Source organism: Paramisgurnus dabryanus, chromosome 21, assembly GCF_030506205.2.
Source record: "Paramisgurnus dabryanus chromosome 21, PD_genome_1.1, whole genome shotgun sequence".
Taxonomy (NCBI): domain Eukaryota; kingdom Metazoa; phylum Chordata; class Actinopteri; order Cypriniformes; family Cobitidae; genus Paramisgurnus; species Paramisgurnus dabryanus.
In genome coordinates, this window is record NC_133357.1 from 12,261,411 (window position 1) to 12,405,589 (window position 144,179).

The 144,179-nt window shown below is 36.8% G+C and overlaps 6 protein-coding genes and 1 long non-coding RNA gene across 11 annotated transcripts in view; 4 read left to right on the forward strand and 3 right to left on the reverse strand.

Annotated features, from left to right (window-relative positions):
• Positions 1 to 235: 235 nt before the first annotated feature.
• LOC141281351 (uncharacterized) lies at positions 236 to 1,971 on the forward strand. Its single transcript, XR_012335631.1, has 3 exons — positions 236 to 421; positions 1,129 to 1,235; positions 1,314 to 1,971. It is a non-coding gene; the product is annotated as an uncharacterized lncRNA (long non-coding RNA).
• Positions 1,972 to 11,421: 9,450 nt separating this feature from the next.
• Positions 11,422 to 13,482, forward strand: tac3a (tachykinin precursor 3a). Its single transcript, XM_065286671.1, has 7 exons — positions 11,422 to 11,570; positions 12,167 to 12,274; positions 12,353 to 12,452; positions 12,570 to 12,602; positions 12,691 to 12,744; positions 12,898 to 12,970; positions 13,151 to 13,482. The coding sequence occupies exons 2-7, from the start codon at positions 12,173 to 12,175 to the stop codon at positions 13,167 to 13,169; spliced, it is 381 nt and encodes a 126-aa protein (XP_065142743.1). The 5' UTR covers positions 11,422 to 11,570; positions 12,167 to 12,172; the 3' UTR covers positions 13,170 to 13,482.
• Positions 13,483 to 14,616: 1,134 nt separating this feature from the next.
• c1galt1la (core 1 synthase, glycoprotein-N-acetylgalactosamine 3-beta-galactosyltransferase 1, like a) lies at positions 14,617 to 19,290 on the reverse strand. Of its 3 annotated transcripts, none has more exons than XM_065285611.1 (5): positions 18,915 to 19,290; positions 18,262 to 18,318; positions 17,107 to 17,368; positions 16,183 to 16,847; positions 14,617 to 15,335 (listed from the first exon to the last, which is right to left on the reverse strand). In XM_065285611.1, exons 3-5 carry the CDS (start codon positions 17,324 to 17,326, stop codon positions 15,003 to 15,005), a joined length of 1,218 nt encoding a protein of 405 aa, XP_065141683.1. In that variant the 5' UTR covers positions 17,327 to 17,368; positions 18,262 to 18,318; positions 18,915 to 19,290; the 3' UTR covers positions 14,617 to 15,002. The 3 variants fall into 3 exon arrangements, with proteins under 3 accessions (XP_065141683.1, XP_065141682.1, XP_065141684.1); XM_065285610.1 differs by having other exon boundaries at positions 18,232 to 18,318; XM_065285612.1 differs by lacking the exon at positions 18,262 to 18,318.
• A 1,871-nt stretch (positions 19,291 to 21,161) lies between these two features.
• On the forward strand, positions 21,162 to 52,408 carry b4galnt1a (beta-1,4-N-acetyl-galactosaminyl transferase 1a). 2 transcript variants are annotated; one of them, XM_065285615.1, is made up of 12 exons: positions 21,162 to 21,327; positions 21,466 to 21,548; positions 23,248 to 23,477; positions 27,803 to 27,979; positions 32,584 to 32,690; positions 38,586 to 38,626; positions 39,167 to 39,347; positions 45,510 to 45,602; positions 45,746 to 45,933; positions 46,195 to 46,335; positions 51,152 to 51,389; positions 51,928 to 52,408. In XM_065285615.1, the coding sequence occupies exons 3-12, from the start codon at positions 23,269 to 23,271 to the stop codon at positions 52,143 to 52,145; spliced, it is 1,593 nt and encodes a 530-aa protein (XP_065141687.1). In that variant the 5' UTR covers positions 21,162 to 21,327; positions 21,466 to 21,548; positions 23,248 to 23,268; the 3' UTR covers positions 52,146 to 52,408. The 2 variants fall into 2 exon arrangements, with proteins under 2 accessions (XP_065141687.1, XP_065141686.1); XM_065285614.1 differs by having other exon boundaries at positions 21,162 to 21,321.
• Positions 52,409 to 52,558: 150 nt separating this feature from the next.
• Positions 52,559 to 63,460, reverse strand: slc26a10 (solute carrier family 26 member 10). The gene is made up of 18 exons (XM_065285613.2): positions 62,859 to 63,460; positions 61,926 to 62,036; positions 61,446 to 61,603; positions 60,093 to 60,257; positions 59,832 to 59,984; positions 58,744 to 58,826; positions 58,490 to 58,637; positions 58,302 to 58,415; positions 58,128 to 58,205; positions 57,001 to 57,096; positions 56,806 to 56,912; positions 56,285 to 56,354; positions 55,964 to 56,149; positions 55,381 to 55,435; positions 55,179 to 55,267; positions 55,040 to 55,094; positions 54,841 to 54,947; positions 52,559 to 54,742 (listed from the first exon to the last, which is right to left on the reverse strand). The coding sequence occupies exons 1-18, from the start codon at positions 63,121 to 63,123 to the stop codon at positions 54,704 to 54,706; spliced, it is 2,079 nt and encodes a 692-aa protein (XP_065141685.1). The 5' UTR covers positions 63,124 to 63,460; the 3' UTR covers positions 52,559 to 54,703.
• A 23,046-nt stretch (positions 63,461 to 86,506) lies between these two features.
• sp5l (Sp5 transcription factor-like) lies at positions 86,507 to 88,883 on the forward strand. Its single transcript, XM_065285619.2, has 2 exons — positions 86,507 to 86,923; positions 87,228 to 88,883. Exons 1-2 carry the CDS (start codon positions 86,870 to 86,872, stop codon positions 88,248 to 88,250), a joined length of 1,077 nt encoding a protein of 358 aa, XP_065141691.1. The 5' UTR covers positions 86,507 to 86,869; the 3' UTR covers positions 88,251 to 88,883.
• Positions 88,884 to 92,643: 3,760 nt separating this feature from the next.
• arhgef25a (Rho guanine nucleotide exchange factor (GEF) 25a) overlaps positions 92,644 to 144,179 on the reverse strand; it is a 95,300-nt gene continuing 43,764 nt past the window's right edge. The window contains exons 3-17 of one of the 2 annotated variants that reach the window (XM_065285616.2): positions 123,617 to 123,927; positions 120,737 to 120,847; positions 111,903 to 112,027; positions 111,491 to 111,557; positions 111,028 to 111,131; positions 110,277 to 110,346; positions 102,737 to 102,826; positions 101,906 to 101,998; positions 99,898 to 99,948; positions 99,580 to 99,657; positions 99,228 to 99,419; positions 98,548 to 98,728; positions 97,801 to 98,018; positions 97,483 to 97,650; positions 92,644 to 94,590 (exon numbers count right to left, since the gene is read on the reverse strand). In XM_065285616.2, the coding sequence (XP_065141688.1) occupies positions 94,477 to 94,590; positions 97,483 to 97,650; positions 97,801 to 98,018; positions 98,548 to 98,728; positions 99,228 to 99,419; positions 99,580 to 99,657; positions 99,898 to 99,948; positions 101,906 to 101,998; positions 102,737 to 102,826; positions 110,277 to 110,346; positions 111,028 to 111,131; positions 111,491 to 111,557; positions 111,903 to 112,027; positions 120,737 to 120,847; positions 123,617 to 123,927 (1,973 nt within the window). In that variant the 3' untranslated portion in view covers positions 92,644 to 94,476. The remainder of the gene's footprint in view (positions 94,591 to 97,482; positions 97,651 to 97,800; positions 98,019 to 98,547; positions 98,729 to 99,227; positions 99,420 to 99,579; positions 99,658 to 99,897; positions 99,949 to 101,905; positions 101,999 to 102,736; positions 102,827 to 110,276; positions 110,347 to 111,027; positions 111,132 to 111,490; positions 111,558 to 111,902; positions 112,028 to 120,736; positions 120,848 to 123,616; positions 123,928 to 144,179) is intronic. The other variant, XM_065285617.2, reaches the window with a different exon arrangement.

A 144,179-nucleotide genomic window follows, 5' to 3' on the forward strand; every position in this document is an offset into this window, starting at 1 on the left:
CGTACAAACCGATTGTTTTCATATTTTACACTTAAACGTTTAAAATACACAAATCCTGTGATTATTCCAGACAGTGCAACATTTGTTATGCCGTACACACCAAACACCAGGCATCGTGTTACTCGCTTTAGATTAGCCTACTCGCGGGATTAAACTTTGTGTCTTGCAAATTTTTTGCTGAAGTTGAATATTTTACAATTGCATTGACTTTGTATGTAATCCACTCTAAAAACCGTTGGGTTATTTGTTTTACCCAATAGGTGGGTTAAACATATTGGGTTGTTCTGTTGGGTTATTCCTAGCTTGTATTGGGTTATTTCCATAACAACCCAGAGAGTTGGGTTAAAATCGGGCTCACGTCACGCATTTTGAATTTCAACGGTTGACAGGTGCCACTGCTGAGTGCGGACAGACACGAGAGGTACGTTTTAAAATATATATCTCTGTGTAATGTTTTATTTTGCTACAAAGTGTCTTTAAGCTCTAACACACAATAAACTATCAGTCACGTTTAAATAAGTGTACAAAAACGCTGTTGTCTAGTTTTTGTCCGTTACACCTGTTCCATTCATTAACTGTTACCGATGCCAAACGCGTTTTTAAGCCATCATAAACGTAGAGAGACATCGCAATTTATGTTAATACTAAACAGCACCAACAGCATGGTCCCTTACGAAAATGAATAATTTCTTCTTTTAGTAGTATAACGTTAGTTTCATGACGTATTGATTGCCATATTGCTTTAACCATGGTTTCTGTAACAGACAATGTTTTTTGGTTTAAAGTGTAGTAAAAACCGTTTTTTAACTTTTGTAAGGGATGCAACCGGCTGTTTTTTGCTCCAAATATTTTATTTTGGCGGTCTGTGTTATAGACACAGAGCTGTAATATAAATGTCATTCTGAATGTAAATGTCTTAAGAAATGACTCGATGGCATTTTATTGTCCTCTTACTTCAGTATAATCCCTGATAAAGCGCAGTTTAATCCTGCACGTCTGTTTACTGTAACCCTGGTAACGGTTGAATTTGCAATTCAGCGCCATCTACTGTCAAAGTAGAGTATTTATTCAGCGTGCCGGATGTGTTTGCTTTGAGATTTAATTAATTATTATTTTCTTTAAATGTAGACATTCTTGGAGATGTTGCATTAAAAACCTTACAAAATGGCCAGCAAGATGATTCAGCCTTCCTACAGTACCAAGAGGCAAAGCAAACATTTATTAATTTGCAACCTGTAAGTATCATTTATGACACTTAGTTTTTTTATCCGGTTTATGTGTGCATATTTACATTGTGAAAATTCTGTCTTCAGGTCAGAAAACAAACATAATTCAGTATTTGGAGGAGGAGGTATGACGAAGACCCCATGTCCTGCTATGAGATGAATCAGACTAACCACAAGCCTTTGTTATCGTGGGGAGGCATGGCCCAGGAGCAAGACCAGCAGTTGACATGTGCTTTAATAGTTTTTTTACATTTTACACAGAGTATCCCAAGCCTTTCACTACTGTTAAGTAGTTTCTGTAACACACAATACATTTTGTACCATGTGATGTTTCCTGAACACACTGTCACCTGCTTAAAGGGACAGTTCCCCCAAAAATGAAAATTGTCATAATTTTCTTCCTCTCCTGTCGTTACAAACCTGTAGACATTTTTTTGTTCTGATGACCACAAAAGAAGATATTTTGAGTAATGTTTGAAACCATGAGCCCCATTGACTGTCATAGTAGGAAAAAAGAATACTATGAAAATGAATGGGGCTCATGATCGGTTTGATTTCAAACATTCTTTGAAATATACCTTTGTGGTTATCAAAGTAAAGACTTATATACAGGTTTATAACAACATGAGAGGGAGAAAATGATGACAAAATGTGTGAACTATGCTTTTAAGCAGTTTTTAGTTGGATAAGATTGAGTAGATTTGTTTTCTTATGTTTTTGTTTATTTATGTATGTATGTATATATTTATGTATGTGTGTATGTATTTATGCTTCTATACATGTATGTATTTATACATTTAAATGCAAGTGCAAATGACTAAATGAAAATAAAGCATTACAAATGTATTTGTAAGTTTTGTATTATTTATTTATAAAGCAAATAATAGTAATAAATAATAATAATAATAATAATAATAATAATAATAATAATAATGGGGTTAAAACAGCATTGCAAAAATAACCCAACAAATTGGTTATTTCATAACCCAACTAATTGGGTAAAACTTTCTACCCAATTCATTGGGTTAAAATAACCCAACAATGGGTCGGTGCTATAGTAACCCACCATTGGGTTATTTGTTGGGTTATTTTTAACCCAACTGTTTTTAGTGAGTACTTGCGCAAATCGTTGAACTCGCGTCTGGTGTGAAGTTACACATTTTTATTTGTCAAAGTAGCCATCCCAGGTAAAAAAGTAGTATACTTTAGTGTATTAGAAATATGATTGAAGTACATGAAGTATAAAACAAGTATGCTTCTACTTGTTGTACTTAATTTAAAGAGTATTTAATATGTACTTTTTAAAAGTATACTTCCAAAAAGATATAATTAAGTTCAACTTAACAGTCCAAAAAATAAGTATACTAATTTACCAGTAATTCAATTATCTTTTAAATGTACTTTTTGAAAGTATACTTCAAAAAATATGTAATTAAGTTCAACTTAAGAGTCCAAAAAATAAGTATACTAATTTACCAGTAATTCAATTATCTTTTAAATGTACTTTTTGAAAGTATACTTCAAAAAATATGTAATTAAGTTCAACTTAAGAGTCCAAAAAATAAGTATAATGAATTTACCAGTAATTCAATTATCTTTTAAATGTACTTTTTGAAAGTATACTTAAAAAAAGATGTAATTAAGTTCAACTTAAGAGTCCAAAAAATAAGTATACTAATTTACCAGTAATTAAAATATTTTTTAAATGTACTTTTTGAAAGTGTACTTTGTTGTCAATGTATTTTAAATTGTATAGAAGTTTATTTTTTTTAAGTGTATTAAATTTGACATACTTAGAGTGACAATTCAATATACTTATGGGAAGTATATTTTTTTGGAAATTAATTGTTAATTTACTTTTTTAGCATACTAGGATCTCACTTCATTAGAAGTGTGACTTCTGTACACTTTATACAGTACACTATAAAATAAGTGTATTTTTAGTTGCATATCAGAGTACTTTCATAAAATACGTTAGAATAATAAAATGTAGGCTATACACTGCATGAAAAGAGCTGTATCCAGACAAATACGGATGGGAAATCCCTGCTAAACTTTAGGTTTGCCAGATAAATGAGGCAGAGTGCTTGGAAACGTAATACTCAGAAGTAAACTCGTGAAACATCCAGAAACCTTGTGTATATGGATGTATACTGGTGGAAGTTTCTAGGAATCCTCACAGCTGGTTGTAAGGAGTGCTGGTTGTGAGGTGTGAAGGGTTAATGACAGAGTTGCTGTCTCTGTTTTCAAAGCTGGGTGGGGGGTTCAAGGCAGCACATAACATAAAAACATTATATATCTACAAGTGTGTTTACTAAATACATGTATTATTATGCTAATGTAATTTAATTGATAAAGGTTTTTTTTATTTAAGAAAATCTGAGCATCACTCAAAATAACTGTCAACATGTTTGTCAACTAAACATGTTTTGTAAACGTTATACATTTTATAAAAATATTTAATATTTTTATTATTGATAAAGTATAAAGAACAAATCAGTGTGAAAACGCAGATTATAAAAAGTACATAAAGTGCCAGCAGAGGATCCAAAATAATGAAAAAAAAAAAAAAACATCCAATGCAACTTGGAAATTGTAGTCAAAATACATCTACAGCAGCATGCTAAAGCAGTACCAACGCCAGGGCAAAAGACTCAAATTCCCAGAATGCACCTGCACCCACCCATTCATTCCCACCAATCAGGATCAACGGCATTTTTCAAACCGGTACTGACTCGTTTTCATGCTAAACAGTACGGCTGAGGTAAGTTTGACTTTCATTCCTTTACATCGCGCAGATCTGTTCCATATTTGTTCCTATTTTGTTCTTCACTGTGATTATTTTTGTCTTTATGCGAGAAGTGTTTTAATTTAAAGCACACACAGGAAACATTAAGAGTAAGTTATACACTGTACACAGTAACGTTAGGAACTTGAACATGCGGTTTTTCAGTGAGCAAAGTAACATGCAAAATGCCTGATAAACGAATCAATTCGATGTTTAAAACTTTAAAAATAAAACGGCAAGATTACTTGTGTTGGAGATGTTCAGCTAACTGTAGCAAATGGCTCTTTCTGCTATTTTAAACGATAACCTTAGACGATTTCTGTTGTTTAAAAGCTCATTGCTGTAGGTAAGTTCTGATAGATGCTGCTTATTTTGCAAGTCTGTTTTAATAGCTTTATTCTGTTTAGTAACCAAGCCAGCTTCACTTTAAGTTTAAGATAAACTAACGTTAGATGTTGTTGTAAAGAAGCTTGGAGTCAAAATATATTTTAAAGTTGTATGATTGTCTTCTTTTTTAATATGATGTCTATCCATGTTTGTGTTTACAGAGGTCATGTACCATGTGGTCGACCTTGCTGACGCTGAAGAGGTTTCTGTGTAAAAATGATGTAAGTTAAGTTTAATCTTTTAATTTAATATTGTTTTAATTCATGCCCATGTCATGCTGGCTACCAGTCAAATATCGCATACAATTAAAAATACTATTAATCACCAATAAAACCTTAAAAGGCCCAGCACCTTCGTATCTTAGAGAATTAATATCAGAATACAATCCAACACGTACACTGCGGTCGCAAAATTCTGGTCTCTTAATTTTCCCTAGAATATCAAAAGTGTCTAAGCTCTGAAATGATTTGCCAACTGGTATCTGTGAATCAGACACAGTCAATCACTTTAAATCTAAAGGGACACTTCACCCATTTGTATTAAGCTTTGTATCTTTAGAACCCCAGTCATGTTTTTGAATGGTCATGCATCATTTCCTGAGACAGGAGAAATACAGATTTCAGTGTTGCACTTCCTTCTTTCAATGATGTAAAAAATTATAATTTTGCATCATTGAAAGAAGGAAGTCCAATATCTTTGTTGAGGTGGTGAGACTACAAACACCCCTTTTTTAGTCAAATAGGCACCAAATTCGAAATGTATGTTACATTTCCACTACAAATATGAGACACTTTCAATAAAGATTAATGTTTCTACAGGTGAAATGCTCCATTAAAGGATAATTCTGGTATTTAACACTTTGAGTCTTATTTCTGGTTTGTTTTGGATGAATTACAGTGATGGACACTGTAATTTTGACAATGGGTCGTGTCTTTTTTTGACTCGTTTAGAAGCGTCTCTTCACTGCTTCAGAGTGGAAGTCAAGGGTCATGCACAAACATGTCATTAAAACAACACTTAACCTTCATTTTCAAAACTGTCCCTTACGAATATTAACCATGGTTTTATTGTGGTAAAAGTGTAGTAACCATGTTTTTTTTGGTCAATTGATTACTATGAGCAAAACCATGGTTTTACTACACTAACCATGGTTTAACTATGGTTTTTGAAAACCATGGTTGTCAAAACCATTGTTATTTTGTGGTAGCTATGGTTTTACTACAGTAACCATGGTTTTTTTGGTCTTAACTGTAGTAAAACCATGGTTAATTTTCGTAAGGGGTGCTACTCACCGAGTGGTTCTTGGTGTTCGTTGATGATTAAAAACAAGTAGTGTAGCGAAATACAGTTTCTGTGGTGTTTTATTTGGCATTTTGTAAAATTCCATTGACTTCTCTTGGAAGACTCATTGCTCGCTGATATATCACTCTGCCGCCGGAAATGGAAAAGGGTCTGTTTACATCTGGTTGTAGTTTTTTCGCTCGGTTTCTCTCAAAAGGCTAGCATGAGCAGAGCAACTGTGCCCTCGGAGTAGGGCACAAATTTTTCCCATATTTGATGGCTCAGTGACCAGCCTTAGGTTTGAATTTGAGCTCGATTGTGACTGTCTATACGCTAGACACCAAGTTCCGTTCAGCATCCTTGTTAGGCAAAGTGGTTGTCGCCATCAAGTGGTCAAGAGTGTGCTAACGCTTCAGACTCAAATATAGAGCGGAAGTATATACGTGGTTGTGAGGTGTCTGAAAAAATAGATCCACTATAGCAAATAACACGGATTGAAATCATACATTGCTCTGATATATTTGTTTTTAATCATCAACGAACACCACAAACCACTCTGTGAGTAGCACAGTTTTGAAAATGAACGTTAAGTGTTGTTTTAATGACATGTTTGTGCATGGCCCTTGACTTCCATTCTGAAGCAGTCAAGAGACGCTTCTAAACAAGTTAAAAAGTCAAGACACGACCCATTGTCAAAATTTCAGTGACCATCACTGTAGTTCATCCAAAACAAACCAGAAATGAGACTCAAAGTGTTTAATACCGGAATTATTCTTTAAGACTTTTTTCTTTAACAAAGCATTCACATAATTTGTCTAGTAAATTATACTTATCTCGCAAAAGTTAGCTTGTACGGAACAAAGCATTCACATAACTCGTCTGGGTAATTTACTAATGCCGCAATAGCTAGCCTGTCTGGAACCGAGCAGATATTAAAACACAACACTGTGTGACACTGCATTACATGTGAATGGCCCCTACGCTAATAGGATTTTGTTTCTCTCTCCCTGTCTCATCCTCAAACCCGAGGACATTGAGACAAACAGACCAGTTCTGGCTGCCGTGGAGGTCAACACACCACTGATCTACTGGCTGCCCTTCAACGTGATGCCCAGCCGATGCCTGACCACCGACGGAACTAGGGCTGCACGATAAGTCGCATGTGTTTGTCAGGCGCATCTCCTCAGTAATGCCGGTTCCTTGATTAGTATTAAATCGCCATCAGCTGTTTTCAGATGTAGCAGCTTTAACTACACAGAGCCGTAGTTCACTGAAAATCGGGGCAATTTCGCATTAATTATCGCGGACGTATCGGCTGCGATATGTATGCGATATGGCCCAGCTTGTCAGGGAACTACGGCTCTGTAGTTAAAGCTGCTCCATCTGAAAACAGCTGATGGCGATTTAATACTAATCAAGGAACCGGCATTACTGAGGAGATGCGCCTGACAAACACATGCGATTTATCGTGCAGCCCTAGACGGAACCCGTTAAATCTCCTTATCCGTTTACATCCCATATATATATATGTGTATATCTTTTCCTCCTAGGACTTTTTGTTCCTCCCTGAGGTTTTTCTCCTAGGGTTTTTTTTAACCCCGGGGAGTCAAGCAACATTGGCTTAACTTAGCACCCTCTTGTATACGAGACATTATTAATTTGCTCACTTGTAAAGTTTATTCATAGCCGCTGTATTTTGCTACTTATATTGTCTGTCGATTTTTCTGTTTCCCCTGCTTCTTTTAATGTAAAGCTGCTTTGAAACAACTACAAATTGTGAAAAGCGCTATATAAATAAAATTGAAATTGAAATGTCTCTTTCCTGTTTTACAGATGCAGTGAGGGAGTGATTCCCCAACATCGAGGTGGCAGAGATCCGGGACCTTCTACGGAGGAAGTGCAACAATGCCAGTTACAAGGCCTCCAGTAGTTCAAATCAGAGCTAGATGTCCATATAGTACAAGTTGTTCGCAATTGTTCTCTTCCCGGCATTTCAAAGAAAGTCGACTGTTTAAGGTTCCCCATTTTGCCAATATCTGTTTTGTGTGTTACTTTTGTGTCATTAATAAAGATCCTTTTTTGAAATGCAGTTTGTAATCTGTTTGTGTGCATTTGAACTGAATTGTTATATTATACACTTGTAGTGTAACAGCAATATTCATGCTTAAGTATAACAAAATGGGGATAAAAGTACAAATTAAATGTACTTAAAATATAAAAAATACACTATAATAATATTGCACTGAAAGTACGTGTCTATGATGTTTAGGTTATAATTGAAATTCACTTTAAAAACATTATTATTGTCATAGTGGGACACTTTAAAAGCACTAAAAATAGTTAGGAAGTGCATTTGTAGAGCACTTGAAATATTACAGAGGCATACTAAATTAACATAGTTTATACTAATTATAAGTATGATAGCAGTATGCACAAAATGTACTTAAACACAACTATAATTTGTGCTGCAATGGCTTTTTAAGTGTATTTCCATTAAAATTGCAATACAATGCAATTGTACTGTAAGTGTGCTTAATTACTCATAAATCTTGATTTTCAGGAGTGTATTTTAGTGCACTTGAAGTTTAAAAAAAGTTGTTCCATTTTAGCATACTATTTACACTTGAAGTGTAATCAAATAGGTGTTAAGTTGAAGTTAATACATAATTGAGTACACTTAACTATACTTGGATTTGACGAAAATAGTACAAAATCTAGAAAATATACTTAGTACACTTTTTTAAAGTATATTTTTAATAGAATTTTTTTTCACCTGGGATGTGCCCTGCTAGAACTTTTCAAAATCTTCATATTTCATACTTCAAACTAAAGTTTATTAGAGCAGTGATCAGCAAAATTCCCAGTTATTGATCTTCACATCACGTTATTTCTGACATGAATAAAATATTAACTAGAATACTTCTAACTGGGTTTGTCGCAGTCCAACACCCTGCTTTTCTCGAGCATAGCTTCAACCAGCAACTTGATTTGCCAGCCAACGTTACATCATGTGTCAAATCATATTACCGTTTTTGCACTGAAGAGCAAAACAACAAGGCACAGATTTACAAGTCATGCAAAACCTTGTCAATGACCACGTCTACATACTGAATAAAAAAGTTTAATGTACATGCTTCACGGCTAAGGGAATATGTATCTAAAGTACAAATCAAGGAATAAAAGCTTAAAGGGACATATGCAAATTTTCCAGCTCCAGCATTTCAGCTGATCTCTTGGTCTGGCGCTAGTTTAGCATAGCTTAGCACAATCCATTGAATCTGATTAGACCATTAGCATCATGCAAAAAATAACCAGAGAGTTTCAATATTTTTCCCATTTAAAACTTGACTCTTCTGTAGTTACATCATGTACTAAGACCGACGGAAAATTAAATAAAAAATGCGATTTTCTATTCTCATTTTTGGCATTTATTTTTTTGTTTATTTTCAGTAATTTTGAAGTAATGTCAGGAAAAAATCTGTCTTCTTGATGCAGAAATGTGTTTTAATAGCTTAACTTTTCATAACAGTATCACGTAGCACCTAGTTTTCAAATAAAACCTAGTATATGTTGGTAAAATCTGCTACTAGAAACCAAATTATTACCTTAAGTTGAAATCCATAAACGAACGATGTTCAATCATTCTCTTCACCTACTCACAATGGTAAGCTTATAATAATGATTTATAATTTGAGCTGTTTGTCAGCTATAATTGTGCAGGAAATGACAGTCTGACATCATTTGACTTCAACCCACGTAAATACATTAAGTAACCTGCAATTTCAATTTTCAAACAGAGATGGCGATATACATGAAGAGGAAAACGTTACAGAATACAGCTTTTTATGGACATCTGTCACACTATGCATATATTAATCAGAATATTAATTTGCATAGACAGTAAATTAAATCTGGTCAAACATTGTTTGTGAACTGTTTCTTGGTGCAGTGTAAAACATCTGTGGTCTTTGTAGACATCAGATGTTATTTAAAATCCAGAATAATGTAAACCTCAGTCACAAGAGTTTATCGAGTTTGAACAAACAAACCACACAAAAAGTGTCAGGGGAGGTAGAGATGACAACAAAATTTGTGAACACCAGCTGCCACAAATAAAGTGACTGCTCCATTTCACATCAAATCAAACAGAAATATGTCCTGCTTATGGTCTTGAGAGTGCCACACCGATTCGTGATGTCTCATGAGCATCCTTTAGTAAACATACACTTTAGATGACGATCCGCGATAATTGCCGTACATTGTTCTCTGGCAGCCTTGCTGTATATGGCTCTCTCACACATTTTGAGATATCTAACGCTGATAGCAATGTTTCAGTAAGTTTGGCACTCATGGCAACCACTTCCTGTCAGCGGCAGGGACCCTCCACCTTTGCATGCTCTAAATAAACAGCCCTACGGTGTTCTCCTTTGGGTTCTCATTGATACTCCCAGGATGTGGCTGTGAGATTAAGGGAAAGAAAAACTCATTAATTATGAAAGAATGCAATTAATTATTTTTCCTACGCCTACTGCTGTTAGATCTGTCTCCCATCCTTTCCCATATCCCTAATCTTACCCATTGCGTGCAGAGCAGGAAGCGACATATATGGGTTTGGGCTCATAACTAAAACATCTGAATGGTAATTCGTTAACCTTTGGGAAAACCAGCCACTGGAACTCCGACCTGGCCTTTGTTGAAGGGAACATGATGTTCCCACAAGTCAAAGCTTAGTCCGACTCCTGTGGCTCAACACTGCCAGCAGTGGAGTCCAAACATCTGCATCAAAGCATTATGAAACACTGGGGCTTTAAAAAAGGACACCTTTTCAGAATTCATACTGTATTAGTGCCTCATATTGGTACAAAAGAGTGTATACACGTTCAAAATCGCTGGGTTATTCAAGGTTGCCATGTTGGGGTCAAATATAAACATCTTCTGGGTTAATTTGACCTTTTCTGACCCAATGCTGGCTTAAAAATATCTATTAATCTAGGTAATTTGTACATGAAGGATGAAAATACTGAAAACAACATTGATGGGAATCAATCTTATAATCATGATGAGTTGTCATAGATTTTATTGCGTTCATGTGGAAGTAGCTTGACGTCGTTTCTTTGACGAACAGGTCAGATCTGTTCTCCAAAAGAAACTTTAAAGCACAGCTACCCTTTGCATGCTGCATACTGAGTGTGGGCAGCAACTAATGGATGTTCCCACTAATCAACCCTGCGTGTCGCCAGGCCAGCAAGATGCCCTCTCAAAATGTCCATAGAGTCTGAGAGACACCGTGCTCATCATTCACCGTTCCATCTGTGTAATTGCTTCCTTGAGAGATTACATTCCCGCCAGTGACACCAACAATTAGTCAGTCAGGAGGAAAATACAACAATAAGGCCCTACTTAGCCGAGAAAATAAGCATTCAGATAGATATCGGCATAATCTAAATGAGTCAACAAACATGCCATTTGGACGTGCTCTCACGCAAATGTGTTATGCTCCTAGATCCAGTCTCTTTCAAAGGCTTATACCTTGAATAAAAGATTGGCAAAGTTAGAGATATAAGTTTATAAGTTTCAAGAATATAAAACCGAAATAAAGCAATGATAAAGAGGCTATGGTTTATTCCTTTTATGGAATGTTTTATGTCTCTGATGTCAGAATCCCAACTGCATGGTCATCACTGATGCAGACTACAAAACTAAACCACACCTACGCTGCTAAATCTGATTGGACTTACGCACATGTTGCTATCATTTAACAATCAGACAGAGATTCCCTGTCTCTGTGTCTCTTGTCTTATAGTCCATTACAAAAGGATTTTACTCCTCATCCATAAACTGCAATTCAGCTTCTTACCCGTTTCCATAGTGCATTAGCCTCAAATCAGGTAAGTTTGATACATTTCAAATTTCAGTTTGGCATTATTGTTTTTATGTTATAAAAAATCAATACAATCCAAAGTCTTCCCCCTCTTATTAAGCTGCACTGTATCCTACTGTGTGAAAAAATATATATTCACAAATGTATTCTTCAAAGAAGATTAAGATTTAAGGAGGGTTCATTTTGTGCTTCTTTATATAATATGCAAGTTTTATATTATATATCCAATATATTGTTTTGCATGCAAATGCATAGCCTATACTGCAAACGCTTGAAAACGTAAAATGCTTTTACCATTTATACTGTTATTTACTAGAGTATACTGAAGTAAATTGTTATACATTGTAGTAAATTACAGTAATTACTACACTATTCTATAGTATACTAACTATAGTCAATTAATAGACTGGATTAAATACTGTAGTATACAATAATAATTACTATGGTAAGGTTCAAGAACACTATTGTGTCTACTATAATAAACAGGCTACTACTAAAGTATACTGCAGTAGTGTTTTAAATATATATTGTACCGGGTAAACCAGTTTAGTCAATTCAGTTAAATGGAAGAAGTGCTGACATATTTTTTCCTCATACTGACAGGTGAAGATGTACCGTGGATTCGTGTTACTGTTCTTGGTTTTGGCGCTCGAAACCCGAAGGAGTGAATCCAGCTGTCAGCAGTCAGAGTCGCAAAGATCAGTTTCAGACGTAAGCCGATAACTTTATTATCTGACTATAACATCTAAACAACCCGCTTTCTTTAAAAGCGCATCATTTCATGCACAGGAGAGTCCAAGTTTTCGGCTGCCAGCTCATAGAATGCTGAGGAGATATAATGACATTGACTACGACAGTTTCGTCGGATTAATGGGGCGCAGAAGCGCTGGTAAGTGCAACACTGAACAGACAGTTTTTTATTTTGTTTTACATTAAAACTTATTTATTTATTTATTTATTAAATGTGTTTCAAAATGTATTGTATAATAATGTATTTTTTTTACAGATGTAGATGACAGTATACCACCCCAGCGTAAACGTAAGACATTTTATATGTGCTTTGAAATAACCCCTGTGTAAAAAATAAAGAAAACTGAATGTGTTATGTTTCTTCGTTGTCATTTTAGGGGAAATGCATGATATCTTTGTTGGACTCATGGGTCGACGAAACACAGACTCTGGTAAGTTACGTTAAAGTTAACTACTTTTCTCACCATTGGCCGTTGCAAATAAATCAGCTACTCTTAACGCTTGAATTTACGCTTGTGCATACAGTTGATGTTTCAGTTGTGAATTAAATTAAACTTGTAAACTTACTGTATGTATATTGGCAGATACTAGGCGTCCGTGGAGGAAAGAGTATCCAGATTCGAATGGAGGAATCTTCTTCAACAAGTGCAAACTGAGGTGAGCGCTTTAGAGAGCCTGTACTGCCACCTTCAGGCAGTTTGAAGATATTACACTGTCTGTGACAATTCACAGCACTTCATTTTAAAAGGCCTAGCCTAGAGCATGTCTATCTGTTCTCAAATAATTTACCGTATTTATCTATACATTCATGTTGTATATGTTTGAAATTTCTTTCAGGTTTCGTCGTGGGTTATAGGCAAAAAATCACTTCACATCCAGTGAATCATCATCTGTATCCTGTCACAACAGCTCTTTTTCAAAGCATTTCTTTGGGGAACAACAAAAGTAATAATCTATTTTCCATGAGAGAGCAAAAGAAAATATTTCTATAAATTAATTAAATTAACATGATTTCCTACTGTGTGATTTGTTTCATTGTACTGCAAATGATTCATTTACTTTACAGATGGCATAGATCTGCATTTCAGTATATTTATTTACAAGTTATTTTGCTTGCTTCGTGTATAACACATGATTTTTGTTAATAAAAATATGATTTGATCTAACAACGTTTTCTTAACTAAAACTTAAAAACAGCAGAACAAAGAAAATATGGATGGCTTATATTTATCATTTCATGATTATGTAATTGCATCCTTTCATAAAATCTTTATACAACACCATCAACAATATTTTATAACTTTTGTAAAATTCAATTCTAAATGTCTGTTTCTTTCTGCTTACATATATGTATTACATATATGTATTCTATACTTAAATTGATATAAATTTCTTACATACTGTTCCATTAAAGGGGACATTTCAAAAGACTTTTTTAAGATGTCAAACAAATCTTTGGTGTCCCAGAAAACATATGTGAAGTTTTAGCTCAAAATATCATATAGATAATTTATTAGGCTATAGCAAGTTAAAATTGTCACTTTTTAGGTGTGTGCAAAATGTGCCGTTTTGGGTGTGTCCTTTAAAATTCAAATGAGTTGATCTCTGTCCTAAAGGGCAGTGGCGTGGTTGGATAGAGCAGATTAAGGGGCTGTATTATCCCCTTCTGACATCACCAAGGGATCCAAATTTCAATGACCTATTTTTTCACGTGCTTGGGGAGAATGGTCTACCAAAACTAAGTTACTGGGTTGATCTTATTCACATTTTCTAGTTTGATAAAAGCACAGGGGACACAATTATAGCACTTAAACATGGCACTTAAAAATCCGATTTTCATGGTATGTCCCTTTTAAATTATGGGTTGTGTAGACTTTCCTATAAAGAACTATACTTTAAATTTTGTAATATGTGCTCACTTACACTCTGGACCCAGCAATATAACATAACACAAAAAAGTGATTTTTGTGCACTCAAAAAAGGTCAGCCAGTGTGGCAGCTGAGAAAACCCAAATGTTGCCTCAAGAAATTATAAGATTTTTTATGAGATGGAATTTTTTCCAAGGGAACACTCCTTTTCAATTAAAACAATGGAAGCCATAAGAAAATTTGGAAAACCTTTATACCTTTGTTTTTAAGGGTGAAGGACCCAAATTTCCATTGGCACCATTTTGATTTCAAACAAAATGTTAAGTTTGTTCTTGATGTTAGGACAATTTTAGTCCTGTCCCTTCTCAGGCTATAGTATGACTAAGGCACGTGAAATGTTTACTTTATTACTGCTCCGTGCTCCCACACCAAAACAAGGCAATAAAAATGATTTATTCAAATCGACCATAAAATAAAACTGCACCAGGAACATAATCAACAAATCTGTAGAGCATACAATAAGTAGTCAAACACTTTATCTGAGAGTGAACAGTTACAGTACAGTCATTAAAAACACTTTGAGCAGCCTGGAGTTAACAAACTTTTAAGTGAACTTACAATCTTTAAGTTAATAACCCAGATGTGTTACCACTACATAACGCACCATTACACCCCATTTGTACCATGCACAGTATAAAGATCTGAAACTGCTACACAAGTCAGTGCCATATTTAATGTCGTTTCATACATCATTTGTATACAACCAGATTAACACTTTGCTTCATAAAGAACATTATTATATTCAAGCTTTGATGTTTTTTTAATGTGTTGATGCTAAACTACTGTCCATTGTCTTTCTTTCCTGTGTTGCATTTGTTTGTTTCTCCATTTCAAAAATCTTTCCTGCTACAGTTCTGGGCTTCACTGTGTTTGCTGAGGTTAACATTTTGTTAAAACGCTCTTCGGTGCTCTGTGTCTCTTTGGTGGGCTTCACAGTTTGGGAAGGCAGGGCTTGAACAGCTGGCACCGGTGGCTGATAGCGATGATGGTAACCATAGGGTCTCAAATGGTATGTGTAGTACTCAAGAGTGTACATAAGCAAAGGGTCTACGTAATGAAAGGACACTGCAAGATCAGAGCAACACTGTGGACCCTGTGGGAAAACATAAACCAGACATAAGAGAAGAAAAATAATGCGTTTAAATCTGAAACTTTTCAACATGAAATATGCTCTAGCTGCACTTAAATTTTTAAGTTTAAACAATTTGAAAAAAACATTAACTTTTTTTGACTATTTAGAAATTGCTATAATTTCAAAAAAAAAAAAAAAAAAAAAAAGAAAGTTGCAGCAACAAAACAAAAAGTTACAATCTGTGTTGTGGTTGCTCCATATTTACACGACAGAGACCACAAATTGCTTTATAGAAATAGTTTACCCAAAACTTAAAATTATGTCATGTCATTTATCTATGCTCATTCGGTTTCAAACTCAATATGATGCTATATAAGGAATCAAAATAGCTTTAATTTGAATAACATTCGTCTCCTTTTTATAACTCTAAGACTAAATTACTTGTTTATGTCTAGCATGGCAAGTTATTTTCAAGAGAGTGAAAATAAAATAATCACGTTCAAGAAAGAAAATGTATTCTCCATTAAATGTATCAATTGTTGAAACACACAAAAAGAGATGCATTTTCATTCCCAAAATACATTTCTCGAACAAGGTTGCTGATTTTTATCAATACCCAAAATATTACATTTTGAATAGAAAATCATGTCAGACAGTTTAATTATTTTTCCTTCTTAGGCACAGATGGTAGTCAAATCCTTTGAAATAAAAACAAAATCACTTGCTCTTTGTAAGTGAGAAAGCCTGTAAAGTGAACAGAACTGTCACAAAGGAGACAAAAGCATGCAATTTCTCAAGAATAAAAATGACAATGAGCCCACATTCACAGTAGCTTTTTATAAAGTTGCAAGTGCGTGACTTGACTTACCTCTACAATAGGATAGAAGCAGTAGTTCCAGTACCAGAAAGTCTTTGCAAACTTGCTGGTTAGATGATGTTCAGGAATGAAGGGATGAAAGGTCTCACGGTGCAGCGTGTCCCTGGAGTCACCTGCCACAACACCCATTTTCTCCAAACACTGACCCATTGCAAGATCCTCAACTGAAGTGGTATGAGTGCACGCTTTAGTGTTAAACCCCTCCACGAATCTTCTCAGGGCCTCTTTACTGAGCACATAACCTGCTCCGCCACTCATGTAGCCCTGCTTGGCATACGGTTTGAACCTCTTACCGAAGTAAATGGGCTGATCTGCCGTGTAGTTTGACAAGATCCAGCGCAAGTTGTCTACAACAACGAAAGTGTCATCGTCTGCTTTGAGGAACCAGTCTGCCTCATCACCGTGGTTCTTCAGAGCGTAGTGGAACGCTCGAATAGTTTTCCAGTAAAGCTGGTCACGGCCTTCTCCTGTGCCGAGGCCCACTGTTGGAAAGTTTTGGTTTTCTTCAGAGCTCATGAACAGCACTATGTTACAATGACGGCTCCATGTGGCTTTCACGTGCTGAGCCTTGGACTGTAGATTACTGGGCCCAGTCATGACCCAGCACAAGACACGCACTTTCTTAAATAACTCATCTGCGACATTACCATCCTCTCCTGTGAATTCACAACAAATTATATATTAATGCCACATCATACAAACTCATATTTCTGTAAAATAGTCACTTTCCATAAAAAAACTGTTTATAGGTGTACAGTACACCAACTTTCACTGAAAAACACTTCTTTACACAGCTGCTGCTGTGAAAGTGAACGCTTTACCTCCATTGTTTTATGTTACCATGTCATGTATCATTTTACACCCAGTACCGCATTTGATATAAATTATGCACTAGAGGGCACTGCAGCTCTGCACCTGACTGGTGAGGCAGCTTGAGGTTAATAATGGCAGATCCCTCCACTCTTTGGGTAAGACTCTGGTTGTTTGGCTCTGGCCCCAGCGGAGTAAGGTTCTTGACATCACGCCGTCCATGGATGCTCTCCTCAAACCACACCTGCCTCAAGAAGACGTACAAGGAACAGGTGCCCACCAGGAACCCCAGGGAGAAAGCACACCTTGAATTTCCCCCTTTCATGGTGTCCAATCTGGGATCTCGGACACATCCGTCACTGAATGGCTGTGAAAAAAAGTTTTTTGATGCTTTTATTCATTTCTAGTAATGGTCTTATAGACTGGTAATAGATCCAAGCTCTCTCCTTACATAGTGCTTCTTTTGGCAGTATATAAGACAAATGGTTTAATAAAATATAAATGCGCTCTCATTTCTAAATTGCTTTGAAAAAAAGTGTCCAAGTGAACCATGCTAAATGACAAATAAACCTGAGATTAGATTATAACGTATAATAGATTTCAGTGACTATGAATATCAAATGATTTTAAAGGGACAGTTCACCCAAAAATGAAAATGTTGTCATCATTTGTTCATCCTCATGTTGTTCTTAACCTGTATGAATGTTTTTTTTTTGATGAACATAAAAGAAGATATTTTAATAAATAGTGGTAAGCACACCATTGACTTGCACAGTACTGTAGTAAAACAAATAGGATGGAATTCAATGGGTACCATTGTACCATTTAACTGTGTGCTTACCATCATTTATCAAGACATCTTTCGTGTTCATCAGGAAAAATAAATTCATACCAGGTTTAGAACAACAGGAAGATGAGACAATGACATCATTTTCATTTTTTGGGTAAACCATACCTTTAGCTGGTATCTATCAAAGTTACTAAACCTTTTTAATTGTTAGTTGACATATGGACCTTTAATATAATATGAGCTGCTGCTGTATAGAAAAGAGTTAATTGAAATTCAGATAGTAAAATGATTTCCATTTCTTTAAATTAAAAAAAAAACTTTACAAGATGATGTTTTAAATAAATACTTCACATTGAGTACTCAAAATGTGTTTATCTTTATTTATAGCTGCTACAATGGCAAATCTACACTAGGGTCAAGAAAAGGGTAAAGCTTGTTACCTTGGGTGACTGATAAATCTGTGTTCTTACCCTCAGTTCTGAGAATTAGACACCTGCTGCTGTCTATCCCCAAGTCACTGTTTAATACTGTAAAAATCCAAAAAGGTCAATGTGAAAATGTACTGTTAGAAGTTTAACTGCACAGTCACTCGCTTGATGTATGAAATGCTTTCTGAATCTAAGCATACAATAGATCATAGCTATTCAATTCTGGTCGTGGAGGGCAGGTGTCCTACATATATTAGCTCTGACCCTAAACCAGCACACCTGAAAAAGATAATGGAAGTCTAAAGTATTATTAGAAAATGACAGGCAGGTGTTTATGATCACCATTGGAACTAAACTTTGTAAAACACCAGCCCTCCAGGCCTGCAATTGAATAGCCCTGCACTAGGGTCTCCAGCATTGTAGCTGGAGGGCACCTGTCCTGCATTTAGTTCAAACCAATTGACAATTTGTATTCCATGGCTGTATGTGTTTAGCTTTTAAAAAATGTATATACAATTCTCAGTCTTTACTTGATTTTTACTTGATAAAGGCACATGAACAGTCTATAGTGCAGGCAGTTACTGTATAAAATGGCATTTCGCAATATTGTGTTATTACTGTATTCAAGCAAGTCTATTAAAAAACAAACAATTAGGCTACTACATGCTGTTGACACGAGACACTAAGGCCCATACCTTTAAATCTGTTCACCACCCTCCATGTCTCCCACCGACCGTCATGCTTGTCTGAATAATGTTGTCATCGCTAAGTTTCGTGTCTTCATTCTTCACTCCCTACAAATATTAACCCGTTAACTTAAGAGTCGCGCGTCAGGTTGCGTTTGAATGCGCGTTATTGCGTCTATGCATAAGCAGACGTTGAGAATTTTATAAAGACCGTTTTAGAAAGGATGAATGCCATTCATCCAAATAACGTTGCCTCATTAAACAGACATTTCAACAGTTTGTTTTGGCATACGGTTTGCGTTTATTTGGCGTTAACAGGCCTCTTTGTTACCGGACACAGACCCTCTGTCACGAGAAGAAGCGACTGCTGCTGTTATCAGCATCATCCCCAGGCAGCCGTGTCGAGGTCTTTGATTGGTGGAATGCTAGGTCTGTTGTCATGGAGGCTCCGCCTAAGTTACTTGGAGTTGGACGCGCTCGCTGCAATACTAGGCAGTTAAATAAAGCACATACACGACAAGAACAATTATCATCATCATAATCATATTAATAACAAAACAAGATTATAAAGATTTATAAAATCGAAATAAGATCGCACGTTAACTTATCATAGTTTTACAGTGGCAACAACTGCTCTGCTCAGAGTGCACTGTATTGCTCGTGCGTTCACCTGTAGCCACTAGATGTCCTCATTCCCATACTTGTACACACGTAGTGGGTCAACGATTTATTATTTTATAACGAGGTGAATACAAATTTAGTAAGGATGTTAACAATGGCATGTAAATTGTTATATACTATGTTTCCTATTATAAAAAGCATCTACAAAGAGAGAGAGGACTGCTGGGAAGTAGCTAACATTGTGAGTGAAAAGAGGCATCCTCTGGCTTTAAAATTGTTGCCTGACTGACTAACTGACTGACTAATAATATTCAAATACAATAGTGAATAAATTCATAATATGCATAATAATACATAAATGCATAATTTGTGATCCAGTACATTTACAGTAAACTTACTGTCATTACTTCGTGAAAAAATGTTTAGACTTGGTTTTTGTGGTCAAACTATCTACACAGCAACCAAACAGACCACATGGTGCCAAACAGTAAGCATCTGTTTGTATCGTGTGTTTATTCTAATGTAGTCATGTGAATGCAACCACTTTTTTAACTGTAATGTATAAAGTGTAGTGTAAAAGTTGATTGAGGTTCCTGGAGGGATTTGCAGTTATTTCATTATTAAATTATCCATCCATTCTCCAAATCTTGCTTGCAGAAGAGCTGGAGCCCAACATCATAGGCCACAGACAGGGTATATCCTGGATAAAAATAAAATATTTAATCATTTAAAAGGTTCATTTAAATATTGAATTAGACTCTTTTTGGGGAATAATCCAAAGTAATATAATTCAGTATAAATGAGAACGTAATAAACAAACTATGATGATATCTACTTCCTCTCTAACATCACACATTTTCTGAAAGCCACATTATGTTCTTTTATTTACTTCAAATTAGGTATATTTTCAATAAAATTGTATTATTTTAACTTAAAGGAGAAATTAAATCAGACCCCAGTCACCCCAGTCCACATACCACAAAACATATATAGAAGTCATTTTAAATGCAATATGTTTCCTAATCTGAATTGATCTCTCTCCCGCCCTCTCTCACATAGATGAGATCTGCACATTTAATGAGTGCCGCATTCAAACCCACTTCAAGCTAATTCCAAAATGTGTATGTAAACGTACGCCTGATACCATACGGTGAGTTTTATTGTAGCTTATTGATTGAGCATCACATGTGTTTATTTACATCATAACTGTTGGCTAACAGATGCTTGGTGTACATTACAGCAAAAGTTGACCAGCTAAATTAAAAATAATCACTTTAATTGTTTCGCTCACAACAGGATATTGCTTCGGAGAATCCCAGATGTAATAATGCTAAACACACCCACTACACGCCTCTGAGGGTTGCCATGTCTTCATTTAAAACTTCACATAATAAATCAATGACGATCATTTGCTTTTGGCTGAATAATAGCATTGAGTGATACATTTCACACGGAACACAGTTTACTACAAATATTTTCTTTTAAGGTATATGCCTAATACATATATATAGGCTAAACTTCTTTCTTTTCCAGCTATAGATCAAAACTCTGTTAAATAACGTTTCACGATTCTTTAAAACAAGAAAACTGTTACCAATGGTTCCAAATATTTGGCAACCACTGCATAGGTAAGCCTAATCACAACTATTTTCGGGGTGCAGGAAGCTCAGCAACACGAGTGAAAAATACATGTGAAACTTAACAGGGTTACAAAGCTGTAGATGCTCAGTTCGCTTTTCCTGAACTCAACTGCGGTTTTTATTTTTCCTTTATATGTTTACTACGTCTGTTGCAGGTATAGGTAACTGCTGTTATTGTACTTTAATTAAATGAATAATTTGTTAGTAGATTAACTACATCTATAAAACACATATTATTGTATGATTATGTCTTTTTCTATGTATGACAACAGTTCTCTTGTTGATTGATTTTGCTACAGTATAGCATGCGGAAAGCAGTTTCGTTGTTGCAAACACGCGTTTTCCGTCGAGTCAAATGAAATTTGCATTGGACTTCCTTAAGGTAAGTCAAGTCAAGTGTTTTTAATATTATGCTTAAATTAAGTTGTCTTGATATTCTTACGATATTTTATATTCATATTATATTAATATGTAAACTATATAAAATGTAAATTTGTGGTTTACATAATTAAGATGAATATTTTTGTATTTAGAAATAAGTATATGAAGACGAAACACTCGGTATAATCGATTTTTTATGAGTTTGTTGGGAAGTCTAACATGTATCATACAATATTTGACACATGCTTTTTTACACGAGTTGACAAGATGTCATTGTTGTTAAACCTTTTCCTGCTCTGCTTTTTAAGCACCGTTTGGGCTCTGTAGTAAAGCCTTCCAATTCTTGCCATTCGTAGCTTGAAATATTAGCCTTCAAACTGGACCTATACCGAAACATGTGCTATGATTTTATCACAAACTAGATCATTCAAATGTATAAAATTTTCGTTGTCCCCCTCTTTGATGTTGAATTTTATCTGCCTTTTATTTTTTGCACATGCTTCTATTTCGTTTTTAACTTTATACCAAGTATCTAAATTTCAACCATCATTTATACATTTTACACAATAAAAGATCAAGAATTTTTAGAGCCCAAAGGTAATTTATTTTAATAAAAAGTTCTACAACATTTTGGGGTGGGACTATATTTAAATGTAAGAAAATATTTGCTTTGCATGTTACCTTACACAGCTTTTGGATGGACAGGTTCATATGCTAAGATAAAGGTTTCTGTATTAACAGTGTTGGGCAAGCTACTTGGAAAATGAAGTAAGCTAACCAGTTACTTCACATTAAATGAAGCTTCACTACACTGAAGCTACTCCCCTGGGAAATGTAGCAAGCTAAGCTACATCAATAGCAGCTTGCTACATCCAAGCTACTTTTTTATTTGCTTTATTATGTAATTATTTATTCAGTTTCAATTTAGCATTTTGGTAATTATAGGCAATACAAGCATAATGTAGGCCTAGGTACTTCACATTATGGGGCGGTTTGCTGGACAGGTCTTATCCTACTCCCAGAATAAAATGCATGTTTGAGCTGCCTTAATTTAAAAACATTTTGCCCTGACATATCTTAACAGAGGGGTCTCCAAACGTGGTGCCTGCGGGCAGCAGGTAGCCTGAACAGAGTCTGTGAGGTGCCCGCCAAAGCACATTCTATTAATAGTTTCAATGGTTATATTTATTACATGTTTTTATATTAGCTTGATGACATAAATGCGAGTGGTAATGTTTTGTATGAATGAAGGCTGCACAACTCGAAAATACGGGACAAACAACGTCCTGTGTCGATTCAAAATGACGAGCTTATTCTCAAATTCAGGACGACTTCAGAAATGTTTGGAAAATTGTAGCTTGTGTGGAAGCTACCCCACTACTTGGTCAAAAAAAGAGCTTAGCTACTGAAAAGCTATTTGATTTAGAAAGCAGCTAAGCTACCGCCAAGCTACTGAAAAATGTAGTTAAACTACTAGCTTCGCTACTTGTAGTGAAGCTACTGCCCAACACTGTGTATTAACCAGAAAGGTCAATGCATAGCAGGAACAACTGGTTTATTGCCTAAATGTTATTACTATCGAAGTGTACTGAAACTTGTTTATGTTGTCCACATAATAATTACAATTGGACCATCGCTCTGAATGCTCTCTGAATTTACTAAATGAAAGTCTGCTTAGCTAATGTGATCTTTCTTTTCAGCCTTTTTTCCCATAGGTGATTATGCTTGCTGTGAATAAGAAAGCACTGGCTATTTTGCTGGTGGTCTTGCCACTCTTATTCATTTTTATTCACCACTGGGGCTCAGGGTCCGTTACCTCAATTGACATTCAAGGAAAAGATTCTTTAAAAGAGCTTCTGGAGAAGAGGACACAGCAGGCGAAATATGTAAATGACAATATTCCTTACAGCATCAAAGACAGCATCTCAAAGTGAGTACAAATTTGGTGACATACTGTACTCTGTTGGTCAGCATAAAATGAGTGGTGAGGACATCTTGAAATTAGCAACTACAAAGAGTTATCACATTTTACTACTGTGCAGTGGCGGCCGGTGACTTCACTTTCGAGAGGCGCAAATTCAAAATATGTGTTGTGTGTTTCTTCGTCATGTCAAAATTATGTGTTTGTTGCGTCATGTGAACCTATGTGCATATTGCGTCATGTCAAAATCCGTACCTGCTGCACATGTGTTGAAAAGGTTTATGATAAAACACTAACTTAACACTAAACTGTCATTACCCATGAGTTTAAGCGAGTATCTGGCAAACGAGAGCGTCTCTTTTATTATAAATCCCGTTTGAAGCGTCTGCAGCAGGCACATATTTTGACATGACTTGTGATGCACATAAGTTTACATGAAAGACAAATAATTTTTAAAGGGGCGTCACCAACGGACCTCGCTCAAATTTCTCTGGGCGCAATTGGATAGACCTAAAACCAATCAGAACAATGAAGGGGATGACGTATGCACCGCTACCAGAGGGCTCGCCACTCTTGCTAAGCCACCAAAGTTGCAAGCTGGTATATCAGACTTCAGTCGGTAAGACGGCGATAACATCTTTTTTAGATATGAAGGCTTCGAGTATTGTTTTTTGTTGTTCTTTTTAATGAAAAGGAAAAGTTTTAATCGCTTAAAGTGCCCATATTATGAAAAACTCACTTTTTCTGGGTTTTGGTGTGTTATTTTGTGTCTCTGGTGCTTCCACACGCATATAAACTTGGAAAAAATTCCATCCATGCTGTTTTGAGTGAGATACAGGTTTCTGAATGTCCTCTGCCTTGAGTCTCAGATTCCACGAGTTCAAACTCAGCTCCGAAGTGACGTAACTAGCCGTTTCGTCACATTCTGTTTGAATTTTCCCGCCCACCATCCCACTCGCAGGTCTCCACCCACCAGGTAACTAGAGAGCACAGAGCAGTCACTTCGCTGATATCCTCTATGCTGTTATCATGGCTCACGGAAATAACAGCGCTATTTGGATATTATGGATTATACCCCCGCCTACTTTTAAAAACAGTTTTAACGCGTGTTTATTTGAACCTAAAATGTGATCTCATATACAGTGTTTTACGACGCAAATAGTCTTAAGATTGTAGGCGATAAGACGTTCATGTGAAATCTGATTTAAACAACAGACTATATTTCACGGATTATACGCATTTGTGGACAAAAATGGTCATTGGATGTATTTTATTGGACTTTCATGGATCATTCACACATCTGAAACAGACTGGATTCGATTTGCGATCTTTATATCAACACAAAAGGTAAGCAGTCACGTTATATTTTGCCTTTTAACTCTTTCCCCGCCATTGACGAGATATCTAGTCAATTAAGAGAAAACGCTTCCCTGCCAATGACGAGTTTTTCCGTCTAGGTGGCGCACTTCCAACTTTTTAAACCCGGAAGTATTGCCCTATGGCAAGCTGCTGCATGTCCGTGTCTGCTTTAAAGATCGCTCTGAATGGGAACTCTATAAAAAGTCCATCACAAAAATGGAATTATCTCTGCTTTTTGCTCAAAATGTGGTGTTTTTGCAGAAACCTACCCTTTAGAGGGCTGCATTGGGATTGGACTCCCGCGGGACCCAACGCAAATCTCGCGGGGGCGGGTTCACCTTTGCTGCGGGCGGGAGTGGGCGGTCAGAATTTTTTTGCGGGAGACCTACGGGTCCCGGTGGGATTTTGCATGTAATAGATATGGGGTCAACACATGAAGTTGAAAAGAAAATTAAGCTAAACATTATGTGGGACATACCGTGGCAACTTCGGGGAGCACATGCCCAATGCTGTTATACACTATGTGCCTCGCGTCTGGAAGAACTGGTGAGCACTAGTGACAAATCAGGTTGTTAACAGTTAAACTGTTTGTTTGTTTGTTTGTTTGTTTAATTAATCATTTTGTGCATGTGTATAATGCAGTATACATTTAAAAACTGAGGTTTTGTTTTAACGGTTAATGTTACAAAACACTGCTTAAAAAATTATGTCATTTTAACTGCGTAAAACCCCACGCGGAGCGAAGGCTGAGTCAAATCCTTGGTTTCAATGCAGTCGTTAGTACGAATTCAGTACTGTTTGATCTTACAGAAATTATAGTATAGCAAATATTATACTCTAACCCCAAACGCAAGCAAAGTTTAAAGTTTGAGGACATGACAAAGTACGCTATCAACCAGACTCGAAACACCAAGTAAGAGCCCGGAGCAAACGAAAAAACATAGGCTACATAACAGACTGCACGGTGGCGCATTAAAAACAAACGAACAAACATTCCAATAGCATATTTTCCATTAGAATTATTATTGCAGATCAAATATTCGACCATTCGTGAACATCCCTAATTTTAAACACAATAGTGTAGAAATCTGTTATTCTGGATGTTAATCTGAACCAATGTTTTGTATGAGCATTTGTGTACTGTTTTCACAAGCTCTGAGAAAATCCGCGGGAGCGATCGGGACTGGTCATAAATTCAGCGGGCGCGGGTTTAAAAAAAAAAAGTCCCACGCAGGGCTCTGCTACCCATATTCAAAAGCTGATTACAAAGAACTACTGAAGGTAGGATGAAACGTTTTTTTTTGTTTAAAAGCAGAGGGTCTCTTCTTTCATTTGGTATATTGTATGTTTATATATTTGAAGAAGAACATTTTCTGGAAGACATTAAACTTTTGTGAAAATCATGAAAAACGCTGGCGCTGGCTGGCAACTTTTTTTGAAACGCTGTGATGTTAATATTATTGTTTGTAGACAGTAACGTTAGGCTATATAGATATTTTTTGCAGGCTAGATAGTTTGCAGCGTGGTTTCGGAAGTAAAAAAAATATTTAACGGCTTTATTTGACAATTCTACATGAACTAAGTAATAGTGCTTTGCCAAACTAAGACTGTTTTGCCAAACTAACCGAGACCGGGCCTTATCGACCCGGCTTTTCTGACGAGGCTAACGTACCCTCGAGTCTCTTATAACTTTAAGGTCCGGACCTCCCGCTAGCTTTTAGCAATTAGCATGTGGTCCACAAGCAGTATACATCCCCCGCCGGGTCTTAATTTTCTGTAATTTGCGAAAATAATGCGTTTGAAAATGTTTTATAACGGGAATATGTTAGCATTGTCCAGGGAAAACGAGTGTATTGTTGAAACCGCTATATCACAATTTACTCTGGAATCATTGTGTGTCATGAGTTTCTTCTCCTGGAGTGTACTTATTAGTGATACTTTTCTGCTTGATTTGTCTGTTGGCAACATAAACCGTTAATAATAATATTAAAATAATAACACAGTATGGTCTGTACTGCTCACGATATCACTGAGCACGCGCTCATGACGTTAGTAGTGGGGCGTGGCCAAAGGAGCAGCAGCTCATAAATATATAATGACCACCTCAAAACGGCACAATCTGAAATGCACTGAAACAGAGGCTACTAGAGATGGGTAACAATCTCTTCCTACAAGCTATTTCGAGCAAACAACTTTTGAAACATGCTTTATGGAACTCATACACCTATTTAACTTGTGGAAAAGCAGTCATAAGATGGGCACTTTAAAACAGACGTGATAGCTGATTCAAACGAGTGATGTTTCACAGCGGCATCCATCTGTGTAATGTACAAAATCTGCTTTACCGTTGCTGATGCACTGTCTTCATCGTATAAAGCCGCCCCAACGTTTCTGATTGGTGCCGCGATTTCTCTGCATTAAAAATTGGCTTGACTTGCCTCTTTGCCAGACGACTTGTAGAGCAAATCTAAATTTGCCAGAAGTTATCTGGGTTTTCCCCGTATACCTGGAAATATACGAAGTCAACGGCCACCACTGCTACTGTGCAAAGTTCAGATATTAAATTTTTGAACAGGAAATTGTTGTTAGTGTGTGGCCATGGACATGACAAACAGCTAGCCCATATCATTTTACTATCAAATAATATAACCTCTGAGTGTAAACCATTTCCTCTTTACTTGACATAGCGGCACCATTTACTAACCTCTTTTATACGTTGTTTTGTAAATGACATGATTTGCAGTTTGATTTCTGCCCATTCTTTTAAGATCCTTCTACTTATTTTGAAAGTTTCATATGGTGTTGCTCCTTCATATCTTAAAAGTATTATTAGTTATGTACATACACTCATGACAAAAACAGTGTAAATTTGCTTATTTTAATTGTACTTTTTATTTTATTCAGTGTATGTGAAAGTGTTTTCCTTAAAATGTTTCTATATAAGTCAAAATATTTATTTTATTCCTTTTAACCAGAACTCTTGCCATTAATGGATGTGTCTGTGAAAGCAACAAACCACCCATCAATTTACCCTTTGCTCAGCTACTGTTCCCTCAGGTATCAGCTACCCAGCTACATACCATGTTACAAGAATCGGACCTGCCAAGAGCAAAACAATATAGAGATAAGGAGTACCAGAGCTTCCGTAAGAGGTATGTCTTTTTTTAGCGCAAGCGTTACTTCAGTTGCTTCAAAGGTGCCATTGCATCAGCCTCCACAGGAGAGTGGGGCACAGTCTAACGCATTTTGGTTTTGGATCAATCATTCAAAAAATATTCAAATTAGATTACCAAGCAGCACACATTCTCTGCTACATTTGAACACTTCAAGTTTGTTTCTAGAACGTACTGTTTGGTGGATCGGCTCCTGACAATTAGATAAAGATCAAAAGCACAGACTGCACAGCCCTGTGAAACTATCAGTATGCAAAAGATCTACAACAAATAACACTGCGTTTGTGCTGTGCTCTCCGCGTAGCTTTTTTTTAAGTACACAGAGATATTAGAGAACTATAAAGATATTAATGATTAGATTATGCAATCATTTTATGAATAATAGTATAATGGTCAATATGGCCTCAGGTCCTCTCTACTGAAAGAAGTCAAGCTTTTAAAAGAACCCATTGTCAGTAATTGTTTTGGAGCCATTTGAGCAGGGGCGGACTGGCCATCTGGCACACCGGGCAGTTTCCCGGTGGGCCGACATACTTTTTGGGCCGAAACATCTGATACTATCTTTGTCTGAGCAGCCCAGTTAGCGTCTTTTTTTTCTAGACAGACCGGCCCACTGACATTTAAGCAGCAGCCCATTGGTTATTTTTTTTTAATGACATTAAGCTGGCCCAATGACTGCCCAGCCCAGTCATCGTCCTTCTTTTCCTAGATAGACCGGCCCACTCAGCAGCAGCCCATTGGTTATTTTTGATTGACATTAAGCTGGCCCAATCACCGCTTTGGTCTCTGTGCAAGCGAGCGTGCATCTTCGGTCAGTTCACGTGTCAAAATAGAGAGCGAGAGAGATGGAGAAAAATGCAAGGGAGGCGCAGAAAAACTGCGCAACAAAAAGAAGCAGGCTATTCAGGCAGACGCTGCAAAATGTGTTAAAATAACATAAATGTTTTCTGGGGCAGCAGGACCTTCAACTCGCATCGCTGGTGATAATAATGATGATGATGATGGTGGCGGTGGTGGCACTGGAAGCACCAGCACGCAAAGTGTCAGTGAGGAGAGGGAGAGAGACGAGGGAGAAGTGAGTGTAGTGACTGCGGTAGATAGATACCCCTTGATAAAACTGAGTCAAAAACACAAAATTATGGTGATAAAGCTGCAATAAAATAATTGCACTCTTTGCTCTGTGACTACGAGAGTATATCTGATTCGTAGATTTTTCGTTGATTGTCTGTTTCAAAACGTATCATTTCTCTTCAAGCAAAATCAAACAATTCAGGAGATCTGCTTACAGAAAAATATATGTTTATTGTATATAACAACACACTTGACAGATAATGTTAAAAATCTCTATTACTTAAATCACACAAGTTTAGTTCAGTGAATATAGTGAATACTTCCTGTAAGTAAGTAATAATCAGTTTTCAATATTACTGTAAGCAGCACTTGTATTTTGTAAAAAGACAGCAATTCAATGGCAAATTTTGAATTTTGAAAGTGGGCTTGTTTTTAGGATTCATAAGTGAGGATTACTAAACTAAACTAAACTAATAAATAACACGTTCTAGAAGTGTTTGTTGTGTCAACTCTCACTCTTTTCTTGCATTTAGTGTTTAAAAAAAAAATTCAAGATTGTTTTGGTTACCCCATTGGCAGATTTTTTTTTTTGCTTGTTTTATGCACAAAATCACTTAAATCTGATATTTTTTGTCTAAAAACTAGACTTATTTTCTTGGGTAATTTTGTTCATCAAGAAAAAGCATCTTAATTTAAGAATTTTTAGATATTTTCACTGAAAACTTTTTTTCCAGCCTATGTAGTGTGGGCCGGTTTGGGCCAAAATGCCAGGGCCGAATTTATGTCCCAGTCCAGCCCTGCATTTGAGCTTATAATAATGATTCATTGTACAGTTGATGTCCGTTTTAACTTGCTCAGATATATGTTGTTCTACTGCAGGGCTATTTAAATCTTACCCTGGAGGGCCGGAGCACTGCATAGTTTAGCTCCAACCTTGATCAAACGCACCTGAGCAAGCTAATCAAGGTCTTCATGATCACTAGACAATTACAGGTGGGTAAGTTTGATAAGGGTTGGAGCTAAACTATGCAGTGCTCCGGCCCTCCAGGGTAAGATTTGAATAGCCCTGTTCTACTGTGACCATAGCAAGTGATGTTAGAGATCGCTTTGTTGGGTAAACAATCCATTTAAATAAGGAACAATGAACAGTCTGCCAGCATTTACTCACCCTCAGACAGCTCTAATGCAATACTGGGCGTATTGCTTTAGAAAAGACAAAAGGCATCATAAAAGTGCCAAAAGTATACATAGACTTTGAAACCTTCTTAACCCTTACCACTTGACAGCCTAGTCACTTATATTGTATAGAAAAGGGGTTAGCATTCCTGGTCTTGGAGGGTCACTGTCTTGCGAAGTTTACCTTCAACCCTTATTAAACACACCTCAATCAGTCACTTTATTTGTCACTTGGCCACCAGCGAAATTATCCATCAACCTGTCCATACATACAATATATAAAATCTGACAAGGGAACAGGTCGACAGGGTATTGAGGAAGAAGTACCACATTACATGAGGAAGTAGAGGAGAAAAAAATCCTAAGACGATGCTCCAAATGGAGTACAGTGTGAGAACAGGGAAAAAAACAACTCTGCAACATAAGCACATAGTCAGTCCACTTCACAACATGAACAACACGCCTTGCAACAGGGTAGGGGGTAATGGGGGGTTGAGAGACACACCCGCCTGTCAGGCTGGGGGTACATAGTGGCGAAGGCGAGGGATGATGGTATAGGGTGGGTGATTGCATATATGTGTATGTGTGTAAGAGTTTGTGTGTGTGTAGGCCTGGAGAGAGTCGCTTCACCTGGTATCCAAAATCTCGGTGCCTCAGTCCGCAGGATGTCAAAGCATTAACACAGCAAGTTTCCATGGAGACAACCTTGATTAGGTCCAAACAGAGTCAGCAATCATCAGGTGTCTGCGGGAGATAGGGTAGGGAACGCAAGAGCGTCTCGCTGCAGTGCTCTTCCGGAGGAGTTGTTGTTCCAACAGCGGCCTTGGAAAGTGTTGATTAAGGGCGGCTGAAAGCAGATAATTATTTGATCTTTGGGTGAGGAGCCGCATTCCTTTACACGCCTACTCCCTTAGTCCATTCTGGTCCATAAGCTTTTTCAAATCCGTGAACGTCTCCATGATGTAATCCATAATGCGGTTCATTTCCATGTTGTTATTCATAATGTTGTTGATAGTCTCAGCCTGAGTGCTGACCGCTCTGCCCCCTGCTTCATTCATCCTGGGAAGCCTTTTTGGGCTTTGGACAGCTGTCATCATCATCTTAATTTCTTGATAAACCAGAGCAGTGCCTTATCCAGTCAGAAAAAGGCCTGTTATTGTGGTTCCGAATAGATACATATCTTCAATGTCCTCCACAAAAAGAGCCGCCAGACACGTCAAGAAGATTGTGTTAATTGCGTTGATAGACCAGTTGATCAAATCCATGATTTTTAGTTTCGAGAGCAGTGCGGAGAAAGCTTGTGCACCATTGTAGAATTTCAGAATTGGCCTCCATTCATTCATGAACTGGAATTTGAATTGAATTGATTCCGGAAGTTGAATTGGAATTGGAATGACAGGAAGTGGAATTCATGGAAATTCAAAGAAATTCAACAGTCACACAACAAAAAAATCTCACATACATTTAGTGTTAGGAAATTTACTTTGGAAAATTGTTTGGCAACAATTTTAAATACTTGGTTAAAGTAAAGCATTCTGGGAAATGAAGTCTTCCATCTTGTTCCATAAAATTACAATTACAAAAAATCTAACTTAATTATTTGTTATGTGTTTTTAACATGAATTGCTTGGGGAAAACATTTCCTGTTACTTTATTCTGTACAAGTAGTTCAATATAATTTAATTTATAGAATATGTAATGCAATCATAAATTAATTTTTAACACTTCACTTATTGTATAATAAGTATATTAATTTCATTGAATTTCTATTGAATTGCAATTCTGCTTCCTTTTATTTAAATTCGGATCGTAATTCTAGATACTGTTTTTGACATCAATTCAAATTCAAGAATGGCTCTTGAATTCCAATTCAATTCTCAGTTCAATTCTGAATTGTGCACAAACCTGGTGCGGAGAGAGTCTGTCAAAGTTAAGACATAAGACTAGACAAGACGAAAGCCTTTCCAAGTAATCCTGCAGCGTCTGATAAGATTTCTCAAGTGTGTTTGATGAAGGTTGGAGCTAAACTTTGCTGGACAACGGCCCTCCAAGACCAGGAATGCACACCCTTGGTATAGAAAATAACAGCATGGCCATTCTGATATAAGCAATTTTTGTGTTTTCCACAAAAAAAAAAAGAGTCATACAGGTTAAGAACCACTTTCAGTAAAAACATTTTTGGAGTGAACTTGTATGTGTGAAGGTTGGCAGTTTGAACAGGTTGTCAGGTGATATGTTATGTCATACATTTCTGGCATCTTTGTCAGCTTACTAAATGCCAATGGCCTAACAAGTTTACACTGTTAAATTATCATTGTTATTTTTGTTCACTTAAGGACTTATACAGCTGCAGATTCGCTGATCTTAGCTGAAGCCAACAGCCCTCTTCAGTACCCTACTCAAGGTGTGGAGGTTAGACCGACAAGGACTATTCTAATCCCAGGTAAAAAAAAAATAAGAAATGATATGATGATGTCCATAAGCAACTTTTAAGGATATGTGGTCTAATAAGGTGTAAAGAAAATAGGATATTATTATGGCATACTGTTTGCAGATGTGTGATGCACCATTGTAAATATTTAACATTACAAACATTTTGAAATTTTTTTAAGACAAACCGTATTGAGACAGATGCCAGACATTTTAGATGATCAGGTGCATTAATCATTCTAACCAACAGTTTCCATATTTGTGATGCGATCTGGGAATACCCATTACATAATGAATTATACAATTTGTAGGTTTTGATGCAATATGAAAGCTGGGTTCAAGCCTTTTTAAAGTCTGTTTTTGTTCCTTTCATAGCTTGTCCAAAGCTAAAGTTTGAGTTTTCTGAAGTCGGCTGATTGCTGTAATTTTCAGGAACGGAATTTTGAGGAAAACGAGTTTAAAGAGAAGCAATAAAAGTAGAAGCACAAACGTCAAGAATTACAAGTAACTGGGCATTCGTCTCATGGGATGGGCTTCCGCCACCCCGCTCGCTTTTTGTAAACATGTCACTACTAGAGCTCCTGATTGGCCATTCCAGGGTTTCCGCGGGGTTGTAAAAAGTAGTAAAAGGTAGTAAATTAAATTATGCCAAATTAAGGCCAGTAAAAAGTAGTAAAAAGTAGTAAGCGTCATCTGACGAGGTAGTAAATTTTCGATTGCCTTTTGTAATGTTATGATGCCTGGAAATTAGTTCAAATCACCTGCATATCTGGGAAAATAATCAAAGATCTTTCGTCTCTGGGATGTGATCAAAGCCTGAAGTGGAGCCAAATCACGTTCCTCTCTCCGCTGTAAGCGTTCTGTAATCACTACGGACCGGATCCACTCCGGGTTTTCTGACTGTATCACGTTAAGCTGAGGTAAAACTTTTTCAGCTAGCATGGTCAAACTTATAATGCAGGAAGGCTCCGATGTTTTGAAGATCGATAAAAGTGTAAAAGACGATTGACTTGGCTTAGCGAAATAATGAAGATTGGCAAGCCTTTCAGTTCGTGGGATAAGAAAACCAAACAGGTAATTGCGTGTCTTTGCACAGTATGACTAACGTAAGGGGTCCGGTATTTTAGGGGTAAATGATTTCTCACGTTACTGATCATCCGCGGCACGCTTTTACATGCTATGCTGATATAGCCAGTGGCTGGTACAACGGGTTTGTTTAACTCGTGGGTAAACTTCATGTGGCGCCACAACAACCAAGAGGCAGATGACATCCAAATCCTGTGAGAGCGATTGACGAGGAATCATAAGAGGAGACTGCTTCCGAAATGCTCTCGCGGGACTTTGATGTCATCCACCTGTCGGTTCTTGCAGTTGCATTTGTGTGTGGTCACAAAAACGTAACATTTGTACATATATTTAAGCACAGCAGTTTAAAAACAGGTGATTTTAAGCCATTCAAACACAAACAACAGTGCGTCCGCAGTTTCTGTGTCAGAAGAGCATGCAAGCCGCGCATTCGATTCTCATTGAGCATGTGTTGTACGTATTTTTGCCGCTTTATTGGCCTTAAATAACACATATGCCTCAAAAATCCCGTCTTTGCAAATATCCTCATATAAACACGACCATTTAGGTCTTAGGAGAAAGTAAACAGCAGAAACATTGCGCATAAACTAGCAGATCAGCGCTGCCTCTATTGTAACATAATAATTTGTTGATAAATGTACAGTCATTCAATTAACAACATTCACTATGGTTACAGACATCCTGTGCGAATTCTACACGAGTTTGACTTGAGTTACTCGTTCATACATAACGTTTCTGTATTAGAGCTGTGACTGTAAGCTGTTGTGTGAACAGAACAGACCCTGGATTATTTGTTTATGTTTACTGAATAATATGATATTAAAAAGTTGTATTTGTTCACATTAGTAAATGCATTATATAACAAACAAACAATGAAAAATATATTGCAAGTATATAATCATTAATTAATTCTTGTTTATGTCATTACAGTAATTGACGGTGGTTCATGGTGCATTCACTAATGTTAACAGTTTCAACTTTGATTAAAAAATTATTAGTAAATGCTAAAATAAATACATTTACAATTAATAAATAATTAATAAAACAATCATTAAAGGTGGTGATATTCATGTTTTCTTTTTATATAGTGAGTTATTTAGCTGTTTCGCCTTAATCTGAAATGCCCTGCAAACTACAGCTATATATATGCCACATGAGACTTCAATGTGGAATTTATGGCAAAAAAAATCTCCCCTTAAAATGCTATTGGTCTCGCCTACATAAAGTGTTAGGTAAAGGAATATGACTTGGCCTGAAAAATATTTCAGTCAGAAGAATTTTTTCACTTTAATTCTTTTTTTGTATGTTATATATGTCAAAATCTGTGTAAATAATAGAAAAGTCGCTGATTAACACTTGCAATTCAGTGTCGTGATGGTTTTAAAAAATATTCTGAAGGTAGTAAAAAAGGTAGTAAAAAGTAGTAAATTTAACTTAAGGATTTCTGTATAAACCCTGCATTCGCGCTCAACGCGCCACAGAATGCCTATTCATGTCTTTGCATTGACTTAACATGTAAATCACTTGCTCTTGACGCCTCTTCCACGTCTGGTGTGAACCCACAGTTAAAGTCACTTTACTGTGGTAAAAGACTTTAGTATACATGTTGTTAAAGCTACAAAATCACTTTGACCCCAAGGAACATACAACACGTACTGTACAAACATTTGTGACCCGTCACCGAAACCAGTGACACAAGTCGCCAGCACAACTTTCGAGATAATGAGAAAGAAAGTTTTTTTCAAAGTTTTTTGTGCAGAATCTGTTAGTTAAGATCACGAAGAAGCCTCTCCATGTTTGAAATAGCCTTTTTGTATGTTTAAAAGCATACATTTTGCAGTTGAAATTGGCTAATTAATGTAATTGATGACTTACCCTTATGTCGTTCTAAACTCGGAAGACCTCCGTTCATCTTCGGAACACAGTTTAAGATGTTTTAACTTTAGATTTAGTCCGAGAGCTTTCTGTCCCTCCATTGAAAATCTATGTACAGTTACCATGTCCAGAAAGGTAATAAAACATCATCAGAGTAGTCCATGTGACATCAGTGGGTCCGTTAGAATGTGTTGAAGCATCGAAAATAAATTTTGGTCCAAAAATAGCAAGAATTACGACTTTATTCAGCATGGTCTTCTCTTTTGGTTCTGTTGTGAACCGTGTGAAGTCACGTGACTGTAGTGACGCGGCTGACCTGTCCCTCAGACATGTTTGCTACATTTTTTTTTCAAACTTACAGCGTGCGTCTCCCCAGACTGTAAACGAAGCTCAGGCACACAAAACAAAAGAAAAAAAAAAGCTGGGGCGGAACAGACAACAGTCAACTGTGTCGTATCAGCCGCGTCACTGGCTTGCTCGACTTTATGCGGCGCCGAAGTCGGATGACGTCAAAGTACCGCGAGAGCTCTTCAAGAAATCTTACAGAGTAGTTTAATTTCGACTCACTCTCGCGGTACTTTGACGTCATCTCTCTGTCAGTTCTTAGCCTGGTCCAACCAGACTCTCGTAAATTCATTTCATTTGTACAGAGAGTCTGGCCACGCTCCATTGCAAAGCGTTACTTCCGTTAAGGAGGGTCCTCTGTTGAAGTTTAAAACTATTGGATCTGCGCAGAGTCTCTCAGGATCTGCCATACGCAGTCACTAACGTGTGGTCGTGACGTATATCATGCGCCGAAACCGGCCGGAAACAACAAGTACAAATAATCAGACCAACAAAACTTAGCAAACCTGGTTCTTGCTCCGGCTTTAGCTTCGGCAGCTTTGCAACAACGGACCGAATAGCTTTTCCCACATCTTTCTCCGCTGCCATTTCTGAACTACAACTCAAACTGATGCACAACCTCAACGTCATAGTTTTTAGCCACCCCCCCCCCCCTCTGTTCGCTGATTGGACCTGCAGATTTTTTGCAGGAGAAAACGAAACTCTACAGAGCAGTCCCAGACGTACTGCTGAAGCGAAATGAAAATTAAGCGGAAGCACGTAGGAGGGTGGAGCCAGGTTAGTCAGTTCTTGCAGCGCAACATGAAGTCAAACAAACACAAAAAAGTCACACAGAGATCGTTGAATTCGTTATATAATTGGCTACATGTTTTGTCTATCAATATTTTCCATGAAGTCATTGGCTGATGGAGGAACGAGTAACCGATTGGTTACATCCCTAAAGGACGTCACGTTTTGGACGGCGCTGTTTGGTAAATTACTGTCATTTAGCGTGGTAGACGCGATTCCACCTCATTCGTGCGTATAGTTCGTGTGAATGGCGCGAATTGAGTGTTGCCGCGGGAAATGCGCAATTAAAAAAAAATTTACTTTGACGGAAAAACATGCCGCTTTAACCAATCAGGAGCTTGCTCTAGTAGTGACGTGATTACAGGAAGCAAGCAAAGTCGCAGAAGCCCCTACCATGATGCAAATGTCCGTGTGAATGTCTCGATGACTAGAATTTCACACGCTTATGAAGTAAACTCAAAATGGCAAAGTAGAAGCTATGTAATTGGGTCTTAAATCAATTTTAATATGCAATATAAAAGGAATAGTATGATTCTATGCTTTAGAATGTAGTGAACATTTTTTTGTAAAGTAAATTGTAAAAAAAAAACACTGATAAAACACAGATGCTTGGAAAATGTACTTAAAATACTCAAGTAGTGTCCCCCTCTGCTCGTCATTCGCACCGCCTCATTTATGCGAATCGCACCGCAGGATGTCTATCGCATCTTTGCATTGACTTAACTTGTAAATCACTCATGCTTAATGCTTGAATCACATCTGGTGTGAATGCACCATGAGAATAATGAATATGTTTTACTTGTCATTCATTCTCAGAGATGTTACAATGTTAAAGGTATTAGATCAGACTTGAACTTGTAAACAGCTAAATTAGCTATTTTAACCCAAAGCTATAATTGCAACGTGTGTGAAAATGTACACCTTAAAATATATTAAATACTTTGAATATTAAATAAAATATTAATACTGAGCAATGATTACGGCCTTAAAGGGACAGTTCAACCAAAATATAAAATTTTGTTTTATGATTTTCTGTATTCTGTTGAACAACAAAGAAGATGTAAGGAATAATTGACGATGGGTTGTTGAATTATTCTGCTTATACCAAGGTAACCATAAACATTGCTCTGGTTTGACAGGTTAGGTGTGTGGTTTACAAAAAAATAAACAGGCCTGTGGTATAAGTTTTGATAAATGATAATGACCACACATTTGACGTTACCCACCGAGTTCCTTAGTAAAAATAAATATGGAGGTCAGTGGGTACCATTCAGCTGTGTGCTTACCATCATTTATTAAAATGTCTTTTATTGTTTAAAAAAATAAATAAATAAAAACATATACAGGTTTAGAACAAAATGTCAATTTTTGGGTGAACCATACCTTTAATCCTCATGAATCTCCCTGTTCTAGACAGTTGTCATACAAATTTAAGTAGGGATGCACCGATACCACTTTTTTGGAATACGAGTACGAGTACAAGTACTTGCATTTCAGTACTTGCCGATACGGAGTACTTAATAAAAAACTTGATTTAAATTTACAGGTAACAGCTTTAGTCATATAATTTAACAAAAAACAAGGGACTAGTTTTCCAGTTTGTTGTAAACTCTGCCTCTTTGGACAACACAAGAGGCATTAACCCCTTACACGACACTCAAACATAGACATTTCTCAGACTGTGGTATCGATCCCTGGTATCGGGGGACTTTTAACGAGTACGAGTACTTCAGAAAATGTGGTATCGAGGCCGATACCAGTATCGGTATCGGTGCATCCCTAAATTTAAGTCCATGTTTTTGTGTTCTTAAAGGTTTGAGTCTAAAGGAAATATCCAGAGAGGGTCCCTATGTGGTAAGTGTACAGTTTTTAATCTCAAATAACCATCTAAAACTAAACTGTTAGTCATCTTGACAGGTGCAGTCTAATACTTAACCATAAAACATTTGGGAGGTTTTATTTACAAATAATTAACGGAATGCATGTCGACTTTGACTTTTTGGTTCTTAGCATTATTAATATAATGTTGTTATTATTAACTGTTCTCATAATTAAATATGTTTGCAAGCATTTAAAGAGCCCTTGTTGTCTTAATTTTGACATTAATTTTCATTTTTTACACCAGACATGTATTTATTAGTCGACCCCTATTCTACACATAAACTAAAATCTGATCAAATCAATATTTCCATTAATTCAATCAACAGGGTTGCATTGTAACAAATGGTCTAATATTTGCATCAACATGGAAATTTATTTATTTAGTAACAATGACTTATCTTATATATTCAGTGAAGGCTATAGTTAATAGTGGTAAAAAGTGTAATTCAGTTCAGTTTGCGTCTTCCATTCATTTGTCCAAAGAACCTGTTTCTCATAAAGTGCCAATTGCAGGTGGATCTAATTGCAACAATGGGAACATTTGATACTTCAGCGCTGGTGAATGGAGTGCAAATCAGTGGAGAAGGAGAGTTGCACATTACTTTTGTGAGCGAATCGCTGGCTTTGCTAAACAGACAGCTGCAGTTTGTCACCTACACAAACACACTGTTTCACCCCAACACAGCAGATGTAGGTAAGAGCCTAAGAACACATTGTAGACAAAGCAAATCCTTATAGCCAAGCACTCTATATATATATATATATATATATATATATATATATATATATATATATATATTAGACATAGAGGTGCTGGTCATATAATTAAAATATCAGCAAAAAGTTGACTTATTTCACTAGTTCCATTCAAAAAGTGAAACTTGTATATTATATTCATTCATTACACACAGACTGATATATTTCCAATGTTTATTTCTTTTAATTCTGATGATTACAACTGACAACTAAGGAAAATCCCAAATTTAGTATCTGAGAAAATTCGAATATTACTTAAGAACAATACAAAGAAAGGATTTTTAGAAATCTTGGCCAACTAAAAAGTATGAACATGTAAATCACTCAATACTTAGTTGGGGTTCATTTTGCCTGAATTAATGCTGCAATGCAGATTGGCATGGAGTCGATCAGTCTGTGGCTTTGCTCAGGTGTTATGAGAGCCCAGGTTGCTCTGATAGTGGCCTTCAGCTCTTCTTCATTGTTGGGTCTGGCATATCGCATCTTCCTCTTCACGATACCCCATGGATTTTCTGTGGGGATAAGGTCAGGCAAGTTTGCTGGCCAATTAAGAACAGGGATACCATGGTCCTTAAACCAGGTTCTGGTAGCTTTGGCACTGTGTGCAGGTGCCAAGTCCTGTTAGAAAATGAAATCTGCCTCCATAAAGTTGGTCAGCGGCAGGAAGCATGAAGTGCTTTAAAACTTCTTGGTATATGGCTGCATTGACTTTGGACTTCAGAAAACACAGTGGACTAACACCAGCAGATGACATGGCACCCCAAACCATCACTGACTGTGGAAACTTTACACTGGACCTCAAGCAATGTGGATTTGTGCCCCTCTCTCCTCTCTTCTTCCAGACTCTGGGACCCTGAATTTACTTTCATCAGAGCATACATATGGACCACTCAGCAGCAGTCCAGAAGCGAGAAGATTCTGATGCTGTCTGTTGTTCAAGAGTGGCTTGACACAAGGAATTCGACAGCTGAAACCTTTAAGGGTGGATTCACTACAGTGGTTCAATCTGTAGGAGCGCCGATATGACTGAGAAATGTTAACAGCAAGAGTAAAACTGTGTATTTCTGGTCAATTATCACCCTTCTGCAACCAAAGGTGGAAATAAGTGCAGTTATAATAGCAAAATATGTGGGAGAGCATTGCTAGAATATAAATATATTGAATTGCAATAGTCTTTGATCACTATCAGTATGCAGATGGTACAGGATGGAAATGGGAGTTGTGACAAGTTGGGACAAAGTAATAATTTTACAAATTCCTATATCTTAAATCCTACAAACCCAGTGCAGTCATCTCTTTGTCAATCTCCCCCACATTTTTTAATGGCTTTTGTTTCACAATCCTCTCCTGTTGCTTTTACGCTTTTTTTCTACCACATCTTCCTCTTTCTACCTCGCTTTTCCTTCCCTTCGCCTCTATCTTCGCCTCTAACAGCCCAGCCTATTTTGCTTTGCGATGACCTTTTGTGTCTTGCCCTCCTTGTGCAAGGTGTCAACGGTCATCTTTTGAACCACTGTCAAGTCAGCAGTCTTCCCCATGACCGTGTAGCCTACAGAACTAGACTGAGAGACCATTTAAAGACCTTTGCAGGTGTTTTGAGTTATTTAGCTGATTAGGATGTGGCACCAGGTGTCTTCAATATTGAACCTTTTCACAATATTCTAATTTTCCGAGATATGAATTTGGGATTTTCCGTAGTTGTCCGTTATAATCATCAAAATTAAAAGAAATAAACATTTGAAATATATCAGTGTGTAATGAATTAATAAAATATACAAGTTTTACTTTTTAAATGGAATTTGTGAATCAACTTTTTGATGATATTCTAATTATGACCAGCACCTGTATGTAGTGTGTGCGTGCGTGCGTGTGTACATGTTAGACTGTGTGTGACAGAGAATCGGTAAATAATCCAGTCATAACAAATGAAAGGATAATTACTGAAATTTTGTAGTAAGCGCCTGTGAATCCGCTGCGGGTCTCTCTATCCTCGCTCGCTCTCACTTAAAAGAGTACTTCCCACACAAAAATGTGATTTATAAATTTTTAATGTAACAAAATCATATTATTATTTAAAACGTATTATATTTTAAAAAATGTGATGAGAATTTAGTTAAAAACCTATTAGTGAGTGGCAAATTTCTGCAAATTTGTATATTCCAAAAACAATATAAACAAAGCTGAAAAACACATACATGTAAACCGTGAAATATATCATTACCATGAAATGAAAGTCTCATTCCGTGAAATTAATTTATATAACACACACACACACACACACACACACACACACACACACACACACACAATGGAGTAATGGCTTGCACAAAAAAGCCCTGTTTACTAAACCCTTCACCCCAGCACTAAACAAACAGGTGTTGAATTGCATGCATGACTCTGTAATGACTGCAGCACTCCACATGCAAAAGAAAATATATAATTTTTCAGAGCATGTTTTCTTACAGTGTTGTTAAACAGGTTTGTGTTAGTAAGGAATAAGGAAGCAAACCTTGACAAAAAAGCCGTAAGCTAAGTAAGGGTAAGGTTGATGTGAAAACTACAGTATATTACACAATCTCAAACACAATCCCTCTAGTGATTCTTATAAACAAGATTATCTAGATCAGGTTTTAAATATATAGTAAAATACGTTTAGAATTGTACACCTAAACATCAAGACTTTCGAAGATTACATTAATAGGAAAGTTTAAAACAAAAAATCACACAGAATATACAACATAATGTATTATACACTCTTAAAAATAAAGGTTCTTCAAATGATCTTTGTCAGGCTGTATGGTTCTTTAAATAATCTTTAACTTCCGCAGAATCTTTCTGTTCTGTAAAAGATTCTTTGTAGTGGCAAAGGTTTCACAAGAAGAAATGATTCCTTTTAGAAACTTTGGACTTTTGGTTAAAATATTAGTACTTTTGTGACATCACTACAAAGCACTAGATTTTTTGAGTGTGCAGATTAAATTTTTGCTTAAAGTCCCCTTGTAGTGACAATCAAGTTTTTATTGTTGTTTACATGTCTATGTGGTGTTTTTAATATGTGACCCTCAATCACAAAACCAGGCATCATCTAAAAAATAAGCTTTCCATTGATGTAAGTTTTGTTAGGATAGGACAAAATTTAGCTGGGGTGCAACTCTAAAAAAATCTGAATTCTGGAGGTGCAAAAAAATCTAAATATTGAGAAAATCACCTTTTAAAGGTGTGCATATGAAGTCATTAATTATTAGCAATAAACAATACAGTTTTGATATATGTTTGGTAGGAATTTTACAAAATATCTTCATGGAACATGATCTTTACATAATATCCTAATGATTTTTGTAATAAAGGAAAATCCATATTTTGACCCATACAAGTATTTTTGGCTTTTGCTACAAATATACCCATGCTAGTTAAAACAGCTCTAAAGGGGACATTTCACAATACTTTTTTAAGATGTCAACAATGTGCTGTTCTTGGGTGTGCCCTCTTAAATGCAAATGACATGATCTCTGCACTAAATGGCAGTGCTGAGGTCGGATAGTGTAGATTAAGGGGCGGTATTGTCCCCTTCTGACATCACAAAGGGAGCCAAATTTCAGTGACCTATTTTTTCACATGCTTGCGGGGAATGGTTTACCAAACTAAGTTACTGGGTTTAGCATTTTCACATTTGCAAGGTTGATAGAAGCACTGTGGATCCAATTATAGCACTTAAACATGGAAAAAGTCAGATTTGCATGATATGTCCCCTTTAAGACTCTGTACTGAAATTATCACAGCAGATGCTTCTGTGATGCTCACACATGCAGTATAAATGCACTTCATACTAAACATCAGGGCTAAAAAGTAGTGCTGCAAACACGCAGTTCATGTATGCATTTTGTGAAACCGGATTCAGCAGCTATGTTTCTGAAACTGCCAAATGTAGCATCTATTTACATCTACAGTGCGATAGAATGGAGGAAGGGACTTGTTCCTGTATTTATATCTATGGTCTGAGCTGTGAGATTGAGTAAATGCAGGGACTGTTTTGGATAAATATACAGGGTTCCCACGGGTCCTTGAAATCCTCAAGTTTGTGAATCTGTGGAAAAAATCAAGGCCCTGGGAAGTTTTTGAAAATATACATACATAGATACAGGTCATTGAAAGTGCTTGAATCTATTTTATGCAAGACTATTAGACTTTTTAAGCACATGTGCTAAACTGTTCGCTTTAAATGCCTATATCTTCTGTATGTGAATGTTGATTTTATACACTGTAAAAAAAACTTTGTTAAATCAACTCAGATTTACAAGTCATGTCAACAGAAATTAGTTGTCACAACTTATAAAATATAGTTGAGAGAAGTCAACTTAAATTTATAAGTTATAACAAATCACCTGTAGTTATAACAACTCATCTCTAGTCAAGATAAATAATAGTAAGTTGAAATGACTTGTAAATCCAAGTTGATTCAACAAAAAATGTTAAGGCAGCAAAGTATTTTTTACAGTGTACCAAAATGCTTTATTGCATAATTGTGTTTGACACATGAAAACGTGTCTGGTTACGTATGTAACTGTTGTTCCCTGAGAAGGGAATAGGGATGGGACGATTACCGGTTTCATGATTAACCATGATAAAATGTCCTCACGGTTAGTATTATCGTTTAAAATTTAATTATAATTACATCTGTGTTTGATTACCTTGATTTCGAAAACTCCTGTCCAGCCAGAATCAGTTTGATGTAGGCGTTCACATGCAAAATAGTTTGTTGCACGAGAAGGCATTTAAGGGATAATGTATTGTATTAATTGACGGTAACCTTATTAGAGAGATTTATTAATTTTTTACCCCAGAAATAATTTAAAAAATATATAAAATTGTGATTTTCAAAAATAAAACTTTTTTTAAAGAGTAACTAAACCCTAATCCAACTTTTTTTAGTTACTGATCTGTAAGAATGATGGTTTATTAGTGCTGTTCATTGATTTTAGTAAGTTTTTTAACATTTGGATATAAAGTGTTTCAAAACTACAATATATGGTGTAAAAACGAGTGAGTGCTGCCCTCTTCAGGTTGAACGGTGGCTACTGCAGTTGAATTTTCCTATTGGATGTTGGGTCCAAAAAATGACTCGTGACGTAAGCAGGTTCAAGATCACCACGCCCTTGTTACGATCTCACCACACACTTGGTACAGCTTAGTTCTTCCCCTCTATCTCTGTTGGGATCTGCCCACTTTTCTTGCATTTTTCAAATATTGCCAGTGGGTGGAGTCAGGCTCTGACCAGGGGTTTAGTTACGCTTTAATGTTTTCAGTGTGTGTATCAGTTCTTTTTGAACATTTCCATCTCATTTTAACAAAACCATGATAATATTGATAACCTTGATAACTATAATCATTATATGAAATTTTCACACCGTCCCATCCCTAGAAGGGAACGAGATGCTGCGTCTCCCTTGCCATGCTTCCTGCGTCCCTGTAATGCCATCTTCGGCAATATTTCAGATAGCGATATACTTCCTGGCTCCAGTGTCACCCTGTCTTTGTCTTTAAGTCTCACCATTGGTTGAATTTGATATACACATTCAGACACACTTACCCCTGGTGGCGTCCCCAAAATGTCCCCAAAATGTCACCAACAATTTATCTTAAAAGGTAACACAATGTAACCTTGCTCTCACTTTTCCCACATTTAGTCCTTGAATTTGAGGGTATTGGACCTGGAGGACTGAAATTGAGAACCACGCACTTATAAATTAATTGGCAAACTCAGTTATATACTACTTAAACAGTTCTACTTTTTTGACTGTATGTTAAGCTTAATGTTTAATCTTTAGTTCCTGTGAGAAACTGTCCTCTGGTTTCAAAGTTTAAGGCTAGTCATTAATTAAAACACATGTCTTAACTGAAAATAACTTGCACGTACAGATCTTAAAGTATGCCAACCGCATTGTTTTGTCTCAAGATGCTCACCAGTAACATATTTTTCTAAGGCGTGTTTATAAAAAATGCTTTAACGAATTTAACAAGTCCAGGTTTTAGCTAAGGCTTGTCTGTGAAACTGGGCCTTTATGTTTTTAAATAAAATACATCTACTCTTTTGTCCAAACAGTGCAATTTGAAACGCCTGGTTTCAAAGCAACATTTACTATTAGGATCAGACATCCACCAATGCCTAGATTCTTCATCCCCGGACCCAAAAAAGGTATAACAAATATAGCCTAATAAATAAGTAATATTATTATTATTATTATTATTATTATTATTATTATTATTATTATTATTATAAATAATTAAAAATTTTATTTTTATGGAAGTTCACAATGGTTGACTCTGATTATCTTACAGACTACACTGTCAGCAATCTGGTCACCATTGCTACCAAAACATTTCTACGCTATGATAAACTTCAAGATTTGATCGACAGCATTCGACAGTTCTACCCCACTATAACTATAGTTATAGCTGATGACACCAAAGATCCAAAACCTGTAAAAGGCCCTTACATTGAACATTATCTCATGCCATTTGGGAAGGTATGAATCTTATGGGGTTTGTTAGATATAAGAGAATATAATTGTGATAAGTATGTTACCTGCATATATGTAATCTGTAAATAAATGGTCTCAAATGGTGTTGTATGGTAATGAAGTTAATGTGGCAGAATCCTTACATGTTTCATAGTTCATCATTTCACCTTTTGCTGGTTGCTAAAGTCATATAAACCATGAGATTTTGTATATTCCCATGTATGATGTCAGTGGATCATCTAAAATGCCATTTGCACCTCATTGCAGGGCTGGTTTGCTGGTCGAAACCTGGCCGTCTCTCAGGTGACAACCAAGTATGTGCTTTGGGTGGATGATGATTTCATTTTCACCTCAAACACTAAACTTGAAAAAATGGTGGATATTTTGGAGACAACCACTTTGGACCTGGTGAGTAAGCATGGTTTGCTTGTTACATATATGCATATTTCTTGTTGAACCGTTGTATGTCCAAGGAGCTTTTAAACAAAGATTGATGTTTTGGAGATTGTGTGGTTCAGTAGTTGGTTTAAATGGTCCTACTGTATAGGGTAACATCTTAATTTTGAACTTACAAATATTTTTCGTATTCTCTTTTAATACACAGAACAAAAATATAAACTCAATATTTTGGTTTTGCCCCCATTTTTCATGAGCTGAGATCAAAGATATAAGACTTTTTCTATGTATACAAAAGGCCTATTTCTCTCAAATATTGTTCACAAATCTGTCTAAATCTGTGTTGGTGACCAGTTTTCCTTTGCTGAGATAGTCCATCTACCTCACAGGTGTGACGCATCCGGATTCTGATTAGACAGCATGATTATTGCACAGGTGTGCCTTTATTGTGCCACAATAAAAGGCCACTCTAAAATGTGCAGTTTTAGGACACAGCACAATGCCACAGATGTCGCAGGTTTTGAGGGAGCGTGTTATTGGCATGCTGACTGCAAGAATGTCCACCAAAGCTGCAGAAACCGCAGACCATGTGTAACCACACCAGCCCAGGACCTCCACATTAATGCTGCGTTCCAGGCAACCTGTAACCCGTAAATCACGACTTACGACTCTGAACTGGGAGTACATCGATCTAGTACGAGTTCACGGGTGGGAAGTGACGGGTTTGACTGCCGTTCCAGTGCACTTTCACATGTAGAATGTTGGAAAAACACATAGAGATGTGAGTCGTGGTTTTGAAGTCGTAATTCACAGGCTCAAAAACCTGCCTGGAACACAGCATAAGCATCTTCACATCTTCAAAGATTGTTTAAAACCACCCACCCAGACCAACATGATCTCACAAAGTTCCGTGGTATAATCACAGAATATTTTGCTCATTTATCCATGTCATTGTCACGGATACCCGGATTTTTCCGTGTCTGTACCACAGACTTTCTTTTCTGTGTCACTTTCACATATTGGTTACTGTTAGAATCTAATTCTAAGCAGGTCTAGGAGTATGAGATTTTCTTTTAAGTTTGGTACTTAGGTTGTTAGGTGAGGATCTGAGGTGAGCAGCAGAGAAATCTGATATCAGAGGATCATGAAAGATACTGACACCAAATGCCGTTCAATCATAGACCAAATTTTATTAGACATCCTTCACATTATATAGGATGCAAAAAGGAAACGTTAGTCACCTGAATACAGTCTGGCACACTTCTCGTGATCAAAACATTGACGAATCCGTCTAGCCAATAATCGTATGACTAATTAATTGACCATTTTTGGTAGACCTACATAAGGGGAAGTGATACTAAAAACAGGGAAGTAGGGTCTGACACATATTCCCAAAATATCATCCTTGCCCCGACCACAATTAACCAAAGGATATTTTCCAAACATAGCAAATGTAAGATCATTAATCACTGGGGAAAACTTTAACTGAACAGGCCAGAAAACAAACAGTGTGTTATACAATGGAAAAACCAGACACATAGCATTTCTATAATATGCATTGTATATATTTAACCTTAAAGACAGGATGAGCTTGTCATCAAAATATATGATTAGAGAAAATGCCACCCTGAAAAGGATTATCAAAACCATGTGAACATATAATGTGAATTAAACAGGATATATAGATATATATTTGGTTTGCTTACAAGTTAACTAGTGGGTGTGGGAAAGGTACATCTTTAAGGGCGCACTCACATTATCCAAACCAAACCGCGCTCGGGCGCGTTTGACCCCCAAAGCCTGGTTTGTTTGACTAGTGTGATCGCTTCGTTCCGCGCCCGGGCGCGGATTGTTTAATCGCGCCGCGGCCGGGTTGCAGAGGTGGGCCGGAGCGCGGTTCACTTGGGCTCAGGCGCGGAAGGCTGTGGTGTGAGCGCAATCGCGCCTGAGCGCGATTCAAAAGGTGAAGACGTCAGTTGCGCGACCACTCACGTTCATCTGCCTCCGTAAAAACCTTTTGATGCGCGCAGCGGGGTTACGTGAATGTCCGAGCTGCGCACGTGACGGATCAACTAAGCAATATGATGACATATGAGAGGGCTGTCTGTAATCGCGCACCGAACGACTCCGAATAAAAAACACAGACTTATCATTACGGTGGGTTCCAGTGTTAAGAGAGCGCTTTACTTCCTGCTTTTTCAAAACAATCGCATCTTAATGACGAAAGCGCGCCCGGACTCGGATCGATAAGAAGTACAGTGTGAGTGCGTGCACCTGGGGGAGTAGGGAGGGGTGGCAATCGCGCCCAGGCATGGTTTGGTTTGGTTGGGATAATGTGAGTGCGCCCTAATTCTTACAGTTACTCAATTGTTTTTCCTATTTTTAAACCATTTTCGTGTGGGTTTGGGTTTTGATGTCACTTAAACTATTGGTTTATACTATAGGGTTAGAGTTCTAACCCCAAACCCACACGAAAATGGTAAGAAAATAGGAAAAACAATTGAGCAACCAATACTTGAAACTGACACGGAAAAGAAAGTCTGTGGTACGGACACGGAAAATTTGCGAGATCCGTGCCAATGACACAGATAAATGAGCAAAATATTCTGTGACTATAACATGGAAATTCGTGAGATCAGGTTCCCCAGACAGCTGGTGCAACCAGGGGCATCATGCACCAATTTTTTTTCACAGAAATTTGTGAGTGCACAGACATCAAACGAAATATTATAGAGCTTTCAGTCTTTTCCATGCCACTTACATTTCTAAAAATCTGTACACCCCTCCTTTCATGCAAAAACCTCCAAAATAAAAGTGTTGACTAACTTACATATCAAATACTATTCTATCGGAATAATGACACATTGGTATCATATTTACATCTGAAACGGCATGTTTCATTTATTTAAGTTTTAATAAATGGCTTGTTTAATTGTGTCATTAAAGCAGTTTGCACAACAACTGCATTATCCTATAAAATTAGTGTAATTTTAAATCCATAAAGTATATAAACAATGAAAATTACATAAGCTATAGCCACGTGATTAATTTTAATGTTTAATAATGATTTAAAAAATTGTAGATAAAATTATTAGAGGAACGCATTATTGCATCAAATTTGACCTCATATGTGAACATGTGCAATAAAGCGCCCCCGTGAACTCTGACGAACTTTGGCGTTGTACCGAGATGAATCTAGAAATCTCTACTAATATAACGTTGAGACGGTCACATTTTAAACCATACATTTTCTACACAGAGGAGGTTAACTGCACATTACCGTACTGGGGTTTGGAAATGTTGTGAGCGTTTCTTACACGTTTTAATTCCTCAGATCGCAAAATGCAACAGCAAAGAGCCCATGAGCGCGCTCAGACTCTAATGACGTCTGCGCTGTTTGCACCGCCTGCTGCCAGAATAAAGTAATGTAACACGATCAAAACACTATCAAAACGGCGAAAATCTCCGCAAAGTAAAAATGATGCAGCACAAAATTTATAATATTGTGCTTATTAAACAGATTAAAAAGTCAAATAACGGATTAATGGACACTTCTTTGATTTTGAGGTTGTATGCAAAATCATTAGGCTCAAAAAAACTAAGGGGGCACGTGCTCCCTCAGTTTGAATGGGCATGACGCCTCTGGGTGCAACCATCTTTTTGCCAGTTTGTCAGAAACCATCTCAGGGAAGGTCATTTGCATCCTCGCCATCCTCATCAGGGTCTCGACCCAAATGCAGTTCGTCGTCGAAACTGACTTGAGTGCGAAAATGCATTACATTTGATGGTGTCTGGCACATTTTATTGATGGCATTTTGAATGCACAGAAATACCTCGATGAGGTCCTAAGGTCCCTTGTTGTGCCATTCATCTATGTAAAAATCTGTACACAATTCCTGGAAGCTGAAAACATCCTAGTTTTTGTATGGCATGCATACTCACCGGACATCTCCATTAAGCATGTTTGGGATGCTTCGGATCAGCGTATGCAACAGCGTGTTCCAGTTCCTGCCTATATCCAGCAACTTCCCACAGGAAGTGGAATAACATTTTACAGGCCACAACTGACAACCTGAGGAAAATGGTGGTCACACCAGATACACATGGAAACTGGTTGGTTTCTTGACTGATTTTTAAATGTTAAATAGGATTAGTAGTCGACAGGAAGAATGAATAAATTCATCTCGGCTATAAACTCTGGTGTGATTAGATGCGTCAGATTATTGATTTGTAATGGTCTTGTAACAGCACATTCTGGGTTGTTTCACTGTTTTTATTTTTATTTTTTTATTTGCATTTCACTGGCTTTAGGATGTCACTTGGATCCCGCCAGCTGCTACAAATGTCCATTTGGAAATTTGAGCACATTATATTTGCACGCATTTTGCATGTATTGAAGTGATATATGTTTTTAAATCAAGTGGTGCGACAGATCTTACAGTAATTCTGTATACAGTACAATATTACTCTGCCAAGCTGCCCAAGTGCCACAAAGTATTTTTTGAACTACTTAAAATTTTAACCTATATAGGAAAATACTGTAATACAAGAATTTCTCATGATGACACAAGGCTTGTGTGGTAGTTGGTTGGGAGCTCCAAGTGAATAAGGGTTTGTGTGACTTGTGAAAAATGCAAAGTAGTAAGCATGTGCGGATTGCACCTGTTTTTTTTTATGAGCTTCAAAACAATATGCCACTAAACAAATGTTAAGCCTGACCGATGTAGATGTTGAGGTTGGGTTAAGTAAATATCATTATCTGAGTATTTGTAATATCTTGGATTACACAAGCTTAAATGTACATGTTTGTTTGTGTTTGCACTTTGAGGTGGGAGGTGCAGTCAGGGAAGTGACTGGATACACTACCACCTATCGGCACATCGTCACCACAGATCCAGGTGATAAGGAGGGAGACTGCTTACACATGAGGAATGGATTTCATCATGTTATCGAGGGATTTCCCAATTGTGTGGTTGCAGATGCTGTCATTAATTTTTTCATGGCTCGCACAGAGAAAATACGACAAGTGGGTTTTGACCCACGTCTGGCTCGGGTTGGTCATTTAGGTAAGAGGACAAATAAATCAAAGACTAACACCACCGTTTAAAAGTGTATGGTCATTTATTATTTTTTTTACATTTTAGAATAATAGTAAATTCATTACAACTATGATATAACACACAAGGAACTGGGAAGTATGATGTGACTAAATTTAAATAAATCGTGTTTGATTTTAGCTTCTTCAAAGTATTTTCAAAGTATGCTTTTTATTAAGCAGATTCTTGAGGTCTCACACTGAGATGCTTTGTAAAACGTACTGATGTAGTTAACATCTTATGGGCTCTATTGGCTGCTTTTTTATTATTAAGTCATGCTATACAATATTTTTACATACAATTTTAGTCGGTAATGAATGAAATAATAATAATAAAAATTATTATTAATAATAATATTTGAAACATTGACATACATCTTATTAAATGAATAAGGTCTGATAAGAAACTTTTTAGTCAAGTGACCCTGAACTTTTGAAAAGTAGTGTATCTTTGTTAATATTGTGATAGTGATACAATGAAATTGTCATGTTTGTGTTTCTACCTTTAGCATTTTATATCGATGGGCTTGGCTCCCTCCATGTGGGCTCTTGTGATGATGTCATCGTTAGTCACGCATCAAAGATCAAGGCGATGTTGCCATGGGGACAGTCTGATACTGACAAAGCCTATGCGGCTTTTCGCTATCCATCCTCAGGAGAGCAAAATGTAAATGAGTATGATCTTTACTATCTGAAGAACCATTTTAAATGTGTCACTAGTGATTAGATATCTGCATGGCAGCCACTCACTAATGGAAACATGAAAATGACAGACAAAAGGGGGCACATAAAAGTAGATCTAAAGCATCAATCAAATTCACTTTTATGGAGACAACATACTTTCTTGGGCAGGTGTGAAATTTTCATTTTTGGGTAAACCATCCCTTTAAAGCCATAAGCATGCAGTATTTTGCGGAAAATGTTAGGGTGAATTGCCCTAAAGTGAGACACTGCCTCGTGGGACAACTAAGGTCTAGGGTTTGTAGGCCCCCCAAAAAACATAATGGTACTAAAACTGTGACGTCACAAAAAATCATATGACCTCACAAATATTCAGTCATGTATGAGGGTGGAGCCATCTTCAAATAGGAAGCACATTTGAAGTCAAAAAGTGTCCCATATTAGAGAAATTCATCCCTACCGAAATAATTTTTAAAAATCTGTATAATTATTAAACAACCTAACATAAATACACAATATTAAATCTCTGCAAAAAAGCACAAGTTGGTGTCCGTGTTCTAGTCAGCTAATGTTGTAATTTACTTTTCACGCCACAAGAGGGCGGCAACTCATCAGTGGATCTATGCAAATGAAATTATAAGAACACGTTATTTTTATTGATTGTTATTTACTTGTTCTACTTAGTTTTTTTATTGTACATTGAGCAACACTATTTTGAGTATTATGTCGAGTGGGGGAGTTTGGGTTGAAAAATCAGGTAAAAATATTGTAATAGTAAAGAAATTATTAGTATCAGTATTCGCTGACAGATAAAACGTATTATTTTTCTGTAAGATTTGGAAGGCTATGATAAATTATGCTTCAATTAAGCTGTAACACTGTGTAATTAAACCTATGCCAATCATAAACGTCAAGTGAGGGAGGAAACGCTACATTTAGCATACATTTTTTAAATTATTTGTACATCTTTTTTTTATTTGTACATAGTGTGATTTTATTATTTGTTCCACCAGAGATAGTAAACCAACTTTTTCATATACTGTACAACTGTTCAATAAAGTATGCTGACCAAATTTCTTGTTTGTAAAACATTTATTTAATTTTCAATTCCTTCAATTTTATTGTAATTATTGTTAAGCAAGTTTAAGTTTTTGAATTTTGAGTAAAACCTAACACCTCAGACAGCAGACAAACATGCAATTATGATCAGTGAAGACTGTAGTTATGATTTTGCATCTAGTATAAAAATATTAAATGTGGCTGAACAAAGATGCCATCAGTTTTATTGGGCACTATATTAAAAATACTATAAAATACCACATATTATCTGCATCATTATTGCATGCCATTCTAATTCACACCTTTATGAATTGGAATAATTTGGTGTCAGTTTTGTAGCTAATATTTGATCCGGTTTATAAAATCCAGGCTAAATCATTGATTTCACAATCATTTTAATCTTTGACATGACCTTACTCTGAAAATATCATTTTGATATCTTTAAAATTGACTATGTTCTTTACATTAGGATGAGTTTACAATATGACACAAAAAAATGACTTTTAGACGAGTTGATATTAAATGAAAATACATTTTCTTGATCTAAGATTTATTCAGGTGATCTGGGAAATGAACTGTCCTGTGGAAAAGAAAACTTTCTTTTAAAATAAACAGAAACAAATATATTCTACACATGATACTGCAATGGTTAACAATAGTTTAATAACAATGTGACTATTGCATAAATAATATAAATAGCTCACGAATTTACAGTTTAATAACGTACAGCATGAGTTTTCTAAAATTGTGTAAAAATAGGCAACATTGTAAGCATATAACATCCATTTCCATTACAATACCACTTTATGTCACTCAGTGCACATAGGAAAACAGAAAAAAGTAAAACTAAAATAAGTATTTTTGATACATTGAAAATATTTTCCACCATTCCTAGTTATCTAAAGTTTTGATCAGTTGCAAAATAATTTTTGCAAACATTGAGATTCCAGTGCCTGCACCATTGTTAACACTGCATTTGGGGGTGGTTTCCCGGATAGGGATGAGCTTAAGCCAGGACTAGACATTAGTTTAATTATGAAATATAACTAGTTTTAACAAACATGCCTTACTAAAAAAATTACTTGTGTGCATTTTGAGGCAAAACAAAGGGCACTGATGTATTTTAAGATATGTCAGTGCAAGTTGTTTTCAGTTTGGACAGCTCTTACATTTATTTTTGTCTAGGACTAGTCTAATCCCTGTCCGGGAAACCGCAACATAAAGTTTGTGGGTGTGTGATTTGCTGGGTGTCCTGTTAACAGAATGGCCACAGCAGTGCAAACCATTATGAAAAGAGTACAAGTAAAAAAACAGGCACTGTGTGATTGGAAACTGTACAATGAATCTCATGGCATGTACTGTAACATCAGGCTTAATATTGCAAATGTAAAGTCAATTTTTTTAGGCCCTGACATGCATCCTGAAAGTACATACAAGATGTTGAGTCTGAATAAGTAAATCATGTTTGTGATTTGAATGACTTTAAGCTCCACCGGTCCTGCTTTTTCCAGACTAGGAACTTGAATGTCTGGTTGTGTAAGATACTCAAACCCAAACTGTTGCATTGTTGTCTAGAGGTTTCTCCTGTCAAACAAAAAGATGAAATGTCAACGAAAATATATTTCAGCAAATAGTTTTTGCACAAACTAATAGAGTGTTATGAAGAAGCCCTTGCGTCATACCCGCTGCTGCTGTATGTAGACCACTGCATCATGGATCGTAACGAAAATATGCTGAGGATTAATGTAGTTCATAAGCCCACTGGATGTCAAAATCTTCAGTACACTCTCTACGGAAAATAAAATATGACAGTGAGACCATTATTCATTCAGTATATTCACAACGTTTGTTATATTCTTAACCAAGAATGTAGAACTTTACCATTGCAGTTCGAAAGGTATATCCGTACCCCAATCTTCTGACACTCCATGCACATCTGTGACAAAATGTGTGTGTTGATTGTACAAATACTCTATGACTTGCATAATAACACAGATAAAAAGAAGACTTTGGGGATCACCTGTATGAACAATCGAGCACCAGCAACATCCACGAAAATGACACTACTGCAGTCGATTAACACGGCCTGGACTTCTCCATCAGCCATCTCTATAGTAAAGTCAACAATTAAGATAAATAATAAATAATTAATAAATTAAGGGAATATTAATGCTATTTCTCTCCTCATTTGATATAGCACACAAAAACAACACAATACTCACCTGATCTGAATAAATCATTCTTTGAAGAAAATGAACTGTCTGCAACTCCTTGTTCCTTGTAAAACAATGAAGTTATTCAGTCAGATATTTGCTTTTCAAAATCTGTCATTTTGTTGCTGTTTGGCTTAAATCAGCAAATCTGCATCTTGATATTTTAACCTAGGTAAATTTTTATTTATTTATAAATGTATTATATAAAATATATCAAAAGCTATATATATATATATATATATATATTAGATTTGGTGTTTGCATTAGGATGTCACTTTAAGTATTGGATTATACTGTTTTTTCAGATTTATTTTTGTATATTTTCTGATTTTTAAACCATTGTCGCCTGGCGTTAGGGTTAGAGTTGGGTATGGGTAAGGATGTCATTTTATGTAAATCTAACCCTAAACTGAAGCGACAATGGTAAGAAAATAGGACAAAACAGTTGAGTAACCAATACATGACAATGACACATAAACAGAAATTCGTGATACAATCACAAAAAAACACGGAAATTCGTGACAGTATCACGAAAAAGATTTACAAAATTATGTTTATTATGTAATATTGATGAATTGAAAAATCCTCTTACTACAGTACTGATGGCCTCTCCCTCTCTCTCTCTCTTCTCTATCGCTTTCATGGCTTTCTCTCGTCTCCGTATCCTCTCAGGGGTGAGGCCCAGAATCTCAGTAATATCTGACTTGAAAAAGCTACGATTCCCGTAGTAGATTGGCCCGTTGTAGGTCAAGATCTTCAAACCAGGGACTTCATAGCACTGCAGTACAGAAACATGCAGCAAATGTAAAACAATATCATGACACGCAACTGAAATCGAACAATATCGAGACAATCTTATCACAATAAAATTGTACAGGCATAATCCAATAAAAGGGAATGATGGCTGACTCACTTTATTGTGGTTGTGAATAGATCTGTAGATCTCTGTGTTGGCAGCTCTGCCCAGTACAGAGCAGTTGGCCCTGAAAAGATAAAGTTTATTATGAGTACAATACTCAACTTTATCTCGCCTTAACTTAAATGTGAATTACATGTTGTCCAGGAGGGGAAGATTGTTTTGGAACATGAGGGTCTGTAAGGGATACTGTTTTAATACATAAAGTGCATAATTAAAGGATGTAGTAAACAGATAAATACACACATCTAATTAGATAGTTTAGATTTTAATAATAATATGAACTCAATATCATGTTTCACTGGGGCTGCTCTAGTTGGATTGTTAATATCTCCATTTCCGTAGTCAAAATAATTAAATAGATTGAATTGAGTACACTGATTTAGATAAAAAAAATGTTTTGAATTTTTTTTGTAAAAGTTGCGTGTCCACAGCCCACAGGTCAAAATGTAAAAAAAACTTTTTATAAGCTATAGTGAATAGAATTGTTTTGTAATAAGATCCTATCATAACAATACCTCTGTGTACGACAGATAACGGACATCATTGAGAATATGACTCCAATGGCCAAGCCCATGTCTACATTTAGCACAACTACCGACGTCCAGGTCACAAGCCACACCATCTGATTGAAGTTAAAAATACAGTAAACACAGTAACACAAAAATTGCGAAATGAAGGATAATTGGAAATCAGGAATGGAAAAAACATACAAAATCAATTCTGCTAATTCTCCAAAGGTCTGGTAGGTCTTGAAAAAGCAGGAACATCTGTCTCAGACTGGTCACGTTTATACAAGCAAGCACTGCCTGTGTAAAGAGAAGAAAGTAACGCCCCTGATCATATTCAAAGACTTTCCTTAAAAACACAATCTTTAAAGGGACATTACATTTTCCAGCTCCCCTAGAGTTAAACATTAGATTTTTACCTTTTTTGGAAACCATTCAGCTCATCTTCGGGTAGGGTGGCCATCCGTGCCAGTACCGCTGGACACGTCCGGAACATGTTTTCGGGTTCGTTCCCCAGATGTCGCGTTAGTCGACCGCATACGTCAGCAAGGTTAAATATTTAGGGGTTAATTCCAGAAAAGCAACCGTTACATCTCAAGATAAGAATGAAACTACAATGATTGTATGTCTTAAAATAAATAAATATAAATTTTCTAATGTATTTTTAACTGAAATGTGAGAACCTCGATGACGTATGCAGTCGAGCAACACGAGTTCCGGAGAACGAACCCGAAAACATGTTGGGGACGTGTCCGGCGGAACTGGCACGAATGGCCACCCTATCTCCGGGTCTGACGCTTGCACTTTTAGCATAGCTTGGCACAATCCATTGAATCTGATTGGACCATTAGCATCGCGCTAAAAAATAACGAAAGAGTTTGGATATTTTTCCTATTTAAAACTTGACTCTTTTGTAGTTACATCGTGTACTAAGACTGAAAGCAAATTAAAAGCTGTGATTTTCTAGGCAGATATGGCTGGGAACTATACTCTCATTCTGGCGTAATAATCAGTGACTTTGTTGATGTAACATGGCTGCAGCGGGTGTAGTGATATTTCGCACTGCCCAAAAATAGTCCCCTTGTCTACTTTCAATAGCAGGGGACTATTTTCGGGCAGTGCCTAAGTCTTTGGTTATTTTTTAGTGCAATGCTAATGGTTTAATCAGAATTAATGGATTGTGCTAAGCTATGCTAAAAGTGCTAGCGCCAGACCCAGAGATCAGCTGAATGGATTCCAAAATGGTAAGAATCAAATGTTTAACTGTAGGGGAGCTGGAAAATGAGCATATTTTCAAAAAAAGTGGAATGTCTCTTTAAAGTAACTCTTACCTTGGGTAAAAAGTAGAAGAGAGGGCCTATCAGAAGAAGTACAATAAGAACGATCAGACTTGTGAACAGTCCAGCAAGCTATACAAAAAACATACAAAATATATGATTAAAAATAAAACCAGACACCTTAGCATGGCCTATGCACACAATTTCAGGTTTTTCTTTGCAAAGCACCTGTGTGAAACCTCCAGCGCTCTCCAGGATGTTGGTGGTAGCCAGTGTAGCTGAACTGGGGAAGCAGGTGAAGAGAGATGAGACGGTGTTGGAGATTCCATGAGCTAGAAGCTCCTAAAACAAAACAAATGTTCGATTGGGAAATATTTTTGAGTAAATATCAAACTATATATAACCACAATATATACCTGATTTGGATCAATGGAGTATCCGTGTTTATCGGCATAAATCATGGCTAGAGATACAGACACGGCATAACCAACAAGGGTGATAGCGACCGTGTCACCTGCTATTTCTGGAATCGTCTCCAGTGAAGGCACTTTTGGTGAAGGGAACCTGAAACAAAGTAGTCAGCTTTCAGTTATAATGAATTAAAATTACCATTATTGTGCTTTTTGGCAAGAACCTTATTCATTTGCCTATATGTTTTTAGGTGCATTACCCTGCTGGAATATGTCCAACAATCTGTATGTTGTATCTGGAATCCAGAGAGGAGGCGTATGTAACTCCTGTTGCAATTATTACCTGCAGGAGCCACGAGAGGAACAGTAAAACATTTTCATATGCCAAGCTAAGAAAATATTTAGTGCAAACAGCAATACACAATAGGGCCATGAAACATTATGATAAAAAAGTAAATGTAAGAGTATCAAAATAGGAAGCATACAGCCAAAAACATCTCTTCAGGTACTATTTTACACATGATTTCAAACGACATCATACAAACCAATTTTGTTGTTTTTCCACATTTAAGGGGAACATTTTCATTACCGCAACGTGTCCATGACTGGATTTGGGTTCTTTGACATGGAAATATTTATAATTGAAAAAATCTAAAAAAATTAAAAGCTTCAGTGCATGTTATACTATAAACATTTACAGTAAAGAAACATGTAGTATTTGGTGATCATTGGTAAATGTAGAGACAATAATAAGGAATTTAAATGTGTCCAAGACCAATTTTCTCATCCTCCGCAACAATTTTCAATTATTGTTTAAGCCCTCAAGGAACTAACATTTAAAAAATGGTTTAAAAAGGTTGATAGGGACATAATTGACTGTGACACTCAACATGGCTACCAGGTAAGCATTTCTTATTTCAGATAAAAGTTGAAATTTTGTTTGTCATAGTAACTAGACAACTTTTTAGTTCTCATTACGGAAACACGAGTTTGTAAATGCATATATTTAATGTAATATTATGTTGCGGTAATAATAGTTTTTGTTAATGATAATCTAAAAAAATTAAATAATTCTATAGGAAATATTTTTAAATCCTCTAAAAATAATGGTTATAGTAAGTTCAGACATTAATCTTATATGTGCAAAAAAAATGGCTTCCAGGGCTTTTTAAAAAATTGTGATGTTGGACAATTTCTCAGTCTGGATTTCGTGAGAATCACCAAATAGGGTTGATGGAGCTGTCCTTATACTGTACTAATTATTAATGGCAATTTATTTAGCATATTGATGTCCAATGCATACAATGTCTACACACCTTCTTAAATTTTTTTAAGAAATAATACTTACAGTGATGATCTCCACTGGGATAGGAGTACGAAGGCGTTCGCGAAACCGTGAATTTACCTCCTTTACTGGTACCAGTATGGCCAAGCATAGCAGAGAGATCACCAGTTCAGCCACATTGGTGTGAGGCAAGTTCTCCATCACTGAACCCAGAGTCTGTGGGTATAAAGGAAATTGTATTTGTTTATATTCAGTTTTATTACTGGCACCCATACAATTAAACCCGATAAGACTACAGTCTGTTTAAATGATGTTGTTTCAGACCTTGAAAAGAGAGAAGGCACCAGTGTATCGAGGTAGCCGTAATCCCAGCATGCTCTGCAGCTGTGAGACGGTCACATGGAAAGCGGCTGCACTTGTAAATGCCTTTACAATCGGTTCTGAGAGGTACGTTGAAAGAAAACCTAACTGAAGTCCACACATGCAGAGCTATGGACAGGAGATATGAAAACAATAACGCTAGCGATTTTCCCAGAGGTCTAATGTTTCTCACAGAAAACATTTGCTTAGATAAGGGTTTGAATACCAAGGATGTCCAAATAGAATGACACCTATAAACACTGATATACTAAAGGGACACTCCACTTTTTTTGAAAAAAGGTTCATTTTCCAGTTCCCCTAGAGTTAAACATTTGATTTTTACCGTTTTGGAATCCATTCAGCTGATCTCTGGGTATGACGGTGCCACCTTTAGCATAGCTTAGCATAATTCATTGAATCTGATTAGACCATTAGCATTGCGCTAAAATAACCAAAGAGTTTTGATATTTTTTCCTATTTAAATCTTGACTCTTCTGTAGTTACATTGTGTACTAAGACCGACAGAAAATTAAAAGTTGCGATTTTCTATGCTGATGGCTAGGAACTATACTCTCATTCCGGCGTAATAATCAAGGACTTTGCTGCCGTACCATGGCTGCAGCAGGCGCAATGATATTACGCAATGACCAAAAATAGGTACTTACAATAGCAGGGGACTTTTTTTGGTCATTGCGTAATATCATTGCGCCTGCTGAAGCCATGTTACAGCAGCAAAGTCCTATGATATAACGCAGTGACCGAAAATAGTCACGCGATGCTAATGGTCTAATCAGATTCAATGAATTATGCTAAGCTATGCTAAAAGTGGTACCGCCAGACCCGGAGATCGTCTGAATAGATTCCAAGACTGTAAAAATCAAATGTTTAGGGGAGCTGGAAAATGTGCATATTTTCAAAAAAAAGTGGAGTGTCCCTTTAATGTGTACACTCCCATCCATTCAATAAAGTTTGAAAGTAACAGGACAATTTGTTCCAACATAGCTGGTGTTTATTTGCTAATCATAGCTGGTGTTATATGCCAATTATAAAAAGCTACATTGTATTAAACAAACTAAGTGTCTCTTTCACACTTAAACACTTTTACACTTAAAATGTATTTGCAGTGCGCAAAAAACTTTTCATAAAAATATTCCAAAGTGGCAAGCCAAAGACTTCCCAACAAATATAGCCAACTACTGTATTTTTTAACATAGTTCAATGAATCCCCTAGTGCCCCCTTGTGGCACCAATTTGTAACCGCTTGCTTAAATCAAGCAGATGCTGTGTGTTTAGGGTGGTGGTGGGTATCTCTCTTACCATCATTATCCCTGAGAGAAACGCTACAGCTGAAGCCACACCAATTCTCTGGGCTTCAATCTCTGCAGCCTCTGGGCTACTGGAGTTTAGGGCGAGTGGAGTGGGAACCAGTTGCTCCACAACTGAGCCCGTCATTAAACTCACTACTGCAAAGGTACCTGCAAAAAACAAATTTGGCTTTTATCCAAAGCGACTCACAGTTACCTAAAATGTATACTTTTAATCAATATGCTTGTTCACTGGGTCGAACCCATGACCTTTTGCACAACTAATGCTCCACCACTGATCTATAGGAAGACTAAATAATATCAAATAATGAACATTTTATCAGTATAATTGTGAATTAAACCTTGCTGTTGCTGGTACTCTGCTTTGTCAGGGCTATAGGTACGGTTACAAAAGCCTTGGTACAGCACTGAAAATACTAAGCACAATAAGTGAACATTTCAGAATTGAACCATAATCTTTTATATGTTTTACCTGTAGAAACGTGGCGACCGGTGCCGAAGATCATATAAAGCACCACAGGAAAGAAGGACGTGTAAAGGCCATAGACAGGAGCCACTGAGGTCAACAGAGCAAAGGCCATTCCTAAAAAAAGACAAATATTTAAAATACACTGCAGTGCTTATGCCAAAATAATTACCATGGTTTTACTAGCCTACAGTAACCATAGCTTAACTAAAATAACAGCACATTTCACCAATATATATATTTTTTTTAGAAAAAACAATACATTTTATGTTTTATAAATGTTAATAATTGTAATAAATGTTATAAAAAGTTAAATAATTTCTTAGTGAAACAGAATCATTGTTTTAGTATAGTAAAGTATCACATATTAATTATAGAAACTTCTAGAAAATGAAAAAATACTGTATTGTAGTATACTTTAGTATTTACTATAGTAAATTGTAATATAGTGTAATATAGACGGTTGCAGTAAAGTTTTCTGCAGTAATAACTACCGTGAATTTATAAACTAGTAAATACTTCAATATACCTTCATATTTATTAATTATAGACATTTTAAAACATTTTATTATAGTAAACACTACAGTATACTTAATGTGAAACCGTTTGCATGTAATAATTTTACTCTAATTTCATCGTTAATTTTAGAGAGGGGATGGTTATTTTAAGTACAGGTATAACTGTGATTTTACAGCAAATACAGCACTGTAGTAAAACTGTGTTTATGGGTCAAATAGTTCATATAAAAGTTATATAGCCTAGTATAAGTTATATTTATTGGTTAGTCCCTCTAAAATGTTCTTTGTAAGTTGATTGTCATACCACAATTTGACTTTATTTTATTTAGCAACACGAGCTCTGCCACACTCATGACTTAATCAGTCTCTGCGCGTGATTGCCTCATCGTGACGCAAACGTCTTAAAACTAAAATATGTTACCTTGGGGAATGTGCAGTATTCCAACAGTCAGTCCCGCCACGATATCTCCTAAAATCCATTTCTTGAGCTTGTATTTGGGCAGCCAGTTGCAGACGGGCAGTCTTTTCTTGAGCAGGTGTGCGCAGTTCACCTGCGTGCAGCTGCAGATGTGCGCGAGTCTGTCGCGTAACCGCTGTCTGCCTCTCGACTGCTCCTCTGTACCATACGCCTGTTTGAATCGATCCTCGGTGTATATGTTTCTGTACACAGCCACCGAAGCGCTCATTTCTTCCAAAAATTGTACTGTCCGTCAGAGAGAAAGGTTAGTAAACTTCAGAGTAAAACTCTTTCCAAGTGCCCAACCTCTCATTTATAGTGGGAGTCTCTGGGATTTGACATCAGGAACAATTGAATTTTCCTGTCAAGTGCCAAGGGTCTTTTCTTTTTTGTAAAGTCAAAGTCAGCATCTAAAATCATGCTTTTCAATATGGGTCTTTCTAGATAAACCTCACTTTTTTGCTGTATTTCTGGCAAGTCCTCAGGGTCCTACTGCTATACAAAACAAACTTGAACATCCAGACTTTCCATTCATTTTAACACATACATCAGCAGTCAGACACTCTTGCAGGACTTATCTTCAAAGAGTCTTTCTTCATGGTCACGAGGAGTCAGAGTATGGGAAGTGTACAATGTATAGCTCTGTGTGATATCTGTATGAGGATCAGTATACTATTGTTTACAGGGTGCAGGTGAAACTCAAACCACGACTATTACTCATTATTAGAGGATGTCATTTCCGAGGGGTAGATTTCTCCTGGCCTTTGGTGTCTTCATGTGCTTTGTGGAACCAAACCTGGCTTATGAAGAGTAATCGTAGATGTTTTCTTTGCATCGGTGATCAAACTCCAGCTTGTCTCTGGTGAGTGTCCACTAACAAGTGCACTACTTAAAAATGAGTTCACTTAAAAGGAAAACAGTATTGAAATGTATTCACCTTCATATTTTTCTAAAATACATTTTTGTCCCTTTTTGTTTATATTTGGTTCCCCAATAAACCATTTATTCATCAGTGAACCTTTTCGGAACAACATATTTTAAGTCTTTTGAAAATGTACAACACGTGTAATTTTAATTGTGAAGTGTTTTCTATTGTTCTTTTAAGTATAACTTACGCAGATGAAACTCATTGAAAGATGGGCGAGACTCTGAATTTCAATGTGAACGTGGTGGAGATCACTCCATTGCCAGCTGAGCCAACAAAATTATTTAAACATCTAGACAATGTCGCATGGCCTGAGATTAAAATCTCTTAAAAATCCAACCCTTAAAACAAAGAGTGATAAAGTATGAAAGAATGATTTGTTTTGGAAATATATCCGTGCTGGGTTGCATGAATGAACTTCTTCCTGACCATGATGTTTGTTGATTCGTGCAAAACCCAACGCACCTGCACCAGGTCCGGATGGGCAGATCACTGTCACATCTCAAATTCTTCACACCCTCACTTGTATGGAAAGGCCGGATGGGGTACAACCAACCAGTGTTGGGGGTAACGCATTACAAGTAACTTGAGTTACGTAATAATATTACTTTTCTGAAGTAACGAGTAAAGTAACGCATTACTTTTTAAATGTACACATTAATATTTGAGTTACTTTTTCAAAAAAGTAACTCAAGTTACTTTTTTAGTTTAATTAATTTGATAAAAAAAATATGTACTGAATTAAACTAAACGTATGCACTCTCTGTGCCTGTGTGGAAACAGTTTGAGTCAGAAACTAAGATGGCAGGCCAGAGCTAAACATTTTTGTGATGAAATATGCAATTTCTGAATGCAGAACTTTTCAGTCATAAAAACACCGGCAAAGCCTGAAAGAGATCAAGCTTTAGCCAAGAAAAAGTAACGCAAAAGTAACTAAAAGTAACGTAAGCATTACTTTCCATGAAAAGTAACTAAGTAATGCAATTAGTTACTTTTTTTGGGAGTAACTTAATATTGTAATGCATTACTTTTAAAAGTAACTTTCCCCAACACTGCAACCAACTCAAGTTAGATATAAACTTTTAGTTCATAACATAAATTTCATGTGACTTTTGTGTAGTGATTTGGACTTTGCATTATTTACATTTCAGTAGTGATGTTAGTAACAATGAATGTTGTTAGGAGCACAGGGGCTGGAGGATTTATGAAGTTTCTGCCAGATTTTTATTTATTTTTTACAATTTATCAGACTTAAAAAGTAAAAAGAAGTCTTTAAAGATGCATTGTGCACCGTATTTTCTGGACTTTAAGTCACACTTTTTTCATAATTGGCTGGTCCTGCGACATCTAGTAAGGTGGGACTTATATGTCAAAATGAATTCATATGAACCAAGAGAAACCATTACCGCCTACAGCCGCAATAGTCCGCTCTATACTGCTCTGTATTTATGTAATTCAAAGGCTTCATGATGTGGAATGACTTCGGGACCTTTTTGAACTTGATTTGGCCTTTTGTGTAAATTTAGCCTATTCAGCATCCCATGTATGTTTTATATGCTATTGTGTTAGCTGAATAAATGGTAATGTTACGTTAACATGTACGGACACCTATTCAGCCCGCTGTTCTGTGCCATTGTTTAGTTGAATAACTTGCCTTTCCACATTAAATATCTGTTCTTGGGCTTGGATTTTGTGAAATCATTTTCTAAATAAATGCGACGTATAGTCCAGTGCGACTTATGTATGTTTTTTCCTCTTCAAACTGCATTTTTGACTGATGCAACTTATACTCCGGAGCGACTTATAGTCCCGAAAATACGGTAACTTTTGAAAGGATCTCTTGACAGAAAAGCAATATAATATACATGACTATAATATCAGTGGCGTACAAGACCTTATGAACTGTATTGTTTTTATTACCTTAGATCAATGGTTCTTGAAACTTTTTCAACATGCAGCCCCCCCACCCCAGCCGTGTGTACGGAGCTTTCCTTCGCGGCCCCCCTAAAGGAAAAGTAATGACAAATGTGTTCTAAAATGCAACATTTTAATTAAACAAAACATATTAAATTATACAAAGTAGTGCTGTTTGTTAGTAGCTTTATTTTTTTAGGTTTAATTACACAGAATTTATGATGAATTCAGTTGTTTTATAAAATGTCATAAAACTGGGGTACCCCTGGCACCATCTTGCCCCCATTTTTATTTACATACACCACAGTGCACTTACAAAGAAGTCGCTATTTCGTGTCGCCATGTTTCTACAGCAACGCATTTTGTCACTTTGTTGTCTCAGACGATGATAGGTTTGTCCTGTGGCGGCTACCATAGCTTCTCTATGCATTTCAAAACTACAACTAAAAATTTACACAAAGGACCTTCAAAAAATTTATATTTATAATAAAAAAAATGTATAGTAAAAAATCATGATGTTTGGTGTATTTACCATGTTTTCTAATACCATGTATCCTATCTATTTTATAAATTTCTTTATTATTTCATTTAATTTTCCCTAATTTCTATAAAAAAAATTCTCATGTCTCTTATGTCTGTTTTAAAATGTCAAAGCAATCTCATGGCAATTCAAACATATTTTTTCAAGTCGGCTCATTTGCATTAATTCGTATGACCACACTTGTACATTTTGTACAATTTGCTTTCGCTCCTAATGTTGGAGTTGGGGTGGGGTTTTATTATTGTTTTTTATGATAATCGCACGTTTCTTACAATACACTTCATACTACTGTAATTCATATGAATTAGCCTGTGAGATCAGTGAAAATGTATATTCTGTAAAGCCACTTTGCAACCGTGCAATAAGTGCTATAGAAATAAAATAAAATTTACTGTGAAAACCCAAAAGAATTTTTTTTGATGTTGGCTGTCTGCAGTTGCTTATAAAATCAGTGTTAGCTCATAAACCCTAACAAATAGATGATTTCTCTGGTTGAGGGTAACATGTCTAAAGGGCATGAACTTTAATATCAATTATCACATTTTTCTCTTTTACAGATTGTTCCAACAAATTACAGAAACATTTTAAATCTGCATTAGCTTTTAATTTCGTAACCTTGATTTTTGTGGCAGTATTGCTAAAGACAAAACAACAGCCTTCACAATGACTTCCCTCCTGGGTACATTCCAAAATGTTAAGTTTATCAATTTTGGGTTTATTTTTAATTGTGACACATACAGTCATGTTGTTTTGATCCCATTTTCCAAGAATCTCCGCGTCTCTGTAGATTTGCTCTGATATGTGGAATGCTTTGCCCAAGAATGCGGCCATTGTGTTCATTAGCTCAGGAGAATTTATGGACACGCTGATGGCGTGTTGCGTCTGCTGGCTGTTTAAACAAGATATTAATCAGCGGTTAAAGGAACAATGCGTTGAATGGCAGAGGATATGGAATGTTAACCTGTTAAAAACAAGATGAAGCGCATGCAGTCCAAGTACATGACAGATTACAATAAACTCAAACACTAAGACAATACAAACACAGTGTGACACTCGAAATCACTTTGGCTGGAGCGTGTATACAATCTAATCTGAATATCAGTCTGCGCTGACTTACTCATATTTGCACAAATCTTCCCTAACAACCCATAGTGACAGCTCAATAAAGTCTTCTGTATTTAGTCTGGTTCATTTTTATGAATTTAACACAATATCTTCAGGAATGTCTTCAGTTTGTGTCTGTCATGCCCAGCATATGCTGATTGATTTGTATGGCGCTTGTTATGACAGTACTTACATAAGAAAGACAAGGTGTACAGTTTTTGTTTCCAAATCATTTTGTGATATAATATCCCCGGTTGTCCTAATAATCATTTTATTACAACAATATTTTGTTAATCTTCATGTCTGCCACATGCTGAGAGTGTGTTGTGTTTCTTAGCTTCACACTGATTTTTTTTTTTTGGGAGGGTATCATGATCATTTTTAATATTCTACAGTTCCTCTTATTGTTATTTGTTTTTTTTTATGGAGCTCTTCAGCTGACCCTCAGTGTTATGTGACCTCGTGAATGAATGGGACGGGTGCTGAATCTCTCTTTCTGTCTACATCCGACCACCTCTCCCTTCCTGTTACTGTACATCACAAGTGCATCTCCCTGTTGAAACTGAACTGAACTACTAACTAACAGCTGAACTTTTAACTGGTGACATGCACTGCTCAATTTCAGAAAGTTATTTCTCAGATATTTCCCAATTTTTTGAGGGTTACAATAATTAAAACAAGAAATATGAGCTCAGTACAGCTCACTTTTGGGGGTATAAACCCCTTAAAAGTTTGTAAACATTGCAACGTCTCCGGGTGGGCGGGGCTTACCTTGAGGCAAAAAGAGCGACGGAGGCAATGTTGTCAAGCGTAAGATAGCACGTTTTAGGGGGGTTTATTAAATATGAATGCAGATTCAGAACTGTCCGAATATGTACAGTCACTGTTTCTGTGGGATTGCGACAGATATTTTTGTAAATGAACTAACGCAATTTTAACCAGGTTTTGGATATTTCCTAGACATATGCATTACTTTCGGGTGGTTTGGGGAACTTTGTCACTATCGCTAACTATGATTAGCAATGTGGATTATTTTAAGAGACCATTCAAAGGATGGCACACACATTTATCGCTGTATGTTTGTTTAACATTTAAGCTAAACAATAGTACTGAAGGTTGGCGACTTTTCACCTATAAAACAGAAACTTGTTGATTTGTTCTAGATAAAACCAACACACCAGTACATATGCATAGATTATTTTACCTGATATGAAGTGTGCACTGCAAACACGAGCATTAGGGGGCGTGCACACCAAAGCTTTTACGCCCACGGCCGGTGCATGTTTTCAATTGTTTCCAAAGGAAGCTCTGCGTTTTTCAAATAAGCTAGCAGCTTGCGGGTTTCTTCCGTGCTGAAAACCGGTGCTCGGGGGTTTTTCCACGCTCTGCGCTGAGTGTCGAGAGTTGAAAGAGATTCAACTTTGGGTGAAAAGCTCCGCTCGTCAATGTCAGTTCTCACACGGCCATCCATTCACAGCGGAGGAGGGGCAGGACAAATATCACAACAACCAACCAGCTCACAGCTCAAGTATCATAGCTACCAAAGCCCTTGGCTGACGAAAGCTGGCGCTCAGCTAAAGAAACAGCTGGCATTCGGTGTCCTCCAGGCATTTTTAGACGCGTTTAAAACTTTTGGTGTGCACAACCCCTTATTTATGATCGTCTCTGCCCAGTCTTTACCGGTCTGTACACCGTATTGCATTCAATTGTCTTAATTTCTGTGAAGGAATATCTGCTGGGATCCGGTAAAACTTTAGTTTTGAACCAAAAGTGCTGTTCCTTCTATTCTGGCAGTAAAAAAAACAAGAACATGACACTTAGTGCGCCGGCTTGGGTTCCTACTTATTTTTTGCCTCCAACTAGAGCAGTGACTTCACAGTGATGTGGGCGATTAAGGGATATATTCCACTTTGTACTGTACTTAGTAATTTGTTCTTTTTTAGTAACATCTCAGTTAAGGTTCCAAGCGAGGTGTACTGATACTAAAATGTGAGGTTTAACGCAGATCAATGATTGGTCAGAGATAATCGTGACTACCAGCATCGTCGTTTAATGCCATAGATATATACATAAGATGTCGCCTTGGCTACTGCAGTTCATTGGACCGAATGCGTCAAACAGAGCCGCCATCTTGAAACAGGGGAACCCGCATCAGCGTCATTGTAGGCAATGGTGTAATGGCAATAAAATCATCATAAATCTTCATTAATGCGATTTTCTTGGTTCGTTTCAACAGTCAGACATGTATTTACCATTGAGTCCAGAATTTTTTTTAAGTTTTGATATTATGAAAATCTACTTTTTCTAACTATAATGCATAGTTCTAGTAGGCCTTACATCCATACGCAGCACAAAAGTCCAGCATCGTCCATGAATTAGAAGTACAGACGGAGATAGCAGCTTACCTAGCTACTTCCTATGACAAGACACCTGTTCCAAGATGGCGGCGAGTTTGACGCATGCATAGAACCCCAAGGCGACATCTAGTGTATATATCTATGGCTTAGTGCAAGATTAGCTTTGTGCACCATCGAGCATACCAGGTGATGTCATGATCTGCGTTTTGTTATGCAAGTTCCTAAACTCTCTTGTATTTTTAGCAGTAAAAAACATCCCCATCCAAACAATAAAACATACCGTTCCATCAATATGCTCCATTGCTCCTGTTTTGTGTGTATTTGAATGTACGATGATGTCATGGCAGTCGACGCGGCACAACTATAATGATAAATCTATAATCCCACCCAATTTGAAGCAATACTAAACTGCAGTGGAAAGGCACACTGAGCCAAAGTAAAGTGAGCCGAGTCGTATCGAGCAGTGGAAAAGCACCAATAATAAAACCATTTTGGCTCCCCAAAGAACCTTAAGTCAAATGTTTATTAAAGAATTATTTATTACCTTTTTTTTTACTTTTCCACTATAAAAAACCTTTGTGCAACAGATAGGTATACTGTAGCAATAACAGATGGCTTAAGGTCACTGAGTGCTGACTCAGAAAAAGCAGCACAAAAATGCTCACATAGTTTTAATTGTTTTGAACCATTGTAACTTGTCTTGTCATTAGGAAAAACAAGAGCGAGACCGGCGTCTGAACAACATCAGGGAAAGGAAGGGGAGTGGAGCGCCATAGCCTACTAACCTTTTGTTCACCAAGGAAGATAAACCACTTGCATACCGCACCTTATGAGTCCTCTAATCTCATACTTCTTAATACATATTCAATAGTTATTAATGTTATACATAATAGAAATGTTAAGAAGATCATGCTATTCCTGTTTTCTTTGAATCTGCTATGGATGAAGCTGTCTATTGGACTATGGGGAGTTTCTGTTCTTGGCCCTTACTTTAGCATTGTACCGCTCGAATGCTCTGTCAGGACACAGCCTTGAACTATATTGTGAGATTTTCTTTGCATTGTCTGAAGTTCCATCGCTGTGTTCTCCACCCATGTGGCCCTCAGATTTTGTATTCCTTCTTTATATGACCCCTGAGAGTCTCAGCAAAGACTGATAACAAATATTTGAAGTCTGGTGCCAGAGAGTGGTCTTGGGTGGACCTAGGTCAGCTGTCTCTCTCACACACATACAGCCACACTCGACTTGAGTAAAGAGTGCAGGGATCCTTAAGGGCTCTTGGTGTTTAAGGATAGCTGACATCAGTGATTTCTAATTCCCTCTGTTTTCATTTGTTTATAATACATGAAGTAAAAATGTCAAAGCATGCCATTTATAGATAATCTGTTATTCTGTAGTTTAAATGATGATTAATGACAACAGAACGGTAGGTTACAGTATCACTTAGAAGCACAGTTGTAATAAAAAGATCAGATCAGAGTAGATCACTCATGTGGTCAGTGTCATAAGTGAGGCTGTAATGGAGATGCGTGTAGTCCTTGACTTGTTTGCACTCATACATGGAGTCACCTGGGGTCATTTACTATTATGTTAAATATATTGTATGTATATGTAGTATGTATGCTTAAAATAAATAAAATATGTCACTGGGTATGTGAGCTATAAATCCAACAACATGTTGATAACTCAGGGTTTGGGCTGATGTCAAAACCCAACATCAGATTGACATCAATATCCAACGTTGGGCTGACATCAAAAGCCAATGTTGGACTGATGTCATAATCCAATGTCTGACTGATGTCAAAAGCCAGCGTTGGAGTAATGCAAAAACCCAACATCGGACTGGCGTGAAAACCCAACGCCAGACTGGCATCAAACCCAAGGTCAGACTGACATCAAAATCCGACATCGAACTAATGTCATAATCCAACTTTGGGCAGACGTCAAAAAACTCAATGTCGGCCTGGCGTTATAATCCAACGTGGAACTGGCGTTATAATCCAACATCGGACTGATGTCATAATCTAACGTCAGACAGGGGTCAGAACCTAACATCGGGTTGACGTCAATACCCAACATCGGACTAACATCATAATCCAACGTCAGACTGACATCAAAACCCAATTTCAGACTGACATCATAATCCAACAAAAAACTGTTTGCAAAACACAACGTCGGACTGATGTCAAAACCCAATGTCAGACTAACGTCATAATCCAACAGTAGACTGTTGTCAAAAACCCAACGTCAGACTGGCGTCAGAACCTAACTTCGGGCTGATGTCAATACCCACCATCAGACAGACGTCATAATCCAACGTTGGGCTGACATCAAAACCCAACGTCAATCTGAAGACAGAACCCAACATCAGACTGATGTCAAAAACCAACGTTAATTTGACATCAAAACCCAACGTCAATCTGACGTAAAACCCCAACGTCGGATTTACGTCAGAACCCAACATTGGACTGACATCAAAATCCAACGTCGCTCTTATGTAAAAACCAACGTCAATCTGACGTCAGAACCCAACATCATGCTGACGTCAAAACCCAACCCAACGTCGGGCTGATGTCAGAACCCAAGTGTCATATAAAAGATCAAGAGAGCTGAACTGCCAATCTCTGATCTTTTCTGTATATCAAAAACCTTTACTTCAAATTCGTGGCCTCAGGCAATTCAGATATTCCAGTTTATAGACATTTTATAGTCTATAGAACTTTTTCCACTATTAAGACCTTTTAGGAACATTTTGTTAAACAGAAAGGATCTTTGGATGTTAAAGGTTCTTTAAGGAACCATACCTTGCAGAACTGTGAATTACCAGTGAACAAACACGCAAGATGTTTAACATTGCCCAAAAACTTTCCAGAGCCCCTTTGTGGTCTCTCAGCACCCACCTTTCACCTTCACCCCTCTGTTTTAGCATCAAAGGGCAGTTCTGGCTCCAGCTGGGTGGCCGCCAGTCTTATTTCCCCCCACGTGTTCTCCTGCCATTCAGCCTGGTCCAGGCCCCGTCAGGGCTGAGCGGACCCATGGGATCCGACCAACAGGACCGCTCATGGCCACTTCCTGGTCATTTAAGACCTGCGCTGCAGAATGGAGAGCCATTGTCCAGACTGTTATCTGATGGACCGAGCCAAAACTCAGACAAAGCCAAGTGTCTGGAGACTCAGCCATTCTTCTCTGCTAAGGTTATGGGGCTTTTTTAAACATGGAAAGGATAAGTAAAATGAGGTGAATAAAAAATCATCAATGAAAATAAGCAGTAGCCACTATAAATAAATAATAATAAATACCCTGTTTACCAGTGGCGGCTCGTGACTGCTTTTGCAATGGGTGCAAATTCAAAATAAGTGTTCGGAGTGTCATGTGTGTTGCTTGTGTTTTCAAAATATGTGTTTGTTGTGTCATGTGTGAACCATGTGCATCACGTGTTTTGTCAAAACCGTTTATGATAAAAGAGACGCTCACGTTCACAAAATACACGCAAGACACTCCCTTAACAGTAAACTCATGAGATTATGTGAGTATCTGACAAACGTGAGCGTCTCTTTTATTATAAACCCTCTAGACGCGTCTGCAGCGTGGCACTTATTTTGACAAGACATGTGATGAACATAGGATAACTCGATGCGCAGAACACATATTTGGAAATTACGAACCACACACATGACGGGCTACATACATGTTGTGCGAACTTCGCATCGAGCGCCCTTGAAAAAAGAAGTCACCGGCCGCCACTGCTGTTTATACTGGTAAAATTACCATTGAGAATCTGGTTTAAGGAGACCATTTAGGATTTTTATTTATTTTTAACAACAATCTACAGATTGCAGCTCTAAAGGCACTCTAAGCGAATCTGCGAGATGTCACTTTTTGTTGATGTTTGAACTGTTTTCAAACAAACGGAGCGTAGCTAACTCCTCCCCCTACCTTCCGTGCTTTCTTCAACGCACCCAACCCCCACCCCCAAATCCTTCTTGTCGTTTATTGGCTGGAACACTTTGTTTTGTTTCGTGGTGCTAGGTTTGGCCACTGTGTTTATATTGAAGTTTGTAGAGCCTAGGCTGTCTACAGAGATCGCGTTTTGATCAGCGGACAGGCAGCAAGCAGATAGTGAGGAGATGTTTGCTGTATGTAACAAAAAATGTTTTATGGTCTAAAACGTGTGAATTTGCTTAGAGCACATTTAATATAATTAAATATGTAGCAATACATACAAATTATTTCAATTCTCATACACAAGGTTGTCCCCTCGTGGAGAGATTGATACAGGATCGTATACAGGACTGAAATAGTGATCAATTATTATTAATATTATTTTTATCAATCATACGCCATTCCACATGCTCGTTCTACATAATTCTTGTATTGCCCTGGTGTTTGGCTCTCATATATTCCCTCAGTGCCCGTGTTTCCCTCAGGTAGACATATGATAACTGCCATACAGAGCTGGCATTGTGCGGATCTCATCAAAGGGTGAGCTGCTGAAGAAGTTGGACTGTTTGGATCCTATCTATCAGTGCAGGTGTACTAAGGGGGATGGTTGGTACACTGCTCATATTTCAACCATGCTTACATGAAAGTCATTGGATTATTAGCCAAAGTTTTGGTTCATAAAGCATGGGAAGAGCAAACTCAATTTATCATTTAAAACTGTGAAGCTGAGTCTGTGAACACTTCAGCTGGTTTAGGTGAGCCAAACACAGCTGACTCCCTTTGATTTCTTGGTCAGGTTTGACTCATCACTGCTCTCTGCTGGTGAATACTGTGCAATACAGTTAGTTTCTCAGGATTTTGTGTGACAAGGGCAAAAACAAAAACATTGATGTGTAAGTTTATGTATGCTGTTCTTGGTATTTGTTTACTAATGTTTAATTATTATTATTATTATTATGTAACACATCCATTTTATTTTTAATATATTTTTAATTGCAGTAGTTAATATAATTATTAATAATGACTAATTATTAATTACAAAAAGATTAATAACTGGCTAGTTCCATGCATAAATAAATCCTTTACTTCTGAATATCTCCAAATATTAATAACAATTAATTATTTTGTAAGAAGTTTGTAATGCGAATAACAAAACACAGACTTCCTTCACAGACACACTGACCTTTTCACTCTTCACAGGTATGCAGCTTTAACATGAAAATGGTATCCTCATGGATATCTAATATGAAAAACGACAGCACAGATATTTAGAAACAAAAAGTGTGAAAAGTAAAAGCATAAATAACCAGACATGCCAAACCTAGACCGACCAATCCTTCTCTGTGCTTTCCACTTTCCCTTCGTTTATTTTTGAAGATCAAGCAATAGCAAAAACTTGAATAAATCTACGTCTTTGATCTACACACGCAAGTATGAGTTCATTTCCATTTTTAATTTTTTTTCTTCCTCTCTGTGAAAGTGCCAGCATCTAGATTTTACCTTGGTGTGCAAATGTGCTGGAATAGGTTTAAAGGAAATCTCCTCGCCCTATCAAAGCTGAAGTGCAGATGTTATGAAGTTAATTAAAAATTTAGCAATTTGTTTCTTCAGGACCAATTTAGGTTACATCAAATGGGAGAAAGAAGGAAAATATTTTCGCGAGAGACTCATGAACCTGTCAGACTTTGCATGTTTGATAGAAAATATAAAGTTTAGGTATTTAAAACCCAAATCTGAATTGAAGGTGGGGATGAAGATGTTAGGTGAGGACGAAAACAAAAGAGGAAGGGAGAATATTTTCTCTGTTTACCTGTTTTTATTTATTTTTTTTTACACTAAACAGTTAATTTTGGCATCTTCCTATTTTCAACAATGATTGAATTTAATACTTTTTTTAGATAAAATCATCCTACATCATGTAAAAAACATTATGTGAAAATATTGATATCTTTAATATTGATAAGACCATGTCAAAGAAAGCAAGTGAAATTAATGATTGAAATCAGATTATGAGACTTTAGCCTGGATTTCACACACATTAAAAAAAAATATTTTGAATAAAATATAGAAATAGAATAGAAAAATTTACCAATTTTCTGTGTTGCACAAAAAGTAAGATTTTCATTTATTCTTAAATGATGCTATAGATGGATCAGCAGGCTTTGTACACATTAAACTCCAGTATACAAAATTGCAGTTATTTATAATATATTTTGCATTAGTTGCTTAAATACAAAATAGGGAAAAAAATCACAAGTAGACTAAAACTAAACGCCCCCTGTATTCATTACAGCAGGGGTTCACAAAGTCCGGATCCAAAGGGAATTTGATCCGGACCCGCGTCCACTATATTGCAAGGTCATTAATTTCTATGTGATCGATTAAATGTGTGCATTTGCTACTTTAAAATGAATATTAAACTTGCAAACCATTCGTTTACTTTTTTTTCTTTTTAGATTTAAGAGTATTCCAGGTGAGAAAATAAAACGAGTTTAAATGTCCTGTGTGACGCTGTAGCCATCACACCGAGATATTATGCACAGCTCTCTACTACGGCTTTTGATCAGTAACTTTTTTGAAATAGCAACACATGTCAAACATTATCCTTATACATATTCTTTATAATCATGAAAATACCTGAAAAAGTTTGAAAAACAGCAATATAAATATATCCTTAAGCCATTTCCTGAAGCTGCGTTTGTCTGGTTCTTCGTCTGCAGCGCATATTGAGTTTCTGCACGAGAGCGCCCCCTGGCTTTTGGATGTAGCGGCATTTCACCGTAATTCATTGAGAAGTATAGCAAGCATCATCGGCCAATTTATATGTGCACCCCTAATTTAGGTCAATGTCTACGTCAATCAACCACAACTTTTTTATGTTTATGCATCTGAAAGAAAGACAAACTGTGCCATTTCTCTAATTAGGTTGCTTTGTATTTTGCATCTGGTTACTTTTGACATACTTCTTGTGTTTCATGTTTAAAAATTTTTTTACTTTAAATGCAAAATACAATTGTTATGAATGTACTTTAATAGAAAATACTTTTTCCAAACTATTTGTGTTGATTTGTTATATAACCAAATGATTTACATATAGTTATTGCGATGCTTGCCCACTTTTGTAATAACCAGATTTTCTGGACCAATAAAAATGTTGAGAATTCAGATTTGGACCTTTGAATGTAAACTTTGAGAACCCTTGCTCTAGAGAGAGGCTCAGGAAGCCATTCTGTATTTCCATCTCTGTCAAAACCTGTTGGCAGCTTTAGCTTGTCATCGCTCATTACAAACAAGCAGACACATCCAGAGGGCAACCACATTGAGTCTTTAACAGGTATAACAGTACAGTACCCCAGCCCTTCATAAATAATTATCAATGTTTACTCAAATTGCATCAGATTGTTGACACATGCCGTGTGTTTCTCTCTCTTTTCGAGCCTAAATAACGATACGGTGAGGAAAGAGTGTCAAGTCTCCAGGGCTCCACAGATTGGTTGATCATACCTCTGACATGACTGAGGTTTTGAATCTCCGCACAGGTGTTGCAGCAGCGTTGGCACAGAATTCCCATGCCTGTGTACACAGCCCAGTGCAAACCACTATCTGCTGGCTCTTCCCAGTGGATCTGTTTTTCTATTGAGGAATATTACAAGCGGCAGGCGCTCGCCTCTGATCTGCATGTGCTAGGCACTCTTACAGTCCTGGGTGAATAGTGCTTGACTTGTTCAATTTGTTTAAAAGCCTCATTCGGCTCTTTGAAGCCACGCATCTTAGCATAAATCATAACCTGTCTTCCTGCTCACGAGTGCTTTGAAATGCAGCATCTGTTTTTGAGACCCTGCTTTACAATTAGTTAGGCAACATCAATAGATTGACTAAATATCATCTTTCTTGATAATGAAGTGTTTGGGGTATACGGTATGATGGCCTTATTTTATATTCCTGGATTTAGTGGACAGTTGGAGTTTCTCGCTCAGATTATACACCGGTACGGTGCATGTTCCTGAGAATAGACGCAACAATCAAATTGGGTTACTAGCAGGGTAACCTACTTAGAGTCTATTATGGTTGTGGGGCATAGAGCGTGTGTTGTTTACTCTTTCATCACTCCATTCCTGTTTTCTGTTTGTTCATTTGTTTTGCAAACTACAGCCGTCTGTTCAGTTGTGAGGAAAAGGAAGGAAAGATGTTGGAAGACAAGAAGTAAACTGTCTGGCACTGACAAGCATGCGTGTCATCAGCCAAGTAACTTGGAAGAGTCGGTACAGTGGAAGAAACCTCGACATCAGACTTAAAATGCCAAGCGTATCATCCAAATGGTGATGCTTAATCCAAATTGGTTGTTCGTAAACTTACTCATGGTCTTCAAAACTCATAATATCAGTAAAGTTTTAAAGAGTATTTTAAAAAGTTAGGAAACATTTCTATAATGCCAAAGTTTTTTAGTTCTATATTTTCTTTATCATTTCTAATGCAAGATGATGGTGGAAAAAACTAAAAACTTAGTCACTTTCAGTTATGTTACTTAAATGTGTCAATTTTCCATTTAGAACCCATGTTCAAAAATTAACCAGTTAGAGATTGACCATTTTGAATAGTAAAATATGATTTCAAATGAATTTCAATTCTGACAAGTTACAAAATGAAAATTACACTGATTTGTTAAAATAGCAGAAAGGAAAACACCACCTTTTTTCAATATTTTACTATGTTCGTACCTCAACTTAGACGAATACATACCTACCTTTTTTCAATGCATGCACTTTATCTTTGTACAGCGAGTCGTGAATGTGTTAGCATTTAGCCTAGCCCCATTCATTCTTTAGGATCCAAACAGGGATGAATTTAGAAGCCACCAAACACTTCCATGTTTTCCCTATTTAAAGACTTTTACATGAGTAGTTACACGAGTAAGTATGGTGGCACAAAATAAAACATGGTAATGTTTTGCAGCATTTAGCTTGCAGCACTTCAACCTCGGGGGCAGTAATATTGACGGAAGTTTGAGCAAGAGGGGCAGTAGTCAGGAGTGATGATGTTACTGTGCACCAGGGTCGAAGTGCTGCAAACTAAGTGCGCTTCCACCATACGATATAGTTTTCATTTTTTATGTGCTTAAAAAATTGCCACGTTTTATTTTGTGCCACCATACTTACTCGTGTAAACTCATCCCTGTTTGGATCCCAAGGAATGAATGGGGCTAGGCTAAATGCTAACACAGTCCCAACGTGCTGTACAAAGATGAAGTGCACGCAATGTGAAAAGATAAGGATGTATTAATTTGTCTAAGTTGAGGTAAGACCATAGTAAAATATTGAAAAACGGTGGTGTTTTCCTTTAAAGCATTTGTATGTATATATAAAATACAGTTAGTACAGTTCAGTAAAGTGCAAGCAATAGTAATGCATCAGGAATTAATTTGTCACTGATCCATCAGTGCAGATTTGGTTTTATTACCTGCACACTCAATTAAACCCAAGATCAAAGAAACATTGATCCACTATTCTTTGCCATCATAATGTGCATCAACTTCAATCTGCAACATTAGGAATTCTTTTTACAGCAAGAAAAGAGAGAAAAAGCACTCAGCTAAAGTTTCTCATTTTTCAGAGGCAGATATTTGATCAGTAGTCATAAATTAAAGGTACGGAAGTGCAAATTACAGCATGAGGATTAGATAAAAGCGCCTCTCTGTCAAAAGGTGGCATCTTCAAAGCATCTCTGGTTAAGCAGCACACAACAGCGTAGTGCTGATCCCTGGCATGGCTCGCTGCCGGATGACATCTCTGCGTGCATTATGGGGGCCGTGCTAACTGAGGGGGGGCAAACAGCTGCTGACGGAGATGTGCAAACACAAATACATCTACATCTGTGAGCAAAGAGTGGCTGTCAGTGATGCTCATCACTAATACATTGGATGAACAGATCACATATGGTCTGCGATATAAGGTGGAGGAGGGCAAAAGCGACTGAATAAGAAGATTTAAGCTCAAAGACGAGACATGATGTTCACATTACTTCAGACACCTGGTAGTTTAGGAAAAGTTTTGAGTATTTAGGATGTTTTTATATCATGCACATCTAATTCATACAAAAATCGCCACCTAGTCCCATGAGATCGGAATTGAATAAAGGCAACATTCTACTTTGCACAAGTATATTATTAATCTCTAAAAATTAAACCTTTCTACTAAGTTGTCAAGGTGAGGTACAAGTGTATGAATCACAAGTGTAATTATTAAAACCCAGACATCAACACTTGACATAATACACGACTCACTGTAAACCTGAGCTCTTAATGAAATTATCAGGGGTCTGTGTGCCGCACAACACTCACATAAACTCGACATTGTCAGGTGTCCTGACTATTTATTTTCTTTTGTTTTCAGTGTGTGTATTTGATTGATAATCAGTCTGTTCTTTCCTTTTGTATTCCGACTGGCTTTTATATTATTTATATTATGTTGGCTTAGTCTGACAGCTATTGTGGGGAATCACCGTTTAGTGTTTTAGGGGATTAAAGAACATGATCCATAAATAAACAATGTCCCCTTGCAGATAAATTAATAATCATTCATTTCAACTTTCAATACAATGGAAAAGCAGAATTTATCATGACTCTGGCAATAAGTGGGCAACAAGTGCGTCTTCTGTTATACAGTACTGCAAAAGTCTTAGGCCAACATTAGCAACTTTGTTTTTTTTTTTGCAAAGTTTTAATGTCCATCCATATTTACTTTTCACTCTTTTTTAAGATACAAACAGAAAATACAGGAAATATGTATACACAAAATTAAAAACAAAACAATTTTCAGAACTAAATGTCTTTTTTCATGCATTAGTCAGTGTTTAGTGTGACCTCTCTTTACACGAAACACATCTTGAGCTTTTTTGAGGTGACTGAAGTCCTGAAGTCATTCGATTAGAATTAGAAATGAGGATTTAATTTCATTTAGGTTAAGAGATCCTGCAGCTGCCTGCTATTGCTCAAGTGGAAGGGGAGTTTACCTTAAATACTTGACGCTTTAGCTTATACTTTTATACAGTTTTCAGTACCACATACACATTTCCTGTATTTTCTGGTTGTATTCTAATAAAGAGACTGAGAAATAATTATATATGATCACTATATTGCAAAAACATCAAATTTAATGGTAGCATGGTGGCCTAAGACTTTTGCACAGTACTGTATGTAGAAAAAAATATTTTCTTATTACAGTTATTTATGTATACTTGCACACTCTTAAGTTCAACACATTTTAAATAAGGTCAAACACTGGAAATACGTATTCAAAAATATGTGAGCCAGTCTGTGAAGAAGTAATTTTTGTGATTTACTGTTTTCTACATAAAATCATCTTATAGGATGTAAAGAACATTGCGTAAAAAAATAACCTTGATATCTTTAACATTGAGTAAGGCCTCTCAAAGATAATTAATTTACAGGCAAGGTAACATGGGATTCATAAATGTAGACATTTACTGTAAAAAAATTATTATGTGCCTTAGTAAATTAAACTTTAAAAAAAGTAAATTCTATTAAAAAAAATCATTTTTGAGTTAATTTAGCTTAATATTATTATGTAAATCTACTTTTTAAATCCAAATTTGTAAGAAGGAAATGAACTTTATAATTTTGTGTTGAAACTACTTACATTTTTTTAAGTAAAAATAACTAAGGCAGTGGACTACTTCACAGCATGCTTTGCATGGGACTGCATTTGGAGAGTAAAATTTTAAATGAAAGGCTATTTTATGAGTTTTTAACAAAAAATAAAGACTTGTTAGTGTTTAATGTTAAATTATCTTTGAGATTTAGAAGAGTTTCTGTTTTGGTTACCATCATTCAGAAGAGTTGTACTTGTGTATAGACAATAGGTGAACAATGAAAATCATGTTGTGTGTTAATTCACTCAATGAGCAATAACTGTGCTAACGCTAGTACTGAGACTGAGTCTGTTCCTTGCTCAACATAATGTGGTATAAAGAAAAGAAGAAATGTAACGTTATTAAATCAGGAAGATTCCATTAAAGAAGTAACCCTCTTAAACGTAAAAATTTTGGTAACAATATTATACATAAAATTATAAAAGTAAACATCACATATTTTTACATCGTAATTTTACTTTACTAAGTAAATCTAAGTAAATTATACTAATTGTTTTTTGTTAATTTAAATCAGCTTTTTAAAGAAAATTTTACTTAATTTCACAAGTGTGAAATTTACTTAAAACCTGAGTGCAAAAACTTGCTAAATAAAAATTAAGTAATTTTACTTATCATTTTTTAGTGTAGGCAAAATGAAAAATTAAAACAAATAAACATTATGGTGTAAAAATGAATAAGCTATATTAAAAATTATGCACTAGTTCAGATTTATGCCATAGTAAAGCAGGTTTTGACATCAATTAAGTTTGCTCAAAAGTCAGATTATCCTGAGATAATAGTTTAACTTTGATTCAATAATTGGTATGCTATATAATTTGAATGTGTCTTTCATGTAATCTAATATTGTCATCCAACCAACTTTATCACTTCTATCAAGCAGTCCCTCTTGCTCCGGGTGTAACCTTTGAGTCCATGAGGTTGAATGCCTGGTCTTCAAAAAGGATGTCTTTTCAATATGGATGAGTTCAAAGTAGTGAAGTAGTCTTCAAAGCTCAAACCCTGAGCAAATTTCTTTCAGATGGCAACTTTCAGAGCTTGTCACATGACTTTTTGAGTCAAAGAGCTGAATTGCTGTGGTTTACCATCCATTGTTGCTGTGAGATTAAGCAGTCAGCGTGCATTTAAATAACAGGCAGGGCAGATCGGTATTAAGCGAAAGAGTTTGAAATCTTCACTCTCGTTTTATACACAGTTCCAGTATGGCTTTTATTTCACTCTTTCTTTTTCGCCTTTCGTCTCTGGCAGCGCAGGCGCATGTCAAGCGATTGTTGAATTGAAATATTGATGTAGAATATCAAAGCACAGGGTATAGCTCCTGTGTTTCCTGAACTAACCGAAAGATGCTTTGATCACAGGCTCCTGTGATCTGACTTCTGAAGTTGTTAAGAGTACTGAAAAACAAAATGCAAACAAACTTCAAGCTCCCCAAGAAATGATAAAAGTTTTCTCTGATGAGTTGATTTTTGCGCTTTTTATTCTAATGCATAAATGACGGATCTCCATCTTGCATAAATGCAAATGGACAATCGCTAAAAAATTAAACATGAAGAAAATTAACCCTTGAAATATTTTGGTATATACTTGGACTACATTTTTGTTGCAGCTTCTGTTATAGCTTACAAAAACTTTATATAATGAACTTACAGTTTAAAAATAGATGTTTGTTAATCTCTGATCAGACAGTGCAACAATGTATCAAATAAAGATGCATTATATGATGCTTATTCATATTAATAGTTCAAATATTTCAACATTGTTAAGTAAACCAATCATGATGCCATATATAATTGAACATTCCTTAAGACTGTCATGTTAATAGCCAGCACTATAACCAGCACAGGTCCTGATTGCATTGATCCCTGTTTAAAGCTGGAGAGATGCAGGGGGCATCAGGTTTTACCATGAGTCCTGTCTCATCCATTATACCACATTTGTCAAGTTGGGGGTTTTAAGAGTCATTTAGTCCATGTGGGGCTGTAAACTGGCTTTTGGAGATGGCGAACAGTACCAAACCGTGTGGCTTGCTGTTTGTGTGCAGATGGTCAAGACAGCTGGGACAATTTAGTGATCAGAGACTCTTAAACTGCCCTCCAGACATGCTAAAAAACAGCTTGACAACATGCCTGCCATTGTTTTGTTCGTTTTATGAGGACATTGATCTTTAAATGAATGGATTTTGCAGTGGTGATGGAGGAAGAGTACCACACACTAGCTCAAGAATCAAGTATAATTTATTCGTCTTAATAAAAAATAAATTTAAAATGGATAAAAAAATCATTATTTTGCACGTGAATGACTGATCATGAATGCATCTATGAATAAAACTTGAAAAGTTTATGTTGACAGATCCCATTCCCATAATGCACCTAATAACCTTTTATGTTGTTTTATTCAAATTCAAACGATTAAGACAAAGAATCCTTAATAAATGCCTGAATGGATGAAGAAAAATAAATCTGCTATGCATCCACCTAACAGCAGATGAATCCAAAAGTTGCCATCAGCTCCAGCTGCCTAATGAAGGCTGGGATCTGTGCGTGCTTTGGAAATGAGTTTTCCCTTGAAAACAGCGTAAGCCGTATCCAGGTCTATTTAAATGAGGTAACATGGGGAAGGTAAGCACAACCACTGGAGCATTGTTTGCACAGTTCAAAGTAAGGAGAGCATGCTTTGCACTTCAAAGACACTCATCTGGGAGGCAGTGAGAGGAGGGGTGGGAGGGGGATTTAGGGGACAGGAAATAAGAATCGGGGTAATTAACAACTTCTGCTCTGTAATAAAGCAGGCGAAAGGAGACAGAAGTGGCCTCCCCTACGTTGAGTGTCCAAATATTAGTTATTAGTGTTATAGTTGCATCATATACATTTTTTCCTCCTTTTTGGCTGTTATTTTGTTTTATTGGTATTACACGTCTTAATTGCCCCAAAAACAGTGCAAGGATGTGCTGCTTGTTATGTTGTGTTTACAGTTCAGTGTGTCTTACATGGTTTTTACCAGAGCTTGCACAAGATACATTTTTGCTAAAAGAAGATGCTGAATGTTTGTGGCACATGCTGGATATAAGAATAAATGTTTCTATTTTTTCTGAACAACAGCTGTCAGCAGTCACTTGAATGAAAGAACAATTTTTTTTTCAAGAACAATTCAGTGCAATTCAGGATAACTTTATAATCCTTTCAAGACATTGAGTACAATTTTGAACACATTGAAACAAAATTAATAAACTACTTGAATTTGATTTTTAAATGAGAAATTATAAAACATTAATTGTAGGTTAAATCTTATTCCTTTTCATTTATTTAGGTGATATTATCACATTATGCTTATGCAGCATATGAAACTCCAGCTTAAGTCTTTTTTATTATTTAAAGGTTTTTTTTACATAAAATCATCCTAAATAATATAAAGAACATTTTGTGAAAATATAACTTTGATATTTTTAATATTGGCATGTCCAACTTTGCTGCTCTTATAAGACTGGAATGCACAGACAGGGACTCATATTACAAATCAATTGATAAAAGTCATAATTTCATTTCAGATTTTATGAATAAGAGATTATTAATATTTTGTGGGGAAATTTCCTACATATCTTCTTATATTCCTTTTGCATAGTGTACAAATTAGTATGTAGCCATATTTTCACTCTGATATTTTATATGGATTATATACATTTACTGTAACCATTTTCCTTGCATTATATTATTTCCTTTTTATGTTCTTATGAAGTAATACTTCTTTATTAGTATTTTACAATGAATGCCACATTTAATCTTATTACAGTTTTCACATCACCAGCTTTTTCTTTCAATTAGTGATTTATTCCAAATACTTAACATAAATGGTAGGATACATAAGTATAAAACTTCGTTTTTTTCCTCATATAGGCGTTACATTAAAATACCTTATATTGTATATAATTGTAAGGAAGTTAATTCTAAAGACTCTTTTTAATGTACAATTTCAAAATAACAAAAACACGTAAAGCAGCACGAGCCTATTGAACAGAGTCACGTAGCTATACGTTTAGCTCGTTTCCTCCGTGTCATTTCATTTCTCCATCACTGTGCTTTATTTTAGCAAAGACTAAAGTAATGCATCTGTTGGGACAAAGGTCGATTGTTATGCGACAAGAGGTGAGAATCAACACAAAGCGACGAGGATTTTCTACGTATTAAGATGTTAAACGGCTTTCCGACTTCAATGTAAATTCTTTGAAAGACTCAAAGTGTTAGATGAACTTTAGATGCCTTGGCATTTAATCCCTTTAAATGTGATGACGCCCTTAACTTGAACCCGAAGTGTGAATATATCACGCAGGGCTCTGTATTTATAATATCACTTACGAGTGCGAACGACCGAGTTTTGTTAAAGCTTTTATTTAATTTGTTTTGTTGAACCACAACTCATATGAACGGCGCTAATTTATTAAGCTAATTGCTTCGTCGCCACTTCATTTTGTTATTCACTATAACGAGAAGTTAAATTATTATCTTAGCCTTCTTTAAAAATACTTTTCTGACAAAAATTGGAGTTTCTTAATTAACACATCACTAATTAATTTACTTAATAACAATAGCTGAAAAGCTCATATCAGACCAGATTAACAAGTAATGTTGAAAAGACTGAATGACAATTGCGCAGAATTAAACTAATACGCTTAAGATAGCATTTAACAATTTATACCCCTAATAACTTTAATTAATATTATTTATAATATTATATCTAACATTAACTACTGTTAGGGTAATGGTTACAATTTATTTATTTAAATGCATTTTTATTGCTAAAACTGCTGTTTTTTCCTCACTATAAAGAAAATAAAGTTTTGATACGAACAAGCATGTACATTTCTCTTCTTTCTTTTTTTCTTTCTTTCTTATCGGTGACATATCAATAATGAGTGTTGTTAATATCAGTTACATGCGAACAAACTTTTTCAAAACTCCTTACAAACAACCGGTACGAGGCTCACGCGCGTAAACATTTGGCAAAATTAAATTAGAATGAAATAAAGGTTATAACACACACCCCCTTTCCTAATCTCCCAAAGATTGCCCTCCCCAATATTGCCCCACCGCATCTCTCCTCCATTCACTGGCCCTCCTGATACATACTTAAGAGTCCCCGTCGAGAGGATCTTTTCCCTATAAAGAGAAGATGCAATCTGACCGCCTTTGAAATGATCCTCAGGACTTATTGCGATAGGACCATCAAACGCACTTCAAAAGGAGGAGCCCGGGTTTGAAAGCCGCTGCTTTTGAAAAGGGAACCGAACGAGCAAGAGCGCAGAGTTGCGAACGAGTCCACAACTGATAAGACAGCAAACGACAGTAGAGCTGGAGTGAGAGACTTGAAGGATTATCGATTATCGCGATATCGTAGCCATTGATAAAATGGTTTTGTGAAGCGGGCAATCCCAGCACGGATCATTTCACCCGTTTTTCCATCACATTTTGGCACGTTACGCACCGCGAGGCGCGCTTTTACGCAGGTGTGGATTTCTTAAACAACCGGTGTACAGATGGCTGCGTTAACCTTATCAAGAACAGACAATTTCCTGCACAATTTCCTACAGGTATTGCACTTCTTATTGTTTTTCTTAATAACAATTATTTATTATACATTTTACATTACAATAATGGAACAGTCGCGCAGTCAATCCCATCAACAACCATTGATAAAAAAACAATCATTGGAAGTATACTTTGGGTACTATTCTGTTATCTATCTATCTATCTATCTATCTATCTATCTATCTATCTATCTATCTATCTATCTATCTATGAGTGAAATTAAACTTTGGCTTTAGCTTTGATTTTTCAGACTGGTTCTTATTATTGAGTTTTTTTTTAGTAATGGTTGTTTATTATTTCCTCTAGGATCGTACTCCCAGCTCTTCCCCAGAGAGCGGTCCCAACGCCTTTTCCTTTTTAGCCACCACATGCAGTCAAGCCTGGCAAGAGGGTTCCCAGCTGCCCTATGAGGGGCCAGTGGGATCCGCATCCAGCATGTTTCAGCTCTGGAGCAACGACGTGACCCCTAACGCCAGCCTGAGCGCTCACCAGATGACCTTCACTGTGCCCAAGGTGCAGTTCCCCGGACACATGCAGCCCACCCTGGGCCCCCATTCTCATCATCATCACCACCACCACCATCACCACCACGAGTTACCTCTCACTCCTCCAGCTGAGCCTCCATCCGCTTACTCCTTCGAGCTGTCTCCAGTAAAGATGCTCTCCTCGCAGGCACAGGGGAATGCACCGTACTATGCACAGCATAACGCTGTGACCCAGAACTTTCCCACCTTCCTCCAGAACACTTCAGCCAGACCTCATCATGTTGAAGATGGCCAGCAGTGGTGGAGTCTCCCCCAAGGTAACACCACAGCCTCCGGTCATCCTTTCTCTCTGGGTAGGCAGCTGGTTTTGGGCCACCAGCCCCAAATTGCAGCCCTTCTGCAAGGAACGTCAAAGGGTTTGTTGAGCTCGACGCGGCGGTGTCGCAGGTGCAAGTGCCCAAACTGCCAATCCACAGGGAATGGAAGTGCTGCGCTGGAATTTGGAAAGAAAAGACTGCACATTTGCCACATTCCAGACTGTGGCAAGGTCTACAAAAAGACCTCACACCTCAAGGCGCACCTGCGCTGGCATGCCGGCGAGCGACCCTTTATCTGCAACTGGCTCTTCTGTGGAAAAAGCTTCACTCGCTCGGATGAGCTGCAACGGCATCTTCGCACACACACCGGGGAGAAACGTTTCGGCTGTCAGCAGTGTGGGAAAAGGTTCATGCGTAGCGATCACCTCTCCAAGCATGTGAAGACCCACCAGAGCAGGAAGAGTCGGTCTAGTCAATCTCCTCAAAGTGGGTCTGATGCACTGCTAAGCAATATTAAGAAAGAATAAATAAGAATAAAAAAAGACAATGCAAAAAGAACTCAGAGTCTTTGGACTATCAGGGAAGAGATGTCAAGCAGGATATACAGTAAATAAAAAGTGTGACTCATTTTTTATGTGAAAGTGGCTTAACAAATTCAAAAAAGCCCTGTTGTACTTTTATTAAAACCACTGCACACCATGCTTGCACCGAAGAAAATATGCTGCTTATCTGAGACTTAAAGGTTTGATAAACTGATAAAAGCAACATATTTTCAAGACTCTGGATGCAAAGACTTCTCATGACCCTTGCACATTTATTTAATTATATTTCTAATGATTTTAAAAGTAAATTCTCTAAAAATCACAGCTCGGTGTATTAAAAATGTTGTTTGTTTACATTATGCTTTAGTTTGAAACAATATTTTATTGTTTGGGGATATTGTTGCCTTATAATGAAATATATCTTGTATTTGACCATGTGGTTTGTAGTTTTACACCAATCAGAATTGAATTTTAAGTGGCACTGCTACAATACTTTTTCACTTTAAATCTAAAACCCAAATGAATAAAAGCTATAGTTTTTGAAAGTGCAATCAAATGTATATATTGTTTATATAACGCACAGTTCTATGAACATCAAGCATGTGAAATATTAAATAAACACGAACAACTGTGCTAATCTAATGTTTGTGCTTTCTGTTTCTTCATTCATTCATAGCAGCATTTATTTTGATTACCTTGCCAAAGCTTGTTGCATTTAAATATGGTGGACAGTACTTAAGTATTTTAGTTAAATTTTACTTTATCAAAATGTTTGTCTTGGGAAAACTTTTACTTCACTAAATACTAAAGCATAGAATTACACTGTTTATCCTTTATGTATTACATATAAAATTATAATTAATACCTAATTACATGAAAATTAAATGCTTTTGTACTTTTACTCAAGTAAAAGTGCATTTTACCTAATTAAAAGTAAGAAAGTACTAGATGTTTATTGTACTGAAATATTAAATATAAAACAAAAACTTGTATTTACAAAATGTAGTGGAGTAAAATGTATGATATTATTTTTTGAAATGTATCCATTCCAAAGAAAAACACTTCACATAAAATACAAATACTTGAAAAATGTAGAAAAAAACTAAAATATTTTACTACCGTCTACCTCTGGTTAAGTTTAGCAAATGGCTAACATAAAATCTAACTGTATGCTAAAACTCATTGTTTTGCATTTATTCATATGTTAATGTAGCAGTATTCAGGATGCTAATTTAAGCTGCCCATTGTTTTTTAGGTGTCGAGGAAGCAATTCAAAAGAACAAATGAGTAAAAAGCCCTCAGACATTTTACAGTTGTCAGTAAACAGTGAAGGCATTCATGGGAACAGAGGCCCGAGCTTCTCCCATCAAGTTCACAGTCATGTTGTCTTGTAATGGCCAGTGTAAATACCAGTTAACAGTCACTGAGGACAGAACCCAACTGGGGCTCACAGTCAATGGACCTCCTGCTGTTTATATCCCACTGTTTGTGACAGAAGTCGCTTTGATTTGGCACCCTTGTGATGGCGAACACTCAGAAATCTCTTTCCCATTTGTGTGTGTAAATTAACCCTTTACTGCTAGTCTACAAAACCCAGAATGTGATTTAAACGAACCAGATGTCTGCAAGTGTTAATGGTGTTACTGGTACACTCTGAAAGTTACACATTGGTACCTAGAGTTACATTCTGGCACGTACTGGTGCCAAAATGGTACATACTGTACTGGACCTACCGCCCCAGTGAAGACTTTTATACATATTTCCCTTCAGCAAAATATATTTATTAAAGTGAATAACAGGGCTTTGAACCAGATTTTTTCCCCAATTGGTTTGTTCCGAACAGAAAGAGCATTTTAACGTTTCCGGTTTTCGGTTCAACCCTAAAATTGACGTTCCCGAACCGGTTAGAACAAAAAATAAAGTTCCTGAACCGGTAAATAACGTTCCATGTCAGCTGTGGGACATACAAATAAGTAGGCTGATCATTAGGACATTAAATTTAAATTATTAGTCTACATGTGTTAATTGAGGTTATGGTCTCTTTAAGATAAGCAAGCACCTTGTTTCTGCTTCTAATCTATACATACACTTAAGACATAAACAAATGTTTTTATTAGAAAAAGAATACTGTGGTATTTGGAGATCATTTTGTGCGTCTGTGCGTACAGAAAAATTGCTCACTTTAGGGCCTTTTTTGTGGTTAAATTTAGTAATGGGCGATTTCGAAAGCACCCTTCATGAGGCTTCGAAACATTTACGAATCTTTTGTTTCGAATCATTGGTTCGGAGCTTGTTTCAAACTGACCAAAGTCATGTGATTTTAGCAAACGAGGCTTCATTACGTCATAACTGTTTAGAAACGTTTCGAAAATCGGACAATTCACTAACTTTGAGAAGGATGATAAAAACATTTACAATTTGGTAAATTTCTTCATTTTGTATGGAAAATTCTTTATTCATAAATGTAACAATGTAAATGTAAATTGTCAAAATCACATCCTTTACACCTGGTTGTCTTAAAAGAAATCACTCTTTTAATGAAGTCCCTCAAACTTGTAAAAAATGTAAAAGGTACATGTATTGTTGTTAATGTCTATGAGTCTGTATTTGGCGTCTTGTGAATGTCTTCTATTTTACTTTTATAACTATTTTTGTTTTTGTTTTTGTTATTCAACTTTGGATGTTTCTATTTTTGATGCCTGTTTTCTGTGATGATGTTCATATGTTCTCTTATAAAAATAAAAAATAAATCCGACGATTCACCACTAGGGGGAGTTGATCACAAATGACCAGTGTGGGTAAACCTGGGTCAGTTTTATTGTAAAAGTTTATAAAACATTCATCCTTCTGACTAATAATACTACAATTTTGTCTAATTTTTGTTTTTAAACAGATTTAATTACAAAAAAATTTGCATATTTAAAAAGGGAGTACGTTTTAATGATTTGTTTGCCATAAATAAAACTAAAAACACAGTATACACTTTTAATTATGTCTTAATTAAATTAAATAATTTATTTTTCTTAAAAACATATTTTTAGAACAATCTTGCTATTATTTTGTAAAAAGTGCAAAATGTTTGCACAGATCTTGCTGCTTTTACACTATTTTGACCAGCATGTGTCGCCAGCGTGTATGGTGTTTCGAACGCTTCGAAAAACTGAATTAATTTACGAACCAATTTAATCAATTGATTCAAAGCTTCGTTTCTCCCATCACTAGTTAAATTGTTTAAAATCACTTAAGTGTTAACATTTGCAAGCATTTGAAACACGTGCAAACGGTAAACTTTCACCCTATTTAAATTTGCGTGAATCGCATGCGAGCCGAACAGTGAACTGTACCGATCACGGATCAGCTGTGATCCGTTGCACCACAAATTAGTATAAAAAAACCCATCTTGAGATACTTGGTAGATATTTACCTCTTATGATTGAGCATTAGAGAATTGGGCTTGAGTAGGCTACTTGCTGGTGGCAAGCTAAGCTTCTAATTTCTCCGATAAGTCAACGACGACCGGAAGTGAATTTCACAGAGTCATATTTAGTGATGGGAGAAACGAAGCTTTTCGAAGCTTCGAATCAATTGAACCTATTGCTTCGAATATTGATTCAGCTTTTCGAAGCAGTTCGAAACCCACACACGCTGGCGTCCCCTGCTGGTCAAAAAAGTGTATAAGCAGATATATTTTACACTTTTTTTACAAAATAATAGCAAGATTTTTATTAAATTATTAAAAACTTAATTAAGACATAGTTAAAAGTGTATTATGTGTTTTTAGTTTTATTTAGGGCAAACAAATGAATAAAACTAACTACCCTTTTAATTATGCACATTTTTGTCATTAAATCTGTCTATAAACAAAAAGAAGACAACAAGTCAGAAGGATGAATGTTTTATTAACTTTCATAATAAAACTGACCCGAGTTCACGTAAACTTATTAGACACTGGTCATGTGATCAACTCCCCCTAGTGGTGAACCATCGGATTTTCGAAACGTTTCGAAACAGTTATGACGTAATGAAGCCTCGTTTGCTAAAATCACGTGACTTTGGCCAGTTTGAAACAAGCTCCGAACCACTGATTCGAAACAAAAGATTCGTAACCTCATGAAGCAGTGCTTCGAAAACGACCATCACTAGTCATATTGCACAGAAATCATGTCAAAGAACGAAAACAATAACGGTATTAACCGGTTACCATTATTTCAAATAAACATATACTTTTTAAAACTTTCTGGTTTCGTTTCTGTTCCTTGCAAAACATCAAAAGTTTCTGGTTTTTGTTCACTGAACCGGTTCAAAGTCTTGGTGTATAATATAAAGTACATGTATCAACCAGTATGTCTGGCAGTTTAACACATCCTTTAATATATATCACACAAATCATTACTCCCAAAAGTGAATAAAGAAGAGCAAAATATTTTGTGTTCCAAAACACCCTTGTGCTCCAAGAGAACACTGTTTAATTTGATATAATACAATGATAGGTTCAGTCACAGACATACTGTATGCTAGACATATATCATGTCCAATTCTTCCTCTATTTCCTTCATTTTTCTAGAGGTGATCTTCAAAATAGCATGCAACACTGTAAGATCTAAATCCACATTTGTGGAAAGGCAGTTCAGGAAAGCTTTCAGTTTACAGAGGGTTATGTCAAATCATAAGATTTTGCTAATTTCAAAGTCTGAATATTACATAAAGGCAAGAGAAGATTGTTACAATCATTTAAGGATATGTATGCGAATGCATTTGAAACATGCCAGCGCTAAAGCATTTGAGCTTTGGTGCAGAGTTTTGAAATTAAAAGTGTTTTGTTGTTTAGGTAGCACTACTAAAGGCCTCTGGTGCCCCCTCTTGGAAAGAATGTGCATACAAAGTAAAAAAATGAGTAAAAAAAGCATTGATCATGCTTGAACATCACACCAAACACAAAGCGACCCTTCTTTGGTGAATTTGGGGAAAACTGTACGTTTTTTAGTTAAGAATCTTGTTTATCTTTTAATGGAATAATTCAGCTTGTCACAAATTTGCATCTTAAAAAAAATCTACATCCCCTCAATTGAGAATGTAAATAAAACAAATAATTGTTCTTGTTTATAACACATACAAATGTGTTGTATAAATGAACAGAATTACATTTTAGTTCTAACATTTCATTAATTTTATGTATAGGGTACTGGCACCTGCTTTTTGGCACATATGATATAACATTTACCTTTGGCCTTTACTAAGTTGTGAAGTTTTGTATTTAAAAACAAAAAAACAAAAACAAAATGGTTGGAAACCATACAAGAGTCATGCAGAGTAAACCCTAAATGCATTTTATGAATAGGGGGCAGAATAGCCAAACTCTGTGATAAACCTACAGATAAAAATGCCTTATTCATAACAACAGTCCTTCTGCTCAACAAGGCAAATGCTTATTGTGAATCACACATATGGTGAACTCAATGTAATTGACCTCATATGTGGATGCTATGAGGTGTGAACAAAAAACTCCAGGAGGGGCATTTCTCACTTTTCAATACAATGGAGCGGATTGATTGTGTGGCCTTGGCTCCTTCCTTATTCAAAACCCAATGAGGGAAGGCAAAGCCAAGCCTTCACAGAACATACATACGGTATATACACATTTTAGCTGCATATAGAGTCTCTTTCCCCTTTAGCTCCTTCATAAGAGCGTTTATGCAGCTCGTGAGAGCATTCGATATAGAAAGACAGCGTCTGTAGAGAGGCACCAACAGTGCGAAACCTTTAAAATCCAGCGTGAGCCACCAAGGACCCTCTTATGTTCAAAAACAGTATGTACTCCAAACCTGAAAGCACATCGCTGATGGAAAACGTTCAGCTTGTTTCGGGATCAAGCAATCGGAAGTTAAACACACATTCGGAACGAACATTCACACATGCACACTTGTCTAAAAGCATACACCCTTAAAGATTTAGTCTGGTTTCTGATCCAGTGACCTCCCAATATAGGAATGGTTGATTCTCCTTTGAACAAAACACGACTTCTTTAAAAATACAACAAAAAGAAACATCGCAAAAAATTGTCACTATAGGTAATTCATGTCACAGGTTTAAGAAAAATACCACGAGATAAAAGACGCAAATGAAGTCCACTAGCGGTGTAGTCCAGATTGTGGCATGCTCTGGTGCACACAACAGATTCAGATTGCCATTCGCATTCATTTCTGCTGCAGTTTCACAAGTCGTCCTCATCGAGCTGGGCCAAGTTACTAGAACACTGAAGACTGGATAAGGCGACTGCCATACGTCCATCTCTTTGCGAAATCCTGGGACCCCCTTCTCCTGAGCTCTGAAACAGAGAGAAACACAGATATTATGTGCTTCTTTTTCTGCACGGCACAAAATTAACATCATGATTCAAACTTCCCCCAGCTAATTCTCATTAAATCTTTATTTAAACGTTTAAAAGGGGTCTGTGATGCATGACAGCTGTAAGAAGTTCTCACCTGATCTCCAGGGAGGGAATAATGAGCTGTCACATTTCTATAAATGTCTGTATAGAGACTCTTAATTACTAGAGCAGCCCAGGAGATAAAGTGTAAGATATATGCTACTGGGTTTATAGCCTGAAATAAGTGGTTAAGGGAATACTGTCACAACAGAGCTGTGAAGCTTTATTTAATAATCCTCCAAATCCTGTTGCACTTAAAGGAATAGTCTACTCATTTTCAATATTAAAATATGTTATTACCTTAACTAAGAACTGTTGAATCATCCCTCTATCATCTGTGTGCGTGCACGTAAGCGCTGGAGCGCGCTGCGACGCTACGATAGCATTTAGCTTAGCCCCATTCATTCAATGGTACCATTTAGAGATAAAGTTAGAAGTGACCAAACACATCAACGTTTTTCCTATTTAAGACGAGTAGTTATACGAGCAAGTTTGGTGGTACAAAATAAAACATAGCGCTTTTCTAAGCGGATTTAAAAGAGGAACTATATTTTATGGCGTAATAGCACTTTTGGGAGTACTTCGACTTGGCGCAGTAACACCCTCCCTCTCCCATTATGAGAGGGAGAAGGGGAGCGGACTTTTCAGGCGAGTCGAAGTACTTTTTTTTAGAGAGCATTTGTTAGAGAGCATTTCTGGTTCTGTAGACTTACTGTAACATATTAAAAACTTCAAATATCTAATTTGTTCTCAGTGTCCCTTAATTAATATTACCTGCCCTCATATTGTTCCTCACCTTACATCAGAAAGAAAATCAAGATCCCCTATATCTCAAAAGGCCGTCCAGGTAGGCCTACTTGATTTAAAAGACACACAAAGGGGCTGTTTATACCTGGTATTAAGATGCGTTTTGGTCAATTGGAGGAGAAAGTGGACAAAACAGACACATTCACGTTTACACGTGGTATTTTAATCCGTCTTTTTGTCCTGATTTTCTAAGGGGCTGGTCTGTGGGCGAGTCCCTCTGCTGTCGTTTAAATGCGTGCGGGAGAAATGCGGGTTTAAAATGGCACGAAAGTCATCTTTCCATATTACAAGTGTGATTTGAGCTTTCATTGGCTAGTATACTCTCTCAATAAAGATCCTTGTAAATCAAAGGTAATCATGTATTAAATGCAGCAGTAATTTGGGGTTTGTTTACAAATCAAAATGAAAATAGCACTTAGATTCAACACCATTCTTGTCTAAGAGCCATCAGGCTTTTGATAGAGATCTGCTACTTCCTTCTGTCAACCTGTCTCTTTCCTGTTTATGAATGCCATTGTTCACCAGGCCTAAGTAAAGAAGATAAACAGCTAAATAAACTAAACTAAAAGATGAAGTATTGTTGAGCTGTCATCAAAGCTCTTTTAGGACTAGACTCTGTTGCAAACAAACTGGGATATCTTAAAGGGCTACTGTATCAGAACAGAGAAAACATCAGTGACTGACCGCAGTGTCTGTCTGTAGTGCTGTAAATATCAAGGAGCGTGTGTGTTAGTCAAAGAAATAGTAGTGGGGGATATTGATATCTGGGAGTTACATTTGAACAACATTTGCCTTTCTCGTCCATCTCCTTAGGTTTGATTAAATTATTAACCTTTTTCCCAGCCATTGATGAGTTACAGAAACTCGTCAATTAAGAGAAAACGCTTCCCTGCCAATGACAATGAGTTTTTCCGTAATGCGTATTTCCACTATTATCCACCAGGTGGTGCTCATACCCAACTTATAAAACCTGGAAGCAATCCCTTAGGGCAAACAGTAAGAACTCTATATGTTTTGATGATTGCTCTGAATATTATCTCTATCAAAGGTCTTTCTTTAATTTTTGTTTTTATAAGTTTTGCTCATAATTTGGTATTTTTGAAAAAATCCTACCCATATTTGACAGGTGATAAAATGAGAACAAATGAAGGTAGGATGAAATGGGGTTTTTTTTTGCTTGAAAGCAGAGGTTCTTTCATTTGATATATTGTATGTTTATATATTTAAAGAAGAACATTTTCTGGAAGGCATTAAACTTTTGTAAAATTCATAAAAAATGTTGGCACTGGCTGGGCCAAGCTGGCAAGTTATTTTTTTTTAAAACGCTGATGTGAAAAGAGTTAAAAGGCAAAAACCAGGTGTAGTAGGGAATCTGGGTTTAACTCACCATACATTGACTACAATTTTACTTTTTTAATAACAAAAGTTATTACATTTCAAAAGGTCAGATTTGGGCATTTGGCCACTACTGTAAATAAAACCTCATAGATGCTCTTTCATAAATAAATCTCAATTAGACATACACTGTAAAAAGTGAAAAGTTGGATCAACTTAAATTTTTCACTTAAAGTATTTTTCACTAAAATGTATAAGTTGAAACAACTTAACTTTTTTAAGTGTTACCAATTGAAGTATTTTTTAAATTGATCCAACTTTTCACCTTTTACAGTGTAAGCTGTATATCTCAACTAAGTCTATGACTATGTCTACTATACTAGAGTCCTACTTACACTTTTTTTCTCTGGAGATTGTACTATTATGGTTTCTTTACTATGTTCCATCATACTATGTAAATACCACAGTAAATGCATTTCAGTACTATGGTATACATCAAAATACTATGGTGCCACAATACTTTCAAAGGGCTATGTCCATAATACCCCAGCAGGGGGAGCAGTGCAGCCTCTTATGCCAAACAGCACCCCTTTCCAAATTCTGACCTCATTACACTGCCTCCATGTGAGTGTTTATTTAAGGATGTACCTGTGTGCCTTGCGTGCTAGCAGAACACAGCCCATTGGAGACTGCCTGGCAGTTTAGAGGAGCCTGCGAGAAAGATTCATCTTCAGAGAAGGCCAGATGCACGTGAGCCGGAGACGCTGTCTGGGAATTTAATGTGGAGTCAGCTGGACAGCGTTGGACTTGTGTTGACTGTACATGGAAGAGAGAGAGAGAGAGAGAGAGGTTATAAAGGTGAGCTGATACCAACATAACAGCTGAATGACCTCAACAAAAAACGGTTGTAAATATGTATTTGTTACCAAAGCAAGCAGGTGTAGTTAGATGAATGAAACCTCTTACCTCTGGCAGTGAGTGGACATCAGTGGGGACCTGGCTGGGCAGGTAGATGGAGGGCAGTGAGGTGTTACAGGAGCGAAGGCAGGGCAGTTTGTGGCGGTCAATAGATGCTGAAGAGTGAGGTCTTAAACCAGCTATTGCTGACAGAGGAGGCTTCATGCTCCGACCCAAACTGTTGCTCTTACTTTCCCTTCTCTGGTACTCGATTGGCGACTGCAGGGCTATATCATGTAACAAACCACATTTTTTTCTTTAACAAAATTTCTGCTAGAAAGATTTTATTGGCATCAACAAAACGAATAGAAAAGAAACTTAATTATATTTAAGCCATACAGTTTTAAACAATGTTTGCTATTATTTCCATCATATTCTAGCTACAGGAACAATATAATAGTGCTATATACAGTATGCCTAGATGCAAACTTAAAGGGATAGTTCACCCAAAAATATAAATTATGTTATCATTTTCTCATCCTCATGTTGTTCTAAATCTGTATGAAGACGATATTTTGATAAATGATAGTAAACACACAGCTGATTGTAACCATTGACTACCATAGATTGAAGATGGCAGCCGGTGACTTCTTTTTTCGAGGGCGCTCGATTCGAAGTTTGTAATATGTATGTAGCACATCATATGTGTGTGGTTCCTTTTTTCAAAATATGTGTTCTACGTCTCGAGAGATCCTGTGTGCATCACATGTCTTGTCATGCTAAATTAGTAAAATGTTATCAGTTTTGAACTCTCACCATTGAGGAAATTGCGTTGGGTCTCCAGTATTTGGTTTATATCATTGACCCAAGCCTGACAGATGTCTGGTGATGGAGAGTGCAACACAAATCGCACTGTGCTACCATCAGCTCCACGAGACGTGAGGGCGAAGCGATTGGGGTCACCTTCTACACATGCCTCCACACCCAAACAACTCATCTGAAGTTACAAAAAGACATGGAAACTTATTTAACAACCGATATAACTAAATCACCATTCAATGATACTTGCTGCCCCAATCAAAGTCGTCTCTTTGAGCCATGTGCATTGAGACAATAAACATGCCATATGTGGAAACTTTTTTGGTTGTTATATTTTTAATATCACAGTACCTAAAAAGAATAATAAAAAAGTTATTCTTTAGATAAGTATAATGCTGCATACTACAGTAATAGTCATGTCTGAGCAATAGAAATGTGCAACCTTGGCAAACAAAGAAGACTGTTAATTTCTTCCTTGTTTTTATTGAAGAACAGAGAGTTCCTAAAAACACAAAGTTAATAATGCTGAATAAATCTAATCTTTAAGTTTTAAACAGTTTGGTTATAATTGCAGCAGAGGAAACGCTAAAGGGGTTTAGGTAATGTCCCGTATAATGGCCTTAAAGTCAAAACCATAGATGTAGATAATATAATATCAATGTAATAGTATAACTTACCTTAATACTGTTCTTAAAAATATATCCAGGTAAAGAAAATCCTTTTTTCCTGTCTATCGGCTCACTGAAGATGACAAGCTGTTCGAAGAGGAAGACCCGCCTCTCTTTAGCACGGGACAGGAAGCTGCTGTCCTGCTCTGTTACTGTGAATGTGTCCTGCTGGAGAAGTTTTCCCTGTGCTGTGATCTTCCCCTGATAAGAGAGAGAGAGAGAGAGAGAGAGAGAGAGAGAGAGAGAGAGAGAGAGAGAGAGAGAGAGAGAGAGAGAGAATGGGACTTTAAGGAATCAGATTCGCGTGCAGTATTTCCACAGACCGACAGCGTTAAACCACAGCCCGAGTCTGGCGCCGTACCTCAAAGCCTTGCAGCCGACCCACGTTCATCATGTCATTACAGCGCTTCGGAACAAAACACATCACCTCCACTGCTTTCTGTTCCAGAGAGAAGAATGAGAGAGAGACAATTGCAGAATGTTAGAAAGAAAAAGAGAGACAGAGGGGAATAAACTTAGTAAAGCCTATGAGTAATTATTTCTGGCTCAAACTGACAGAAATAAGGGAAAAAACACATTTTGTCATTGAGTAAAAATACGCCATGTTCCTTGGTGCATTTCTGGTCTTGAGAAATAACATTTTTAGATCATTATAGTGTCTGAGTAACATGATTCATACCTCCAGCTCTTCAATGTCCATCCCAGCCTTCGTGTAGTACTTCAGGAAATCCTGTCGCAAGACACACAGCATGAGATTAAGAACAGACTATTTTTGCATCTCGGTCTGCTTATGTTAATGGCTGTTTGCCTGTAGAAACTAATTAAGATCATTAATTGGATACCTAGAAAAAATCTATGGGGGTGATTTAACGCTAATTGTTACAAATTTAAGGGCTACACTTATTATTAGCAGCACTTATTATTCTATCAAAAACTTCAAAGTTTAATTTGCTGTGATTATAGTAACAGTTTTGTGATACTGTGACAGGTAAACATTAACTTACTGTAAGCAAGCAAAATGTAAAAAGTGTTTTGAAGAACACCAAACTTGTTAGACAACATGAGGTAAAAGCATTAATTAAATATATATCATATATTAAATTTAAATATTTTAAAGCATCTATTACAGTCTCCATGAATTTAAAATGAAGGTTGTTTTGCTTTTAGTATGAATATGTTAGCTTTAAGGATATAAACTATTGTGCTCCAAAACACTGTCATTTACACACCAAAAAGATGTAAAACATTAAAGTCTTTCACTTTCATTTTTTTGGAAATTAAGTCAACAAATCTAACAAAGCTGTGCATTTCAAGGTAAACAAAATGTAATATCTGATGTTTAATCACCCATAATCTTTTTATATGGAAAGGGAAAATCTTACTTTTTTCATATTTAGGTGCTATAATTGGGTCACAGTGCTTCTAATAACCTTGAAAATGTGAAAAAGATCAACCCAGTAACTTAGTTTTGGTAAACCATTTTCTGCAGGCATGTAAAAAATAGGTGATTAAAATTTAGCTCCCCTTGTGATGTCAACAGGGGATAATACCGCCCTTTAATGTGCAATATCCAACCACGGCACTGCCATTTAGTGCAAAGATCAACTAATTAGCATTTTAAAGAACGTCATATTTTTAACATGTTATAATAAATTATCTATATGGTTTTATGAGCTAAAACTTCACATATGTACTCTGGGGACACCAAAGATGTATTTGACATCTTAAAAAAATTAAATCATGGTTCCCACACCTTTGTTAACTTCAAATTCAAGGACCTTTCAAGGACTTCCCAGGTCCAATACCCTCAAATTCAAGGACTAAATGTTGGGACACATTTCAAGTGAAACAAGGTTACATCGTGTTACCTTTAAAGATACATTGTTACAGTTCCCTTTCGATGGAACTTGCGCTGTGTCACTGGGTGACACTTTGGAGACACCTCCAGGGGTAAGTGCGTCTGAATGTGTATATCAAATTTAACCAATGGTGAGGCTTAACGACAAAGACAGGGTGATGCAGCAGCCAGGAAGTATATCGCTATCTGAAATATTGCCAAAGACGGCGTTACAAGGATGCAGGAAGTATGGCGAGGGAGACGAAGCGTCTCGTTCCCTTCTCAGGGAACAACGGTTAAATACGTAACCAGACGTTTTACAACTATGCAAAAAAGCATTTTGATATAAATCAACATTCACATACAGTAGATATAAGCATTTAAAGCGAACAGTTTAGCACATGCGCTTAAAAAGTCTAGAATTTTTATGATATTATCCTACACTACACAGGGAATGATATGTTTTTTTTTTTTTCAGAAAACGTCTTGTATAAAATAGATTCAAGCACTTTCAATGACCTGTATCTATGTATGTATATTTTCAAAAAACTTCCCAGGGGCTTGAATTTTTCCCCTCAGATTCACAAACTTTCAAGAATTTTAAGGACCCGTGGGAACCCTGAGAAATGCATTTTAGTATGAGACTAAGATAAGCCCTGTTTGGGAAACCACCCCTTAGTAAGTTAGTATATTAACATTTACTTATTTTCCTAAACGAAGTTAAACATATTTCAAACAAATGAATAGAATATTTTTCAATCAAAATTTAGAAAATGCAATATTTTAATTGTATTCATGAAATGTGGAGTAGCTTAGATGAACCGTGTGCGTGTGTTGTACTGTGATTTACCTTCAGCAGCAGCTGGTACTTCATGATCCTCTGCACAGGTTTGATTAGCAGGTCATTCAGCTGGAGTCTGTGACCCAGCTGCTGTTTCAGCTCCTGCATACACACAAAAATGACTGATTTATTACTTTAGTCTGCAGATTTTTCTAACACATGGAATATGACCTAAAACACTTGTTAAAATGTGCAGAAAAAACAGAGCTTTCTTGCAAAGCACAATGCAATGCACCCAATCTCCATTTCTAATGTGACAAATTAACTGCTGAAATACTTTTCTTTACCATTTTATTAGATCTGTAAGAAATATTTATACAAATTTCGATTTAAAAATGCAAAATAATAATTTACATTAGAGAGAAGATCCTCACTGCATGCAACAATGCATGCTTACTACTTTTTCAAAAAATAGCAGGCAGTATATAGTATACACTGTGCTGTAGGTACTAAGCAAAACACACTAATATTCCACAGCCAAACACTTTGATCCATTATCCCATAATACCCTGCAATATCCATCCATAAACCTAAAGTAATGCCAGCCATCAAACCTCTACCTCTAAATGTTTTGGCACAGCACTAAGAAAAATCCATTAAGTGTCAAGCTTTTCAATCGAGCATCTCGCCGTTTCGTCTCTTCCAAGAATTGATTGGACTACAAAAAGAAACACAAATGGAAAGAGAGAAAGAGAGAGTGTGCTCTGAGGTACTTACAAAGATGGTCCAGTAGATCCAGTTCGGTCAAATTGGCTCTGCGTGGTTGACCTGTGCCACTTAAAATCCTGACTTCACTAAAGCGTGTTTGTGTGTATGTGCCTTAACTTGACATGCACTTACCTCAAAGTACGTCTCGATGTATTCTGACACGATGTGCTCGGACTTTGGTTTGTTCTGACAATACACCACATACATGTGAAGTCGTCTTTCCTGGGGTTTGTGCAAACAGAGGGCAGACTAAATTAGCTCAGTTGAGTGGACACATACTGTATAGTCATTACGTACAAACAGTTCTGTTCAGAAATTAAATTAGCGAAACTAAATGAATGCCAGGATGAATCTAAAAAAGTCCAAAGAAAAGAAATGTAATTTGGTTTAAAGCAGCCCACGTTTATTGATTTTCTCCCACATTGTTTTCACCATAATGCATCTGGATATTTACCCTTTTAACATTTTCCTACAATTTTTAGCATACATTACAGAAACTACCATGATTTATTTATTTAGCAAATGCTTTCTTTATAAATATTTTCTATTGCATTGTCGTCATGAGTACTGGAAATCGTTGCAAAATCAACAGGTATGTCATATACAGCAAAGACATTTTGAAGAAAACATGTTATTTATATATTCAGATTTAAGAGTATGGGCTCCATCTTACACTCGGCGCAATGCAGCGCAATGCGCGAATCAAGTGTCTTTTCCTAGTTTCCACCCATGCGGAATTATCATTTTCAAGTTTAGCGCCACGTTGTTTAAATAGCAAATGCATTTGCGCCCCATTTTGCACCCATGGGCGTTCTGAAAATTGAGTCTCTTGGACATAAATGAGGACCGATTATGAGACGTTAGAAGAGCTGCTTCACCTGTAGCCTGGTAAGTAAATAAATGCTTTGCTTTAAACAAATGCATCTGTTTTTAAATGTTTTTTTTTTTAAATGTTACCTCACGGTAGTTATTGTATATGATGACTCTGTACCTGTGGATATGGTGAGATGAGAACCATTTTTAAGTAATGCTTAAAAAAACTGATGCTGTCCAAGTGCTGAAACGTGCGGAGAGCCGTTTGTAAATTCTTTATCTCCTGTTTGCTGAGTACAAACCTTTTCTTGAATACTTGTAAATTATTTTTTGATGATATTGGATAGCCATACATTTAAATCAATAAAAGCCTGCTTTTTTTACTTCCATGACTAAAAGAAAACAAGTTTTAAAGGTTTTAATAAAAAATAACAATTTCAATACAAGTGAAAAACATCACAATTATTTAACATTAATCTTAAACTGGGGATCTTCTTCCTCCGCTTAGTTTTTCAGTTTACAAAGTCCGTCATGTAAATAGGGATTAGACATAATGACATATCTCATTGGTTTATTGCACATTAGGCCCAAAATACTCCCATTACTCATTAAAAAAAAGGACCAACCCTTTTCGACCATGCGCTCGGCGCACAAACCATTTTTCCCGTCGTTAAATTAGCAAAAGTGGATTCGGACCCGCCCATTTAGACAATGCGCTTAGATCGTTAAAATAGGGCCCTATCAGTGCAATGACTAACTGTAAGTCATTGTTTCCATATCACGGGAAGACAGCGTACATGGATTATGAAGCAGTGGTGATTCAGTGGAAACTTTAAAGCTACTGTATGTGTAGTCTATAACAGACTCTCTCTGAAGTATGAGAGCATTGTACTGTGACAGCACATAGAGAGAAAGAGAGACTGTACTGATGCATGAGTGCGAGCAGAAGGTCATGTATAATTCAGCTCAATTATCCAGAATGTAATCAGAGCCTCATTCACTCACACTGTATTCACGAGCATACACCTGTGCGCACACACACATACACTTATACACATGTGTGATGTCGGGAGGCAACCCTATATGGCAGACATCAAAGGCTGACCATCTGACCATAAGAGGTTCATATGGACCATGTTGGACTCCATGATGAAATAAACAACTCTATGCAATCTTTCCTTTTTATCAGTATGTGTGTTCTTAAAACCATTATTTTTGTCTTGCAAGTGCGAACTTCTTGTTTTTAAGTAAAAAGGACAATGTCTTAAACTAACGGTATTGTGTATTAAATTAACTTAATATATGTATTCCCATAAATGATAAAAAGGGGATGTTAGGCAGCAAATAAGACTGTGTAGTCCACATTCATTCAAGTTATATGGATTTTAATTCAGATTATTTAAAGGGACAGTTCACCCAAAAATGAAAATTCTGTCATCATTTTCTCATCGACATGTTATAATCCTGTATGATTTTTTTTCTGATGAACACAAAAGATATTTTGATAAATGATGGTAAGCACACAGCTGATTGTAACCAATGACTTCCACAGTAGGGTAAACACATATGATGGAATTCAATGGGTACCGTTAACTGTGTGCTTACCATCATTTATCAAAATATCTTCTTCCTTATTTATCACAATTATTATTATTTGTATTCCCACTATGGAAGTCAATGGTTACAATCAGCTGTGTGCTAGAGCTTTGATTCTCTGCCCGAGCCCGGACTCGACCCGGCCCACAGGCCGGGAAGGGCCGATATTTCCTGCCACCGTCCTCGTGCCAGGTCAGGCCCTTAATAAGGCACATCATGTGTCATGCACAGCGACTCGTCCACTCGCAGTCTCGCACGCATGACACATCACACCTGCTGTGTGTGCTGTACTATAAGCTTAAGTGCAACATGGAGCTTGAAGAAGCAAAGAAAAACATTAAAACAGGAGAATTCACTTTAAGCAAGTTTGGAGGAAAATCAGTGGTATGGAAAAATTTTAAACTACTCTTGGGGAGTGACAAGTGTTGGCTTTGTCTTTTGTAAAATAATATCTTGAGAAAATAATATCTTGTCTAATGTGTAATGTTTTGGAGCACCATTGACTCCATAGTATTTTTTCCTACTATGGAAGGTAATGGTGCTCCAAAATATCTTCCTTTGTGTTCAGCAGAACCAAGAAATGTATACAGGGTTGAATCTTATTTTGGGTGATTAAATTATAACAGATTTGTCATTTTTGGGTGAACTATCCCTTTAAAAACAAAAATGTTTAGGTATTCACTAAAACACAACACACAAATACTGATTAGGAAAATGATTTTTTTGCCTTGCAGTAACATTTCCTTATAAGAATGTCTGTTTGAAATCAGCTAAATAATTTTTCAACCCATCGTCCATAAATATCCAAGTTATGCATCAATGACTGGAGAGGCCTTACATAACTTCAGTGGCTCAGAACTTTGTTATGTATGAGTTAACAGAGGGGGTGAGAGCACAGACCAAAGAAAGTTGAAAGAGGGGGGAAGGTCTTGATTTTTTTTAGAAGGAAAATGGACCGAAGGGGAAATGTGTGTGACCGTCCTTAAAGCAGCTTGCATTACTGTTTTTATTACCTAGCGATTTCCCACAAGGCTTGTTTTCACAGTTTGATACAACCTTTAGATTTTCTTATAAGTTTCTTTATTCCACTAAAGTCTTTTCAAGTCATTACCCACAGGGCATTAAACGGTCATTAAACAGTAGAAAAGGCAAACGCTGGCAGACGCCGTTTCTTACTGTAACTCTTTGCTTTTAATTTAGGCAAAACTCTTTGATTCACCACCAGAACTTGTATAGCAGCATGTGGCAGCTTTTAACAAATTACTACCACTATCAACAACATCCACGATTGTAAATCTGCACTTTTTATTCTTTCACGTGCACATCAGAGACTGTTGAGAGATTGTGTTTTTTGTTCTGGGAGAGTTGTTTATGTGTCTGTGCCTATAGTGTGGGGTTGAGCTCCAGAAATAGACTCGGTGTGTAAAGCAGCAGTGTTATCAAAGGACGTGGACGTGCTTGTTATTTCTCTTTCTTCTCGCCTATTTTTCTAGTGTCCTTCCTGACACTGCCGAGCCTCATGGAGGTGGGCCAATGGACTCACAAGCAAACACACATCCTCATGCAAGCAGTATCAGTAACAGGGGGTCTAAAGGGGGACCGAAATAGAGTGAAATGCTGTGAGGATAAATGGGGTGTTAAAACGGTGAGTGTTAAAAGCCTCTCTGTGTTTTCTCAGCTCTGTTTATGAAAGGAAGTTCTGCTCAATCTTCAACGCTGAAAAGTGCAGTTTCAATACAGCTTCAAATGGCTCTAAAGGGCCCTATCATACACCCGCCGCAAAGCGCGACGCAAGTGTCTTTTGCTAGTTTCAACCCGGCGCAATTATCATTTTCACGTTTAGGGCCACGTTGTTTAATTAGCAAATGCATTTGCAATAAATTTTGCATTGTTGACAAGTTGCTATTTTGAGGCAACTAAAATAGACTACGCCATTGATCAACTAAAACCTGGTCTACAGTCTAAAGTCAATGGCGCAATGTTGTTTTTGTTATTTTATGAGCACATTAGTAATATGCACCTATAAACGGGATGACAATGCACGTTTGCTTATCACACACATGGATGCACAGCAGCACACAAACGTTTTTAAATATGAAAAATTTCAGGATTAAAATGTAAAAAATTATTATTAAGTCTCTTGGACATAAATGAGGACCGAATGAGAAAGGTTATAACGAGTTAAGAGCTGCTTCACCTGTTGCTTTAAACAAATGTAAATATTGCATCTATTTTTAAATGTGTTTTTTAACTCTTTCCCCGCCATTGACGAGATATCTCGTCAATTAAGAGAAAACGCTTCCCCGCCAATGACGAGATTTTCCGTCTTTCCGCAATACCGCTATTATCCACCAGGTGGCGCCCTTCCGCAACTTTTTAAAACCGGAAGTATTGCCCTATGGCAAGCTGCTGCATGTCCGTGTCTGTTCTAAAGATCGCTCTGAATGGGATCTCTATGAAAAGTCCGTCACAAATATGGAATTATTTTTGCTTTTTGCTCAAAATATGGTGTTTTTGCAAAAACCTACCCATATTCAAAAGCTGATTGCAAAAGAACCACTAAAGGTAGGATGAAACGGTTTTTTTTGTTTGAAAGCAGAGGGTCTGTTCTTTCATTTGGTATATTGTATGTTTATTTATTTAAAGAAGAACATTTTCTGGAAGGCATTAAACTTTGGTGAAAATGATGAAAAACGCTGGCGCTGGCTGGCAACTTTTTTTAAAAACGCTGGCGGTGAAAGAGTTAAATGCTACCCCACAGATTTATTGTATATGATGACTTTGTTCCTGTGAATATGGTGAGATGAGAACCTTTTTTAAGTAATGCTTTAAAAAAAAACTCACAGCGCTGTCCGAGTGTTGAAACGGCTCTCCACACGTTTGTAAATTCTTTATCTCTTGTTTGTTACAAAAGAAGTATTTTTAGTTATTTGAGATTACACTGATCATGTAGGCTATTCCTTTCATTTACAGCAATTAAAAGCCTGCTCTTTTTACTTTCATTACTGAAAAGAAAACGACTTTTAAAGGTTTTAATAAAAAAATTACAATTTCAATACAAAGGAAAACAACGCAATTTTTTAACATCAATCTTAAACTGGTGGTCTTCTTCCTCCGCTTAGTTTTTCAGTTTACAAATTCCGCCATCTAAGTAGGAAATCGGCATGTAGCTTTTGCGCACAAACAAAAATTTTTTTCCCGTCGTTTAATTACCAAAAGTGGATTCGGGGACACGCCCATATAGACTATGTGCCATGCGTTTTAGACAATGCGCTTAGATCATTACAATAGCCCTAAATGATCCCAACCGAGGCTCTAGCGAAACTATCATTTTCATCTGGAGAAAGAGGACCATTCCGACATTGCTGTATGTGGAATTATATAAATTAATGTCTTTTTCTAATGTCAGTTTATTGTTTAACTCTTTCCCCGCCATTGACGAGTTATCTCGTCAATTAAGAGAAAACACTTGCATAAAAATAACGTCATCCTGAATTTTTATGTTAATCTGAAATATTGTGATTATCCACTAGACCAGGGGTGTCAAACTCAATTTCATCCCGGGCCACATCAGCATTACGGTTACTCTCAAAGGGCCGGTTGTATTTGAACGACTGTATGAATGTATCAACTCTTTTATTACTGTACATTGCATTATTTTCTCTGCATTTGCTTACTATTGGTTTTGTTAATAACTAAATTAATACCTAGCTTTGAAAGTAGAAGCCCAGGCAAATAATGACAAAGTGTATAGAGTACAACCATTATACAGATTATTTAAAAAATATGTGTGGTGACAAAAACACATGTTGTATGTGAGTACAGTACACTCAAAATGTTATGTTATCCTTCATTGTGCAGGTAATAAAATGAGAGGCATTTTAAGATTTTAAGATCTGTTTTACAATCTCCACCACAATATGCATTTATTAAACACACTCTCGCTGTCGTCATTTCTTGCGCTCTTTGCAAAAAGCTGTAATTTTTTACCTGATTTTGAGTGTCTGATTGACTGACTTCTCATAAATTCAGTGTTGTAGGCTACAGATCAATAGTTTCAATCGTTTATTAAAAGTAATCGATTCAGATGAGTCATTAGTTTGCTTATTTAGCGGGAATAGACGCCTTGTAAACTAATCCCAGCTGGACATCGCGAAACATTTCTGTAAACGAGAAAACATTTTCTCGCTGGATGCACGTGAGCGTGCGCGAGAAATGGAGAGAAAGAACGAGCAGATACTGTCCGTTTCTATATCCAAAGGCTGCAGCCTGCGGAGGTCGTATATGCAGCGTCATCAAACCTGGTTTATTTAAGTTAATTAACCATTACATTCGCACGTCATACGCATATTACAACTATTTACTATAAACGAAGAATAATATTTAACTTTATAATTGTTAATATATTGAAACAAGACAGTCTTGATGACGTATGCAGCCTTGAAACGCGACCTCCGGACGCTGCAGCCTTCACATTAAGATACGGCCACTCTAGAATTGTGTGCGCGCGCGAGGTACTGCTCATTCTCTATCATGCAATCATCAACATTATCAATAATTATATTACAAAAAGACTTTGGCGGGACAAATTTTTTTTTGGTGGCTGCAAAAAAAATCAATGTAGGAAATTACTTGCAAAAAATACAACTTATAATAACAATAAAATAATCTGTAAACTCTCGCGGGCCACATAATTAACATAATTTGTAAACTCTCGCGGGCCAGATGAAATGAGGGGGCGGGCCGGATTTGGCCCGCGGGCCTTGAGTTTGACACCCCTGCACTAGACACTTACCCATTTAATGAAAAAACTGATACCAAAACGTTATTTACTAATTTTAAACTCTGTGTATGTTTTGATAATTGTTCTGAATCTGATCTCTAACAATTTCCTTCATAAAAATGCAATTATTTCAACTTTTTGCTAAAAAAAAATTATTTTTAAATAAAAATGCCTATATTTAGGAGTTTATAAGCAGAGAAAAAAATATAGATAGGATTAAACTTTTTATTTTTTTATTTTGTTTGTTTGTTTGTTTATTGTTTGTTTGAAAGCAGAGTGTCTGTTCTTTCATTTTATATATTTTTAGAAGAATGCGCATGCGGCGAACATTTACGTACACGTAAAAAAACGGACTATACTCTGGGCTTTAATCTTAGCTGGTAAAACTGGTTGACGCTGGTAATCATGCTGAGGTCATGCTGAGCTTTACAAGGCTGATTAGCACAGACTGGGTTGATAAAGGCAGACAGAGAAACTTACATGTTTGATAAAAAGTTGTGCCAGTCGCTCAGGTTCAGCTACACATTTCTCCAGCTCACCCAGAAAATAACTGCTCAAAACAGAGGGAAGATCAGACGTTGAGCAAACCATTAGACATCAGGCACAGATATTCAACATACTTCATGCATTTCTAACACATAGATTAACCGTAAGATCATTTGTTGCTTTTTACACTGGTTAAAGTCGCCATGAAACAGAGGTAGCGATTGCCTTATTTTCCCCGTGGTGACATATATCCGAATGAAACGGATTTTGATATGAAATAAGGCAGGGCTGGATTTGAATTTGTCCATCGAGATCTAATTGGATCGTTTGAAGTTGGGTCGTGTTGCTAATTGCTAATCGCTGCGATCTTCTCCCAGACCCCGCCCACCTACCATACTTTTGACCGGAAGTGAAGAGAGATCGTTTTGAGGAGGGGAGGAGATTTGCATTTTTGATTAAAGATTATGAAGACACACAAATTTTTTTAAAATAATGAAGCTCACAAATAAGTCATTTGTTAATAATACCACAATATTAAAAATATATATATAGTTTTTCATTTCAATTTCATTGCGACTTTAAGCGATCCGAATTTACACTTTAAACAAAGAGCTGGAAACAGTTTAGTCTGAAATTGTCCTTAAGGCTTAATTTTTTTTAAAGATTCTGTGTCTCATTTATACACACGCACACACATACATACATACATACATACATACATACATACGAATACAGATAAACCCACTCTTTATGCCAGTCGTAGATCTGATGAATATTCCCAAAGACTATTTTGTCTTTTCCCTTCATATCTTCTGGCACTCCTTTAGCATTCATACTGGCCATGTAGCCCTGCGAAAAGACATTACGTTATAAATGAAGACAGCGCATGACCCACAGAGCACTCAATTGCAATAATACTTCACCATTTCATCTGTGACAGTAAAGTATTGGTCTATCCAGCTATTTTAAACTCCTGGCATCATTAGTTTGATTTATAATGTCATCAGTATTACAGCTGAGACGGATACAGGTCAGATGATACAGCAAATCTAATTCAACAGTGATTAAATGCTCTGAAATGCATTTGCTTGTATTACAAGAGATTGATACCATTCCAGCGGCATTGATCAAATCCTCATGTGATTTGTTAATAGATGTTTTCAATGCCACTTCAAAAGCCATTTATTTATGTTGTGAATGCAGCTCACCTCCACAATAAGTCCTAGATCAGCTACATACAGCTTTTCTGTCTCTATCAATTCCTTAAGTACATACCTACAATAGAGAGAGGTGGTTAGTTGAGCTCTCGTTGCTTTCATGAATTCATCTGATAACAAAACAATACTGACAGAACACAAAACGTGGCGAGGGTTTAATATAGCATCATAATGTTAGCAGAGCTCAAGCTGCATATTAATAATCTGGAAGCTATCTATGGACAAGATGAAGGGTGTTTTTAATAGAAATGTGCACATATGATGTCAATGCCGGTGCATATCTTGTATTGCCTCTATATTGCAATTTTTCGAAAAAGAGGCCGTAATATAGGTCTACATGAAGCATTTTACTCATGTTACATAAAGACTATTAACAACATGATGTCTTTGATTTCACACACACATGCTTTTTTCTAAGGCACTCCTCCGGTCCTCTTCGCTGTCTATGGTGGTTGACGATTGGCTGGAAGTGTCGTCCATGTACAGGGAGCTGTTGTCTTCCGCGTGTAGACTGGTGCAATGGGTGATCTGCAGACACAGAGGGAATAACTGCGTATAAGAGATGAGACATCGTGCTTAAAAGTTCCTCACTCTTCAGACAGAGACAGCGAGCGGTTGTAATAGCTCAGGTTGCCAAGGTGACAGGAAAGGAGCATGCTGGGTCTTCTTGTGACAGTGACTGCATGCTAACAAGAATCCGCAAACATGACACCATTATTTGCTAAACTATTGCGCCACACTGCATTTCATCTAATGCATTTACCATTTTCAATTCAATTTAACCACGTGTAAAATACTTTTTAAAGGCATGGCCATGTATTGTAATTATATCATTTGCATTTACATTCATGCATTTGGGAGAGGCTACTATCCAAAGCAAAAGTTAATTTAAGCTACACAAATGTGTGGAAGCCACATAATTTGCAGTGCTCTACCGAGCTACAACAAGGGTGGCACACGTCATGAAAAGTGATGCGAAAACATTTCGATCGCCCCCTGGTGGCTGGCTGCAGTATAGGTCATGCAACCCGCCCTCTCCATGTAAATGAATGGTACGTGAGCCAAACTTCAAAATAAAGTTACACTTCAAATTATTTTTTACAAATAATGACTTGCGCCAGCCCAAGCCATTATGCTGGCGTTAAATAGCGACTGTCGGGATTTATTAAAGACGTGCAGTGGATAATTACAGCTGAAAAGGTGCACATGCATTTCTAGGAGTTACCCTTTCAGACGCAAAATATATGGATTATTTAAATGATTTTAGGCAACCTGATTCACTAATGTTTGCACACGTGATATTGCGCCATTATTTAACGCTGAAAAAAGCTCATTAACTCATTTTGCACTGGAAGTAAATAAAATCACTAGTAGAAGTGAGTCAGAAGTAGATCCAACAGCAGGTGTTTCAAAACTTCTTGTAACCCTTAATTTTTTGTTCTCCTTTTTAGTGTACTTTGGCTTCGTTAGCTGAGATTTCAAACCCCGAATTTGTAGCTGAGATGTCCGTGGTGCGGAACTCAAGCGCATCAGGCGTTAGTAGATCACCTGCACCTGCAAGACCATCAGCTCTGCTTATTTGTGACCCTGAACTTATTTGCGCTGCTCTTAGTAGATTTCATTGGTCATAATGGAAATCAGCTGTTGCACCTGTGTTATTTAATTTGGACTTTTTTAGTAAAAAACCACTCCCATCTGCGCTTTTTTGGAATTGCGCTCTCGCGTTAATTTGCCCCGTTTAGTAAATCTGGCCCTTTAGCTATATTTTTTATAAATTCACAATAAATTATTAAAAAAATTATATAAAATGACAATTTTTACTTAAACTCATAAAAAATAAAATAAAAAATATATTAAAAAATTACAATTTCAACTTGATTTTATAAGTTAGGTCGACTTTTCACAAGCAAAAACTTAAAATAGTAGTTTAAATTGACTTGCAAAACCAAGTTGTTTTAACTTCATACTGCATATTATTTTACAGTGTGGAGATCTTTTTTACAGTCTATGGCAGTGTAACTCATTGCGCAGCTTGCAAGCCTCATGCTGCTCGGCAAACTTTAATTTGTGGCTTGGCTGTACATAATACGATGATTTGATCATGCAGGCATGCGCTTTTTCTGCCTTTTCTGCTCCGGATGCCAACTTTGTTAGAAAACCACACCCATTATATCAAAACGCACGTCAATAAGCATGTTCAACTGTATTTAGTGCTTGTCATATGACATCAAAGTACCGTGAGATCAGACTGCTTGTTATGCACGCATAATGCTTTCGAATTGCTTTCGCGGGACAGTACGTTAACTAGCAAATAGTTCTGTGCAGCGCCGCATAAATTTAAGAGAAAGGTGGCCCCCTAGTGGTTCGGCACAGTAAAGAATGCTTAGCATTAAGGAAATCCATTTCTTTGTCATTAAGGGAAGTCATCTTCGTCTCAGTTACAAATTTGACTGGTAAATTATAAAGAACAATTATTCGCCCTTTTGTATTAATTGACATGCATATTGTAAAATATGCAGCATGAAGTTTGGTTTTGCAATCAATTCAACTTACTATTTTAAGTTTTGGCTTAAAAAAAGTTGACATAACTTATAAAATACATTTTTTAAGTTTAAGTAACATAAAAATATATGTTGATTTGACAAAAATGCTGCAGGTTTTTTACAGCGTATGACGACTGATAAGACGATGATATTACTGGATGTAACTTTTGATACTTTGCGGGAAAAGTGTCTCTCCTATAGACCCCTTCAAGGTTTGTAAACATTGAATGACTATCGGGTGCGCGCGCAGCATGGGGTCAAACTGTTCATACCATCCAGGCTTTATAATTTAATCTAACACGGCTGAAAAATGATGACTTACCTCAAATGAAGTGAGCACTAAACACAAGCCTCTTTGATATTTGCATTGTCCCAGTCTGCACGTTAATAGCTTGCAGCCGCAGATGTTGTATTTTTTTGTTTTTGAGATTCTGCATGAATCGCGAAAACTTAACGGAAGACCTGGTGCGATTTTCAAAGCCCACGACGTAAGTAGGCATTTTTGACGATACCGAATAATACGCAACTCAATCTGCTGTAATGACTTTTCTGACCCCGACATGCGCAGTGGGAACCGCCTGTGACGTGAACCGTGAAGGGGTCTATAGACTTTGACATATCAGTGTGGCTCTCATGTAAAAAAATTCTTTACTTTGTAAACATGCTTCTCTTTTGTAAATGATGCTTACTATTCATTGCACCTTACAAAAGGCTGCTTGTTTTTCCCTTTAGACAGATTTAATGGGGGTTTCATTCCTAAACTGCAAAATTTGCCCTAACGCAGACAGCGCATGCAAATAAACAGCGCTATCAACGGGAGAAATTTCTTCTAGGCAAATTCGACCCTCAATTATAAAGCCACTGACCTCAGTCACCATGTTCTTACTAAAGCTGCCAAACTGCTCTGGTTGACACAAACCATTGTTTTAGCTGAGGATCGATGAGCGTACAGGCCTACGAGTTATGCGGTGCTTTGAGACGGAAAAGGAAGTTCAAAGACGTCCTGTCTTTGTTACTGTGTTTGTTAACCACATCATAGGTAAAACTAGGACATGAACTATGGTATAAATCACACTTGTTATCATGTCCCTTACAAGTGTTAATAGTGGTGCTCATGGTTAGGGGTGTGAACAAATGGTTTTTATTAAATAACCCATCAATATTTGTGCTATACAGGCAGGTAAAGTAATCAGACTTGTGATAAAATGGGTGGCTCTTTTGATTTGAGCCACTAAATAACCACCCATAAATAGCATAGGGTAAACACTAGAGCAACCACGTATCAATGCAGTAAAACTACAGAAAACCTTAGCAACCCAGAACAACTCCTTAGCAACATAGTTACACAAAAACAAGCACTGTTACTTGTCATCTAGCTGACACAGACTTCTCTGTGTGACATAAAACACTGTGCGTCATATCATAGCTGTTAAACAGTTCAAATCAATGGTACATTTTAAGTGACAGTACACAGGTAATGAATGAATGAGGTATCAGTACAGACAGAAAGCCATAGCCAATTATCAGCAAAGAAAGACAGAACGACTTATTGTTTTCCCATAAAACCCTGCAGTTTGTTTGCGTATGAGTGTCAATGGACGTTTGTCTGAAAGACAAACAAACAAAACAGGGATTACACTCATTCGCAAGACTCCCCCCGTAAACAAGAGTGTTTAGATGCTTGGTAACAGCACAATAACCTGTTGGAGTCACAGCTTTTATTCCTATGGCTACAAGACCAACAATTTCTCTCTCACAAAAAGACACAGTACACTGCTCTTCCACTTTAACATCACATATCCTCTTCGAACAAACAAGCTTCAGTAGCAAGGATTCTTATAGTGAGACCTTGCACGTCTCCTCCATCTATTCTCCTATCGCTTTCTTTCAGGTTGTTTGTAGGAGCACTTCCTTTGCTTATGCGTGAACTGTGTATTACTGTATTGTACCTGTGTGTGTGTGTGTGTGTGTGTGTGTGTGTGTGTGTGTGTGTGTGTGTGTGTGTGTGTGTGTGTGTGTGTGTGTGTGTCTGTGTGTGTCTGTGTGTGTGTGTGTGTGTGAGAGAGAGAGAGAGAGAGAGAGAGAGAGAGAGAGAGAGAGAGAGAGAGAGAGAGAGAGAGAGAGAGAGGCCCTATCTTGCACCCAGCGCAATTGACTTTGTCAGTGAGGCATGTATCATTCGTATTTTGCGCCGGCGCACAGCGGGTTTTTCCCTCCACAGATGCACGTCAGCAAACTAGGGAATGAACTTGCGCTCCCTGGGCGGTTCAGCGCAAAAAGGAGGCGTGTTGCGGCGCAAACCATCTCTTATGCTATTTTGCAGTTTCAAAAAACAATTGCGCTACTAACCAAAAAAAACTAGTCTAAAGTCAGTGGCGCGTTGCGCGTGGTTCATTATGCTATTTTAAGGGCGCATGCTTGACCATAATGTATAGCGTGCACAACGCGCATACACTTTGCTTATCTAATCTACACAGATGCAACAGTTATTTTTGCAAATCATAAATTGTTACACTTAAAAATATTAATACACGAGATAAGGGGAATCATAGTGGTGAGCATTGTGGTGATAGTTTTTATTTATTCTCATGCAAATAACGATTAAAATATTTTCATAACTTTGTTGTGTGGCTGTATTACGTTTATTTTATGTAAATAATAGTTAAAATGTTTTCATTATAAACCTTAATGTATATGAACTTGATTTGTAAGAGTACTTTGGGGTTGGACCTTGCTTGCGTTTCTTGGGTCCGATTTCAAAGCCCCCAAACCCTTTCAGCGGTGAGGGTGGACGCAGCGATGTCCTCTGCTGGCGTCAAGTCCTGAGGCAGATCCACCTCCCGTTACACGGCGTGCCCGATTTATGCTGGCAAGCGTGGGATTCCCCCGTACAAGGACGTCGGTCTCCTCGGCTGTGAACCGCTCCTGGCGTGCGCCTGGTAAATCCGTCATAATAATAGCAACCCGCCATGGAACTTGCGCCCTTGCGTTTAAAGGGAATGTTGGATAGCGTCCTGATTGGTTTATTTGACGTTACGCCCAAACCACACCTATGAATAATGAACCTACTTCAGACCAACCCCTTATTGATTTGCGCCCGGCGCAAGAGTTATTTCTCACGCCGGGAAAATAGCAACAGCGCCCAAGATCCGCCCACAAACTCACTTGCGCGTTGCGCTTCGCACTTGCGTTTCAGATCGTTAAAATAGAGCCCAGAGAGAGAGAGAGAGAAATGTCAGACATTCCATGAAGAGATGATGTGGATTACAATAAACGGAAATTCCATAAGCATTTCAAATACAGCCATTCTAATTTATTACGTTGTGAAAATTCATGAAATCCTAAAATGTTTTTTGTTTAAATATTTGTTAACCCTTTACAATAAGAGTTGTATTTGTTAACATTAGTTAACACATTTGCTAACATGAACTAACAATGAACAATACTCCTACAGCATTTATTAATATTAGTAAATGTTAATTTTAGCAAATGTCAATTAAGCGCAAAGGGCAAGTGACTTTGTGGGCGGATCTTGGGCGCTGTTGCTATTTTCCCGGCGGGAGAAATAACTCTTGCGCCAGGGGCAAATCAATAAGGGGTTGGTCTGAAGTAGGTTCATTATTCATAGGTGTGGTTTGGGCGTAACGTCAAATAAACCAATCAGAACGTCATCCAACATTCCCTTTAAACGCAAGTGCGCAAGTTCCATGGCGGGTTGCTATTATTAAGATGGATTTACCAGGCGCACGCCAGGAGCGGTTCACAGCCGAGGAGACCGACGTTCTTGTAAGAGCAGTGAAAGGTAGTTGTTTTGTATGGGGATGGGAGAAACCCGCCCAAATCAGCGTAGTTTAAACAGGCGTGGGAGGAAAAGGCCGCAATTGTCTCATCAGCTGGCATCCCCAGGACGTTGCGCCGCAAGCGCTACAATGATGTCAGGAGACGGGGGAATCCCAAGCTTGCCAGCATAAATCGGCCACGCCGTGTAACGGGAGGTGGATCTGCCTTTACACAGACGCCAGCAGAGGACATCGCTGCGTCCACCCTCACCGCTGAAAGCCAAGAAACACAAGCAGTCCAACCCCAAAGTACACTTACAAATCAAGTTCACATACATTAAGGTTTCTTATGAAAACATTTTAATTATTATTTACATAAAATAAACGTAATACAGCCACACAACAAACTTATGAAAATATTTTAATCGTTATTTGCATGATCATTTTTTAATGCAGCCACACAAAATAAATAAAAACTATCACCACAATGCTCACCACTATGATTTCCCTTATCTCATGTGTTAATATTTTTTATTGTAACAATTTATGATTTGCAAAAATAACTGTTGCATCTGTGTAGATTAGATAAGCAAAGTGTGTGCGCGTTGTGCACACTTTACATAATGGTCAAGCATGCGCCCTTAAAATAGCATAATGAACAACGTGCAACGCGCCACTGACTTTAGACTAGTTTTTTCTGGTCAGTGGCGCAATTGTTTTTTGAAACTGCAAAATAGCATCAGGGATGGTTTGCGCTGGAACACGCCTCCTTTTTTGCGCTGAACCGCCCAGGGAGCGCAAGTTCATTCCCTAGTTTGCTGACGTGCGTCTGTGGAGGGAAAAACCTGCTGTGCGCCGGTGCAAAATATGAATGATACATGCGTCACTGACAAAGTCAATTGCGCTGGGTGCAAGATAGGGCCCATAGAGTTGTTTCCTCATGCTAAAAGTAGGCAAAGTGTCAAAAAAGCAGTTGGGCGTGTTACAGAATATTTCTGTGCCGAATGCACTTCGCCAGGGTTCGTACAAGTTTTTGAAATTTGGCTCTCCCTGTGATGTTATAAGGAACTCTTATTATAATAATACCGCCCCTAAATCTGCACTATCCAACCACAGCACTGCCATTTATTGCAGAGAGAAAGAGAGAGAAAAAATAATTGACAGCACAATTGAGTGTAAATTGCATCAAAACACCATCATTCTGATCAGTGTTTGTATTTCATCAGCTCATTTGCATTTTTAAGGACACACCCAAAACGGCACATTTTGCTCACACCTACAAAGTGGCAACTTTAAAATACTATAATAAATTATCTATATGGTATTTTGAGCTAAAACTTCACATGAGTATTCTGGGGACACCAAAGATTTATTTAACATCTTAAAAAAAAATTGCGACATGTCTCCTTTAAACTTTTAAAAAGCTCACAAGTAAGGTATACACTAATTACAAAATAGGGTATTGATATTTTAATATTTTGTAGTCATTGTCCTAGGCTATGTCTTTATAAACTTTGCACGTGTTGTGTATAATTTCCCCAAGCCTCCTTAAATTCTTCTCAGAAGCTGAGCTTCAGTTTATATTCCAAACACACCAAAGCAACATGCAAACATAATTTTTAAAGCATCTTTTATCAAAGAATTTACATTAAGGGGGAAGTTGGACATCACTTATGGCCACTACTGTATATTGTGTAAACATGCATCAAGGGAGTTTACATTTTTCACTGGAAAAATAAACATTTTAAAGTAAACAGTAAATGAAACTATCAGAGTAATGCTGTATGGTGTAATGTTATGTCCCAGACTTTGCTTATGTGTGTGTTCCACCACGCCTCTCTGTGTGTAATATTACACTGTTTTGTTGTGTTTCTCGTACAAGGTTGTGTTTGTGTGTTTTAGAGCATGAGTGCTCCTGACTGGCTCACAGGTTTACTCAGCGATCATTTCCAGATGTCTTTTGGCAAAGCCTGGAGGAGAGCCCCCTCGCTTTTAATTTTCCCCTTTTTATCTCCTTGCTTTCCATCTTGAAGTCTTTGCTTGTCCCTTTAATAAAATCTGAGATCATAATGCTTGTTTTTTTCTACAGGAAATTGTGTTAAAGTTAGCTAAAGCACAGGGAGGTAATCCAACGTAACGTCCCTTCCTCCATTATGCCGGGGATGACGGGACTAACGCTACGGTTATATCATCAGCGGCTTCGTGCTCAAACTGCTGTGTCAGACCCCCATTTGTGCAGAGAATAAAACAACACAGTCAGTTTCATAAACATGTGCCGCATTCCTCTATCCGTGAGACAGGCCGAATCGGACGAGTGCTTACATATTCATTCAGGAATTTTCCATTAGCCAACAAATAATAAACTCACACTGAATCCCCACAGCACACATCTCTCTGTGTCAGGTCCAAAGTAATATGTCAGTGCACTGAATGAAAGGGAGGCATGTCAAGAATGAACTGTAAACCGAAATATAAACTACATATCAGCTTCTCAATGGAGAAAGACAGGAAATATAAAGCATCGAGTAAATTATCTGCATATTTATGACAAAGAAAATCTTCATCATTATCATCATTCATCATCAGTCTTCATGTGTGTATTCATTTATGTGCATTGGCTCAAATAGTGCAATTTTTTTGCATTAAAGCAAAAGGCAGACATACTTAATAGATACCAAAGACACTAATACTAATTTCCTGTAGCTCAGTTGGAGGAGCATTGTCAGTAAACTGATGTACATTCACTTACAAAAAATAAATGCACTGGAAGTCGTTTTGGCTGAAAGCATCTGCTTAATGAAATATACCGGTATTCATTTATTTACTGTATTCATCTTTTGTTTATTGGTTAAACTTCATGCATGTTACACACAGTACAAACTCCTGATTCTGGACATCTGAATGGCTGGACTGACCTGTGTTTGTCCTATTGTAGTAAATCCCTGTGGTGAGTCGGATTCGTAGCTGTGAGACTGCAGGATACCTGGATCGTAGTTGCCGGGAGCAGACAAGCCATCTCTCCACTCCTGTACACACATCACACACAACATGTAGCTTTAAAACAGCCAGGATCTGCAGATTTTACACTCAAACAATACAGACGTTAAAATACAACCCACCCATAATTCCACTATGAGGAGTGGGTGTTAAAAAGCTATTACAGGTCAAAACAGACAACCAGCACATAGTTTATTTAAACAGAAGCAAACCACAGGGCTCTAGTGAGCAATTGGCTGCACAATGTGGTGCAATTCACACTGTCATATGAAAAACATGAGTGGGATAGGAAGACACTTGTGGTGTGCTGATATCTGATGTTTTCTTTGAGAGACAGGTTCATAGATATAGTCTGATGTCGAGAGAAAATACAAAAACATTGAGATTCCTATGGTTCCAAACAGGGATGAATTTAGAAGCCACCAAACACTTCCATGTTTTCCCTATTCAAAGACTGTTACATGAGTAGTTACACAAATAAGTATGGTGGCACAAAACAAAACTTTTGTTTGGAGCCATAGTAATGAATGGGGCTAGGCTAAATGCTAACACATTCAAGAAGCGATGTACAAAGATTAAAAGTGCACGCATTGAAAAAAGATAGGTATGTATTAATTCATCAAAGTTGAAGTAAGAACATAGTAAAATATTGAAAAACGGTGGTGTTTTCCTTTAATACTAAATATTCTAGTATATATACTACAGATCATCAAGTCATTATAGTTAAAGGGGCCATGTCACAAAAATTTTTTAAGATGTCAAATAAATATTCGGTGTCTCCAGCGCACATATGTGAAGTTTTAGCTCAAAATATCATATAGATAATTTATTATAGCATTTTAAAGTTGCCACTTTGTAGGTGTGAGCAAAAATGTGCCGTTTTGGGTGTGTCCCTTAAATGCAGTGATGGGAATAACGGCGTTATAAGTAATTGGCGTTAGTAACTGCGTTATTTTTTTCAGTAACGAGTAATCAAATAAATTACTGTTTCCCCCGTTATAACGCCGTTATTGTTACTGACATTAAAATGCTGCGCATTACTAAAATTGATCTTACTGTAGTGATTTTCAGCCACGTATGCTCACTCTCTCAGCCAAACACTGTTTTTCTCTTGTGTGTGTTGTGAGAAACATAACGGATGATGATTGGCTTCATTTCCATCGGTAGCCAACCAGAGGCAGAGTTCACAAAAAGGCCCGCCCACACGCGCAGTCCAAGTCCGAGGAGCGAGCAGCAGTGTTAAAAAGTCTGAGCAACTTGGTCACTTTGTCGCTAGATTTAGCAACTTTCTATCACTTTAGCGACTTTATAGGACAAATCTAGCTATCTTTTCTGGCGTGGTTGGAGACTTTTGTAGACTGACATGAAAATACGCGTCGTTTTCTCTTCTCAACGAGCAGCGGTGCTGCTGCTGACTGTGCCCCATCTCAAAGCACTGACATGCAGCCCGGTCATCACGCATCAATCACTCCGAAAACACCGGCGACAGGGCGATGGCACGTACAACAAGCTCAAAGGTAGCGGTCGCAAACACGAAGTATAAAGCACTACTTTTCCATTGTTGAGGTGAAAGGCAAGAATGTTTATGTAATGTGCAACTTATGCCCATTAGGAAAAAGTCTCTCCACGTCTGTGGCAAGTAATTCTGATCTAATAAAGCACCTCACGTCACATGCTGCCACAAAATTAGTGATTTCTCTTTAGTATCCATTTTAGTCATTTAACATATTTAATTTTGTAAGGGGCATTCAAGTTATTTGAAATTGAAGTTATTTTTTTAAAGTAACGCAGTAATTACTTTTCCTGGTAATTAATTACTTTTATAATAATGTAACGCAGTTACTAACTCAGTTACTATTTGTGAGAAGTAATTAGTAACTATAACTAATTACTATTTTAAAGTAACGTTCCCAACACTGCTTAAATGCAAATGAGCAGATGAAGTGCAAACACTGATCACAATGATGGTGGTTTGATGCAATTGAAACCCAATTGTGCTGTGAATTATTTTCCCTCTGTCTTTCTCACTGCACTAAATGAAAGTGCTGTGGTTGGATAGTGCAGATTAAGGGGCGGTATTATTATAATAAGGGCTCCTTATGACATCATAAAGAGAGCCAAATTTCAATTACCTATTTTTTCACATGCAAGTTAATGGGTTGATCTTTTTCACATTTTCTAGGTTGATAGAAGCACTGGGAACCCAATTATAGCACTAAAACATGGAAAAAGTCAGATTTTCATTCCATGGCCCCTTTAAGAATAAAGAATAGTATACATTAACAACGGGTGTTAATTACTAGGGATGCCTAATGATTAGTCGCGATTATACATGCATGTATAATTGTAAGAAAAAATATATTTATATAATAAATATTTATATTTATATGTAATATAAATTATATGTATACACATGCAAATGTTTCTTAAATATACATGCATGTGTGTGTGTGTGTGTGTGTGTGTGTGTGTGTATTTATACATTATTATAATACACAGTACACGCACATATATTATATAAACAAAAACGTTTTTTTCTGCAAACAATTAGTCGCCACTAATCGTTAGGCAGCCATAGTAATTACTATAAAATACTTCAGTATGTGTAACCACATATATTATTTATTGGATTGTTTTGTGTGTGCTACCTTTCTTTAAAAAATGCTAGCTGGTTTTATATTTTGAAATCCAACCCCAATTCAGTGTGGCTTAAGTATCCAAAAACTTTTTGGGGTACTGTAATTGTACTGTTTGATTACAATATTCATACACTATTTAAAAAGTACATTAAACCTCACCAGTTCTTTGTCTATGACTGGCAGGATGGTGAATTGCTCCTCTGTTGTTTGTGAATTGCCCAGGTCTTGGCTGCTCTTGGTAGGTTGAGGCGGGGGTTTGCCCTCCAGTCTGCGGACCTGCCGCTCCCCTTTGGCTGCTCCGGCCGCCCCAACGCTGAGCTTACGCACAGGATTGGTAAGCCACTTCTTCAAGGTGCTGACGGAGCGGCGGGAGCCAGGGGAGTTTGGGGCCGAACTACCTGAAGTTTGGGGTGGTAGAGAGGCCACAGAGGTGGAGATACTGCCCTCACTGCCTGCGGCTGAGTATGAGTCTGTGCAGACAAAAGGAAGGGAGAGGAAAATGGAAAGAAAATAAAGCTCCATTAAATATAACACATTTTACATAAGCACACATATACTTACACACAAGGGTCACATAGCATATAAAACCAGAGAAAATGTTCTTGACCAGAGGTTGCTGTTTTATAGCTTAGATTTAAGGAAGTTGTTTTTTCAATATCAGCGAAAAGAGTTATAAAAACAGACCAGATGGTAATAGGAAAGATTTAGATTTAAAATCGTTAAACCTATACAGAAATTACGAATGCAAACATCAAGCTGTCAATATAAGAAAATTAAAACTTTTAATCTAAGCTTTTTAGGACTTACTGATGGGCTTTTTAGGGCATTTCCTAGGCTTTTAGTGAAGCATGTTCATCCTTACTTATCTGGCTTACAAAGCACATATAGCCCTGTGTTGACAGGTCCCATTTCACACATCCCAGTTTGTGTTAATCACATGAGGGCCTATCAGACCAGTTCATGGCAGACCTGAAGGAGCTACACTGGTTATCCAAGCTGTCGTGTGACCCTGGGGAACCAAATATAGACCCCGCCCCAAAGTCGAGGCGCAGGCTCACACTGCGGTGCTGGTGTCAGAGGGACCCTGGGAAATGAGCAGAAAGGGACGTCCACAGGAAGCACACTTTAATCCTCATCCACAGGAAGGTCACCAACGTTTTTTTTTTTTGTTCTCTCTCCACATTGTGCCCCCCCAACTCTTTTCCTGACCCAGAACAGTGGCTGTCGAGGTTATCTGCAGCAACAAGGGCGAGCATTGCCTGTTATAGTCTCTCACCCTTCTTATCCAGCCTCTGCTTGACCTCCTGATTCAGCCCTGTACAAGGCCTGACAGAACGGGACACACACATACACGAACAGCACTCTCTGCCCAGAGACATGCAGTGCTAGATGTCAAGCTGTGTCAGTACTGACTATATAACTAGCTAAAACGGCATTTTTGCAAGGAAAACCCATAGGAAAAATGTATTGCTTAGAAATTCCTTTCATTCCTCAGGAGACTTGGTAGAGTTCTTGGTTGTATTTCTTTTAAGCCTCAGTCTCAGATGTTTTATCAGAAATTGCTTAGAAAATATATATAGAGTTTAGACCAGATCCGGTCTCTGGGGGGCATTCACAAGCCGTGACCCCCCATACAGGTTGTTGTGCCCCCCTACACTTTTTTTTATTGATTTAATATATATCAAAATAATTAAAATAAATTAAACATTGAATGTTTCATGACTTTTAATGTAATTGAATGAGGAAAATATAGTTGATATGTTTTTTTTATTAAAATAGACCCATTTCTCTGATTGGTTGTATTGCGGCGTCATGCGTCTTTATGTCTTTAGCATATTAATGTGATTTGCGGCATTTTATGGATCGTGTCAAATATGGATATTAGAACATTTAAAACGAACCAGCACTGCCTTCTCCATCTGACTTTATGCAAACACTGATTGGCTCAGACTCGGAGATTAGAGATTTTTCTAAAGTTACCATTGTTTTAATTTGCGTAAGCCTAAATGTAAAGTGTGGCTATAGACCGTTAACAGCATTGCGACATGATAATGGTAATACTGATTAGTTTGTGATCTTCCGCACTTTATACTTAAATACACTTTATTACGCCAGTTTGAGAGTATAGTTCCTAGCCATATCTGCTTAGAAAATCACAACTTTTAATTTTCCGTCAGCCTTAGTACACGATGTAACTACAGAAGAGTCAAGTTTTAAATAGGAAAAATATCCAAACTCTGGTTATTTTTAGCGTGATGCTAATGGACTAATCAGATTCTATGGATTGTGCTAAGCTATGCTAAAAGTGGTACCGCCAGACCCGAAGATCAGCTGAATGGATTCCAAAACTGTAAAAATCAAAAGTTTAACTCTAGGTGAGCTGGAAAATGAGCATGAAGTGGAGTGTCCCTTTAAAGGGAATATTGTTATTAGTCAGTAATTGAAAAGCCTTATAAATGTCTCTTTAGTCATTTAATTGCTATTTAACAAATTTGACTGTCTTTCCCTGCAAAACCCTTTAAGTGCATGCAAGGTTTTTGCCAAAAACCTGCACTTTCTTGGACAAGACAAATTGCAATTGCAAGATTACTAAAGATGCAACTACAATATAAACTTTGCAAATGATAGAGTCAGAAAATGTAAGAATAAAAAAAAACTAAACCACACATAAGCGCTACATAATGTGAAATCTGTGATTAAACTCAAACTTTGACGCTCATCATAATTAGATAATAAGACTTTATCCTGGATTTTACAGACATGGTCACATATAAGACTCAGACTACAGGCTATGGTATTTTGGCAAATCCGATTAAGACTGTTAATATTAAGACATTGTTGAGGAAGCACCAGAGACACATGATCACTTCCTGAGGACAAAATGTGGGAAGCAGGAGACTTAAACCATTTGCTTTCCATTTATCTAATTGCTGTCTAGCAAGAACAATAGAGACATTAAAGATTTGTGATTTTTCTTTCAAATAGGAAAAATGTGAAAGATGGAGCCACATCACAGTGGGATGCAATAGCTGTTGTATTCTTGGCTAATTACTAATTCGACATCATGTCTTAAACACAATCTCTCATTTCTTTTCCAGTCGACCCTGATTTTTAAAGGCAAAAAAGAGTAAAAACAGGGAATGAGTTCCTGGCTTGAGATTAACACAGAGGGTCCAACTAATTTATTAAGTTAATGTTTTGTGTACTGTAGCAGAACTGACCTAAAATTTGTGCTGATACACAGTGAAACAACCCCTGTTGAGATCTAATCCACAAACTTTCCACTTTCATTGGAAAATAATCAGCGAAATAACGGAGTTGACCTCAACCCAGATGGAATTCAGCAGAACCTAAAGTGGAAGGATTAGAACTCTTATTGCTGGCTAAACAGCAGGGAAAAGCTGCTTTCCTCATGTTGGGATGCTGTGTGCTCGAGGGGGAATCGTTCTCTCTGTGGTAGACAATGTGCTAGACTGGCTCCGTATGGGACATACAAGAGGAATGGTTTCATAGAGCACTCAGCACGGATCCGACAGATTTAGAAAGAGTGCCAGTTATGAAAAAGCCAAATCCAATTCATTACCCTGTTTTGTTCTGAAGCAAGGCACTGAATGTTATCAGGAACCAAAGTCTGCTTGGAACCGGCAGCCATCGCTTACCACATCCCCCACAAATCAGCGGTGACACCCACGCAAAACAATGTATTATCCATCATCGTAACACAAAACAGTTACTTGGTGGTGCCACTTTGATCCAATCGATCGGAGCGTGAAAAGATCCAAGCTTTTTTGAGCAATTCTACAACGTAAATCACAAACTGCATTACGAGTCGAGGACTGTGTAGTTGTGTGACAGAAAGGCGGGTCTCTCTCCATTTTGATTGCTGGTAAACAGAAAGGATGAATTGATTTGAAAGCTCGGCTAAGTGCTGTTGGTGTGCGAGAGAGAGAGAGATAGAAAGTGAGCGAGAGAAATTCTCTTAATATTGTTATGAATGAATTTCAATGCTCAACACTAGAGAGGATTTTTCTAACCACAAATACCCTGGACAGCTGAAAGGAATGTTGATAGAAATAGATATGCATAATATTACATTATTTTACAATATCCTTAAATTGATCAGTGCACAATGGTATTCTACTTTTATAACATTTTTATATATACATTAATTTATTACTATATATTTTTATTAAAACAATTATACAGTGCATTCCATAAGTATTTGGACTTTAAAGATAAATTGCTCTGTTTACTGTGGAGACTATCTATTGCATATTTGACCCCTTTCCAGTGACAATATGATGTTGAGATCCATTTCTATTCAATACGAACTCTGCATGAACAATGAAAGGCTATCTGAGATTGGGTCTCTCTCTCTCACACAGTTGGACGGAAGAAAACACAGAATTCCCCATAGCCCCCCGCTGGCAGGTCAGCCTTTAATTTTAGGAAAGCATGTGTTTCAGCTCAGAGCGACCAGTGGGCTGTTTCATCGGCCCTCAGCAAGAACATCAACATGAAAGCACGAGCAGGGAATGAACGTAAAAAGATCTGTGATGGTGAGATGAATGGATGCAGGAGAGCCCTTCTTTCAAATAGAAGGAAAGGGAGAAAATCTTAAACAAGAAAGCAAGAAAAATCTTATTTAACTTTGTGGGGTGTAAAAGAAATAGTGACAGATAATGATAATTGTAATTCAAATTGAAGTATACCAATACAATATCCTCAGTTATATGCATTTTGTAATGAGACCAAAAGAACCAATGAGATTCAATGTTATCAACGTGCTGCCATATTTAAACTAACCCGAGCTAATCTGCATGTTGTATTGATCTGTACGTGATATATTAAAAAAATTAATGGTTTTGACCTCACAAGCATACATTTACTCAGGAAGACATTTTTTAACCCAGCAAAGTATTTATACTAGAGCTAGGCATATATTAATCTAGATTAATCTCATACAAAATAAAAGTATTTTTTGCATAACATGAGTTTGTGCTGTGTGTAATTATTATGTATACTTAAATACACACACATTCATGTATGTATTTAAGAAACATTTACATGTGTATATATATTTATTTATATTTTTATATATTCTAAATTATATATAAATAAAAAAACAATATTTAAATAAAAATGTCTTAAATGTATATATATGTATGTATGTGTGTGTTTAAATATACATAATATTTACACACATCACAAACTCATATATTATGCAAAAAATGACTTTTATTTTGTATGAGATTAATCTAGATTAATCTATGCCCAGCCCTAATTTATACACACAGTAGAGTATTTAAATGATGGATGTGCTTTTTGGAGCTTTACCCTGTTGAGCTCTTTATACTGTACAACATAATGTAATTTTTTTGACAATTATTTTATTATTATATATAAAAGAGTTTAATTATTTAATTGTGTAATATTAAATCACAGGGATTGCACCAGTGGAGGCCGGTGACTTCTCTTCCGAGGGCCCCGAATTCTAAATATGGTTTCGGAGTGTGTTGTGTTGCTCGTCATGTCAAAATATGTGTTCGTTGCGTCATGTGAACCATGTGCATCATGCATCTTGTCAAAATACATGCCTGTTGCACAAGCTTCAAAAGGGTTTATGATAAAAGAGATGCTCACGCTCACAAAATACTCGCAAGACACTAAAGAGGGTTGCACAACGGACGAGAAGCGCTGCGCCGTGTTCGTCTAGGACATCTTAGAGGTATCGTACACCGGAAGTGCACATTAAATTTCGCAAGCTTAGTCAGATAGCGTCTACTTCAAAATGCAAAATATATGTTAGCAGCCAATGTTAATCGCTAACAATTTGGGACAAATATGATGTTATTTTATGTTAAACTATATGAGTGACGTGACAGGGATTTGAGCAGTGTCCAGAGTCATAACGGATAGATGCTGCCAGGTGCCGAATCTCTGTTTTTAGATTCATGGTGCGCTGCGGTGCTGCGCTTCTCATCCGGTGTGCGACCCCCTTAACTCTAAACCCTGATTACACATGAGATTAAGGGAGTATCTGCCAAACGTAAGTGGCTCTTTTATCATAAACCCCTTTGAAGCATCTGCATCAGGCTTGTATTTTGGCATCACGCATGATGCACATAAGTTTACATGACGCGCCGAACACATATTTTGACATGACGAGCCACACACATGATGGGCTAAATACATGTTGTGACGAGCTTCGCATCGTGCGCCCTCATAAAAGAAGTCCCCGGCCACTACTGGATGGCACACAGGTGAGCAAATTCTGCAAAAGTAGTCCTATTTAGATCAATTATATAAGCAAAAACCAGCTGATTCTTCCAAATCACATTTTGCCCAGGCATATAGAACATGAAAAATATTTGGCTTATATCACAAAAAGAATTCAAACAACTTCACATAGGGTTAATGCTTTTGGGAATTTTTGATTCATCTGTGTATCCACCATGGCTAATCGCATCATTTACTCCCTGCATCCCTCACCATGGTAACCAATACACCATCACTGCATGAAGACAGCTTAGCATTTCACAGACTAGTTTTCTGTCAAAGTAAACATAAAACCCTGCAAAGGCATTTGAGATGTATTAACGTTTCTGGCAGGATTAAGCGTGTCACTCTCCATTTCTCATCTTATGGGGTAAAGAATGGGTTAATATTGTAGCTCTCCTTTTAGTCTGTTAATATGTAAACTCATTCCTGTAATGGTAGGTCTGAAAGCCAAGGCAGATTACAAAGACAGATTTTCATAACGCTGTACTGCACTCTTCAACAACATTGATAATTAAAAGTTGAATTTAATAAAAGGCTAAATATTAAGCCGGTGCTCCCTTCATCCCAAGGGATCCCAAAGGGTTTTTATAATGAATCTGGTGGAACAGAAGAGATTCTTCCTCTTTCTGAGGAAGATGACTCACAATTACTGTCTACAAGTTAAGTGAAACCTCTGTGGAAGAACCATTAAAATGTGATCTATAAACGTAATAATCATTAAAAATATAAAGGGGAATTCAATAAGAAGTAATTGCACTGACTGATTGTTTATTTTACATGTTATTTTAGCACCTGATTCGTTAGATTACTAGATTATGCAAATCAGGTAACAGCATAAGTCGCTCCGGAGTATAAGTCGCATCAGTCAAAAATGCGTTTTGAAGAGGAAAAACATATATAAGTCGCACTGGACTATACGTCGCATTTATTTAGAAAATGATTTCACAAAATCCAAGCTGAAGAACAGACATTTAATCTGGCAAGGAAAGTTATTAAACTAAACAATAGCACAGAACAGGAGGCTGAATAGGTGTCCGTAAATGTTAAAGTAACATAAACAGTTATTTACACTATACACAATAGCATAAAAAACATAGCTGGGAGGCTGAACAGGCTAAATTAACACAAAAAGCCAAATCAAGTTCAAAAAGGTCCTGAAGTCATTCCGCATCACTGAATCCTTTAAATTACATAAATACAGGAGCAGCATAGAGAGGACTCTCGTGGCTGTAGACGTAATGGTTTCAAAAAATAATTTTGATGTATAAGTCGCAACTGACTATAAGGTCCAGGACCCGCCAAACTATGAAAAAAGTGCAACTTATAGTCCAGAAAATACAGTAACCTCGCATGCAATTTGCACGGCGCAATTTCCAATGCAGCAGACTCCCGCGATCTGTCATGCTTTACAGGAACCGCACAGCATCTTTCCATCACTGCATGCCAGGCAACTGAATCATCTCTTAAAAATGCTTAAAGTGCATTGCAGGTCTGGTTAAATGCTCTTTTATAATGTTCTTCTACATAATGTGATCACAATTTGATAAACTACTGCTGCCGCGATAAATAAAATGTCCACAAACATCTCTTTAAAAACAAAATTCAGTTTACTACCTGCTTTCTGACAGTAATAGCACCAGGCAAGCACTGAGAACTGCATCAGATATGAAGAATTGTTTTTGGAGAACGTTATCTTGACTATAAATGTTTGTCTTGTATGATGGCCTGATATTTTTTTACTTGTTTAAAGCACTTAAAACTGGATTATATCAACAATATTCACCACAAACAAGACACAGATACTGAATAATATTTGGATATTTTTCGATATACTTGGTCACACTTTGTACAGCTTAGGAAATAACAAACTGTCTCATTATTACTCATAAAGATACGCACCAGCATGCCAACATGTAAACAGTTATGATAATGTGTGCTAAAGGCCATGTGTCCAGACCACCTTTCCAGGAATTTGGACTCCATTTTCATTTATTGATTGGCTGGTGGTAGAGTGCTGAGGCAGGCGAACTGCAGGAGGGAGGTGTGTTGCTGCTAATGGGCGGCAATTTTCAGAGATACTCAGGCCCCTGGAGACCTGTGTATGGCGCTTTAGTCAGATTTTGTTTGGCGGGGCTTCAGACACTGTGTTTGGAGGGAGCCGATCCACAGCACCTGACCATTTCTCTGACTGAATATTTCATGTAGAATAGTGATTGTAATAAAGAAACTTGATGTTTTCAAATGAATCAAAATGAGCACACACGAATTCCAGAAAACATCAGATTAAAAAATATTCTTAAACATTCTCTAAAAAATGTTTAGTTTTCCTGTTGTAATCTAATTTTCAGGAAGTTTGCTATGAGCATTTGTTATTTTATTGGTAAGTATATATATATGTAAGGGATAATGTAGAGGCAGCTTCGCGTCGGGTCCTGATCACACTGTCGGGGCTTATTTCCCAATAACTACCGGCTGCCTCTACATTATCCCGCTTATTACACGGCTACTTGCCACATAAGAAAAAAACTGGACATGAATATGAATTTTAAACATTTTATTGGCATATTTGTTTTAAATTAACATTTTTATCCTTCCGCGAAAGTTTGCACAGATGCATAAAATGATCGTAATACCTTATTAAGATCCTCTGCTTCATACTTGTCTGTCTCCATTTTTTCTCTTTTAGCCAGTCTTTGAGAAGTTTTAATGCCCATTCTGTATTTTTTGTGTGTTGGCTTTGTAGCTGTCATGCTCTATTTTGTCAAGTTCAGTCTCAGTAAGCTGTCTGTGTCTTGTCGTGGTTGTCCAGTGTTCGTCACAAGATGGCGCCAAACAGATAAAGATCTTATTGATCTTTATTGGCGCGGAGCGATTTTACTCGTGCAAGTAGTCCGGCTATGCGTTATTAATTTGGAGCGGTTATTATTTGAAAAGAACGAACCTGCAAATGTCTCAACTGACCAATCAGAATCAAGCATTCCAGAGAGCCGTGTAATAAAGTATATTTAACAGTGTATATACACAACAGTATATACAAAAATGACTTTCTTACTTAGTATTTTTGTCTTGTTTTTAGTAGAAATATCAAAAAGTTCTTAAATCAAGATGTATTTTCTTGATGAGCAACATGACCTAAGAAAATAAATCTAGTTTTTAGACAAAAAATATACAATTTAAGTGAACTTGTGCTTAAAACAAGCAAAATTATCTGCCAATGAGGCAGTGGCCCCATTTTCGAGGGCACTTGATGCGAAGTTCGTCACAACATGTATGTAGCCCATCGTGTGTGGCTCGTCATGTCAAAATATGTGTTCTGGGCGTCGAGTGATCCTGTGTGCATCACGTGTTTTGTCAAAATAAGTGCCTGGTGCAGACGCAACTAAAGGGTTTATGATAAAAGAGACACTGGCGTTTGCCAGATACTCGCATAATCTGATGTGCAATCAGAGTTTACTGTTAAGGGAGTGTCTTGCGTGTATTTTGCGAATGTGAACATCTCTTTTATCATAAACGATTTTGACGCGTGTGCAGCAGGCACTTATTTTGACAAAACACGTGATGCACATGGTTCACATGACGCAAAAATACAAAAATAAGAGTATACTAAGAGTATATTTTATTTACGTTTTAGTTTGGTCACCGCAAAAAATGATTTTCAAGAAAAAAAGTATTTTTGTCTTGTTTTCAGTAAAAATATCTAAAAATTCTTAAATTAAAATGCTTTTTCTTGATGAGCAAAACAACCCAAGAAAATAAGTCTAGTTTAAATATCAAATTTAAGTGATTTTGTCCATAAAACAAAAAAATGTGCCAATGGGGTAAGCAAAAAAATCTTGAATTTTTTTCTTAAACACTAAATTCAAGAAAAATTTGCTTACCCCATTTTTTTTTGCTTGTTTCTTATGCACAAAATCACAAAATTTTTGGTATAAAAACTAGACTTATCTTCGTTTTGCTCATTAAGAAAAAGCATTTTAATTTTAAAAAATTGTCATATTTTTTACTGAAAACAAGACAAAAATACTTAGAATTGTTTTTCTTGAAAATCATTTTTTTGCATTGGTCTTGTTTCAGTACGGAAATTAGAAATGTTGAATTAGTAATAAACTAAAATAAGTTTAGGTTGATACACTGCAAAAAATTATTTTCAAGAAAACACTTTCTTAGTATTTTTGTCTTGTTTTCAGTAAAAATATCAAAAAATTCTTAAATTAAGATGCTTTTTCTAGATGCGCAAAACAACCCATGAAAATAAGTCTAGATTTAAGACCAAAAATATCAAATTTAAGTGATTTTTTGCATAAAACAAGCAAAAAAAATTGCCAATGGGGTAAGCAAATTTTGAATTTAGTGTTTAAGAAAAATGCTCAAGATTTTTTGCTTACCCCATTGGCAGAATTTTTTTGCTTGTTTTATGCACAAAAGCACTTAAATTTGATATTTTTGGTCTAAAAACTAGACTTATTTTCTTGGGTCGTTTTGCTCATCAAGAAAAAGCATCTTAATTTAAGAATTTTTTGATATTTTTACTGAAAACAAGACAAAAATACTAAGATTTTTTTTTCTTGAAAATCATTTTTTGCAGTGTATCAACCTAAACTTATTTCAGTTTATTACTAATTCAACATTTCTAATTTCCGTTAATTTAATGTGATTTTCGCCGCTACAGGTTGTAAAACAACATCACTGTTGTAAAGAGATGACGTTGAAGAATTCTGAAATGATGGGAGCCGTAGTCTTCACCATCAGTGCTGATGTAAATCAATCCAACATGACACGCAAATATGGATGACGTAATGCAATAAAAGTTGTTTAACTGTTACGTTATAAATGTAAGCAAAGAGATTGGGTTAATAGATGCATACAGCTACTTCTTCAGTATGCTGTGCAGATGAATCAGTGTTCAACATCAAAGTCTGTGCAGCAGAGTAATTGATCTGCAAAGCATCTGGATATAGTTGTCCCTTTTTTCTATTAAGCCAATCCATAAGATAGCATAGTGATAACACAGTGGTTGTAAAGCTTCATTTCATTACTGTAACTGTGCATGATACCCGCGTGAAGTTGTCTGGATCTACGACAACAGCATCATTTGACCAAAATCTGACCAAAATGCATAACCATTTGGAGTGTCATTTTCCTCTGCTGTTGTGTAGTATGTACTTCCTGTTCTTTATCTAGCACTCTTACTATAAAGCACTTGTTCTCAAATGCATGCCTGGCCTTTGGATTACATTTCACTTACGCAGAGGAAATTGCTGTTTGCACCTAACATGGGTCTCTGTGTGTAGACAAGGACAGGCACTTTTAAATGTGTGGATACAAACACGTCGCTTCGAGTTGAAGCATACTGCACTGCACCATTAGTATCAGATGCTCCATGCCCACGGCTGCACACCACCACCTCCTAATCTCAATCACGCACGGGTGCTAGGTTTTCTGGTTGGCTGTCGTTGCAACCATACATTTTTCCTTGCATTGCAGCATACTGCAGCCATGCTTTCAATACAACCTGATGCTTACAGCCACAGCCTTATTTAGAGTTTAAATAATGTTTTACCATTTAGTTAATGAGACATGGCAGTTTCCTCTCTGGCCAACACCCTACACAAAAAAAATGCTGGGTTATTTTTAGCCCAGCACGCTGGGTTGTAATTTAATCCATGCTGGGTTGTTTCGACCCAAAATGATGGGTTGTTTTAACCTACGGTTGGGTCAAATATAAACAAATATAAATATATAAATATTTCAATCCAGCTGCTGGGCTCGTCCATTTTTGACCAAATGCTGGGTTGAAAATAACCCAGCATTTTTTAGAGTGTTTCTCTCCTTAGCTTTTCTATTACTCTACTGCTCCTGCCTCTTCCATCTCTCTCTCCACCCCAGAGACCCCAACTACCCCCAGCGCTGTCCCACCATGCCCAGGCATGAAGAAATGCTAAAATAGGCAATCAAACCATGTTGTCTGCTCGGGAAAAAACAGCTGTATTAAGTCTCTTCGCCTTGTAGGACATCTGGAAGGCTGTGTTTCTTACCGACAGCCAATGCAGCATAACAAACATGAACCCCTTCAGTCACCAGGTCATTTTTGTTTACTTTTACCAAAGAACAGGTTTAATCACCGCCATGGTAAGATGAAAGTAGTAGGAGAGAAAGGGAGACTGAGTCAAGACTCTGAATTTCAGAGGGGATGGATTGATTTTTGGTTTTGTGATTTACACAGACAGTTTGCAAGAGGGCTTCCAAGTTACGACTGAGAAAGAGGATTTCAACAGATCGAGGACGATTTAAGATTCAATCATGGGCGTATTACACTAGCGCTTTCTTCCAATGAGTGTGGATTGTGTGGGAGCTGGCCTGAAAACTGTTTTATCTTTTGAGTTCAGAAAACATAACTGTAATATGCATTTAGGGATTCTGCTTGAAATCCCTTGATTTTTATCTACATCGCATTACTCTTCTGCATTTAGCACATACTTTTATCTAAAGACTGTCAGTGCATTCCTATACATTCAATTCCACCAACTTGGGCTTTCAAATGAACTACAGAAACACTTAGTGCTGCCGCCACCTAATGAAGAGCAAAATAATAAATTAGCCAAAAATAAATAAGCTTTAACACAAAATATGTACAACTGTACAGTCAGTATTTACTTAAAGGGAACCTATTATGCAAAATCCACTTTTACAAGGTTTTACATAATGTGGACATAATGTGTGTTGGCAGTGTGTGAACACAAACACCCTAGAATTAAAAAAATCCATCCGCTCCTTGCTTTTTAATGCCCATTAAACCAAAGCAGTCTCATTAGACATGCCATTTTGATGCTATTATCGAAGTGAGGTCACTTTGATAAAGCCCCGCCCACTTACAGTCTTGCATTACCATAGTTTCCACCCTCAGCGAGTTGTATTCTGTCTACTAGATACTATTGTCTCAGACTGTATTAATCAGATCTATTTCTAGTGCTGGGCAAAGATTAATCGCGATTAATCGCATACAAAATAAAAGGTTTTTTAGCATAATATATGTGTGTGTACTGTGTGTAATTATTATGTATATTTAACGACACACACATAAATATATTAATAATAATTTCATTTTTTTACTTTATATAGAATATGGAAAAATATAAATAAATAAATAAATAAATACATATGTGTGTGTATTTATATATACATAATAACTACACACAGCACACTATCATATATTATGCCAAAATTCACTTTTATTTTGTATGCAATTAATCGCGATTAATCTTTGCCCAGCACTAATTTTAACTTAAAACACTCACTGTCTGTTTGTACGGAAGTGTGTAGCTGTAGCTCATTTGCATTTAAAGGTACAGACATTAAAACAGCGCGTTTTTGCTCCCACCCAAATAGGGGCATGTTGGACATGCTCTAATAAATGATCTGTGGGGTATTTTGAGCTGAAACTTCCCAGACACATTCTGGGAACACTTGAGACTATAAATAAAATAAGTCGAAAAAAAATTAAAATGAAGTTTCCCACTGGTAATTGCAACATAATGGTGGCATTCCTGTGCACTTATGTTGTAAATACAATCGTTCCAACATGACCTGAAAGCAACAATAGCAGCATGGGGCAATGCCAAAATGGCGGCAGAGTCAAATGATTTTGGCAGAAACCAATTGTTTTTGAACACAATGTGCCATTCTCAAAAGATTGATCTTAAACTCTACCTTAATATTAATGTTTATCAAAAATAAATACTGTACACAACAACATCCTATTCTCACATCAGTCCCACAAGTTTGAATAACAGATATGCGGTCACAGCTTAGACAATATGAATAATTAAATAGCTGTTTTTGTAAAGCCACGCTCAATAGAAAGAACCACATACAGTATACAAAAACCCACCGCCCTTTCCTCGAAATGTTACAGAAATCATCAGCTAAGATTTATTGATCTTCTGTTTTTGACCACTGAGTAGGCAAAGAGGGATTTGCCACTTAAGAGACCACAAAAGCGAGGTCCAAACACTTAGCCACAATATAACAGACAGGTACTCACACACAGACTAAAAGGCTTTGGCTTTTAAGACAGTATAAGTGTGCATCCATTTCTATGCATGCATACTAAAGCTCAGACTGAAGCACGCACCATTGTGATTACTTGCAAACATATAGTATTCAAATTATGCATGCTAAACCCACAGAAGTCCTTTTCATTGGGTCATGACAGTACACTTCCTCTTCTACCTTCACAGTATTTGAGATGCTTTCGCCTCAGGGATATATCATACGCTAGGTCAGGAGCCTGTTTAAGTGAAAATAAGAGATCTGTCACACACTCTATTTTAAGATCTCAAATACGTCTCAAATGCTTCTAAGCCCTTTACATTTTTAAGGCAAGTGATTACACACTGTAAAAAATTACTCTGGAGGGTGTTAAATTTAACCCATGAAAATTAGTTATAATTTAATTAAGTATATAAGCTAGCAAGTAAAATAAAAAATAATGGGTATATTCTACCTTCACTATCCAATTTTTAACAGTAATAACTGCAATACTAAAAAAATAAGTAACATATACCCCAAAATATTGGCCTTAGCACCGCAAAGTGCGCATGAATCAACATCCAGGCGGGACTCGAGTCACCATTTTTTCATATCATATCGGCGGGAGAACTGCGGTTTGTTGACAGGTAAGTTTTTATTTAACTTGTTGATATCATCATGAATGGAAATGTTAAGTTGGTTAACTGTAAAATCTACCAGAAGTTTAGTCATTTGCGTGCTTCTCTGTCTCTGTTGTTGACAGATTGATAGGTTAGAATATGTCATTCAGGTTAGCTTTGAATGAAACATCGCCCAGTTCTTGCACCTGCGAATACGAATAAATATCCATATTTATGATTAAAATATTAACTTCCATTATTATTATTTACATGTCTGAATCTCGTGAACAGCGGAGCTGCTCAATATGAGTGGTTGAACTTGAGCAAGCCACGTGACGAGAGAGAGCAGCGGACGGTTGATGTACGATACAGACGGGAGGGCGTCGAGCAGACAAACAAACAACGGTAAAGCTGTCGATGCTAGATAATTACTGTAAAAGTTTTCTTGCATTTATCTGTTAATATATTGAGTTTTGTTTTAGAAGGGATCCATTTATGAAGCCATTTTATTATTATTATTATTATTATCATTTACGGATATATACTTAACGTTGCCTTTCGCTTTTTAATGTCTGTTCAAAAAAGTATTTCGGAGTTCATATGTTATATATGAGACTTGTATATGAAGTTGAATCACTTAAAATTGAATGTAAGTACTTCTTGTTAGTGTTCAATGTTTTATGCACGTGTACTGTGAGTTATAGCATAATATGAAGTTGTATTTTTGCACTTAATAAGTTTTAAATGAAGTTGAAATGTTTGTTTGTATCGATATAGCATGCTAGTCTACTGAGGTAAATGAGATCAGTTTTTCCTCTCATATTATTGTCTTCTTTAATTTTCTAATGATAACGTGAAGAACAGTATTTAGGAATCTTGCTTTTAATGGTTTTTTAACATCTCATGAAGCCTTGGTTTATTTTGTTTTATGAAATAATATGTTCAAGAAGCTTTATGTAAAACTATGATATGTTGTATTTCACTTGAAATGTATTGGGGTTATTATACGTCCAATAATTAGTTTTAAATGTTTACAGAATGTTATTTGGTCAATAAAGCAAGCAATTTATGCAATCTTGTGCATGACTATTTTCTTATTCAACCCTCTCTGAATAAGTAATATGTAATGTTTCTTAATGGCTTATCATTATTAATAATAATTTAATAGATCTGTGCCTTAATACCAATAGGGTTAATGTTATTCATTTTTTTATAAGTAATTAGTTATGAAAAAAATAGGTAGACCTTACCTAATTTTTTTTACTTTATCATAGTAATTAAATTTAGGTACTTTTTAATCAAATATATAGGATATAATTTACTCAAACAAAGTGAGTGCAAATTGTTACAACAATTTTTTTGAGTAAATTCTATAGGTTGTTTTTTACAGTGCAGAATGCAATTTTGGGGGAAATTAATCTAAAAATGAAAACTTCTTTCATTAAAAAGGTTTTATTGACTCTATAGTAAAACATATATTATTATTTTCCCACCCACATCTTGTTTAAAATTCTATGTGGTGTGCAAAAGTGCTATGAAAATGTGACCCTGTATGTGAAAACCAAGCTTTTTGTACATATATTCGTCCTTCATAAATGTAAAAAAAGATCTCATAATTCAATTAGGGGAAAGGGGGGTTGGGGTCATGTCTTATTTCTCTTGAGCACCAAGTGAGCCAGGCATACCACAGGTTCCTCCATGATGCCTGTGCTCAGCTCCATGCTGTAATCTGTTAATGACTGGATTTATGGCATCCAATGTTCTCAGATCCATGATGGGTAAAACATGATAGAAAAATGAAGTACACAGAGTACTAGTTATAGCAGGCACACTCCTAAGAACGTCTGGATTAAAAGCTTACCGCTCTATTAACGCTGTCTGTTTTGCATTGTTGGTATTGAGAGGCACAAGCCAGACTGTGGTGAAGAGCTACTGGTCTGTGGAAGAAACCACAGCATTCCTGCCCAGCTGGTCCCAGAAGTGTCCATACCGCAGTTTGAGCCTCATTCCGTCTCTTCGCATAACCGTGTTCCACACATGGAACACAACCACCATCACACAAGACCAAGACCACGGCTATTTGCCTTCCTGCTAAACACTGGCTTGGGAAAGGTACATTGCTGACACATCATAAGAAGTCCATAAGAGATGTAAATTACACCCCTCTGCCCGCAAAGCAGAGTCCTGAGCCAACCCTAGGCACGACTGTTGACGCACTCATCCAGACAGCCAGACCCTGACTGCTGATAGTGTTACAGAGAGTGTTGCTGACAACCAGTGAATGGTGAGCTCATAGTTGATGACTAAGATGTATACATGCAGCTGGCTTTTAAGAGCGCAAAAGAAATCCTGAATGTGTATGTCAATATGAGAAAACACCACCTCCGGTAAAAATGAGATAATGATATTAAGCGAACTCTCTTGGAAAATACTGTCAATTTAAATCCGCTTAAACCCGGCCTCAGGCCATTTAGAAATACTGTTTCTTTGCAGAATCAACTAAGATGAAAAAAATGCTAATTTACATATAATGTACTCTGGCAAATATAGATTTCACCAAGACATAATATTAAAAATCTAAATATTTCAAACATGTAAATATTTTAATTAAAGGGGACATATCATGAAAATCTACTTTTTCCATGTTTAAGTGCCATATTTGGGTCCTCAGTGCTTCTATCAACCTAGACAATATAAAAAAAATCAACAACCAAGTAACTTAGTTTTGGTAAACCATTTTCTGCAAGTATGTGAACAAATAGGTCATTGAAATTTGGCTCCCCTTGTGATGTCAGAAGGGGAAAATACCGCCCCTTAATCTGCACTATCCAACCACAGAACTGCCATTTAGTGCAGAGATAAGCTCATTTGCATTTAAAAGGACACACCCAAAACGGCACATTTTTGCTCATACCTACAATGTGGCAATTTTAACATGCTATAATAAATAATCTATATGACATTTTGAGCTAGAACTTCACATATGTGCTCTGGGGACACCAAAGATTTATTTTACATCTTAAAAAGTCCCCTTTAAATATTTCTTTCTTTTTTCTTTTTTTTCTAGATCATAACATTTCTTTGTTTAAAATATCTCAAATTCCTTTTTATTTCCCATATCTTCAAAATGGAGACTTTTGAGGCATTACAGATAGAAAATTACAAAAAATGTAAAATTAAAATACAGAATTATACACACTAAAAAAAATTTAACCCAGCGTTTGGTCAAAAAGGGACAATCCCAACCCATTGGGTTGTAATTTATCCTACAACCTAAAAAACATGGGTTACTTTCAACCCAGCATTGGGTCAAAAAGGGACGAGCCAGCCCGCTGGGTTGTAATTTAACCCATGCTGGGTTGTTTCTACCCAAAATACTGGGTTGTTTAACCCATTGTTGGGTCAAATATAAAAATGTTCTGCACAGTAAAAAATGATGTGTTCATTTTTTACACATTGTGTGTGTCACACCATTTAACACGTAATTTCATGTTAAAACAAATGAAAGGGACAACACAATTTGTGCTAAAAACAGTGATGGGAGTAACTCGTTACAAACAGGGGTGTCATGCACCAATTTTTTTTTAGGGGGCACAGTGTGCACAGCTTACAGAAATGTGTACATACATAGTGATGGTCGTTTTCGAAGCACTGCTTCAAGAGGCTTCGAAAGTAACATTTACGAATCTTTTGTTTCGAATCAGTAATTCGGAGCGTGTATCAAACTGGCCGAAGTCACTTGATTTTAGCAAACGAGGCTTCATTACGTCATAACTCTTTCGAAAATCCGATGGTTTACTACTAGGGGGAGTTGATCACAAATGACCAGTGTCTAATATGTTTAGGTGAACTCGGGTCAGTTTTATTATGCAAGTTCATAAAACATTTATCCGATCTGACTAATCACACTACCATTTTGACTACTTTTTGTTTATAGACAGATTTAATGACAAAAATGTGCATAATTAAAAGGGTAGTTAGTTTTAATGATTTGTTTGCCCCAAATAAAACTAAAAACACATAATACACTTTTAACTATGTCTTAATTAAGGTAAATTTTTTTAAACATATTTTAATAAAAATCTTCATATTATTTTGTAAAAAAAAAGTGTAAAATGTTTGGACATATCTGCTTTTACACTCTTTTGACCAGCAGGGGTCGCCAGCGTGTGTGGTGTTTCGAACTGCTTTGAAAAACTGAATCAATTTGAAGCTTTTTGTTTCTCCCATCAAACGAAATATTATAGAGCTTTCAGTCTTTTCCATGGCACTATTTTGAGCCTTCCTGCCTTCATGATAAAAACCTCCAAAATAAAAGTGTTGACTAACTTTAATATCAAATACTATTCAATCGGAATAATGACATATTGGCATCATATTTACATCTGGAACGGCATGTTTTGTTTATTTACGTTTTGTTTAATGACTTGTTTAATTGTGTCAATGCATTTTGCACAACAACTGCATAATCCTGTACAATTAATGTCATTTTAAATCCATAAAGTTTATAAACAACGAAAATTACATAAGCTATAGCCACGTGATTGAGTTTAATGTTCAATAATGATTCAAAAAATGTTTAGATAAAATTTTTTAGAGGAACGGATTTTTGCATTCAACTTTACCTCATATGTGAACATGTGTGATTCCGCGTCCCCGTGAACTTTGGCGAACTTTGCCGTTGTACCAAGAAGATAAATCTAGAAATCTCTCCTAATAAAATGTTGAGACAGTCCAATTTTAAACCATACAATTTCTACACAGATGAAGTTAACTGCACATTACCGTAGTGGGGTTTGGAAATGTTGTGAGCGTTCCTTACACGTTTTAATTCCTCAGATAGCAAAATGCAGCAGCAACAGCAAAGAGCTCGTGAGCGCGCTCAGACGTTGATGACGTCAGCGACTGCGCTGAATGCAACGCCTGCCGCCAGAAGTAATGTAACACGATCAAAACACTATCAAAACGGCGAAAATCTCCAATATTATGAAGCTGCAGACTCGGAACCTGCAGGTACAAACCCCCGCCCAGAGATCCGCATTCTCAGAGCACTCGTTTTTTGAGACAGCGTGACAAGAAACGTGAGTATCATCAATTTTATTAAGCGAATCATACTCATTCGAATTGTTTTTTATTCAAACTACTTTAGCCCATCGATACAATAGTACATTTAATATTTTTAAAGATAGATTGTAACAAAATTTGAGCAGATAATATATGTTTTTCGCCTTTTTTCCCCGAAAATATTTATAGCTAAATACGTTAGCTTTTAAGCCATTGTAAAAATTCGATTACATTTAGTTGACATTAAAGTAGACCAATTAAATACATTAAGGGGCGGTTTCTCGGACAGGGATTAACTAAAATAAATACAAGAGCTGGCCAAACTGAAAACAACTTGCACTTACATGTCTTAAAATACATCAGTGGCTATTGCTTGGCCTCAAAATGTACACAAGTAGCCAAATGTTTTTAATAAGGCATGTTTGATCAAACTAGTTATATTTTCTGATTAAACTAAGGCCTACCCTGCTGAAAAAAACAGCATACCAGCAAGACCAGCATATGTTGTGTTTTGGTGCTGGTGACCACCAGCTAAATCAGCATAGACCAGCATAATTCCCATGCTGGTCCATGCTGGTTTGATGCTGTTTTTTTTCAGCAGGGTAGTGACTAGTAGTCCTGTCTTAAACTAATATGTTCGGGAAACAACCCCAAAGTGTGTTAATATCAAAGAATGTCACCATTAATTATTAAATCTGATTTACCGTTTGACCTTTTTTAATTACCTT

What these genes read in the sequence shown, in the direction of transcription:
- tac3a (XM_065286671.1), top strand. Translation starts at nt 12,173, where the DNA reads ATGTACCGTGGATTCGTGTTACTGTTCTTGGTTTTGGCGCTCGAAACC. An exon ending in CGCAAAGATCAGTTTCAGAC is followed by an intron (nt 12,275 to 12,352) that starts GTAAGCCGATAA and finishes TTTCATGCACAG; the next exon opens with GAGAGTCCAAGTTTTCGGCT. An exon ending in TATACCACCCCAGCGTAAAC is followed by an intron (nt 12,603 to 12,690) that starts GTAAGACATTTT and finishes TTGTCATTTTAG; the next exon opens with GGGAAATGCATGATATCTTT.
- c1galt1la (XM_065285612.1), bottom strand. Translation starts at nt 17,326, where the DNA reads ATGAAAGGGGGAAATTCAAGGTGTGCTTTCTCCCTGGGGTTCCTGGTG. An exon ending in CAAGCTGCCTCACCAGTCAG is followed by an intron (nt 16,848 to 17,106) that starts GTGCAGAGCTGC and finishes GTGAATTCACAG; the next exon opens with GAGAGGATGGTAATGTCGCA. An exon ending in GCTTCTATCCTATTGTAGAG is followed by an intron (nt 15,336 to 16,182) that starts GTAAGTCAAGTC and finishes GTTTTCCCACAG; the next exon opens with GGTCCACAGTGTTGCTCTGA.
- b4galnt1a (XM_065285615.1), top strand. Translation starts at nt 23,269, where the DNA reads ATGCTTGCTGTGAATAAGAAAGCACTGGCTATTTTGCTGGTGGTCTTG. An exon ending in CATCCCCGGACCCAAAAAAG is followed by an intron (nt 45,603 to 45,745) that starts GTATAACAAATA and finishes ATTATCTTACAG; the next exon opens with ACTACACTGTCAGCAATCTG. An exon ending in ATCTCATGCCATTTGGGAAG is followed by an intron (nt 45,934 to 46,194) that starts GTATGAATCTTA and finishes ACCTCATTGCAG; the next exon opens with GGCTGGTTTGCTGGTCGAAA.
- slc26a10 (XM_065285613.2), bottom strand. Translation starts at nt 63,123, where the DNA reads ATGAGCGCTTCGGTGGCTGTGTACAGAAACATATACACCGAGGATCGA. An exon ending in TCTTCTACTTTTTACCCAAG is followed by an intron (nt 57,097 to 58,127) that starts GTAAGAGTTACT and finishes CTCTTTACACAG; the next exon opens with GCAGTGCTTGCTTGTATAAA. An exon ending in GAGAGGCCATCAGTACTGTA is followed by an intron (nt 55,436 to 55,963) that starts GTAAGAGGATTT and finishes TTGTTTTACAAG; the next exon opens with GAACAAGGAGTTGCAGACAG.
- sp5l (XM_065285619.2), top strand. Translation starts at nt 86,870, where the DNA reads ATGGCTGCGTTAACCTTATCAAGAACAGACAATTTCCTGCACAATTTC. An exon ending in TCCTGCACAATTTCCTACAG is followed by an intron (nt 86,924 to 87,227) that starts GTATTGCACTTC and finishes TATTTCCTCTAG; the next exon opens with GATCGTACTCCCAGCTCTTC.